Raw genomic sequence first — 121,275 nt, forward strand, 5'->3', positions numbered from 1 at the left:
GTTGTTGTATATTGTAAATTGTAATATCAGATTTTTGTTGGTTTTGAAGCCCTTTGGATTAAAATGGCATAGATGTACAAAGAAGACAAAAATGGGCACTCTGCTTTTAGCCATTCACCAGCCATTTTTTCACATTTTGCTCATCCCCTTTTTTTTAAGATCTTTTATAGTCCCTCCCTTGCTCTGGGGCAGATAGCAGCGAGCGTGTGTGTGTGTGATGCGTAGATTGCCCTGGTCGCAAGGTGTGTACAGATTTGCCATTCTTTTGTCTACTTGTAAGTGATTGTAACATTTGATTTGGAACACTCTGCGGTGTATATTTAAACAGCCTTGTGTATATTTCCTATGATCTCTTTATGCGAGCACACTTGTAACCATAATGTGTATAGTTAACAGATGCTGTGTGTGCTTTCTGCCTGGGCAACTATTTTTTGTAACTCCAGTTGTAGATTGTCTCTAAACAATGTGTGATCTTTATTTTGAAACAAAACATGGATAAAAAGCTCAAAATTTAAAAAAAAAAGTCCCTGACTCTTCCTTCTACTCTTCTGATGATTCTTTTGACAGTATAAAGTTTACTATGTTTATGTTGTACTGGTACTATTTTGTTGTTCTTAAGCAGTTTTTTGTTTTCCCTTTTACTACTATAAAGTATAACCGCATGCCCTTATTTGATTTGTGAGTGTGCATATGCAACTACCATACATTATTAAATAGTATATTTACATTTCAGTATAACTCTCTCAGTCTGCTTTAACAAAGATGAACATTGCAAACTGCTCACAACGCAACTTGCATTTTGTGACTCATCCTAGCAAGATTGCCAGCACAAGCATCATAATCCACTTGCTGATATTTTGTTGCCTGCTTTTCATATAAAATTTATGGTTGGTTGTCTAGTTTACCAGACAGATTAATGGTGAAGCCACTTTGTTTTTTAAAAAATTACAGTGAAGATGACTTGTACAACCAACTTAAAAACCTAAATGCAAAGGAAATTTAATATATAAAAAATTTTTAGGAATAATTTTTCATGATAGAATATTCCTTATACAGTTATGCTCATAAGTTTACATACCCTGGCAGAATTTTTGCTTTCTTGGCCTTTTTTCAGAGAATATGAATAATGATGATAAACTTTTTTCCCCACTCATGGTTAGTGGTTGGGTGAAGCCATTTATTGATAAACAACTGTATTTTCTATTTTTAAGTCATAATGACAACAAAAAACATCCAAATGACCCTGATCAAAAGTTTACATTCTTAATACCGTGTATTGCCCCCTCTAACATCAATGACAGCCTGAAGTCTTTTGTGGTAGTTGTGGATGAGGCTCTTTATTTTCTCAGATGGTAAAGCTGCCCATTCTTCTTGGCAAAAAGCCTCCAGTTCCTGTAAATTCCTGGGCTGTCTTGCATGAACTGTGCACTTGAGATCTCCCCAGAGTGGTTCAATGATATTGAGGTCAGGAGACTGAGATGGCCACTCCAGAACCTTCACTTTGTTCTGCTGTAGCCAATGACAGGTTGACTTGGCCTTGTGTTTTGGATTGTTGTCATGTTGGAACGTCCAAGTATGTCCCATGCGCAGCTTCTGGGCTGATGAGTGCAAATTTGCCTCCAGTATTTGCTGATAACGTGCTGCATTCATCTTTCCTTCAACTTTGACCAAGTTTCCTGTGCCTTTGTAGCTCACACATCCCCAAAACATCAGCGATCCACCTCTGTGCTTTACAGTAGGAATGGTATTCCTTTCAACATGGGCCTTGTTGACACCTCTCCAAATGTAACGTTTATGGTTGTGGCCAAAAAGTTCAATTTTGGTCTCATCACTCCAAATTACCTTGTTCCAGAAGTTTTGAGGCTTGTCTCTGTGCTGTTTGGCGTGAATTTTTGTTGGTCTACCTGACTGGTTTGGTTTTAACAGAGCCCCTGATTTTCCATTTGTTAATCACAGTTTGAACACTGCTGACTGGCATCATCAATTCCTTGGATATCTTTTTGTATCCCTTTCCTGTTTTATACAGTTCAACCTTTTCCCATAGATCCATTGACAATTCTTTTGCTTTCCCCATGACTCAGAATCCAGAAATGTCAGTGGCTGGATGAAAGATGCAGGAGTCTGTCTGGATCCCAGAAACTCACTCAGCTTTTATGCGCACACACTGATTACAAGCAAACAGATCACAGGTGAGGATGTTACCTTTAGTAGCCATTCAAACCCATTTGTGTCAGCTTCTGTGCATGTTATCAGGCCAAAATCACCAGGGTATGTGAACTTTTGATCAGGGTCATCTGGGTAGTTTCTGTTGTCATTATGATTTAAAAAGAGAAAACGCAGTTGTTTGGCAATAAATGGTTTCACCCAACCACTAAGCATGAGTGGAAAAGATGTTTTTGTGTTATCATTCATATTCTCTGAAAAATGGTCAAAGAATCATAGATTCTGCCAGGGTATGTAAACTTATGAGCACAACTGTATATATTCCTAGAAGAAAAGTTTCCCAAAATTATTTAAAAGGGAACCATGTGAACCTTATGGTATGGAAAGTACACTTAAGTGTTGGAGAGGAAGGTGAGTTATTGAATTGGTTTGGTGGCAAAATATTGAGCATTAAAAACTTACAGATGCATATTAAATACTTTAAAATATGGAACATTAAAGACCTGTTCTGGAGTTTTGGTGATAGTCTGGATGTTTAAAAGAAAAGTGTACATCTTCAATATCTGTTGAACAGAGCTAGGACAGTAAGTCCTCTGACCCTTGGGCATGATCACACACACAATTAACCATGCTGTGAAATCAACCTTGGCAGAGCATGATAGGATATGATTTTAAGTAGGACATGTTCTGAGAAGTGTTTCTCTACAGCTTGTGGACTCCCTGTAAGGCACGTCTGTTCTACAGACAGCTAATACAGTAGTGAGAAAGTGCTAAACTGATGTTGGAAAGCAACTCACTCACATCTGATCTTCAACTAAGCGGTTTTTATATCCAATTAGTGGGCAGTTGTCAGTTAAAACTGCCTATGGTGTGATTTAAAATAACGGGTTTCTAGTTTCAGTATTATTCAGAATATATTTTATTCCAATAATACTAGTCTAAGAATACATTTTTAATGCAATATTTAAAAAATATTTTTCCATCTGTGGAAGGAACATTACAAAGCATTGTTAAAGTTATTGATGTATACAGATGGACATTGGGTGAATGGAGACAGGGTCAATAATAAACAATGGAGGTGTGTTGAAAGTATGGAATATGATTGAAACCTTCTGATTATTGCTAAATGTTTTTTCTAAAGCAGAATAATTTTTCTTGTTCTTCTAAGACCCCCGAAAATAATATAATTCATACAAACAATATCACAGATGCATTGTTGTGGAGCATAGTGTTAAGTGGTGTGGTGATGCCTCGGGGCTAATTCAAATCTCCACATAAACTATTAGATTTTTTTTTTTTAAATCAGCCTTGAAGGATCCACATGGAATGTGTGGGCAACACAACATAGCATTGTGACTTTATCTACAGAATGATATATAAATGGATTTATAAGGGACTAATCAGAAAAAAAATATTTAAAAGACACTGACCTGGAGTCAGCACCAGTTGAACTGACAACTCCATATAAGCAACAGCCCATTACGTTCCCATTTCCCCCGTCATTCAAGGCCAAAGATAGCAGCTTGGAACTGCATAGGAAATGCTTTAAAACTGATTATACCACAGCACTGTTAAATTCTCAAATCTGATTGATCAGAAGGTGTTGATTAATTTTCTATAACAGCAGCTCTGACAATGGTGCAGGGTTCAAGGCAAGTCAGAGACTTATACTAATGTTCTCATAATATGTTTTCGATTACAGCCGGTATAATATAAGTAGCAACTAACATTTTCTGAGGACATTCCATAGCATAAAATGTAAATATAAATGGATAAAAAGTATGATGTGTCACTCTTTAATTAACATGATAATTAATGGTTAGGTATTTGCTGTGGTTAAAAAAAGGAATAAAACATTTCAGGACATGCTGTTATACAGTAGGTAAATAAAAATTTAATTTCGCACCATGCCATCTTTGATCTCTCTCCCCCACTAATAGTGAGCCCCATCATTAATATTTAACAATTATTCACTGAAAGCGAAAGTGAATATTGGTGATTATTATACATACAGGACACCTTTTCAATGGAATAAAAACATGTATTCTATTCCCTTCTAGCAGGTTTCGTTCATTTGGTTTGATAGCATGCAATATTGTTAGCATATCGCTTATCGTGTATCAACCTGTATTACATCACTCTACCCAATGGAGAATGAGCATTGAATATGGTTTATGATATTGCATGGTTGTCAAGACAACACAATGTCACACGTCAGAGTTGAATATTCAATGAGAAAGTTTTCTGCTGCACATGTGCAAAAGCATTTCTTTGTTGGCCGGCAGCGCCATTGAATGTGTATGTATAATAATAATAATATTGGTTGGCTTTTTTTTCACGGTATATCAGATATATTCCATTCAGCTAGTATGACAGTGAACGAGTCACAGACGAGTTCAGTATCATGCTAGTTGAATGGAATATATCTGATATACCACTGAACGCCAGCCAATATTATTTAAATAATAACCGAGACGAAGTCAAGGTTATTATTGACTGATATTCACTGAGCCTGAGGCAGATAATTGTTTTAGTATAAACACACAGATGATTATTTAAAAAAAACATTTAAAAAATCATTTATTTCAAACTTCCAAAGTGGCATGCAAATGTACGTAATAACGGTCCACAGAGACTTGTGTCACTTATCTGTGCTGACTCACATAAAATACTTTGTTTTGAAACAGATAAAATAAATCACAATTCCACCTTACCTTTGAATAGTTTTAGACCAAACTTCGTAGCATCTTTAGTGCTTTTAGGAACAGCATTTTCTTACATAATTTGTAATTCTTCCTCACTTATGTTAATGAAGCGATAGGCCGCCATTTTGCCAAGTCGCTCGAGGTGATTATCAAAAAATAGTCCAACTTTCTCGACCAATCACCTCCTATAAACGTTCCTATAATCACCTCTGTATTTACACTAAAAAACATTATCTGTTTTGACAAGAAAGTGACGCTTTTGCTATTTGCTGAGTAGGCCAGTTGTGTCTGACAACCATCACCTGAGGTCACTGATATATAAGCCATACAACCTACATGATGATGCACTGCCAGTGATTGTGAATATGAAATAGATCAGCAAGAATTCACAGAATGCTTGCTTGAGACAAAAGGAGGATTTAATGTTACAATGAGAGCCACTTACTCTTGTGGTGAACTCTGGCAAAGGACAGCTGGATGCATCTGCCAGCATTTTATCCTCACAGTTATACTTATTCAAAGATGGGTATGGTCATAGTACACTTGAAACTGTCCTTTTTTGCACACTTGGGCTTTAAATTGTCTTTTTGTCACCACCAGCCAAACTCAAAATTGTCACTTCTCTTTCAGATTCCTTGCATAGTTGCGATATGTTTTGTATCATCAGTGTATCCTTAAACTATTTTGTAAGCTGTTCTGGACAAGAGCGTCTCCATCCACCCATTATCTGTAGCCGCTTATCCTGTTCTACAGGGTCACAGGCAAGCTGGAGCCTATCCCAGCTGACCATAGGCGAGAGGTGTGGTACACCCTGGACAAGTCGCCAGGTTATTGCATGGCTGACACATAGACACAAACAACCATTCACACTCACATTCATACCTACGGTCGATTTAGAGCCACTAATTAGCCTAACCTGCATGTCTTTGGACCGTGGGGGAAACTGGAGCACCCGGAGGTGTGTCTCCCATGCAGACACGAGGAGAACATGCAAACTCCACACAGAAAGGCCTCGCCGGCCACCGGGCTCGAACCCAGGACCTTCTTGCTGTGAGGCGACAGCGCTAACCACTACACCACCGTGCTGCCAAGAGTGTCTCTTAAGGCTAAATGTACATGTAAAGTGAATGCTTATGCTCGTAATCTGTAAAGTGGCACTTGTTCCAAACAAGACCCAAACTTCTGCAAATGAAAAATACAGAAAAGAACACTATTCATTCTTATTAAGCTTTATTAGTGTCACCTAATGAAGATCATTCTGTTTATAGGGGATGGATTAAGTAGTCAATTACATAACAGACCATGAAGTCCCAGCCAGCTGGGAAGCCTGAGTATGTGACATTCACAGAGCACTTAGAAGACATGCCAAGGCATTGAATCCCACAAGACACATTCTGTCACATGCATCCTGGGAAAGTTGCTCTTTTTTCCTCTATTTATTTTTTATTTTTTCAGCAACTGCTTGAAGTCAGGCATAAATACATTTTACAATGCAACTACAAGTTCAAATTGTACATTACCAGATGACATGCATGATAAACATTTAATTGTTATCTCATTCCTTCTATACTTCTCTTTACATACAATATGCCGCACCACATGTATACAGTACATTTGATATGGCAGCTTTCACCATTGCCAGGAAAGTAATGAATGCTTGCATGACTTCCGTAAGAACCACGCCATCATGACACTCCAGTTCTGCATTAAACTGAGCTAACAGAAAGGCTATGGTAACTCAAATAACTTAGTAGAGGAACTTTGTGGTGTGGTAAAATAGGAGATTCACAACATGAACGTGCAGCTGACAAATCAGTGTCAAAACATAGCCTGGTCTGATAAATGGCAATTTCTTCCTTTTGCACACAGATGGTAGGGTCAGAATTTGGCACCAGCATGAATCCATGGACCCAACCTTCCTTGCGTCAACAGTCCAGACTGGTGGGAGTGGTGTAACGGTGTGGGGAATATTTTCTTGGCACACCTTGGAGGTGGGCGGCACGGTGGTGTAGTGGTTAGCACTGTCGCCTCACAGCAACAAGGTCCTGGGTTCGAGCCCCGGGGCCGGCGAGGGCCTTTCTGTGCGGAGTTTGCATGTTCTCCCCGTGTCCGCGTGGGTTTCCTCCGGGTGCTCCGGTTTCCCCCACAGTCCAAAGACATGCAGGTTAGGTTAACTGGTGACTCTAAATTGACCGTAGGTGTGAATGTGAGTGTGAATGGTTGTCTGTGTCTATGTGTCAGCCCTGTGATGACCTGGCGACTTGTCCAGGGTGTACCCCGCCTTTCGCCCATAGTCAGCTGGGATAGGCTCCAGCTTGCCTGCGACCCTGTAGAAGGATAAAGCGGCTAGAGATAATGAGATGAGATGAGACCTTGGAGCTGTTAATACCAATCAATACGCATTTGAATGCCACAGCTTATTGTTGCTGACCATGTGCATCCCTTAATGGCCACAATTTACCATCTTCTAATGGCTACTTCCAGCATGATAATGCACCATGATTTTTTTCCCCAGTCTTCAGCTGTCCAGTTTTGATGAGCCTGTGCCCACTGTAGCCTCAGTTTTCTGTTCTTGGCTGACAGAAGCGGAAATCCGATGTGGCCTTCTGCTGTTGTAGCCCATCCACCTCATGATTAAATGTGTTGTGTATTCTGAGATACTCTTCTGCTCACCACAATTGTACACAGTGCTTATGTGGGTTACTTTCTGTCAGCTTGACCCAATCTGGCCATTCTCCATAGACCTCTCATCAACAAGGCATTTCCTTCTGCAGAACTGCTGCTCACTCAATGTTATTTTCTTTATCGCACCATTTTGAATAAACTCTAGATACTGTTGTGGGTGGAAATCCCAGGAGATCAGCAGTAATAGAAATATTCAAACCAGTACATCTGGCACCAACAATCATGCCATGGTCAAAATCACTGAGATCACATTTTTTTTTCCTCATTCTGATTGGTTGATGTGAACATTTTGTGAAGTTACTGGCCCATATCTACATGATTATATACATTGCACTGCTGCCATACAATTGGCTGATAATGCATGCTTAGGTGTTCAGGTGTTCCTAATAAAGTGGTTGGTGAGTGTCGCTGTAACCCACAGCATGAGATAATAATAATAATGTCATTGTAGTTTACAGTTAAAATTTATAATAAAGTATAAAGAATTTATTTTGTTTCACCATTGGCACAACTATCTTGGTGCCTGGGTGCTAATGCCATTGTGTAGCTAATTGTCTATTCTGAGCTGTGAAAGCATAGCCTGGCAAGCCAGACTAAATGTGAATATTTAGTCTGGCCTCGCTCGTAGACATTTCCGAAGGGTGTGGGAGGAACAACCCGCTGTCTTTCAAACTGTCTCTGTGCGTATAGGCCAACGCTCTGACCAATCAGCGCAACAGTGACTGTGACGTAGTCAGAGCGACAGAAAGCAGTGGGGGAGGCCTTGAAATAAATAATTTTTCAAAATGCGTATTAATTAACAGGTTCTAGATATTAAGAAGTTTGGAGATAATGACCACAAGTTTGGAGTCTGTACCACATACTTAACATACACCTTTTTTTTTCCAAGTGTTTTTCAAGGGTTTGCTTAAACTGTTTGAGAGTTTTTATTTTTATTTAGTGGTGTTTGGTGAAATAATTTCCCTTAAATTTAAAATAACGGGAAAATAAGAAACAATCAAAAAGTAATGTTTCAAAGCTGTTTATTAATTCTTCGTACTGCACAAACTAGCCCCATCCTTTTGGCTACCAGCGGAGCCAGCTGGTAGATCAGACTTTTGCCATAGCCGGTCGGCAAAACAGCGAAAACGTCCTTCTTGAAAAGGAATGAGCGGAGAGCCTCTTCCTGCTCATGTTTCAACGAAAACTCCAAGTCTAATTCTTCTAAAACTGATTCCAAAGCGGAGTCAAACTAGCGCTGTTCACTAGCCGTAGCCATCTTTCCTGTTGTGCTTTCTCCAGCGTCGCGCAGCCTTGTCGTCACTCCTGCAAAAGCCCGCCCAAAGAATCCAAACAAAAACCTTGCATTGTGATTGGCGGGCACGATTTGATGCCCGGGGTGTTTTGTTGATATGGTGCGAGGCTAGACCAACTTGTAGGCAAAAATATTTTTGGCCGCTAGGCGGGTGGGTCTAGTTTACTAGGCTAGTGAAAGCATGGATAATAACATGATTCAGCAGTTACATTTAACCAATCTAACACATTCCTTCCACCCTTTAGAAGTAGACTATAAAAGGCAAATAAATCTATTTCATGGTTACAACTAACTTTTCTATTAGACATTACAACTTTATGTTCAACTGAATTATTTTCCTCATTGAGGTTTGCATTAGTTTATACTAATCTAGTGGAATTTGAAAGGTAATTCATGATTTTCCCAATCTTGTAGAGATTGGGGAAGTCTAGGAAACACACCTTAGCACATTATTATCCACTAGGATATGTCTAATTAGGTGATTTAGAAGTTGCAAATGGTTTGTCCAGTTACGTCGCTTTATTTATTTGAAGTTTGTTGTTTCTAACAGGGCAGCACGGTGGTGTTAGCACTGTTGCCTCACAGCAAGAAGGTTCTAGGTTTGAACCCAGTGGCCAATAGGGGCCTTTCTGTGTGGAATTTGCATGTTCTCCCCGTGTGCGCGTGGGTTTCCTCCAGGTGCTCCGGTTTCCCCCCCAGTCCAAAGACGTGCAGGTTAGGCTAATTGGTGGCTCTAAATTGACTGTAGGTGTGAATGTGAGTGTGAATGGTTGTTTGTCTCTATGTATCAGCCCTGTGATGATCTGGTGACTTGTCCAGGGTGTACCCCACCTCTCGCCCATAGTCAGCTGGGATAGGTGCTGGCTTGACCGTGACCCTGCACAGGGTAAGCTTTTACAGATGGATGGATGGATTTTTCTAACAGTGTACCAGTCCTCCAGGTGTAGACCATAATTGTTGAGGCCATAATTGTGCTACCAGGCCATAATTGTGCAACTGCTGGCCATAATTGTGCTACCAGGTTATTGCCTGTTTGCAGAATATTAAGGGTGTGGCAGTATGTACATGTAAACTGCTTTGGAAAAGCAATTTGATTAAGGTGCAAATGTATTGCTTGCAGAGGGGCCCTTCTTACCCGGCATTGCAAAATTGTAAAGTGTCTTTGAGCAGCATGGTGGTGAAGTGGTTAGCATTGTTGCCTCACAGTAAGAAGTTTCTGGGATTGAGCCCATTGGCCAACGGGGGCCTTTCTGTGTGGAGTTTTCATGTTCTCCCTGTGTCTGCGTGGGTTTCCTCCAGGTGCTCCGGTTTCCCCCACAGTCCAAAGTCATGCCGGTTAGGCTAACTGGTGGCTCTAAATTGTCCATTGAGTAAGCTTGGAGGGGGATGAGCTCTGCCAAGTTGAAATGCCCTCGATACACCAATGATGATCTGTTAAAATGTCATAAGTGGTGCCCCTACGGCTCTTGCTGGCTATGGGACGAAGAAAAAGAAAGTGTCTTACTTCCTTAGTCAGTGCTGCTGTGTATATATCTGATAATGCTGAATTATGTGTCAACCAGAGAAGAATCAAAAGGTATTTTGAAATCAAATTAATCAGCCTCATTCACCCTCACAGTGGGATCAAAATTGTCCCAGGCACAGGCTGGGTGAGAGCTCAGGAGATCAACTGACATGTATTTAATCCAAATACACCTGTATATTGGTCAAAAAGCTTTTGTCCTGGATCCAGGCACAGTGGGTGTGCTTTTGATGCCAATAAAGCATCATGTATTGTATATGTCTGATTACATAGTTAACAGATATGAAAAACCTTTCCATTTTATCAATGTCATATAAAATCTTATATAGATTGATAACAGACATAGAATGGCTCTGTTCCCACATTGTCTGCACACATAATTCAGGTATATGCGCAATAATCCACATCTTGCAGTCTCTCATGTGAGCAATATTTGGCCATAAGTGTAACATTCATCTTGTACCTGTCTTGTATGTGCAATATCTGTTTGTGTTGTGCTTTGCACTTATGGTGTTTTGCACTCTATTTATTGTCATTTGTATTTTTGTAGTTGTGTAATATTTGCATTTTTAGGCATCAGCTTGTCACCAACAGAATTGTGTTGTGTCAAGCACAATGACAATAAAATGCTAAATCCTTGAATTGTGTGATCCACAGAACCTGAGGGATAAAATATGAATCCTGTCATTTATGTTTAGGATCCTTGTCTGTCAGACCAATGGGATCTCAGGCCTGGGGATATACTCTGTTTCTCTGATGTGTGTGTGTGTGTGTGTGTGTGTGTGTGTGTGTGTGTGTGTGTGTGTGTGTGTGTGTGTGAGAGAGAGAGAGAGAGAGAGAGAGAGAGAGAGAGATACACTGAAAAAAATAGGCTGTGGATTTAAAATGAAAAAATCATGTACATCAGTTGCACACATTAAAATCATGTTCACTTGACCAAATTTAGTCATGTTCAATGTACCAACTTTTGTCATGTTTAACAAACATGATTTATTCATGTTAACACAAAGATATTTTTTGTCAATCAAACATATTTTATTTGCTAATATGGAGGATGTTTTTATGTTAGATGTATTTAATTATCCCATGTTAAATTAACGTGACTGATTTGCATGCTCAGCATTTATAACTAAATTGTTGAAGCCAAATGTTTTTTTCCCCCCTTGGTTTTGTATATCTTCCCTGCTGGATTAAAGTTAATACTCTATGGTGGACTGAACTTGAAAATGTCTGGCCTTGCCGAGCTCATCTTCAAAATGGGCGGAGTTACTGAGCAAAACATAACCTTTTTCTTTTCTCCCAACATGACTGAAATTCATAGATTTGACATTCCTCAAAAATCAATCAGTTCTACATGATTTATATATGTTCAGAGAGGTAGCATAAAAAAATCATGTCATGTATATTAATTCCATTTTTGTAAATTCTACAACCCCCATTTCCCCCTTTAATCAGTGTACTATGCCGACCCCAACTCGAAAATCTAACCTTAAAGTGCATATAACGGGTAAATTCAGGAGCAGGATCAATGTAATTCTCCTATTTTATATTAAACTTTGGTTAAATAGGGCGGCACGGTGGTGTAGTGGTTAGCGCTGTCGCCTCACAGCAAGAAGGTCCGAATTCGAGCCCCGTGTCTGCGTGAGTTTCCTCCGGGTGCTCCGGTTTCCCCCACAGTCCAAAGACATGCAGGTTAGGTTAACTGGTGACTCTAAATTGACCGTAGGTGTGAATGTGAGTGTGAATGGTTGTCTATGTGTCAGCCCTGTGATGACCTGGTGACTTGTCCAGGGTGTACCCCGCCTTTCGCCCGTAGTCAGCTGGGATAGGCTCCAGCTTGCCTGTGACCCTGTAGAACAGGATAAGGCGGCTAGAGATGATGAGATGAGATGAGACTTTGGTCAAATATATTTTGGATTTTGTGCAATTTTTTTTACCTTGCGCAATACCAGAAAAATTCAGTTGAAATCAAGCCATTTGAGGCGAATTGGTCCGCCTCTGAAAAAACTTGCCATTTGGATTTCCTGGCAAACATTGATTTTCGTAACATCACGTGCGGGACGTCTCCTTTTGAATCCTACGTCAGCGCTGGTTTGTTTATGAGAAAACGACCGTATTATTTACATCCCCGGTGTTGTCTCCGTCGTCTTCACTACTTGAATCATCATCAAATCCAAACAGATGAAGCCCCAATTCTGACATCTCATTTTAGTCTTCATCCAAAGGTGAAGTAACATTGTGCTCAGGTGACAATTCCATATTTCAATGCAAAATCGCTCGCTGCTAAACTTGGTCTACACAGGCTGTGCACTGAAACCGTGCAAGCTCGCTTCCGCAGGTGACGTCACGAATCTGGCTCCAGACTCCCTTGGGATTTTTCCAGACGCGTTTTGTTATTTTATTTTTTTCTGCTGTAGACAGATGGCCTTGTGCAAAATTACTCTTCTGGATGAGTGTGTAAAGGGACATTCTTTCATATATTAAAAAAACAAACAAACACGAAATTGGTCCAGAATATGCACTTTAACCTAACCTTAACTTCTGTAACCTTTTGACTAATTAGGGACAGACAGACAAATGTCTCCACAACAAGGTCAGATATTGCTTTTGGGGACATTTGGTACACACTAAGATATAAACACACACACACACACACACACACACACACACACACACACACACGTACACGCTCGTGAGCTCGTGCCGTAATAGCAGGCGTGACGAGCAGAGAATCCCGGTCTCTCCCCCCTCCCCGGTTGTAACGGATGCTCGGGCGGGCTGCAGGGGGCGCTCTAATCCCCATGAGGAGAACCCACCCGGCCCGGCGCGCATCCTGACACACACACCACACACACAGATTGATTGGAGGTTGGATCTTGCTAATTGTGAGTCCAACAGGACCCGAGCACCAAAAGTCAGTGAAACACTAATAGGCTCTGCGCTCCTCTTTTGCAGGGATTAGATTCAATAAGCTCCTGGACAGGACGGATGTCCCGACGACCGCCTGCACTGAACTCGGATCCTGTAAACTGAGGAGAAGATTTTAGTGCTTTTCGCCTTTTTTGGAGACGAATCGGGGCGAGCGGGTGGTCGGGTGATCCGGTATTGCTGCTGCTGGTGCTGCTGGTGCTGCTGGTGCCATGAAGCTGCCGGACTGGATGGCTGTGGCGCTGCTGCTCGCGCACTCTGTGTCGGTAAGCTGAGCTCGCGCTCTATTGTTATCCGCAGACAAACGTGGCTGCGCGAGACCTCAGTTTCAGCATCTGTCCATGTGTGTGTGTGTGTGTGTGTGGTAACTTAATGACAGATCTGAAGGTGTGTGTGTGTGATGAATAAATAGCGTCTTTGCAGAGCGTGCTTGGTGCTCAGTTGTAAATCTCGGAGGCGAGCCGCGCTTCTCGCTTGAGCGCATCCAGCGCGTCTTGCGCTCGAGACCCCAGTGGAGACGTCACCTGCGGGATCCCTGGGTTTTTATCCACCAGCTTTATTGATCAGCGTGTGGCTTTGTGACTGGCCTGGTGGGCACTGTAGGTCAGGGACACACAACTAGTCCGCGCCCCCTCTCCTTGTCTTCTCTCTCTCTGTGATAGTGTGTGGTGGGATAGGCCATAATTAGCACGTCTCATCTAATTACGCCTGTTTGGCCTTCGTCTGCATGCTCGAATAGATTGAGGTCGTGGTGCGGTTGAGGGATCGGGGTTTATTAGCCCGGGTTAGGGCGGGGTAGGTGCAATAGATAGGCGGTGGGGTGCAGCGGAACGGTTGCGGGCTAGCGCGAGGGAGGAGGATGACGTCATTGGGACTCGCGGGAGCTTAGAGGAACTGACCATATAGGTTCCATCCGGAACCGCACACTACCGCACTAAAGGAGCAGGCGACTTTTTCAGAAAAAAACAAACAAACCCTGAGTTACCTGTGGAACATAGTGATTGTGCGGGTTCTGGACGCAGCCATTGATGTTTGAATGGAGCACCTTCCTACTGGGGCGGCACGGTGTTGTAGTGGTTAGCGCTGTCGCCTCACAGCAAGAAGGTCCAGGTTCGAGCCCAGCGGCTGGCGAGGGCCTTTCTGTGCGGAGTTTGCATGTTCTCCCCGTGTCCGCGTGGGTTTCCTCCGGGTGCTCTGGTTTCTCCCACAGTCCAAAGACATGCAGGTTAGGTTAACTGGTGACTCTAAATTGACCGTAGGTGTGAATGTGAGTGTGAATGGTTGTCTGTGTCTATGTGTCAGCCCTGTGATGACCTGGCGATTTGTCCAGGGTGTACCCCGTCTTTCGCCCGTAGTCAGCTGGGATAGGCTCCAGCTTGCCTGCGACCCTGTAGAACAGGATAAAGCAGCTAGAGATGATGAGATGAGACCTTCCTACTGCATTCAATGCAAAATTCATCTCATTATGTAATTCAAACTAAATACAGGTATTCAACCAAATAAACAGTCGGGTAGGTCAGTAAATGATGTCTTTTTTTCTCATTACATATGCAATGAAAGCAACCATCACTTAATAGCAATTATATTAGTTACAGATCTACCATGAAAACATGAAATTAAGCATATTTATGTTGACTTAATGGTGTGTATACACTGTGATTTTGGGCTGCATGATAGAAACTTGGCAATATCTTTAGTATGTCACACTGTGAGAGAGGTTCAGTGATGGCTGTTGTCCTGGGACAAACTTCTGACACGGTCAGAAATTTAAGATGACCATGTCACGATGTGGGGCGGCACGGTGGTGTAGTGGTTAGCGCTGTCGCCTCACAGCAAGAAGGTCCTGGGTTCGAGCCCCGGGGCCGGCGAGGGCCTTTCTGTGTGGAGTTTGCATGTTCTCCCCGTGTCCGCGTGGGTTTCCTCCAGGTGCTCTGGTTTCCCCCACAGTAGACATGCAGGTTAGGTTAACTGGTGACTCTAAATTGACCGTAGGTGTGAATGTGAGTGTGAATGGTTGTCTGTGTCTATGTGTCAGCCCTGTGATGACCTGGCGACTTGTCCAGGGTGTACCCCGCCTTTCGCCCGTAGTCAGCTGGGATAGGCTCCAGCTTGCCTGCGACCCTGTAGAAGGATAAAGCGGCTAGAGATAATGAGATGAGATGAGATGTCACGATGTGACTGCTGCTACACCCGAGGTCTGCAAACTTAAGCAATAGGAATTCAGCATGAAATGATGCACTGATGGCAGCACGGTGGTGTAGTGGTTAGCACTGTCACCTCACAGCAAGAAGGTCCTGGGTTCGAGCCCAGTGGCCGGCGAGGGCCTTTCTGTGTGGAGTTTGCATGCTCTCCCCGTGTCTGCCTGGGTTTCCTCCGGGTGCTCCGTTTTCCCCTACAGTCCAAAGACATGCTGGTTAGGTTAGTTGGTGGCTCTAAATTGACCGTGAGTGTGAATGGTTGTTTGTCTCTGTGTCAGCCCTGTGATGACCTGGCGACTTGTCCAGGGTGTACCCCACCTCTCGCCCGTAGTCAGCTGGGATAGGCTCCAGCTTGTCTGCGACCCTGTAGAATGGGATAAGCAGCTACAGATAATGGATGGATGATGCACTGATAGTTTAGTTTAGACTTTATTGCCATTTCTATTTGTGCAAATGGCAATAAACTCTTATTGGGTTGGGGTCAATCGGGTTTGGCGTCAGTGCTGTGTTAATCAAACCCGATTTTTGCTTAGTTTCATTGTTTACCGTTGTTTACTATTCATAGTTCAATATTCAATAGACGTTACATCATTATTGGACCATTCACCTGGAAGGCAAAACAAGGCTTTCTTCTGCTGCCTGCCTCTTATTCTTACCAGGTTTGTTTAAACTGTAGGAATGTTTTGCTGTCACTGGAAAAAAAAGTTTTTGAGTAGATTTATAACAGAAGATATTATGTTAACCTGACCAAAATATTACTGTCTTTTCACTACTGCCCTAGAATGCTGACTACAGTAACCCTGAAACTAATGACCCGTGGATCAACATTAGGTAGCTCACTAACTTTAGCTAATTAGCACTCAACTTTGTTTTGACAATGACAAATTTCTTGTCCTTCACCTCCTAAACGGCAGCATTATTTTCCCATCCCCACTGAAAATACATACAGCGATCTGTATTTTTGTAAGCTTTCATCCTGGCAGCAGTGTAAAGGGAGGCATTCTCCACAAGATATATGTAGACATCACCACAGTGGAGCTATAGCAGGGACTTTGCTGTTTTTAGCAACTTGAATACTGCTGAGATTGCTGTATAGGGATCACATGTGCCCAAAGCTTGCAGTTTGTTCTCATATCTTTATTTTTCTTCTGTTGATAGGTAATCTAAATATTTGTTGCTTGGAACAGATGGAAAATTTACAGGCCTGTGCTGCAGTTGTATGGTGTGTCCAGTGTTGGCTGCCATGTTGGAAGGGTTTTTTGCCCTCCTGGTCTCTGCACCAGTTATGTGACTGACAACTATGAATAGTGGTGCGGATGGATGACACACACTGATAACGTTTTATTCTTGTTTATTGACCTCCGTTGTAGCCTGCGATTCAATAGCTGTCATCATCATACAGTCTACATACATCAAACCTGATGTCGTACCCAAGTCTATTAGATCCATTTTGTACAGTGTGGCTTGAAATAAACTTTTTCCATTGCTGAAATCTCACAGTCTGTAGGCGCCAATAGACAGGTCAGCGCTCTAAATTCAAACCTACACTTTTCAACCTGACCTGACAGAAAAAAAAAATCAGTAAAAAAGAGTGGTTGGATTTTGTTCAGTTCAATAAAAAAACTATTTGTATGAAAAAGTATGAATGTTAAACCCTAACCCTAACCGTAACCTTGGTAACTTTTCATTCACGTAGTGGGAATAGAGCTGAATTGTGAAATGTCTGAGGCTTTGTTGAGATATGGACAGAAAGAGAGTGTGAAAGAGGCAAAGAATGTTATCAGGCCTGTTCAGGCTTATACATATATAATATAGATATTTAGGCACTGCCTAAAAGCTGAGCTCCTGATGAGTGTATGAGCAAAATATTTGCAAGGGCACAAAATCAACCTGAGTAGAATATTATTATAGCATATGGACCATCGAATTGTGTCGTGTTGTGTATTTCACATCAGTAAATTGCTGCATTGTCTTGTGACAGTGAGACCAATAATGAGATACACATTGCAGTTATGATACATATTTATTCCTTTTTTTGACACTGCATGCCCTGCGCCAGAAACAACACCATGACATTTATTATGGTGTGACTCTGCTGGGTGCCTGGTGGACAGCAGTGAACCAGTGCTTTCACTTTACATCATTACTATATAGTTACAATTGAACATTATTGGACATAAGAACTAATCGATATAGATCCACGGTAGTTTTAGATTATCTACACCTAAGGAAAGATGCTCATAATTGCTATTGAACTATACAGTAATTATGTTTACACGAGTGTGCAGAGTAAGAAATCATTCAGGTAAAAAAAAGCATACAATGCAAAGATGCGTTGCCCGTTATGAAAAACAACATTTTTTTCATTAATATTTCTGTAAAATGTGTTAGTGAATAATCTCACGTTATTTTTCAAAAAGCAAATTAAAAATAAGCGCTGGATAAAAACCCATTTATCTTATGGAAATAAAAATACAAATTTTGTTGTCCGGTGGTAAAATGTTTATGAGATACGTTGCCTTGCACTTACTATCGAGTCCCCTGTGTTGGTACATGTTTGTATGTACGTACGGACATTGTACAGTCGCAAAAGCTATCAAAAATCAGGTCAATGCATTACCGTAATCTCTTAAGTATGGAGCGCCGCTAACATGTGTTAAATAAACACTAGAATACATTAAGCACAGTGTTTTTCATGATGTATGAAGTGATCATAATGGAAGAAATCATAATGCTTTAGAAGAAAAAAAAATCAAGATGTACAAAGAATCATTTTATAGTTTTATAAAATGTATCCATAAGCCTGACATTATTTCCATCGTTTTGAACTATTTTGCTGTCTGTTTCTATTCATGTCTATCTCTCTTTTCATCTGTATACACTTCTTTTTTATTTCCACCCACTCTTGCTATTTGATTGGGCTTGAAGCTCAAAAAGTCAACTATTAACCCTTGTCCAGAGTAAAGATTTTACCAGTCAGATGTTGAGGCCTCTTGAAAGGAAATTTGGCGGTATAATATCCTATACAGTCTTGTCTGCCAAAAAACAGAGTTTAATTTAGATCTGGAAATGTTGCTAAGCAGACATGTCCCCCTTCCTCTTTGTCTTTGTTTTCTGTGTGTGTGTGCATGCGTGTATCTGTGTGTCTGTGTGGTTGCGTGCTTAGGATCATGTTGGTCAATACTGAATCAGTGTTTTGTGCTGCAGATGACAAAGACAACCATAGAGGGACAGGAGGAGAATAGAAAATGGGAGAAAGGAATGTATGAAGCAGGGAATTTCACAGGGAATTTCTACCCCGACTTTCTCAGACCACACAGACACAACCATGTGCAACTACAATAAGAGACATGCTGCACTCTATCAACAGCTTTATAGTCATTTCATGACTGTGTGTGCGCCATAGAGAGTAAATGGGATTTGCAAAGGTAATGTCAATGAGGCAGAAATCATAGAGACACAAGCAAAAAGAAAAAAAGAATTAATTATTTACAGTGGATAGTTCTGAAAACGATTACGAGAAAGTGTGTTGACGGATGCCTTCTCATGTGCAGGAACTGATGGCATCCTTTCTAATCTGAATTATTGTTCAGACATTTGATCCACCTTACGCAGAATACAAATGCGTAAGGTGGATCAAATCTCACTAGGTTTTTTTTGTTTTTGAGATTTTGTAATTGCTTTACTCTCATTAAGCGAGCAGTGCATTGTGCTTGCCTGGCAGCCGGGCTGGGAATCTCTAGGTATCGTACGATTCGGTTACATTTTTATGCAAAGTGCCATGATGTCATCATAAAATGATTTTTAGTACATCTTTGTGCATCTTGATCTTTTATTTCTCAAACCTGTATTATGATTTCTTGTATTATGGCCGCATGCTGCTTTTAAAACATAATACTATTATTTTCATCCATCGTGAAAAACACTGGGCTTCATTTATTCTTTAGTGTTTTTTTCTTTCTTTTTTATCGCAGTAAAAACATGTATGCATAAGCCTGTAAAAGCTTGATGATGATTGTAAGAATCAGTTATATTACTCATCCCAGCTTGCCACATTTATATACATTTGAGCATATGTATTAAATCCTAAAATAAGTCCCACATTAGAACATCAGATGGCACATGTACAGTATCTAGTAAAGAGTAGTCTATTTAGAGGTGTCAGTGCAGGTAGCTCAGCTGTGTCACCGCCACCGAACGCTTCACACTGACTCACCTCCGTCTGACCTCCACCCACTGCTCTGCACTCCTCCGATGAGGCAGGCCCCAAGGTGATGGATGCTAGTAGGTGAAATCTGGGTCACAACATCAATACTCAAAGGATTTATCTTTACACAAATAGAACCTTTGATTTAGGTCCATGTCAGAGAAAAAGGGCTTGTGAGTCACAACACTATTTATGATTGAGCTATTACAATACAGTATTTGGTTGTTTTCAGCCGCACATTAACTGCACTTTGTTTTTAATATACTAAAAGCAGTAATTATACATTTACATTTATTCATTTGGCAGGTGCTTTTATCCAAAGCGATTTTCAAGTGATGTAGAACCCGATCCAGATATAATCCAATTATAGAGAAAATGGAAAGAGGGAAAGAGATTGGGGGATGCAGAGAGAGAGAGAGAGAGAATGGAGAAGTGCAGTGCTGTTTGCTCATTCCCAGGAGACTTGGCTCTCTACCTGCTCACTACAGTCACCATGACAACCACTGAGCACAGTACAGTCACAGCTTTACATAGTCTCTCTCTCGCTCTCTCCAGTCTTTGTAAATCCGTCTGTCTGTCCCCATCTCTCTCTCGCTTTCTCATTCGCTCGCTCATTAATTCAGATGATGCCCCACTCTGTTTGGGGGAGGGGAAATCCTCCCCATCTGTACCTGACAGACATGCATAAGGGGAGGGAGGGTTGTTGGAGAGGCGGATGTAAATGATAGTCTGTCTGTGTGGGTGTATGTGTGTTTAAACATCTCAGGGAGTCTCCACAGATAACACTTTACTCTGTTTCTGATGTGGTTCTGTAAATGCTAGTTTGCAGTGACGTGTCCCTGAAAAAATCGCGGTGTGATAGAGTGGTTGTTCTCTCCCGAAATGCCCATGCGGCCCACATTTTGGCGCATTTGTGTGTGCGTTTGCTGAGCTATAATAAGATTCTAAATTAGAGGGCGTAAGTGGGAGCGGCTCCAAAGCCACAATGAATTTAAAGCGTTACATCAATATGCTGTTTAAATATGAATATGTCTAACTGAGGCAATACGCCATTCCTTGCACAGAAAGAAAAGGGGAGACTATGTGGATGTGAGTGAGTGAGTGTGTGTCTATGTGTGTGTGCATGAAATTCACACTGTGAATGTGTGTCTGTTTGTTCTGCAGATATACTCAGGGCCTCTGGCTGGGAGAGGCGGAGCCAGTGATGCATTTCCGTGGAGATAGAGGGCTGGCTGGTATAATTGGTTTAACAAGAGGTCAGGGGCGTGGCAGTGTACTCTGGGGAGTATTGCGGTATAGTTAACTTTCCGGTGGCAGGGTGGGGCACAGTGAGCATTTGGGAACCGTTTCAGACAACACAGTATCCCAGTGGGAGAGATGTAATAATTCTGAGCCAACACAGGATAAATCCGGTCCAATGCTTCAGAAGTTCTGCATGAGCATTTAAGCTGATTCATGATCATACAGATGTACAGTTAAAATACAAGTGCTATAAGCAAGGAATAGAAGTTATTAACCATGTATTAAATACTATATGTGTAGTATAAATTAATGGACATACATACGTAGTACATACATACATGTTAGCTCATTAAAATAATGCGAGAAAGCTTAGTGAAGAGAATATAAATGTATTAGAATACTGATGAATGATTTTTTAAAACCTACAGAGATTGAACTTGAATGTATTTGTATTGCACTTTTAACAACAGACAAGCTACAATTCCATACGTTTTAATAATCCATTATTAATCCAGCTGATAGCGCAATGGAAAAAATAAACAATGTTGTATATAACTGAATGGGAATACAGTACACCAGTGAAGCCAAGGAATCGCTGTTTCTTGTTGATTTAATAAACATGGTAATAAGTTTAACAATGCTTTAAAATAATTGCTATGAATCCAGTTAATTTCAGCAACAATGTATATATGCTGCTCACGTGTTTGCTTCAAACTGGATGTTGTGGGTGGCACAGTAGTGAGCAAACCTCGTGGGTTTAAACCTCATGGCCAACCAGGGCTTTTCTGTTTTCACTGGGGAGCAGTTGGTGCCTTGCTCAAGGGCACTTCAGCCATCCCTGCTGGTCCAGGGAATTAGCCCAGGAGTAATAGTTAAGTTAAGTTAAGTTAAGTTAAGTTAAGTTAAGTTAAGTTAAGTTAAGTTAAGTTAAGTTAAGTCGTTTGTTTGTATAGCGCTTTTAACAATAGACATTGTCCCAAAGCAGCTTTACAGAATCTGATTGACCCAAGACATGAGCCAATTTTATCCCTAATCTAGCCCCAATGAGCAAGTCTGTGTAATAGGGTTATACCCGGAACAAATTAGTAACAAGCTGAAAATTTCAGAATATGTTAAGAATACCTTTAGGAATAACATACTAAAAGTCCCCGGAAATCCCCCTTGTGCTCTCTGAGAAATTCAAGATGGCGTCCAAAATGGCCACCAAATGGAGATCTGCCCATATCTCAGGCCCAAAACAAAATATTAATGCAATTGAAAGGTCAGAATATATGTTTTGTAGGGTAGGAGAGTAAATTCCAACATGTGTGTATTAATTACATTGTGTATTAACATTATATAATAACAATGTACACATTATTATAACAGTATATTTGTGTATAGTGTGGATCCATTGGTTACTCGTTCACTCCGTATCATCCTATTCTGTTCACAAAACAACAAATACAATTACTAGGGGTTGGAGCACTTATTTTCATTAATATTAATTAAAGTAAATTGGTGGTGTAAAATGAAAAATGGCATGTTAAAAGGTCATGCTGAGTTCAGTCATTTTTAAAAGGTCATGCTGAGTTTAGTCATTTTTTGTCCGAACACACTGGCATTGCTAGTAGTAAAGACTGGCGCTAGAAACTCAAAGATTAATTTTTTTCCACCCTTAAACAAGCTTGAATAAATTCCCTACTTCATTGATGGTACAACAAAGGTCCAAGCATTACAACTGAGGCACTGAGAAGTGTTTAAGTGTACTCATTGTTTATAAGCAAGAGCTTTTATTGAGGCAGACCTTTTTGTCATGAAAGTCGCCGGAATGTTGAAGAAGTGTACTGAAACAGCTTGCCATTGTAGTTTTAGAAGATAGAGTTCTCAAATTTAATTTCCCTTTAATATTTTATCAAAGCTTAAAGATGCACTAAATATTAAGGAAATTGATGTCTAATTGTTGTCTTACATTATGTTCATGTATGTAGGTAGCCTACTAAGCTAATCTGTCAATCATGTCAACCATCAAATTCCATGTAATTTCCACATTAATGACCTTGTAATCTTGGTTAATTTTAATTTTAACAGTGTGACAATGGTGAATTTGCATTGCTTGTATGAGAGAACATATAATTTAACATTTTAATTGCATTTATATTATGTTTTATCCCTGAGATATTGAAAAATCTCCAATCGGCGGCCATTTTGGACGCCATCTTGAATTTCTCAGAGAGCACAAGGTGGATTCCCGGGGACTTTTAGTATGTTATTCCTAAGGGTATTCTGAACATATTCTGAAAAATTCAGCTTGTTACTAATTTGTTCCGGGTTGGACTCAATTTTGAGCTAATGCTCTTGGGCAAAATTGAATCAGTGACCTTTTGATCCCAAAGCTACTTCTCTAACCATTATGCCATGACTTCCCATGCAGCAGCAGCAGCACCAAAGACAATTGGAAGAACAATAGAGGTTTTGCACCATCACATGAACCCCATAGCAATGGTAACTACAGTGCCATGACAGGAGGTACGCTTGTAGCGCTTCATTTAGATGAGTTAGTTGTTATTGATCAGAATGGGTTTTGCTGTGTTTTTGGATGTGCAAATTGTTCTGAATGAAACAAAAACATCAGATTTTTTTAATTTACCAAAAGTAATTCATCATCGGGGAAAAAAACCAGAGAGATTTCGAAACGTAGAAGGTATAAATGGCTCATGAGCATTTGGCGGGATTCGGTGTCGAATGGAGAGGTAAAAAACCCTGTGGTATGCTCACTTCATTTCCACGAAGGTAAGAATAAAAATAAATTTAGAACTGCAGGAAGGTGCTCATTCTGATACAGTGAAGTGAACATGAATGTTAACACAGTGGCTCGGCATCGCCTAACCTTCATCGAGGCATAAAAAGTGCATTTACATTCAGGGATCCTTCAGAGCATGTTATGCGTGTGCTTGGGACCCAGTGGTTATGGGAAACACCTGATACTGATTTGGGCGCAGTCAGCACACGCATGTAAGGACGCTGTTTTCACAGAAACTTTGTGAAGTATTCTGTATGTGGCGGTAGACAGATAAGTGCAGGAAGAGTGTTTATTAGCAGGTGTGATATTTACAAAAACAAAACACAAAGGAAACCGGAAGCAGAGTCATAAACATGGCTAGAAACAAATGTGACAATGATAATGATAATACTTTACAAAGCCTGTGTCCTTACATGCACGTGCTGATTGCACTCAAATCAGCATCAGGTGTTTCCCATAACAACTGGGTCCTGTGAGCAAGCGTGGCCGCTCGAGCATGTGAAGATATGACAGTCAAGTGTTTGCCTGCTGTGTAACTACAATTTTTAGCTCCCCTGTATATCGCCATGTATCGTCATCAAAATGCCTCATTTTCATTGATAATCCATCGCAAAGCATCACGAGCTGTAGTGTGACCGTAGCTTTATGCTCATGTTCACTTCTTTGTTTATGAATGAGCACCTTGCTGCACTTTTTATGTTTGCAAGCCATTTTTCCCTTCTATGTTTCGAAATATCTCTAGTTTTCCCCCCGATGATGAATTACTTTTGGTAAATTAAAAAATCTTATGTCTTTTTGTTCAAAATAATTTGCATTCAAATAATGCAGCAAAACCTCCCCATACTGATCAATAACAACTAACTTGTCTGAATGAAGCACTACAAGCATGCCTCCTGTCATGGCAGCGTAGTTACTGTTGCTATGGGGGTCACATGATGGGGCAAAGACTTTATAGAATAGTGTGAAGAAGTGAGGCTGGGGCTGATTTCATTCAAAGCCAGACTGTAGAGTCAAGTAGTTTATCTGTCAGTCATGTCAGGTGTTTACGGAGATTGAAACGCTGTTTAGATTTGGTCATTCATTTAGGCTGATATTTATAAGCCAGGTGGCACAGGGATTTGCACTGTTGCCTCACAGCAAGAAGGGTCTAGGTTTGAACCTCATGGCTGATGTGGGGCCATTCTGTGTGGAGTTTGCATGTTCTTCTCCGGGTGCTCTGGTTTCCCTCATGATCCAAAGACATGTGATTAGGTTAACTGGCTACTCAAAATTACCCATGAATGGTTGCATGGGAGGTGCTCTACATTCTCAATGTCCACCCTGGCTAGCTAACAAAACTGCAGTAAACAGTCAAATGCTGTTGACATATGAGAAGAAGATATTTATAAGCCTACTTTGCTTCATTTGGTGTAGTGAATGTGGATAAGGTGGACTTATTCAATGATTCTTTTCCCCAAAAAATGCCCTTGGAGGAGAACCGAAAAAGTGGCTAGACTAAGAACATATTGTCCAATAAGAATACAGAATAGAACAAACGACAGAACTGAAGGTTTCTGTTTCTTGGTTTGAATGTTATTCGGCGAAAACATGGCTTGAACCCTTTAAAAACACTTAAAAAATTACAACTTAAAGTGCAGCTGTCTGTTTGCATTTACGTGTGTGTGTTAGTTTGCCCCACGTCATTTTTATTTACCATCGATGCATTAATCCTTGCAGTATAATGCATTAATCCGCTCTAATAGTTTCATTGTCAAACTATTGATATTAGAGTTTAGCCCTCACTTCTAAAATCATGACCAGCCACCACTGATTATAAGGTTGGCTGTGAGGGTGTGATCTAGAATGGAAGGCATCTAGAGATATTTTGAGGCATACAAATCCTTTTCCTTGCTCAGTATAATTATACTACATTTTGCTGAGACCGAAAACCTTGCTAATTTGCTGAGTTAACATTATCTACGTGTTATTCGTATATTCTGTCAGGACAAGCGACAGGTTGTTATGGTGACATTTACACTAAGTACTGTTGCAGGTACAAATGGTTCAGATTATATATAATGTGCATATAAATGGATGCTCACCTGACAGCCAGGTTTATCCTGCATAAACATTTAATTCAAAATATGCAGTCGGATTTATGGAAATCTGCTTCTAAACACTGCCGTTGAAACAATGCAGGTTTACACAAATCCATGTGTAGACCTCTAAAAAGCAAATTAAAGGCGACAGTGGAAAGAAAACTCCCTTGAGATGGGGTAAGGAAGAAATCTTGAGCTAGGAACCAGAATGAAAAGTTCTCTGTGTGATGGATTATAGTAATAACAAGAGTAAGATAAATTTAAGATAAATTGGTGTGGGAGTGGGTGAGAGAGAGAGAGAGAGAGAGAGAGAGAATCATTGTGTAGGAGCTCTTACCTCGTTCTCTATCTCTCTCTCTTCTGAGATCTGAGGATGTTATGGTCACGGGGAGGGGACCTTAAGTCCCGTAATCCTCAATCTAGGAACAAAATGGTGACACTTGCTAATGTTTTTAACTCCGTTGTCTTAAAATGTGTGACGTAGAATAAATATTCACAAAGACAGCTTCCTTTATCCTGGTACTGTATCACATTCTGTTCACACCTGACCAGTTCCAGTAAGTTCCTGGGAATTATACTCGGCCTTGTTCTAGCCAATTGCTTTCTGGGATATTACTAGGATTTGTTCAGGACAGTTGCTTCTGAATAAAATCTCCCCAGATCCTTGTTCTTTGATGGTAAGATTGCTTAACCCAGGCCACTGGAAGTGTTTTATCTTCACTCACTTTAAAAAGTGTTATCTTTTAGCAGTGTGCCCAGGCTGTTGGTTATTCTTAGTTGTAGTCGAAACTTTTCTTTTTGGTCAACTGCATACACCAGATTAAGTAGGAGCCTTAGGCAGCCTGTATTTGCCTGCTTGATTGTATTGTTGACCAACATCTCCGCTGTCTAGTAGCAGGTCTGTAACCACACAGCTTCTTCTGAGACCCACAAAAAAGCTAAAACAAAATGTGCTTTCCTCTCAAAATGCAAATGGGCACACAAACCACACGTTCCACAACACCGAATTGTTTTTCAATAAGAATCTTTCTGCTTTGTCAGATCACGGGATTTCACAGAAGAATGTCCACGTTTGCACTTTTCTCTTCTCTTTTTCTAAATTTGGAGTTTAACTTCAGCTGTATCTATCACACAGAGGGTTTTTTTGTGAAAATTTAAAGTTGTATTTTTTTTTAAAGAATGAGAGATGGGAGAGCCATGTGCACATGTGCAAAGTAATTTAGCATCTTTGCAAATGAATGGTAACCCTGCCTAACACATCCTGGCAAAGCGCTCAATAAGCCAACAGATCAAATCAACAGCTTCTAAATGTAAACATGCTCCACGGGAACTACTCCATGTGCTAATGATGAATTTTATGGGGGGGAAAAATGATTCGGAGTTTGATGTGCATATTTTCTACCCAGCTTTTTGTCCCATAAACTGAGTAAAGCAGCTTCTAAAGGTGGGCTGTGGAAAAACCATTCACGCATAACCATATGATCCACATAGGAGTAACTGGATTGAATATGGCACCTTATTAGCCACAGGTCATGCAGTACAGATTGTGTGGGATTTTGTAGTATTTAAATCTAACATGAACCAGATCCTGCACAGGAGAAACACTAGAGCATGAATCACGCAGCCTAACATGACTGCATATTACTGCATGACATTTTGCCACAAGTGGAGACAAGGTGGGCTGAAATAGGTGCAATTTAACCAGCGAAAGCTCTTGCTGCATTATATTTCTCAACAAATTAAGACTATTAACAAATTAAAATCCCAGTTTATCCATCATCTGTAACCACTTGTCCTGTGGAGGGTCACGGGCAAGCTGGAGCCTATCCCAGCTGACTATGGGCGAGAGGCGGGGTACACCCTGGATAAGTTGCCAGATCATCGCAGGACTGACACATAGAGACAAACAACCATTCACACTCACATTAACACTTGCGGTCAATTTAGAGCCTCCAGTTAGCCTAACCTGCATGTCTTTGGACTGTGGGAGAAATCGGAGCACCCGGAAGAAACCCATGCAGACCCACGGGGGCCTTTCTGTATGAGGAGAACATGCAAACTCCACACAGAAAGGCCCCCATCGGCCACTGGGCTCAAATCCAGAACCTTCTTGCTGTGAGGCGACAGTGCTAACGACTACACCACCGTGCCGCCCTCCCAGTTTATTATTCAGTTATTTATCTGATAAATATCCAAAAAAGGAATAAGCATATTATTCCGTAAACACTCCGATTTCTTCAGTAAGTACAGTGAAAATAATATGAAAGGGATGTCGTGACAAGAATGAGGAACATAAATCTGGTCGTGTTGATGGGCCCTGGGAGTTTAATAATAATTTGTGCTGGTTTCCACTGGGTTCTTTAGTTTCCCCCCCCCCACCTCCTAAAAATGTGCCAGTTGGTGGATTGGCGACACTAAAATGCCAATAAATGTGTGTGTGTGTGTGTGTGTGTGTTACCCATCACTGATTGTCAGAATGAAGTTACATTATGGTTTATGGACATAAATGTATTTCTACTAAAATACAATCTATTAATCTAAACTACAGTCTATGAAATTATGATGCAGTAGCTAGGTTTTCTGGAATAGTATGAATTCTGTTGAGAGATGAGAAATGAGAGGAGTAAATATAGATATGAACATATGAGATACTTCCTGTCAATACTGTTTAAAAATACTTATCCCATATGACTGATTTAGTTGAAAATGGAGGCAGAAAGAACAGTTTTTATCCATCAATGAGTATGAAGACTGACTGGCTTCTTTCGCACAACAACAAATGTTCATTTGAACTCTGACTCATCCGATTTGACAGTACATTCAATTCGGAAGTGACAAACAGCATGACAGCGCTGTTATCGCTATAGCTAAAAATGTGTCATGGTGACTTGCTTGAACAAAATACTTTAACAAGACAGTTTTTTCAACAGAGTCTGAAAAGTTGCATCCTGTACAGTGATGTCAAACACAACCTGCTTGCTTTTTGTGTTTGTAATTCTCCTTCTCTTATCTGAACCATTATCACTCTCCAGTAATATTGCCCAAATCTGAATATGATGTGTATTTGTATTGTACACATACAAACGTGTTTCCTGTGTTGTGCTACCTCTCCCATGCTGATTTGAGGAGGAAAATATACATGCTAACAGCAGATGTATGTGGAGGCTGCCATGTTTTTTCCCCTCACTTTGTAGCTCAAATGCATGCAGGAAGAAAATTATGTTCAGTGATTGCAAACGCCGATGGAGCATAACTCTGTCAAACTCATATGCAATTAACAATGCTAACACCTACAAGATGCTAACACCAGTAGTGACAGTCAACTGAAAAACTTATTACAAATTTAAAACACATGACCGAGAAAGCACGCCATCATTCTTGCAGCAAAAAAAAAAGAAGAAGAAAAAAAGTATGAGCTGAATTTCACATGTTTACAGTGTTATAACTTGGCTTTCCTGCAATTCAGTGGTGGAGTTAGCAAAAGCATGTGGTCAGGCTAAAATGCTAAACCCATCAGGGTGGAGACACGGATGTCAGTACAATAGCATCAAACGCTGTTTATGAAATGTATTGTAAACTGAATTTTCTGAGTTTCATTGAGATGTCTGCTATTTTGAGTATTTGAGTTTCCTATATCTTCTTATGAGGCAATCTTTGCTTATATGGTACAAACACATGTTAAGTAATTGTATCATCTCTATCAATGCCCTTAATAAATAAATAGCTTACTTCATTATTTGAAAGTGATGTCATGACAATCTTAATCTTAACTGGATCTGTCTTGATAGTTCACGTTCATAATTACAGGTGACTTGTATCTATCTAACTGTAATGTGAACGCATCTATCCTCCTAGCTTTCGATGTTTTTGCAGCTATTGTAGCTTTCCTCCATTGTTGTTTTGCTGCACTGCCGGTAGTGGCTGATAAAGACAGCACTCTGCACACGCGCATAGGCAAAAAGCCAGATAAATTCCAATTTGACCATTCTCATTCATGTTGCATATCCGATTTAGGACCTCATATGAAAGTGACTCAAATCTGATTTGAAAAGATTGAATTTCTGTGTCCACACAGCCCTGAAAAGATTAGATGTGTGTCACACTGAGGCAAAAAAAAAAAAGTAATATTTGAGCCACTTCAGTCTAGTAATGTAGATGTAGCCTAATCGAACCCTGGTAGATTCCGGGGGTGGAGCTTTGTGTACATGGCTAGGAACTTCTGAATCTCTTTAACTGCTAGAAATCTGTGTTGCATTTGAAGTTGTGATTTATTGTAATTCCCTGTCTACAACCAGTAAAAGCCATCAACTTGAAATTTCAACTTGTGGTAGTCTCTTCAACTACCACTTCCATTCAAGTTTATGGTCTGATGTCAATGCACACACTGTGAACAGTATAAAGTGCCTCTTCTCTACTTTTAAATTAGTTTAATGCAGTATTGGCTTCAGATCTTTTAATGTAATCTAACATGCGTCTCTGTTGTCAGCAAGGTTGCATCATTCTCTTCCTCTGAGAGGGTTAGGTATTGCTTTCTCAAACACAATGTGTCATGGATAGAGTGTGGCACAACTGGGACTCAAGACTAAACCCATAAGGCCACATTGCTTTTACACTTTACCTTGGCGCGCCCATGGAGGAACAATTCATTTCACTCTTCTATTACTTTTGAAAATTGCGTATTTGGTGAGTTGGGCCAGGCAGTTGTTGTGCTGTTGGGCAGATTTGTTTAGAGATACTTAGGTTTAAATGAACACAAGGATGGGATGAGCTAAAGTATGCCCTGGAGAGCATTACTGCACACTCGGTTGAGCATGCAGTTATCTGAATGCTTGAAGTAAAAATCAAGTGAAACAGTTGTTGCTGGAGTGGCTCTTCGTTGCTATGGTTGTAGAGCACCACATGTACGTATACCAGTTCAGGTATATTCGGAAACTGCGATGTGTGATGTTATCATGGAAAGAGCAAGCATGGTGTTTAGTACACATGTAATTTAAAATGACATTTATATTAAAAGCAAAAGACAAAGGTGTTGTAGGATGTGCTATATATCTTTTCTGCTGGCTGCCATCAGGCTTTACAGTGCCTCCGCCCAGTTTCTACCTTGACTCCTTGCTTTCAGTATGAACAATAGAATACTGTCCCTGAAATAATAATCCATATCCTGCACACCATTGAAGGTTGTCATTGAACAGAAACCACACAGTCTTCACCACTGTATGTAAATATTTCAGCTTTGATGACGCCTTGATTTTTTTAAAATGATCATGGCACAATGTAATACATGGAAATAAGCGTAGTGTGTAAGTATATAACATTTATTGTGCATACACAAAGCCAGCTTTTGTTTGCTCCTGTCTGTCTTTTTGTTTCTCTGAATGAATGCAGATGTAATTATGCTGTGCTCACATACACATGTGAAATGGAATATAAATGACTGTGCAGATGCGCTTCTGTCAGCAGTAGCATCACATCTACCAAATGCGGCTCCAAATTACTGTATTGATCCAGACGTGGCGTACACATATGTTTAAAATTCTAAGCATTACTTGTCCATCAGTGTCATAATCCTCAAACTGTCAGAATCTCATAGACAGCCCAGTTGCCTGCAGTTCTCTACATGAGATTTGCTGTCACTGGTTTAGATTCAAAGGCACTGCTTTAGAAACTGGTCATCGATCCATTTGATACCTATTACAGAGTTGAAATAATCTGAACTTTGAAAACTAAAAATGATTAACAAGAAAATGAATTTCTCAGTTGTATTGTTTGTCAACTAAACTCATGACAAGTTGTCATTTGTGATGAAATCCTGTATTCTTTCTCGCATCCTCAGTTTGAAAGAGGCTCAGAGCTCAAATGATGAGATGTCCTGATGGGCTGGAGACAAAAATGGGCTGCCAGTTATTTTTTGACATATTGGAGCCCTTTGTCAAGACTCAGGAATTCTCAGGTGTGAACAGTGATACGACAGCACAAGATCTTGAGTTGTCAATCAGGACAAGGCTCCTGGAAATAGAATGGTTAGTGTGCCCAAATATAGCCCATAATTTACATTTATTCATTTGCCATGCACACAGTTACGCTAAGGGACTTTGCATAAACAGTGAGGCAGAGTACAACCCAAGCATATACATGTTAAGGTAATACTCAAGTTCTCAACTTTATATTCTACAGCTGTAATTTTATATATGTCCAATTACCAAGGACAAGAATATACACTTTGTACCTGTACAGAAAAAAAAGGGAAAAACACTAATAATACAAGTGTAACGGCCGTTATTAAAGGGGTGGCACAGTGGTGTAGTAGTTAGCACTGTCGCCTCACAGCAAGAAGGTTCTGGGTTCGAGCCCAGTGGCCGATGGGGGCCTTCCTGTGTGGAGTTTGCATGTTCTCCCCGTGTCTATGTGGGTTTCCTCTGGATGCTCCAGTTTCCCTCCACAGTTCAAAGACATGCAGGTTAGGTTAACATGGGGTGGCCTTAGACTGAGGTGTCCTTGAGCGAGGCACCTACCCCTGGGCACTGTTAACATGGCTGCTGTTAGTATGTGCTCATTGCTCGCATGTGTGTGTTCACTGCTTCAGATGGGTTAAATGCAGAGAGGAATTTCACAAGTGTACATGTGATGAAGGGCGGCACGGTGGTGTAGTGGTTAGCGCTGTCGCCTTACAGCAAGAAGGTCCGGGTTCGAGCCCCGTGGCCGGCGAGGGCCTTTCTGTGCGGAGTTTGCATGTTCTCCCCGTGTCCGCATGGGTTTCCTCCGGGTGCTCCGGTTTCCCCCACAGTCCAAAGACATGCAGGTTAGGTTAATTGGTGACTCTAAATTGACCGTAGGTGTGAATGGTTGTTTGTCTCTTTGTGTCAGCCCTGTGATAACCTGGCGACTTGTCCAGGGTGTACCCTGCCTCTTGCCCATAGTCAGCTGGGATAGGTGCTGGCTTGCCTGTGACCCTGTAGAACAGGATAAAGCGGCTAGAGATAATGAGACGAATTGAGACATGTGATGAATAAAGTTGTTGTTTTTCTTCTAAATTCCCTTAATAAAATGTGTCACAATATCGTGCTAGTTCAAAACTGCGGTGCTTACAGTTTGACAGTAAAGGCCTAGGATGAGACAGACCTGAGAGAAAGCTGTAAGTTTTATCCATTTAATTCCAATTACTTAGGGTGTATTCACACTAGGTGATCCCTATCACACCCGAGTGCGTTTGAACCCCAAAGTCCGGTTCATCTGACTAGTGTGATCTCTGCATACCGCACTCAGGTGCAGTTCACTTGGTCTGCTTAGAAAAGGTGCACTCGGGCGTGGTTCAATTGGGCTTATGCACAGTGTGATTGCTAAATGCATGGAGCTTGAACATTATAGCATGCACTTTTCAATTCATTGTAGAACATTTGGGTTAGTAACTGGTCTGATTCTCACCTTATTGATGAATGCAAATTGTATTCTGTGAATAAAGGTGCATTGTGATGACATAAGCACACTTGGGACTGCAACATAAAGTGCAGTGTGGACGCAGATCACTGGGGGAGTGGGGAAGGGGGACAGTTGCTCGCAGGAGCGGTACAAGGCAATTGGTCTTAGCGTGAGTACACCTTATACTCTCTGTAAGATTTTGTGGTAATAATACACAATCAGGCAAAAAACTTAAGCACTTTCATGGTTTCCCTGGGTGGCACGGTGGTGTAGTGATTAGCACTGTTGCCTCACAGCAAGAAAGTTCTGGGTTCGAGCCCAGTGGCTGACGGGGGCCTTTCTGTGTGGAGTTTGCATGTTCTCCCCGTGTCTGCGTGGGTTTCCTCTGGGTGCTCCAGTTTCCCCCACAGTCCAAAGACTGTGGTGGCTCTAAATTGACCGTAGGTGTGAATGTGAGTGTGAATGGTTGTTTGTCTCTATGTGTCAGCCCTGCGATAACCTGGCAACTTGTCCAGGGTGTACCCTGCCTCTTGCCCATAGTCAGCTGGGATAGGTGCTGGCTTGCCTGCGACCCTGTAGAACAGGATAAGTGGCTACAGATAATGGATGGATGTTTTCCCTGAGCTTTATTAAGTTGCTAATAACCGCAAACTCTTTCTCGTTACTGAAGAGCTATGGTATAACCATGGTATAGACATTGAGAAATGAGAACCCTCCCTTGAATTTCCCATTGTGCACTTCCCACAATTTTCTCATCTCATCTCATTATCTCTAGCCGCTTTATCCTTCTACAGGGTCGCAGGCAAGCTGGAGCCTATCCCAGCTGACTATGGGCAAAAGGCGGGGTACACCCTGGACAAGTCGCCAGGTCATCATAGGGTTACGAGTACATTGACCATTTGAATTCACATTCTATGTGCCACTGGCAGGTGCTAATTTCGTTCTCTGGTACTAAGTTATTTAAACATTAGCTATTGTTTTATATACCTAGCCAGTGTTACTTATTTAGGTATCTAGTTACTTACTGTCTGGAAAAAATCCCCATTTCTCCTGCTTTTTAGCCATTACTTCCTCCATTTGTTCACCTCCACTGACTGACGACAACCGAGTATGTGCTAGCTGGGTGCAACCAAGTGTACAATTGGAAGGGGGATCACATACTTGGAAACAAATTGAAAATTAATAGGAAATAACAAGAGTCAGATTTGTTGGCAGGGTTCATAAAATGAGGACGTATTTAACATTTTTGATTGTATATTGGGGGACATATTGGTATTTTCTCAGTATTGGGCAAAATGGCGCCTTACCCTGAAACAGTTATGAAAGTGTTTACTACCAGCCCCAACAGCTGCCCTTGGACTTCCATTATAAGTGGTTGTTTAATAACCAGGTTTTTTTCTTCTTTTCTCCACAAGAGGAAATTGAAATTTTTGTGTCATCTCATCTCATCTCATTATCTCTAGCCGCTTTATCCTTCTACAGGGTCGCAGGCAAGCTGGAGCCTATCCCAGCTGACTACGGGCGAAAGGCGGGGTACACCCTGGACAAGTCGCCAGGTCATCACAGGGCTGACACATAGATACAGACAACCATTCACATTCACACCTATGGTCAATTTAGAGTCACCAGTTAAGCTAACCTGCATGTCTTTGGACTGTGGGGGAAACTGGAGCACCCGGAGGAAACCCACGCAGACACGGGGAGAACATGCAAACTCCACACAGAAAGGCCCTCGCCGGCCCTGGGGCTCGAACCCAGGACCTTCTTGCTGTGAGGCGACAGCGCTAACCACTACACCACCGTGCCGCCATTTTTGTGTCATACACTTCAAATACAAATAATTTAGGTTGAAAAACACTGGAATAATCTTTCAAAGAGGCTGAGAGCCAGTTGCGTCTGATCAGAAACAAAACACTTATCGGAAAGACAATATAATAGTAATGAAATACTATATGAGCAGTTTGTGGACTTTTCAGTCGTATGACCTCTGAGCAGTGTTTTGCAAAGTACAGTATGTGTACACTTGTGCATGTATATGTGTGCGCGTGTGTATATAAGCAAGCAAGAGAGTGAGACATGGAGAAAAAACACAGAGGCAGACAGGTAATCGATCTCTGTCAGTCTTATTTCATCTCATCTACTAAATCAGAATTTGCTCACTTAACATATCATATATGGAAAGTGATATCGATCAATCTGTGAAAACTGAGACACACAAACACACACACACACACATCCTCCTAGGCAGTCATGCCGGTAATGGAGACTCTTTGACTAACACAAAGAGTGTGGGGATGAAAGATAAAAACAGAATCACCTGCTATAAAGTGGAAGACAGACATGGAGACAATAAGCAAGGTAAAAAAAATTAAAATGTAGTTACTAAAGAGCTTAGAGTAGCTGAACAAGGACTGGAGAGAGACCAGAACACTCAACATACCCAAGGCCATTAAGCACACACAGAGGAAGAATAATGTTGGAAGCAGTATAGATTGTTTCCAGGCTGTTGAATTCCCAACACACTGAACACTGCTCTTTCTTCTCTGTTACTGTGATATGTAAAAGACCTAGGGCTGTCATTTTCCAACATTTAGCTAAAATTTCCTAGGACACCCTGGAACCAGGATCCATGGGAAAATCTGCTGTCTTCAGCAGGAAGAGATAGTTTTAACTTATTCCCTTCAACACAATGAGAATCCCCAAAGTCTTCCTATATACTATATATGCTCACTACATAGGGGATAACCCTGTATGCCCAAGTAAATGCCAGTTGAGTCTCAGCCAAAGAAAGAAGATTGACACAAATAAGGCCTTGTTCAGACCTGGTTTTAAACTGGAGACAAATGAAAGACAGATGAAACTGCTAGGTGCAAACAGCGATCTGTCTCAGCTGTCTTCTTGCGATCAGATCACTTGGGACAGATGTTACTTTTAAATACAAGACAAAGAAGAAGCGGATGAAAAGGAAGAATAAGAAGTAGGAGTGGAAGGAGAGGAATCATAGACGATATCTTCAAGTCAATGAGATTTGACCTTGCATTTATAGTTTTGCCAGTTGTTACATATAATCTGTCTCTTATGTATGCATAATCAATGTTTATTTCTTCTAAATCTTTTTGAACTATAGATGCTTGATGCAAGAAATATCATATAATGTCATATAATAAATGTCAATTATGGTAGACTTTTTAAAAATATAATTTTAATATAAATTGTCACAGGCAAGCCGGAGCCTATCCCAGCCGACTACGGGCGAAAGGCGGGGTACACCCTGGACAAGTCGCCAGGTCATCACAGGGCTGACACATAGACAACCATTCACACTCACACCTACGGTCAATTTAGAGTCACCAGTTAACCTAACCTGCATGTCTTTGGACTGTGGGGGAAACCGGAGCACCCCCACACGGACAGAACATGCAAACTCCGCACAGAAAGGCCCTCGTCGGCCACGGGGCTCGAACCCAGACCTTCTTGCTGTGAGGCGACAGCACTAACCACTACACCACCGTGCCGCCCCAAAATGACAAACGTCTGAACAATATTCAAATAGTGAGACTCACTCTGACAGACTTGTTTGTTGGATATAATATGTAGAACATTTTGCTGCTAATCCACATGATCTAACGGAGCTAAATTCTGCTCATGGGCAACTCATTTCGAAACAAATATGACTTTCATTACTCCCAACCACACAAACCCACATGATGTGATGTCAGCTGAATTGGTTACGGATGATCTGTGGAGTGCATTTCTTCAATTAAAAGGGAACATATTAAGTGATGGTGTGTTAGCACTGGATCTTAAGAACAGACATGGATCTGCAGATGTAAGTGTGTTTATTGTTGAAGCAGATAATAAAAATAGCAAGAGAAGAGAAACGGAGTGGGCTGCTGGAGCCTGTATGACAGCCTCTAATTTTCAGATTACTTGTAAGTGGGAACTGTTCATTTAACAGTCAGTGGATTGTGGAGATAACCTTACTGGAAAGCTAATTAAAAACACAAATACACACAAGCAAAACTGATACAGTCCTTGTGTTGCAGTTATTTTCCTATGTCTCCTCTGTTGGTCTGTGGCTTCATTTATCAGGTCATATAGATCATATGAAGTTTTAGAACGAGTTCGTACACTCTGCATACAGTTTGTACACTGTCTGTCTGCGCTGTATTGCATGCAGTTATAGCACTATTTAACCGTTGACACACAGCATTTGGATTGATGGATACAAATGGGACTACATGACACAGCCTCCCCCCAGCATCAATATCAGTTTCATTTTTGGCATCCACATCATATTATTTGCTGTTAACAAATGTCTTACGGCAGATTATTTTGTACTTTTGTGGAAGCAATGGCAATATAACCTCCAGTGGTAATAAGAAAAAGAATATGGCTGATTTCTTCCTAGCCCAGACTATGGATTCATATAGTCCATCAGTGACAGTCGATTACACAGAGTGAAATGATGCCTAGATTTGATCTTCATTTGGGTTGATATTTTTCAGCTCATATCACTGACACCTTGTAGCATGTCATCAGCAGTGATTGAGAAGGTGCATGTAAAGTACAGTTGCTGCTGTAATGAATGCGAATGAGGCGGATTATTTAGTCTGGCCCTTTTTTTTTTCCCCCCAAATGTGCCTTTAGAAGAGAAACTAAAAGTAGCTAGACTAAACACAGATTGTCCAGTCAAAGTACAAATTACAAAAAGGACAGAAGACAAAGCTGGAAGTTTAGTGCTTTTCGGTTGGAACGAAAAGGTTACTTCTCTGTTTATCATGTTTGGGTTCAGAGGAAACACAGCATGAACCCAGTAGAGCGTTATGCTCTCTGTGTCTTAGCAGAACACTAAGAAAGCAGAGACATGGACATAAACACAATTACTTTCCCAGCATGCTTAAAAAAGCCTGGTTCAAAGAGAGTTATATCCAAGCTCAGTCAAGAAATACACTCCATGGCCTATCCTCTCTGATATAATGAGGTACAGTCTAGCTGCAGAACCTACTGTATGTGCTAAGCTATCTACATTTTTATGGTATATTTTGATATGTTTAACCTGCAGTTAAATAAATTTATAAAATAAATGGGCAGCACGGTGGTGCAGTAGTTAGCACTGTTGCCTTACAGCAAGAAGGTTCTGGGTTTGAGTCCAGTGGCCGATGGGGGTGTTTCTGTGTGGAGTTTGCATGTTTACATGGGGTGGCCTTGGGCTGAAGTGCCCTTAAGCAAGGCACCTAACCCCCAACTGTTCCCTGGGTGCTGTAGCATAGCTGCCCACTGCTCTGGGTATGTGTGTGCGCTCATTGCTCACTTGTGTGTGTGTAATGCGTGTGTTCACTGCTTCAGATGGGTTAAATGCGGAGGACGAATTTCACTGTGCTTGAGTGTGCATGTGACAAATAAAGCCTTCTTCTTCTTCTCCTCAATTTCTGACGATATGACAGTGTAAATTGAGACTTACATAGAGATGGGTGCACATTGAGGCTATTCTTCTGGTGGTCCAACATATTACTAAAACAGTTTATTTGGCTTTTCCTTTATTTTGTCACTGGTCTATGGTTTACTAGCAGGAAGCTTTACATTACATTACATGGCATTTAACAGATGCTCTTATCCAGAGTGACGTACGACAAGTACAAAAGTCAGGTACAAGAAGTGCTGAACTTCTAGATAAGAACGTTCGAGTGCCAACTGAACAAGTGACAGAATAATACTTTGCGTAATACTCTGTTGAAGTACCAATACTCAGCAAACAGCCAAGGACAAAGAACTGACAAAAGTACAACTAAATAGAGAAAAACAAAACACAAACGGCTAACACCAGGCTAGACATTACACAGCCTGGGTTGGTTGAGACTGATACGCAGTTAGACAGTGGGCAGGGAAGCAGGGGGGAGGTGCAGCCTGAAGCGCTGAGTCTTCATTCTGTGCTTGAAGGTGGTCAGGGAGTCGGCAGTTCTGACCTCAATGGGAAGGTCATTCCACCAATGGGGAACCAGGACAGACGGCAGTCTTGATCGGACTGGGCAGGAGTGGAGAGGAGGAGGGGCCAGGCAACCCGTAGTAGCAGAGCGTAGAAATCTGGCTGGTGTGTAGGGGTGGATCAGACTCTGGATGTATGCTGGCCCTTACCCCTTGAAAGCCCAGTAAGCTAGCACCAATGTCTTAAATTTGATATGAGCTGCGATAGGTGGCCAGTGTAGGTTGGCAAGCAGAGGGGTGACATGGGAAGAACGAGGGAGGTTGTAGACCTGACGAGCTGCAGCATTCTGGATGAGCTGCAGGGGTCTGATGGCAGATGCTAGAAGGCCAGCAAGGAGAGAACTGCAGTAGTCCAAGCAGGAGAGGATCAGTGCTTGGACCATGAGCTGAGTAGAGTAGGTGGTGAGGAAAGGGCGGATCCTTCTGATGTTGTAGAGGAGGAATTTACACGTCTGGGTCACCTAGCGATGTCCCCCAGGGAGACGACGATGTCCAGGGGTAGAGAGGATGGAGCAGGAATGTAGATTACCTCCGTCTTGCCTGGGTTGAGCTTCAGGTGATGGTTGGCCATCCAGCTCTGGATGTAATGCAGGCAAGCAGAGCAGAGAAGCTAACTAGCTTATTTACCATTAGAAATAAAAACTCTAGGTCGTAATGGTACATTTTGACAGATTTGCCTGTTGCTTAGTTGATTTCTGAGGATATGACAATGCAAAATCAAGACTCAGGTACTAAAGTACTAAATTACTAAACTATACATATAGCTAGCATTACATTAGCTAATGTTAAAACTAAATCTTGTAAGATTGGGGTCATTTCACATGGTCCTATTTCCCTAGCTCTGTATTTGCTTAATATCACATGGACTGTTGTAGGGTTTTTGGGGTAGGGTTAAGTTACAGTTCATCAGGGTTAGGGTTGTGGTTAGGGTTATGGTTAGAACATAGGACCCTGGGAACATAGATACGCTCCTGTAGGTTTTAGGATGTACTGCTATGTGGTATATATCAAATTACATATTTGTGCATATTTATCTTGGCATTTTAAATGAAGTTAAAGGTGTAGGAATGTTCTTAGGCCATTTAGTAGTCTCTTTAGGAATAGTCTCTTAGTATGTATGGGCCACTAGGCATTGTGGACTATTGGAGAACTACTAATATCAATCACGGTATTCTGTTTGCTAATGGTTTGGATACATGCTGATCTAAAGGGCCTGCCAGAGGGAAGCAATTCAAATTTATGGTTGTGAGAGGTCAGGGATTATTTTTTGTACCTTCTTGGCTCTGAAGCCGAACAGGTCTTGGAGGGTAGGTGGGCTTCTTCCCATAATAATATTTCCAAGGATCTCATTCAAAGTCATCCAACAGTCAGTTGCATATAACTGCAGTATTGAACATTCTTAAATTATGCAACCGAAATGACTTTGCTCTGTTGCTCCTCCGGGTTTGCACTTTTATTTGACACTTACCATATATTTCATTACTTGTCATAAACCCTCCTGTGGATGTTTACAATTCCCAATCATTATACTTTTTAATATTTTTAGTAGTCAGCAGCAAAACTGTCCTCAGTGCTTTTAGATTCAAAGTTTCTCTGACCTTTAGCCCTCCTTATTTGACTCAAGTTTACTGGAAGAAAAAATTGTCCGAAATAATAAAATAACTGTAGTTTCTTGCTTTCCCTTCTGTCTTTTTGCTCTCTCTCTCTCTCTCTCTCTCTCTCTTTCTCTGCTCTCTTTCTTAGATTTGTACCCTTAACAGCAGGGGCTTATGGGAAAGGGGGAGGGTTGATCACAAGCACAAAGATGGGCCACATGCAAACACACACACGCACACATACAAAGCCGACCATCCCCGAGACACTGCCTGCATTTTTTAGCCCCTTTGGAAAGTTTCTTAGGAACATGAGAGAAGTTATGATCCACAGGAAACTCCAACCCAACTGCCTGAAAGAAAGAAAGCATTCAAGTAGACATTGCAAATGCGCACACATGTATGCATATACAGCAGTACCGCTTACATTGAACAAACATGCATGTTTTTGGCCCAGCTGCTCATATTAAACAGGACCCCACCTCATATACACATATAGACACACAAAGATCAACTCTTAAATCAAGGAAAAGCTAAAATCCTCGCTGCAACTTGACCCCCACTCAACTTGTAAGGGTGGGGTGTTGTCCCACACAGGACGATGTGTGTTTGTGCATCAGTGTGTAAGTGAGAGGGAGAAAGAGAGAAAAGGAGCAAGAGAGTGAAGGGTCATTACCAAGATAATTCACCTTAAAATGTTACTATAGCAACGTTTTAACAACAAACTTGGGAGAACCTGCCAATAGTAAACAGGGTGTATTTCAAGTGCTGGGGCATTCAATTAGAGTGAAAGAAAAAGAGTATCATCATTTAATCAGATTGATATGGTATCATTTTTATTGCTTGTATATTAATAATAATAATAATAATAATAATAATAATAATAATAATAATAATAATAATATAAAATAGTGCATGTTAGATGGTTGTGGTTTTTTTATTTATTTTAAAAAAAATTTAAATATATTTTTTAAGACCATTAGGGTGTAAGAATGCTTCCCCAGGGCAGTACTGGTGACATTCAGGTCAATCCAGCTGTAAGAGGTGAAATGTAGATTGCTATTAAGTGCTACCTTCGTGTATGTTAGGGTTGACAAACTGCTTAACATTGCATTTTGATTTTAATTATTTCAATCCACTGTCAACGTACATTCTTAATTAGCTTCTTAGTATCAGCTGAAAAGCTTCTATGGTGAATTTACCACTATTTAAAATCTGCTTTCTGCTGCTTTCTTCTTATTCTGAGTTGTGCATGGCTATATTTAGTACAAGTGGTATCAATGCTACCAATCATAATTAAATGTCTGTTTGCATTTAGAGATTGCTTTTCTGGCTGCTCAGTCTGATTATCCTTGATTGAGTTGAGGAAAACTGCATCTAATTTCTAATGTTTACCATTTCATATGCAGTATATTTTACCATTACTTTTTTAAATGGTGAAAGGAATGAGAATTGGACTCATTCAGTCGAGACTGCACTATTGCTTAAGATAATCGTGTTCTATACCTAGTACTGAAAAAGGTAAGCAAACTGTATTTTTATTGAATGAGCTCATATTGTGGTGTAGTGGTTAGCACTGTCGCCTCACAACAAGGAAGTTCAGTGGTTGACGGGGGCCTTTCTGTGTGTAGTTTGCATGTTCTCCCCGTGTCTGCATGGGTTTCCTCCGGGTGCTCTGGTTTCCCCCACAGTCCAAAGATAGGCAGGTTAGGTTAATTGGTGGCTCTAAATTGACTGTGAATTGTTGTTTGTCTCTATGCGTTAGCCCTGTGATGATCTGGTGACTTGTCCAGGGTGTACCCTGCCTCTCACCCATAGTCAGCTGGGATAGGCAAAGGGGGAAAAAAGATGGCTTGGATCTTGCCAAGTTTCACCAACAAAACCTCCAACCCTAAACTATTAATAAGCTGCTTCCCACATGTTATTAGGCATTTGAATGCCAGCACAGCAAAGCTTACGTTAATCCATATTATTAAACCAGATACAAGTGCCCTGCTTGTGGTACCATTTTCTGTTGTTCATATAATTTTAAAAATTACCTGGAAGAGGAAGTTGCAATGAAGAGCTCTCAAACCACAATCTTACCTGATTGAGCTGCTTTATGGGAGCACTGTGCCATTATAAATATGTACCAAATACACTAACAGCCCATGCGACATAAGAGTGCTTTGGAACTGCCACTTTGTCATTTCTACATGCTTTTCTAATGCTAACATGCTTTTCTAATGCTAACACTGTTTACGAGTTGTTTATGTTGCCACAACGATGTACAGGTCAACCATTATGCAATCTGACACACCCACACAGTTCTGTTCAGGTAGAAAATATGAATTTTTGTCACTTTTAGATATAATTATATTGTAGGTAGGGAGCTAGACAAGCATTTCTATCTGTTTACATTTCTAAAAATATGCCAAATTCAATCTTAAAAACTATGTGAAAATAGACTTATTTTAGGTAACAAAGTAGAACATGGGTGTTTCAACATACGAATGTGTGTTGTTTTGCCTTTGAATATATTATTATACATACTATAAAAATGTGACATTTATTCTGACAACCATAATGAACATAACAAAATAACTTTTGCTGAGATACAGTGTGTAACCATCTGACATGGTTCTAATCCCATGGGATTAGTGCATTGCTTGCTGCTAGGATTAAGGATTGACAATGCTTACTGTCCACTCTATACTGTCTCTCTCTGTCTTTATTTCTCTCTCACATCCATACACAAGCCGCTTTCACATACAAAACCCATTAATGTATGAGGTGAAAACAACATGGGATAGATAACAAATTTTCATTCCCATCCAGTCTTCCATGATGGAAAATTAACGGATACCATGTATTCCCACCTGGCTGTATTTAATGAAAAGCTATGGGGTGTGAACCTCCGTGAGAAATGTAAACATGTGAGACCAGATATGACATATAATTCACGAGGCAGCCACTCCATTATTGTGAAAAGCCCAAGTTGAAACATTACCTGGTTAGCAACATGGCACCAGTCGAGCTGCGTCATGTTTCTGTTGAGAGAGTTCTTTTCCTGTTCCTAAACATTTGTTTTGTTCAAGCAAATGCTATTTATAATATTTTTATATCTGCTGATGTTTTCTTGGGTGGCATGATGGTGCAATGGCTAGTACTGTTGCCTCACAGCAAGAAGGTTCTGGGTTTGAATCTCACAGCTGACGAGAGGCCTTTCTGTGTGGAGTTTGCATGTTCTCCCCTTGTCTGCATGGGTTCCCTCTGGGTGCTCTGGTTTCCCCCACATTCCAAAGACATGCAGTTAGGCTAATTGGCTACTCTAAATTGTCCATGGCCAAAAGCAGCGCAGCAGAGGAGTGGCTAGCTGGTTGTACTTACTTAGCCAAGAAACCCTAGGAAAGGGACCCAACCCAGAACACACTGAACAGGTAAAGAAGATGTATTCTCTGCTTGTTGTTTTGAGTTTGCTGTCTGTTGTTTTACATTGTTCTGTCGTGATATCACTACATTATCATTGATGTCACTGCCAGCACCATCACATCTGGACCACAACACGTTATTCCGATGGGTCTGATTCCCACTGGAGCCATGGCAAAATATTACCATAAATGTTACTAGTTTGCCAGGGGGCGGATTAACATTTCAACTTTACCGTTTTGCTCCCATTCCCACACGACACCATTACAGCATAATAGCGGTAAATATATGTTTTTCGGTATGAGTGGGAATGGGATACCAGACACACTTCACCACAGAACTTGGTGTGAGATAATATATACTGTGGAAGTGCTGTTACAGATTTCAACCACACAAATTATTGCTGATCGCTCATTTTGACCCCTGTGATGAGATCTTTACCTCATGACCTTTAATGGCTGCCTTCATTAAAACAGTCATGATCTCTGCCTTCTGTTCTGTCTCTACCAACTTCTTGCTCTCCACTTCTTTCTTTCTTTCATAGCTTTTGTCAGCAGCCAGTCCAAAAAAAAGTGAATCAAATCAGTTCATCATAGCAGCAGAAAGGAAGTCTGATGAACAAAAAAGAGAGAAATATACGTTTCCACGTAAATCTGTGTTTTATGTTTTGTGAAATTTACAACATTTCATTTTTAAACTATCCCCCCATTAAGCGTACACACACACACACACACACACACACACACACACACACACACACACACACACACACACACACACACACACACACAGTCAGGGCCCAGTCTACCCCTTAATCATGCATTCTACTAAATTACACTGCAGAGAAACCCTGTCATTACAGAGGAGGATACACAGACAGAGCACACATATAGAATGTGTAGAGACACAGAGGCACAGATGGTTGAGAGGCTGGAGGCCGATTGGTTGGTCATAACATTTTTGTGATTCTCTTTCTTATCTGTAGCTATTCAGGAGGTTCTTCATGAGCAGTAACAGATTTAACTGCTTAGCTGACCTGACCTGCATTGACATGACATAGATTCTTATTCTTATTTATAAGCCATTAGGGCTGAAAATGTTTAACTTTACTATTTGAATAAAGTCCATAATAGACATTTTTCACTCTCGCTGGGGTAAAGTGAAGAAAAAACTCCAACCCACCAATTAGTTGATATAATTTTGCAACTCTCTAGCTGTTTGCCGACAAGAGTGTAACTGGTCTTAGTGTGGTGTTGCTCTCAATAGCCTCAACAGATAACAGAACTAATTCACTGTTTTGTAAGCTGATGTGATGAAGCTGAATATGACAGTATGTTTGGAGGCTGCTACAACTTTTTCAAGACAAGTTGCGCATTGGTTGGAGGGGTTTGTGTTGTGTTTATTATAATGTTTTTGGGTTCTTGCTGGGACAGCCACTGGAATAAAACATGGGGGAAGGGAAGAGAGATCATAAAGAATGATGGAGTCAAAGAGCAAAGGAATGAAAGAAGGGCAGAGGCAGCTGGAAGAGGGGCAAGAGGGAAAGAGAGGCAGAGGCAGCTGGAAGACAGAGGGGCATAAAATAAAAGGGGGAGGGCAAAGACCTGCTGCTGATATACCATGGCTTTGGTGAGAAAGAAGCACAACCAGAAAGCATTGTTAAAACAACGTCCTTGTTGTTTTATCAGAAATTTGCACTTACAGCACACTGATATGGTTGCCAGTTAACCATAGATCTAAATAATATGAAATCAGGCAGAGGTGACAAATAATAAAACAAAATAACACAAAAAAAACCCCATGGTTACAATGCAACACAACCCAAACAAACACATAACACATTCCTATCTAACAATAAACGCTACATCCAACTGAATAATTGACATTAAACATTAAATGATGAGAATTCCACAGAGGCTGTAAATTAAAGGGATAGTTCGGGATTTTTGACATGAATCTGTATGGCATCCCCATCAATAGTGTCGTGCAAACACACTGAATTACCCCTGACAGCATCCTGTGAGTCCAGTTCTTGTCCAGTTTTGGTCCAGACAAAAGTAGTCCGGCAAGTTTGTTGGGGTCACGAAAGTAAAACGTTTTTCGTCTCAAAACAGTATGTGTTCAAAAGAGTGATATATTTGCATCACAAAACCGTTGTCAAATAAAAAGTCAGACCTCGAAATCGCTTGGCACTATTTTCTCTCCCTTCTTATCACTGCGCGCTGCCGCCAGGTGACAGCGAAACGCAGACCCACTAAGCTGGTGGGAGACCAAGGCTGCACTCTATTCACGGCTTACACACGTGATGGCACGGAGGATGTGTATAGTGGCAGCATCTGTCCCCCCAGAGAGGATCTTTTCAAAAGCAGGACAGATTATAACTGAGAGGAGAAATAGAATCAGAATTAACTAGTTAATTGCAGCAATTAAAGGAATAGGTAAGAAAAGGAAGGCGCAAAGACACTGCGCAGCGCCTGAAAATGGGTTTTCAGGCGCTGCGCACCCGTTTTCAGGTGCTGCGCGGTGTCTTTGCGCCTGCAGCGGTGCTTTGCCTGTGCTGTGGCTGAAAATAGTTCCAGATATAAATTGGTCTAGTAAATCCCTTCGTGTTAATTTGCATTGATATGTGTACTCGATGTGAATGTACAAGTCATGAGAAATAATTATAAAAAATCTTCCGACAGAGCCGGCTCCTTGTAGTAAGAAGAGCCAAAAGAGCCGAAATTCCCATCACGAGTAAACAATGAATGAAACAGCCGTGGCTGTCACCTGGCGGCAGCGCGCAGTGATAAGAAGGGAGAGAAAATAGTGCCAAGCGATTTCGAGGTCTGACTTTTTATTTGACAACGGTTTTGTGATGCAAATATATCACTCTTTTGAACACATACTGTTTTGAGACGAAAAATGTTTTACTTTCGTGACCCCAACAAACTTGCCGGACTACTTTCGTCTGGACCAAAACTGGACAAGAACTGGACTCACAAGATGCTGTCAGGGGTAAGTCAGTGTGTTTGCACGACACTGTTGATGGGGATGCCATACAGATTCATGTCAAAAATCCCAAACTATCCCTTTAAAATAGTAAATAGTGCAAGTACATTTGCACTCGCACATGGAAGCTCTTGTTTCCTGCATTGTGAGCTGAAACTATATGAAAGTGTAAAAACATAAGTCTGCACAGAGACACACATTTTCATATTGCATGTAAAACAAAATTATGGGCTGTAGACCATTACATAGGCACTGGCAAGTCATGGTTGTTCTAATAGTCTTTTCCCAAGGTGCTAAGGCTGGTTTTTAAGCTCACGCCTAAGTGTTTTGCTCATTTTCACTACAAAAGAGCTGGTTCTCCAACAAAATGGGTTCTGTAACACCACCAAAATGGTGCTGGTCTAATATTGTGAATCAATGATGTTTTGTTGATAACACTGATGCCATGACAAGACAAGCAAAAAGATATGAACATGATCACTATTAAAATAAGACATGAACATGAAAGACTTGGGTTTGAAAAAGAAAATAACAAAATTAATGGTGTAGCAACGAGTCAATCATCTGAGGAAGAAAAAACATTTTACTGGCAACTAAATAGGAGCCACAGTACTAACGCAATTGCCAACACGACTTCGTTTGAGCTGCAATATACTGAGAATTAATAGGCAAAAACAAGCATTCTGAAAACAATTGTTGATAATATTTTCGGCTGCACGTACAGACACTAAAAGATGCTAAAATGAATACTTTCAAGGTTGTTAATGTTATTATTTTTATGCAGTTCTTTAGTAAACCCCCACATCTGATTACGTAATCTTTTGGCTCTTAAATCACTGGGAATACAGAGAAGTTCTTAAAAAAGGTTTGCTAATGCACCAGGTCTAGCACCAGCACAGTGCTGGTGAAAAAGAGAATTCCTCACTGTGTTGTTGGAGACTGAGCCAACACCTTAGGTGTGAGGGAAGCTTTTTCTTTTGCTGGATTTGTATCCCACTTTAATTGGGAAACTGGGTTAAAGGCAAGGGTTGCCCCTAGCAACGGGCCTCCATGTAAAATGGCTCTGTACGCTAGACCCCTCTGTTCACACACACACAGTGAATGAATATATAATGTTAATTATGAATAAAAGCACAGTTACTTTAATAGCTTTCTAACAGTTTTATCATTGTCATTAAAATGTTTTACCAGCATTGTTCTGTGTAAATAAACCCCAAATCTATGCCTTTAAACCATTAAATCAAAATGATTCATTCACAAAGCAAACAAATCTGTTAACGAAGGATGTAAATCTCTATAATACATTATCGAGGATATGCTCAGTCTATGTGCATGATCAATATACAGTACATCCATCCATCCATCCATTTTGGCATATCACTATGGTGACGTGGCCGCTCTGACGGCTTCAGCCATTAAAGTCTCTAGGGAACATTACAGTAGTGGTTTCCCATTGCCTTCTACTATGCAGTACATAGTTAACATTAAATATAATTTTGTTGACTTTCTTGTAAAAATGGCTTTCTTTTTTTTTTTTTTTAGACACAGCGTCACTCATCACAGCTAGTGGATCAGGAGAGCTCTGGAGATGACCTCTATGATGATGAGGACTATTTCTCTGGTTCAGGCTCAGGCTGTAAGTGTTTGTGTACTTTTGTGTATGTGTGTGCTTGTAGAATGTTACTCCTTGATCAATTTGCATTAAAACACCAGAACATTGATTTTGTGGGAAAAACTTGAGTCCCCAAATGGTTTTTATTACAATATTTCAATATTTTCTCAGTAAGAAAACTAAATGTGTTAATGAGGATAAAAGCGTTAAACATACAGGTGAGGCCTGCCTGTGCTCCCTTTCATGGAAAGAGACACTTTCGAAAATTATTTTTCCAAAACAGAAATATCTGATGAAATGGGCCAGTAGTGATGTATGAAGTGGGTGAGATTGGCAGGAGCTCAGACTGCTCTGAGAAATAGCAAATTATAAACAGTGAAGCTAATTTCTTAAAAGAGAGGTCAAAGTATCATTCCATTAAGGAAATAAATAAATTCCAGACAGTTTCTTTTGATTATTATTTGTAATTAACAGAAGACAGAAGAAAATGACTTATAGCTTAGCTAACTGCATTTTCAAAGTATGATGCAAAACACCACCATGACTTTGCTTTGTATCAGGAGTCATCAACTGGTGGACTGTGATCCATATGCAGACCCAGCAAAGTATTTTAGTGGACCAAACCAAGTGAAAATACAACATCAGAGCTGATAAACATGTGTAAACTTGGCCATAGTTCAGTGACTTTAGTTTTCTAAACAAGTTGATGACAAAAAAGAATGTTTAACCCTTTCTCGTACTACACTGGCGTTCCATTCTGCTGGTGGAATGGAAATCAGACATTTTCAATCAGTATAAACAACTGAATAATTTTATCACTGCAAGTCTGATATAGGCGGCACGGTGGTGTAGTGGTTAGCGCTGTCGCCTCACAGCAAGAAGGTCCTGGGTTCGAGCCCCGGGGCCGGCGAGGGCCTTTCTGTGTGGAGTTTGCATGTTCTCCCCGTGTCCGCGTGGGTTTCCTCCGGGTGCTCCGGTTTCCCCCACAGTCCAAAGACATGCAGGTTAGGTTAACTGGTGACTCTAAATTGACCGTAGGTGTGAATGTGAGTGTGAATGGTTGTCTGTGTCTATGTGTCAGCCCTGTGATGACCTGGCGACTTGTCCAGGGTGTACCCCGCCTTTTGCCCGTAGTCAGCTGGGATAGGCTCCAGCTTGCCTGCGACCCTGTAGAACAGGATAAAGCGGCTAGAGATGATGAGATGAAATGAGTCTGATATAAGATTAGTCAGGACACTGTTGGGTTTCTGTGCGGTGAGTATCGCGACTCTGTGTTTTGCTGCTGGCGAGCAGGGCGATGAGAAAGGGGAGGGGTGTGAGCCCCCTGTTGGGCAAACAATTCACACCTCTCCACAATAACATTGGTGCAGTGTCACATCACAAATAAATTCAATGCTGAACATGGGCACCCTCAAAACAGGTGGAAATTATATTTTTTTAGCCTCTGGTAAAAAGAGTTAAAGGAAAACTCGGGGATTTTTGAACCTGGGACGTATTTTCCCATCTCTTTGGGTCTAGATGTTTACTAGGGACAAAAATGACTGAAATCAAAAGAAGTCATGCAGAATTTGTGAAGAAGTCTATTTCAAAAGTAATGCCCGAATATTTACCTGATTACGGTAATATGAATGAGGCTCCCTTTTGTAAACACCAGAAAACCACTACCTGACCAAAAAAAGGTGCCCCTGTGCAATAATCAACTACGGGCGCTGAATGGGGTGCTACATCAGAGACAGGTATAACAGAGAAAAGGTAAAACAACGAGTGTAGAAACAGTCATTTTGTAAAGTTTCTTTACAGTTATTGAGGTAAACAGACACAGGTGTATCTCTGTAGGGATCCTTTCCATGTTGTCAGACACTTTTAATAACATTAAGAGACTGTCAGTGGTGAAAACAAGTGGTTTATTTTAACACAGATGTTTGCCCCATAGAATTACATTGTATTGCCATTTTGCCAGTTAGAGCACTCTAACTCAATATGGGACTGATTTCAGTCGTTTTTGTTCCTAGTAAATATTTGGACCCAAAGGGATGGGAAAATAGGGCCCAGGTTTAAAAAATGCCAGTTTTCCTTTAAAAATGAGTGGTTGGAAATGTCACGGGTTTATTTTCTCTCCATATAAATTTCAAAACTGATGTGTCTGATCTGTTCAGAATTCATGGGCACTGTCAAAAGTGGTAACGTGAAGCACCACTATGATACCAAACAATCACTTAAAATTATCTTATTTAGAAGAAACCTTTATTCGTCACATGCACACTTCAAGCACAGTGAAATTCATCCTCTGCATTTAACTCATCTGAAGCACTGAACACACACACCCAGAGCAGTGGGCAGCCCAGAGCGCCCGGGGAGCAGTCAGGGGTTCGGTACCTTGCTCAAGGGCACCTCAGCCCAAGGCCGCCCCACGTCAACCTAACTGCATGTCTTTGGATTGTGGGGGAAACCGGAGCACCCGGAGGAACCCACGCAGACACGGGGAGAACATGCAAACTCCACACAGAAAGGCCCTCGCTGGCCGCTGGGTTCGAACCCGGAACCTTCTTGCTGTGAGGCGGCTGTGCTAACCACTACACCACCGTGCCGCCCATAGCCATAAACTAATCAGTAATTGTTAAGCATTAAAATTCTTTAAACCATTTTATATAGCTGTGCATAGGGTTGTTGTCAAGACCGCCATTGTCAAGTCCTAGACCAGGACTAGCTGAGATCAAAGCAAGACCAAGTCAAGCTTGAGACTGAAAACCATCAAATCCTTTTTGAATCCAAGCCTTAACTTCAACTGGTTGGCCTCATTCATGCATTGAACCAATTATTGTTTGCTAACAGCCTAAAAATAGCTACAAACGGCTGGCTGGAGTCTCATCACATCGCTCCTGTTGAGGATGGCCCCATATGGACAATTGAAAGACACACTTATGGGCCTTTTCCACTACCCTTTTTCAGCTCACTTCAGCTCACTTCAGCCCAACACGGCTCGCGTTTCGACTACCTCAGAGCAGCACTACTGAGCTCACTTCAGCCCTACTCAGCACCCAAAACTCGCACGGTTTTGGAGTGGGGCTGAAGTGAGCCCAACCGAGCCGAGTGGGGCTAGGGGCGTGAGGAGACACTCCCCTGTGCACTGATTGGTGAGGGGGAGTGTCCTCATATGCCCACACACGCCCCACGAGCACGCTGGGATCTGTAAACACCGTAAACCCTATACGAGACAGGGTGGAAAGCTAGAAATTTAACTGTTAGCTTACCATTACACGTCGTCTCTTGCTAGCGAGCTCGAACTCCGTGTCAGAAACTGTTCCATCGTCTGTGTCTGTGTCGTCCGTATCGTCTGTGTCCTCGTCGTCTTCACTGAGAAGGAATTGAAGAAGTTCCCTCTCTTTCTGAAGCCTTATGTGCCTCGCCTCATCTATACGCTCTTGCCAGTATCTGTTGGCGTTGTCGGTGACAACAAGCCACAGCACCAAGACCAGCAACACTAACGACTCCATGTCCTCCATGTTTATTGTTTACTATCCGGGTCGTGAGACTACCGCTTAAAAGGTCACTGATGTCACTGTTTGTGCCACCTAATGACATCACGTGACGTCCACCCACTTTCGCCAACTCCACCCAATGTGTCCACCCACTTCCAGCCAGCACGGTTCAGCGCGGTTGTAGTCGAAATGCAACCCCAACAGCCCCGCTCAGCTCGACTCAGCACTGCACGGCTCAACCCAGCTCAGCCGCGTTGGTAGTGGAAAAGCCCCATTAGAAGATGGCTCTGGACACTTACAGTTTTGCTGTGATGGCTGAGGACTACAATCGCCATGATAACTTTAGGACTGCGTTTATCATGAGTGGTTTTGCACTCAAGTCTCCATCAATGAACAGCTGATAACTTCAACAAAATAGACTTCATGTTAAAACTATAATGAATTTCCTGGTTGCACAGTTATACTTTGTGACTATACAGGACAGAGTTATAGAAGCGAGTTATTTATAATCATATATAATTATTATCACCCAGATGAGGATGGGTTCCCTTTTGAGTCTGGTTCCTCTTGAGGTTTCTTCTTCGTGGCATCTGAGTGAGTTTTTCTTTGCCACTGTCACCTCAGGCATGTTCAGGAGGGATAAATAAATTTATTAGGGATAAAATTATCTCATATGTTTAAAGTGTTTATTTTTCTGTAAAGCTGCTTTGCAACAATGTCCATCCATCCATTATCCGTAACCGCTTATCCTGTGCAGGGTCGCGGGCAATCTGGAGCCTGCCCCAGCTGGTTATGGGTGAGAGGCGGGGTAAACCCTGGACAAGTTGCCAGATCATCGCAGGGCTGACACACAGAGACAAACAACAATTCACACTCACATTGCTTTGCGACAATGTCTATTATTAAAAGTGCTATACAAAAAAAATGACTTGACAAATCTGCCATTTTGAACAGTACGAATGTTTTCAGGCTTTATCAGAAGCGCTTCTGACAAGGCATATATCAGGCATTAGGGTTAAAGATTAGTATGAGGATTAGTAGTCCTCCACACAAATGTTATAACATTACACAAATCTAATCCTCACAAGGACAGCACAATATAATCACTATATATGTGTGAGAAAATGAGTTTGTGACAATAGGGCAGCAAATCTAGATGAGTGTGAATTGATATTTGGGCATCTGTCTTATTTAAAAGTCCTGTGTGGACTCAGTTAACGCGCCAGCTGGTATGACTCGCTCAGCACCTTTTCCTCTCGCTAGATCCCCCACACACATGCACACGCACAACACCCGTTTCCCATGTACTTATAAGGATTTCAGCCCTCACACTGTAAAACCTCATGCTAGCATCAAAATATCCTGTATTATATCTTTCATCAGTCTCTATTCTGTTGTATAGGAGCTCACTATGTTTGGGTCTTTTTGTATGATCACTTGATCTGCAATCAGATTTCTGTAAATAAGATCATGTAGTCATTTGGAATCTGGGCATAGATGTGTATGTATATATATATATATATATATATATATATATATATATATATATATATATATATATATATATATATATATATATATATATATATATATCCACACCCACACACCCACCCACACCCTGTATGTCATTATGTATTCATGTGTAGATTACAGTGTGTTAATGATAAATGTTGTGCGCTGCAATGGAGATGCTCAAATTGCTCAACATCATGTTTCAAGAACTACACTGTAGCCTTGCAGGAAATTTTATCAAGATATTGTATCACACATTAAAGTAGTGATTATTGATCCCTCCTTCTTCTCTCTCTCTCTCTCTCTGTCTCTCTCTCTCTGCATCTAGACCCAGTGATGGAGACAGAGGCCACTGAACTGGGCACATTTTTCACCACAAGAGTGCCCCTCCCACTTTCAACCACACAAGCCACTGTACCTGCCCCTTCGGCCCCACCCGCTGCAGAGCCCAGTAGCCCCCCGGTGCCAGAAATAGAAAGGGAGAGTGGCATGGATAGTGAAAGGGAACTGGCGCAGGAGATAGAGAAAAACAGAGAGCAGCAGATTGAGCATGAGCAGGAAATGAAGAGAGTGCGGGAAAGAGAGCGAGAGCAAGAGAGAGAAAGAGAGCGAGAAAGGGAAAGAGAGAGAGAACGAGAGAGGGAAAGAGAGCGAGAGCGGGAAAGGGAGCGAGAGAGGGAGAGAGAAAGGGAGAGGGAGAGAGAACGTGAACGTGAAAGAGAACGTGAAAGAGAGAGAGAGAGGGCAAGAAGTACAATTGCACCATTTGTACCAATAATGACCACAGACATGATTGTGGATGAGATCCTCATTCCCACTCAGAATATGGAGAACCTTGGCACAAAAGAAGAAGAGGATGGTATGTTAATTCCCATGGAACCCTACCTCTTCGAATCACTCAGCACAGAGGACCCCATCATAGATGATATCACAACCACGGAAGCGGCTCCCACTACTATTGCTTCTACTACAGCTATGCCAACCACGACATCGGCCACACCCAGCACTGCCCCTCCGCGATCACAAAAACCTCACCCGATACCCAGTATCACTCCTCCACGACCACGGAAACCCCAAGCCACTCCCAGCCTAGCCACACCCACTGAAAGTACACACCCACTGACAGCCTCTACAGTGCAGGTAACAATACAGTGCTATAAAGACCCATCAGTTCTTTCATTTTGTCATTATGATTACAGTGAGACACCCATTATATTTAGGAAAAGGAAAAATAACATCATTTCATTGATGTAAAAATGATAAAAAAGACATTATGAAGGTTTCGCATGAAAGAAACAGCAGGTACAGGTTGCATTTTAAAAGCATTTGTAAGGAAGCAGCATGTTGCCAGTTTCTGAGTGCAGTCCCAGGAGAACAAGTAATCAGAACACTGTATCTAACACTGTAGTATGATTTGTTTGTATTTGTGTTGTTACAAATAGTGAAGCAAAAACTAGTAATATTCACAGCCACCACAGCATATATGAACTTATAAAAATGCTTAATCTAGTGGCATATTTGGGACTTATATAGGAATATACAACAAATCTGTCTGTAGAGGTTTCTGTTTGTAAATGTAATTATTTTTTATGTTTTTTTTTCATCAGACAAAAGCTCCAGATGCAGACATAAATAATGAAGTTGCAGTTGCTGGTCCCAGTGGGGATTCTGAGATCCAAGAGGATGAAGGGCGACGAGGAAATGAACTGGGACATGGCAAAGGTGCCTTGGATGTGGGGGCAGAACCTGATTTGACTGGCAACACAATAGATACAGGAAGTTCAGCTGCACAGCTTCCTCAGAAAAACATCTTGGAAAGGAAAGAAGTTTTGATAGGTGAGAAAACATGCTGATTGCTGAAATTTAAAACTGCTAAAGAATGCCTGCCTTTGCAGATGGAGTCTGTAGAGAACCAGCTGGTGTTCTCAAACTCAGGTGTTGCACTAAGGTAATTTGAAATGTAGTGGAAATATAGTGATATGACATTTCTTCCCATATTTATTTCTTGTATTCTCTGTTTGACTTTTGCATTCTCAGTGTCTTTGTCCTCATTACGCACTATATTTTTAGGGTGTCTGTGTATCCATCTGAGATTCTATAACCCCAAATCAGAAATAATTGAGATGGAATGGAAAATGCAAAGAAAAAAACAAACAAAACAAAACAGTGATTTCTAAATTTACCTTGACTTGTATTTCATTGCAGACAGTACAAACCCAAGATATTTCATGTTTCGTGTGGTCAACTTTTCATATTAACATTTCATTTGTTAATATACATCCATTCCTGTGTTTCAGGCCTACAACACATTCGAAAAACATTTGGGATAGGGCCAATATAGGGCTAGTAATGAGGTAAAACAATTAAATAACGATGTGGTTTGAAATAGGTGATGTCAACAGGTGACTATAATCATGATTTGGTACAAATGAAAGAAACGGAAAGGCCTCGTCTTTGAGGAGCAACAAATGCATGAGAAAATTATTGAAATGTTTAAAAACATTGTTCCTAAAAGAAAGAAAGGAAGGTATCTGGATATTTCACCTTCTACTGTGCATAACATGATAAACAATTCAAGGAATCTGGAGGAATTTCGGTGCATAAAGGGTAAGGGCACAAGCCTAAGCTAAACACCCGAGATCTCTGATCCCTCAGACAGCACTGCATCAAGTACCATCAGTCACCTACAGCTGATATATCTACATGGGCTCTGGATTACTTTGACAAACCTTTGTCAAGCACTACAATATGGAGTTACATCCACAAATGCCAGTTAAAACTTTACTGTACAAAAGGAAGCTTTATGTTAACTGTGTCCAGAAGTGATGTCTATTTCTCCAGGCTCAGAGTCATCTGGGATGGACCATCACACAGTAGAAACTTGTATTGTGGTCAGATGAATCAGTATTCCAGGACTTTTTTTTTGGAAGAAATAGATGCCGTGTGCTCTGGACCAAAAACGAAAAGGACCATCCAGACTGTTACCAGCAACAAGTCAAGTCAAGTTTGTTTGTATAGCGCTTTTAACAATAGACATTGTCCCAAAGCAGCTTTACAGAATCTGAGTGACCCAAGACATGAGCCAATTTTATCCCTAATCTATCCCCAATGAACAAGCCCATGGCGACGGTGGCAAGGAAAAACTCCCCCAGACAACACGAGGAAGAAACCTCGAGAGGAACCACACCCGAAAGGGAACCCATCCTCACCTGGACAACAGACAACATGACTGTAACATTAACAGTTTTAGCATGAAGTCAGTTTCGTTGATGTTATAACTCTTCATTAATGGAAACTTGAGTGCAAAACTGTTCATGACAACCGCAGTCCCAAAGTTAGCAAGCCAACTGTAGTCCTCAGCCACAAAAGCATTACTGTAAGTGTCCAGAGTGTCTTCCAAGTGTGACTTTCAACTGTCCATATGGGGCCGTCCTCCACAGGAGCAATGTGATGAGACTCCAATCAGACATAGGGCATCAGGATGGATCAGGCAGGTCCGAGGAGCAGACAAGTCCAAAAGCCAGAGTCTGTCATGGTATGGGGTTGTGTCAGTGCCCTTGGCAAAGGTAACTTACACTTCTGTGATGGCAGCATTAATGCAGTAAAGTACATTGAGATTTTGGAGCAATATATGCTGCCTTCAAGATGACATTTTTTTCCAGGGATATTTCAACAAGACAGTGCAAAACCACACTCTGCACACATTACAAAGGCATGGCTGTGGAAGAAGAGGGTGTCTGTCCCCTCTGTCCTCAACAGAGAATGTGTAGGGAATTTTGAAATGAAAAATATGACAATGACGACCCAGTATTGTTGTACACCTTAAGACCTATTTGCAGGAAGAATGGGACAAAATAACACCTGAAACGCTTCATCACTTGGTGTCTTCAGTCCCTAAACATCTTTTAAGTGTTGTGAGAAAGAATGGAAGCATTACAAAGTGGTAAATGCTTTACTGTCCTAACTTTTTGTGAACTGTGTTGCAAGAATCAAATTTGAAATGTTTATTTTGAAAAAAACCAACAGCAATTATTTTTGAGGTAAAAAGGTAAATCATTGAATAATGTGCTGTTGTATTGTTTTGAGTGCAATACAGGTCAAAGATTATTTACAAATCAGTAATTTCAGTTTTCATTTCAATTTCAGCATAACGTTCCAACTTTTTCTGATTTGGGGTTGTCATTAGCATGATATCGAGTCCATGATATCAAGCATGACTTCAAGAACGAGTGGTTGAATGTTTGTAGGTTTTATGTGGATTAATCACCAGCAGATGAACTGATTGGATTTTGGAATTGATCCAAACATGGTCAAGGTCACAGTAAGGTCACATGTCTGAAATATTTTTTCTTCAATAGCTTCCTTCCTGTCTGAATTATACTTAAGGGCATACAAACTAATAACAAGAAGGACTAGACTTGTTGGTGATGGAGGCATCGCCATGAAGCTGTATTTGTTTGTATTCTGTTTGCTTTCTCAGTGATCCTGTTATTGCCATGTAGCCTTTACATCCTTGGATTTTTATGTAATTAGGATGATCATATGCAAAAACAGTTAAGTATGAATCAGAATAGATCGATACTGCTTATAAGCTATGTCCAGATGATCATAATCACATCTTCATGTTAATTTTCTGACTTGTACTAAACGTGAACCTTTCAGTCATATATATTATTATATAATATATATTTCAGTCAATATATATTTGGGTCTGATATTGTTTTATCATGCTATAATTTTTTTCTTTAAAATATTGATATATAAATCTTCTTGCCGCTACACCGAACATTAATAGCTGTAATTGTTTTGGAAAGTGTGTACAGCAGTTATAGCTATTTTGAGAAGTCTTTCTGAAGAATATATTCACTCATTGGCTGATTTTTTTTTTTTTGTAAACCTGCCTGGTAACTACATTTATTGGCCATTTTATTAGCAAACGTAACATAGGTGTGCTTTTTACGTATTCAGCTTACCTGATCCATCAATGGGAACTCCACTGCACACCAGTAACCACTACCATGTCAGTGTCACTGTTGTGTTGGGAATAGTCCATGATATAAATAATATTTGTTCAGCAGTGGGCTCTTTCTACCAGTGGATAGTGTATAGGGGAGCTGCACATTGCGTCAGACATTTACAAACCGTATACCTACAAAAGTCAGTCTATAGCAGTGGCGGCTGGTAGTCTTTCAAACAGGGGAGGCTGGTCGGTTACGATATTTCCAGATTTTAAAAGAAAAAACACATCAATTTTGCCCATACTCTTGCCTCTGATCTGGCTGATTGTTGGCAGGGTCACAAACTGTGAAATAACAGGTTCTTTTGGCCCATTAGCCTACTGTCCAATATACATGATGGTGGTGTTGGGGGGGTATATTTTAACATTTTATATTTTAAAATTGTGGCATGTTGTTTAAAAATTGATCATTACTGAAAGCAGCTCTTTGTCAGGAACCTCAGCAGTAACAGCAGAGTGTTCTGGAATAGGCACAAGCACTGACCTTGGGGAGCCAAACATAGAACTGGGTGCCACACATTTCATTCAATGACACTTTCCCTATATTTTACTTATTTTGACTGACAAATGTTTTATTGACAATTTTGATAACCCTTCACTTTTAATCCAGGTTTGTAGTGTGAAATGTTCTCGGCTGTGTTTTTGTTTAAAAATGTTTTCCAAATTGTAGCTGTGTTTAATTCATATCCAGAAAATATATATTCCAATATAATATACTCAGCATAAACATTTTAAATAGATTCTATATTTTTGGTCCATCCATGACATATTACTAAAGTAGCCTATTTACTGTTGTTGATGTGGGTCACTTGCTGTTAGCCAATTCACTTTCTCGTACCAGGAGAGCTGAAAGGAACGAGTATTATTCCCTACCTTTTTCACCAAGTCAATTTGAGGCGTTGGTCTACCCTGCTCTTTAATTTTAATTTTTTCCTCGAAAGGAAGACTGGCAAATGGCTTCGCCAAAATTAAATCAGCAATGCTTGGCATCCATGCGCAGCTTTCTTGCTAGCTGACTAGCCCCCCTCAAGTTCAAGTTCAGTCACTCAAATAAACGAAATTTCTGGAACTAAGATAGCAAACTTGACAGCACTATATGTACACTTTATTTACAATGAAAATATATACAAACTAAAAAAGCTGGTAGAAACCGTATGTAATGAATGAAATCGAAATGTAAGCTGATCTCTTACAATACACCACAGCACTTGCGAATCCGCATGAGACTGAACTGAAACTCACCGCTGCCTGTCTATATTTGAAACGAGCTGTCAATCAAAGAAAATATCCGGCCGCTTTCACCAATCACCAGTCTCCTCGCAGAAAGCTTTGCCATGTCCCTCCCATGTGAGGCTCGGAGTCCGTAGGCGGGCATTTTCGCAGTATTTGTCCAATAACCGTCTTGCATTTTGATATTGAAAAGCGCATAGCTCCCAAATGCCATTGAAGTCCACTGAGGCTGGGCTGCATCGCGCTGTCATGAGGGGGAAAAACTCACGCACACATTAAAGTTATAACGGAATGATTTCGCACTGTAGCTGGGTTGAGCACATATATTTCTATGATTCTGGATCTGAAATAGCAATGTTATAAGGTCGGCTATAACATAAGCCTAGCGCAATTCATCCTACACGATGTTCGTCATTTTTAGAGGAGGCTGAGCCTCCCTCGTTGTCTTAGAGCAATCGCCCGTGGTCTATAGTAGATGTATTTGTCAGTAAACCCGCTGAAACTGTCCAAACTACAAACATGGACACTGTGGACTACACTCCCCAGAACTCACAGCGCCCTCTGTCTCCCAATTATTGAACTCAGTTGTCACTCATCTACGGATCTCTCACGCCACTCCATTGTGAAGTATCGTTCTGCCTATATCAGTTAATACCAAGCCTTATTGGTTTCTGACTGACTCTCGTTCTTCTGACTCTTGTGTTTCTATTTTCCGTTTTCACTCTGTCTTTCCCCCTTAACGCTGTTTGCCGATCGCCTGACCCTCGCTAGTTCTACGACTCTGATTCTCGTCTCTCGTTTTGGCTCTGTTACTGTTTGCTCCTTGTCACTCTTCTGTGCATACATCCGTAAGTGCCTGCGCCGTGACAGGACACTTCACCGCCATGGATGTAGCAGAAGAGGCGATGCAAACTGCTCTCATTTAGATGCTTATTAGGAGAGCATCAGCAGATGCTAACCGACCTCAACACCAGAATGGCCCAACTAACAACCGTGATGTCGCAGGCCCTCCTAATGCATTCTGAGTCATCTCCGAGCCCATGGCTACAACTTTCGGCTCCAGAGAAATTTGCCAGAGATCTGCTCGCCTGTAAAGGCTTCCTTCTCCAATGTTCCATGTACTTCACTGCTATGCCTAGCATGTCTAATGAGCATCTTTTTCTTCTTTTGGCTGCTCCCGATTAGGGGTCGCCACAGCAGATCTTTCGTCTCCATTGTTCCCTGTCTTCCGCATCCTTCTCTACCACACCTGCCTCTCTCACCACTTCCATGTATCCATGTCTGACGAGCATAAGATTACCAAATTCCTTTTCTCCCTTACAGGAAAAGCGCTGCGATGGGCCAGCACAGTTTGGAGTAAAGGCGGCGAGCCAACTAAATCTTATGAGCAATTTCTCACTCTGTTCAAAAGAGTTTTTGACCCCGAACCAATCCAATATATTATATTGGAATATATATGTTCCAAGGGAATTGAAGTAGGTGAAAGTTTACTCACCATATCACAGGGCTCCAGAAGCGTGGCTGAGTATGCTCTGGAATTCAGAACACTGGTGGCCGCTAGTGGATGGAATGCTCCTGCACTGAAAGCTGTATTTCACCAAGGTTTGCACCCTGAGATTCTGAGTGAACTTGCCTGCCGTGATGAACAACTCACACTCGATTCTCTCATTGACCTCGCGATTCATCTTGGTAATCTCTTGGCGCATCGACCCTCCCTACAGGAGAGTGGTAAACTGGGTTCAGTTTCAGAGGACAGTTCTGCCATGGACATCTCACACACCCGCCTAACTCACTCTGAACGTGCGCAGAGGAGGAAGGAGGGTCTGTGTTTCTACTGCGGTAGCCCTGAACATCAGCTCAAGTGCTGTCCCATTTGTCCTTCTCACTCATCTCCTACAGAGGATCATCCACGCAACGTAAGTCCAATAAGAAGGTTCAATTCCAAATCGTTCAAGGTTCCAGTACTTTTAAAGTTGGCTACTTCTACCCATATCCTCTCTGCTTTCATTGATTCAGGGGCAGAGGGGAACTTCATCAGCAACTCAATCGTTCAGAAGTTCAACTTACCAACAACCCCGCTTCACAGTGCGCTCAGCATTTGGACCATCGATGGAGGACCAATAGCAGATGGGTTTGTCACCCCTCACACAGCTCCTCTCTGCATCCAAGTGGGTGCCATACACTCAGAGCTTATCTCACTCTACGTCACCACTACCGTAAGTCACAATCTCATCCTTGGCTACCCTTGGATCCAGCTTCACGACCCCCTAATTTCATGGCAAAACAAGGACATTATAGTGGTCACCTGCATGTTTTCAGGGCTGCATTGCTCGTCCTCAAGTCGTTCTCGCATCCACCTCCGTGGAGAGCCCTCAGCCGGACACTCTGGACAACATTCCCGAATGTTATCTGGATCTCAAGGGGGTTTTCAGCAAGGGAAATGCCTGTGGTTTGCCACCTCACAGACCATATGACTGCGCGATTGACCTCCTGCCAGGTATGTCACTACCTGGGGGGCGTATATACCCTCTGTCTCAGAAAGAACAAGCAGCTATGGAGGAGTACATTCAGGAGGTGCTCAAGCAGGGTTACATCCACCCTTCAAGGTCTCCAGCCTCGGCTGGCTTCTTCTTTGTAGAAAAACGAGGCAGGGGTCTTCGCCAATGTATTGACTACAGGGGATTGAACCAGGTATCAGTGAAATACCCTTATCCACTTCCTCTTGTTCCCACAACTTGGATCAGTAAAAATCTTCTCCAGGCTTGATTTACACAGCATGTACAATCTCATCAGGATCAAAAAGGAAGATGAATGGAAAACCGTGTTAAGCACTACTGCCGGTCACTTTGAATACCGGGTAATGTTGTATGGCCTTTCTTCAACACCTAGTGTGTTCCAGTGTCTTATCAACGATGCGCTACGGGACATGCTGGGCAAATATGCTATTGCATATATCAACAACATCCTGATATACTTCCCAGACAAAGAAAATCATCAAGACCATGCAAGAGCAGTTCTTCGATGCCTGCTCCAGAATCCTCTTTATGTTAAAGCAGAAAAATGCAAGTTCCATCTAACGCATATCTCCTTCCTTGGATACATCATCAGTTCTGAGGGAGTGTGTATGGACTCGTCAAAGGTCTCTGCAGTTACGTCTTGGCCCATTCCTACTTCCATCAAACACCTTCACCGTTTTCTAGGTTTTGCAAACTTCTATCACCAGTTTATTAGAGGGTTCAGCTCAATCGCCGCCCCCTTGACAGCACTTCTCAAGAAGGGACCCAAGCACCTTCAATGGAACCCTGCAGCAGAAGAAGCCTTCTGTCATCTCAAGAAAGCCTTTGCCTGTGCCCCCATCCTACAGCATCCAGATCCTTACAAGCCTTTCACCCTGGAAGTTGATGCCTCCGACACGGAGGTAGGGGCGGTTCTCTCCCAATGTTTCAGGAAGAAACAGAAACTTCATCCAGTGACCTTCTTTTCAAGGAAACTCTCATCAGCAGAAAGAAATTATTATGTGGGGAATCAGGAGCTACTCACAATCAAGCTAGCCCTTGAAGAATGGCGCCACTGGTTGGAAGGTGCCAATCACCTGTTCATAATCCTAACAGACCATAAGAACCTAGAATATCTACGGAAGGTCAACCGGTTAAACCCTCGTCATTACAGATGGGCTCTCTTCTTCACAAGATTCAATTTCACCATCTCTTTCCACCCTGGCTCCAAGAATACTAAAGCTGATGCCCTTTCACAAATCTTTGTGCCCTCTCATCAGGACTCCGCTGCCCATCCATTCTCTCTTCTCAATGCTTCATCCAGCCCATCACTTGGGACCTAGACAGAGAAATCAGAAACTCTCAACCCCAACAACTTCCCGATAATCTTCCACCTGGTTTACTATATGTGCCCAAACAACTCAGGAGCAGACTCATCATGTGGGCACATGCATCACCTGCCACAGGACACCCAGGCAGCCATCGCACTCATCAGATGCTTCGGAACAAATATTGGTGGGAAAACATGCTCACTGAGATCAACCAGTTCATCACATCATGTTCAGTCTGCGCACAAGCCAAAGTACCCAGAACTCCACCTGCTGGTATACTCTGTCCCCTCCCCTGTGCCTCAGAGACCCTGGTCCCATATAGCCATAGACTTCATCACCGACCTTCCTCCCTCACAAGATAACACTACAATTATGGTAACCACTGATCGCTTCTCCAAAGCCCTCAAGCTGATTCCCTTACTCGGCATTCCCACCGCAGCCCAAACAGCAGAAGTATTGTTTCAACAAGTTTTTCGATACTATGGTCTCCCTGAAGACATTGTAAGTGATCGAGGCTCCCAGTTCATCTCACGCTTCTAGAGGTCCTAGGGGTTTCTGTGAGTCTGACATCTGGATACCACCCTCAGTCTAACGGGCCAGTCGGAAGAACCAACCAAGAAATCGGCTGTTTCTTGAGGATCTTCCACATGCGCAACCAGGGGGATTGGGCACGCTTCCTTCCATGGGCTGAGTATGCACAAAACTCCCTCAAGCACTCTGCAACCCAACTAACACCGTTCCAGTGCATACTCTGCTACCAGCCGCCTCTGTTCCCCTGGGACGACACACCCAGCCAGGTCCCAGCCGTCGAAGAGTAGTTCTCTCATAGCCAGGCAATATGAGAGGAGGTCCACCAGTGAATCGAGACTATCAATGCCAAATACAAGAAGTATGCTGATAAGCACCGTGCAGAAACTCCAACATACAACCCAGGTGACAGAGTTTGGGTAGCTACTAGAAACTTCAGGGAACCCAACTCCTGCAGAAAGCTCCAGCCACGTTTTATCGGGCCTTTTAAAGTGCTGGACTGCATCAATGAAGTCTCATACAGACTAGAACTCCCCCTTCACAGCAGGCTGTCACCTACATTCCATGTGTCCTACCTCAAACCTGCCATCCGGGGACCTCTCGCAGAGAACTCACCTAGACAAGAACATCCAGCTCTTGACTTGGAAGGTGAATCCATCTACCAGATAAACAAGATCCTCAGCTCTCAACGTCAAAGAGGGCAGATTGAATACCTGGTAGACTGGGAGGGTTACAGACCCAAAGAACAGAGCTGGGTTCCAGCCAAAGACATCCTAGATCTGCTACTCAAGCAAGAATTCCATGCTCTACACCCAGACAAGCCTGCACCCAGAGGTAGGGGGTGTCCTAGAAAGACTATAGCTCCCAGTGGGAGCTCCTCGGGGTGGGGGGGCTCTGTCAATAAACCCACTGAAACTGTCCAAACTATAAACATAGAAACCGTGGACTACACTCCCCAGAACTCACAGTGCCCCCTGTCTCCCGATTATTGAACTCAGCTGTCACTCATCATTCCAATTAGTCCCTCTGCCTATATAAACCTCTCTTTCACACCACTCCATTGTGAAGTATCGTTCTGCCTATATCAGTTCATACCAAGCCTTGTTTTCTGACTGGCTCTCGTTCATCTGACTCTTGCTTCTCTATTTTCCGTTTTCGCTCTTTGTCTTCCCCCTTAATGCTGTTTGCTGATCACCTGACCTTCACTAGTTCTACGACTCTGATTCTCATCTCTCGTTTTGGCTCTGTTACTGTTTGCTCCTCATCACTCTTCTGCGCATACATCCGTAAGTGCCTGCATCGTGACAGTATTTACCAGGATAAAAGGGCCAATGAATATAACTACAAGGTAAATACCTAATAAACTGGCTACTGAGTGCAGCACATTTAAAAAAAAAGTGTGATGTTTAATTCCTCAAAATAAATCTGGAGATTTATTGCAAACCGATTAAAAAAAAGAAAAGAAAAGAAGGTGCTTGATGATGCCACAGCCATCCGTAGCCAGGAATCTACAAAGCAAAACTGTCCATTCTCGCTGTGCGGGAAGGATGGCATATACCCTCTCTCCTGTCAATCAGGGCAATACTAACCAATCATGGGCATCTATGAGCTAATTTGTGTGGAAGAGGTCAGATAGTACTTTCTTCCAAGTGTGTTACGCCGCCCTGTGACACAGCATGAGCAGCAGTTCAAAAAGATCTGATGTCTGGCTTCATGGGAGGAAGTACTTTTGCCTTCAACCCTCACAATAGTAGCTGTCATGTGATAACTGAGAGTTGGCTAATGGGAGGGAATTGGCAGATGACCACATGGGGGGGGCATGACATAAGTGGTATAACTGAAGTTTGGGAGGAAGACTGTGACTGAAGCTCCAACTTTTTCCTAATTAATTTCCTATACATTACCATCTGTCCTTTCTGTACTTGTGACAGAGTTTCCATCCCCACCACCTCCCTGTCTCTATCTATGATTCAACAGTGTCTACTTAGAGTATCAATGGGGAAAAGCAGAAGCTACTGTCAGAGTTCTCCCCATTACAGTTCTACAGTCTATGACATTTAGTTAAAGGCATGGGCTGCACTTGCAGCTGTACCATAGGATAGATTCAAATTTAAGTATTACCATATAAAAGCAACATGTGTAGATGTAGAATTTGTGAAAATAATTAAGTGTACAAAATAAAAAAAACCCTGTAACTTCTATTGTATGTGCTCTAATCAGTAACATAATTATTTTCTCTCTGTTTCTTTAGCGGTGATTGTTGGAGGTGTAGTTGGCGCACTCTTCGCTGCATTCCTGGTCATGCTACTTGTATATCGGATGAAAAAGAAGGATGAAGGCAGCTACACTCTGGAAGAACCCAAACAAGCCACAGTCACTTATCAGAAACCAGACAAGCAGGAGGAATTCTACGCCTAAAATCCACAGTCTTTTGCATCCCTCCATCCTTCTCGCCTCTTCTTCCTCTGACCCTCTTTTCTTTGTCATTTCTATCTCTTTTTTTTCCTGACTCCCTCCTTTTTCCATGAGAGTGCCTGTCACTCTACGGACTTAGGACTTTCTTTTGAATGGGAAAAAAAAGATAATAAAAAAAAGAAAAAAAAAGGCTTTGGACAGAATTTTGGAGATCTGCTAGGGAGGGATAGGGACTCCATACATACAAAAAAAAAAGAAAAAAACTTTTTTTAAGTACACGTTGCTATTGATATGTTTAAGATTGTTGTTCTATCAAATTATGACATAAAACCTTTTGTAAAGACACATGTTCTATAAATGCACAATATTCCTCTCCAGCTGAGCATGGAAGTCAAGAAGTATGACAGAGGGAGTGAGGAAGGCAAAAAGGACAGAGGTCATGGTGAGACAGAGAGGGTCAAGGGAAAGAAACAAAAAGATAAGACAGAAAGACAGACAAGTGGAGAAGGAATTTTGAGGCCGTGCTATTCTACAAAGGTCATGCCTCTCTCACAAGGGTCGTGTTGTGCCTTCCATTCCCCTGGTGCTAGAAGCTGAGCATGACCATAGAAAGGTGTGGTGTGTGTGTGTGTGTGTGTATGTGTGTGTGTGAGAGAGAGAGAGAGAGAGAGAGAGAGAGAGGCTGAGGTGCCATGAAGTTGCTTCCATCTCTGACCTTAGTAAGCCCAATCACATAGACAGACAGACACACACACACACACACACAAGCACGTGGTGTAACTCCCTCTGCTGGTGAGTGTATGTCAGCAAGGCTGTTCTCAATGGCTCGAGAACTGTATCTTTGAGCCTAAAAGCAGAAAAAATATTATTAGCACAGCACACAAACATTAAGGAAAGATTTGCTGTGATGGTGCGCATGCAAAGAAACAGGATTAGCAATTTCTCCGTTCTGTACAAAGACAATTAGTTATCAATAGTAAAAAATAATCGGTAATATATCAGCAGTTCTGAATGGATGGTAAGAAATGATTAATATTAATAGTTAAGGATCTCTATTTAGCTGTGCAGTAAAAGTTTTACTGGTGTAAATATCAACTCTTTTTTTAAATTTCAGTTTATCATGCTTTTAATTATGCCTTTTACATAGTAAACATCTGTGTGCGCACATACATACGTATATCACTTTGGAAAAATATCAGTCCCATAAAAAAAAAAAAATCAACAAACTAAGTAGAGATTTTATTTAACATAACAGACCCTCTTGTCCATTACTTCAGTTAAAAAACAAAAAACAAAAAAAATTGCTCATGTTTTCAGTATTTTATTGATGTTTGATCAGGTAAAAAGCACAAGGTCACAAGAATGTGTCTCACTTCCTCAATGCCACTTCACTCCACAAAATGCCACATTCACATACAATACTATACCATTAGATGTCCAGTGGTCCTGTCCTATGAATGATGTAAGAGTTAGAAGGCATGGACTGTAGCATTGGGATAACAGGGACGTCAGGAAATGAATATGTGTTTTGGTTAGATTTAAATCTAATAGGCAAAAGGATTAATGGTTCAGGTGGATGAGAAAATTCATCTTAAAGCTAGATGGTCTTTCGATTTCATAAAATCAGTGAAATTTGGTTCCCTCTGAAATTTGGTCATTGAGATATATGTTTATTTCTGTAATATCTCACAAAATATCAGGCCATTCTGTGGCTGGGAAGTTATTTAATTTGAGGGGATTCTTCAGCAAATAATTTGCATGAAATCGCCCACTTTGCTCAGTCAAGCAGACAGAGGAAGTCTGTCCCTGTGTCTGAAATCACTCCCTACTCACTATATAGGACACTATCTAGTGAGGACACCATTTTGTAGTGCTGTCCGAAACGACAGTGAGGATTATTACTCCCTATATAGTGCACTCAAAGTATCCCACAATGCATCATGAAAAGTAGTGTACAACTGATGGTCACTAACCAAAGCAATATGTCCCATCATGCATTGCGGTCACGCTGAAAGAAATCAAATTAAAAGTCTCAAATTTGATTTAATAAAAGGCAGCGGCAAAGAAGAAAGTATTCAGCCTTGATTTAAAAGAACTGGATGCAGGTACTTTGTATTGATTAATGTGGGAAATATGCTCAGTATAATATGTATTTATCACAAAAATACACACATGTATTTATTATTTTGAAAATCCACCAGCCGCCTGATCTGGCACGTTTTAACTGTGGGACGAACTAAAAACGTTTTTTTCATTTTACCAATGAGCTCACTATATAGTCCTCTGTATAGTAATTCCCTATATAGTGAGTAAGGAGTAATGAATGAGTGAGTGATTTCGGACACAGGGCGTGCGCATGTGCAGGTTCACCTTCTTCTTTTGGGTTTTATGGCAGCTGGCATCCACAGTGTTGCATTACTGCCATCTACAGTTACATTATTCTGTCACTAAATGAATAGCTAATCACATCGAGGTGCTCGCTGACCGCCGATATTTATTAGTTTGGTCCTGCGTTTCCTTTCCTTTGCAACATAACGCCTTTTCTTCTCACTTTCCGTTAGTGTAGTTGGTTTTTCACATTTCATTCGCACACTCAAGTCCTCCATTTTTCTCTCCTGTTTCAAATTTGTATCCCACAATGCCTTGCGCGAACGGGGAAAGCCCACCACGTGATGCATGATGTAGTATTTTGAATTGGGTCATGGTGAAGTAGGAAAAAATAGTGAATTTAGGGCCACGTGGCCCTAAATTCATTAATTGTTCTATTTAAAAAAAACTAATAAAATGGAAGTCTGTGATTCGAATTTAGTAGTTTTCGGTCCACTAAACAAAAATAATTGGGTGTCAGGGAAAATTCTTTTTATGACCTACACTTGAAAAATCTGAAATGCAGTCTACCTATTTTGTTGGGGAAAAAAAAAAACCCAAAAAACCCAGGACCTATTTTGAGATTCCAGAGAAGGTCGTAAGAGTTTGTCAGGTTGTTTTTGAATATGTTGCAACATTGTGTCAAAGTGCTGTACGCTGAGGTCAATAAAAGAAAATGGCTGCGCAGTTAGAGTTAGATAAAAGTGCATGATGTAGCAATAATGCAGCTATTAACATTGACACACCAATAATGCTGTCACCCTCCAGTGCTGCTGAGGGAGAATGTACACACACACACACACACACACACACACACACACACACACACACACACACACACACACACACTGATGCAGATTTCCACTGCCTGGCCTTACTGTAACCCTAACAAGCCCTGTAGTCACCTCTATGTGGCGTTACATGTTTATCACATAACATATGTGTTACAGTGATGGGTAACATGAGCGAGACCATAGCACAACATTAGAGCACCGAGTGGTGCGTAAATATATCCCTCACTGCCCACTGTAGCAAATCACTGGTCGGTCACCTAACGAATATCACTATGAAGGGACATGAACGGGACAGGGCTATGACTCTAATACCCTGCACTGCACTGAACCACATTCTTAACACAACCGACCCATTTTATATGTACGCCACAGTACTATAGAGCAGTAATACTTCAGAGTTCTATCAATAGAGCATCCAAGGACACAAATCATGGAGTGCTTGTGAGCTCATTTAAAGCAGGGGCGTCAGACACCACAACAAGGTTCAGCATTATTACATACTTAGTTCATCATTTAATCATCAGTGGCTTCATTAGTTACATTTGGTGTACTAGAAGAGAGAAAACACATATAGCTGTCACACCCTGGATTAGAGTCTGCCCCCCTGATTTAAAGCCTGTGGGAAAAAATCTTGGGTGCCAATGTAAGCATGTGTGGTGGATGTATATCCCTCTAAGATTGTAATACACATCAGTGCACCTGTAGCTTGAATATTCTTAAGATTATAATCTAATCTGTATGATCATGTCATGCCTGTGTGTGCATGTATGTGCCCATGTGCTGACTGAAATGTATCTGCCCGATGTTTTTACCTCTTCAACATTTATTCCATCATGATGGATTTTTTTTTTCATGGAGTAGGATTTATTCATTTAGCAGAATAATTTAAACTGGAAGGCAAGACACTCCAATATAAATATTTTTTATGTTTTTTGGATAAAATGATTGCACTAACTGATTTCTCACTTCATAAAATAACCTACCAAACACCTCCTACCACTGTCATTAGTAAAACTAATGACACACACATACACACAAGACAAAGTGTGCTTTATAACTAGGTTCTTGAGAAAGTCCTTATGACCACGTAGACATCTGCACCTTCTGTGACCTCGTGCACTAACAATATTGTTACACAATCTCAGAAATCAATCATAAATAGTAATGTTTGCCTTCACAATTAACATGTTTATTAGTTCAGTTTATAGAAATACTCAACCTACATTTGATCATATTTCAGGGATCAAGATGTTTTTGATTGTTCACATTTTTAAACATATATAGCTATTTCCAGGATGGCTACAAGCTTACAATGGTATACAAGGATTAAAAAAAGACATGCACTCACTTTCACTGAATTATATATATATTGTACATGCCAACACAACAGAAATGCCCACCCACATGCCTCCCAACACCAACACACACACCTATTCACTTGGGAATGTCTGGTGGTCATTGTGTGATTAGCCTGAATGGATTTATCTCAGTGGAATTTTGTTTGGCTGATTGCCATTATCCCCACCATTTACTTTAACCTGTCACTTTCTACCCATGGCCAAATACAAGGCGGGCCTTCCTGTGTTTGTGTGCCAATCACTGGCCAGCATGGTTTTGATCTGAAGGTTGCCCATTGTGTTTTATACGTGCGCATTTTTAAGAGCAGAGGTTTTTATTTCTCCTCATTTGGTTTGTGTATATGGGGGCAACATTCTGTCACTAATATGCCACTCTGTTCAAAATAAAACACCTGATTGGGTACTTGTGTGTCTTTTGTGTTTATTTAGCGGTTGTACACTCACTGCCCACTTTATGAGGTACAACCATACACGTGCTGTTTTATGCAGTTATCTAAGCAGTCAATCTCTTGGTAGCAGTAGAATGCATAAAATCATGCAGATAGAAATCAAGAGCTTCAGTTAATGTTCACTTAAAACATCAGAATGGGAAAAAATTGTGACCTCTGTGACTTTCACTGTAGCATGGGTGTTGGTGCCAGATGGACTGGTTTGAGTATTTCAGAAACTGGGGTTTTCACACACAACAGTCTCTAGAGTTTACACAGAATGGTGAAAAAAAAAACACTGAGTGAGCGACAGTTCTGTGGGTGGAAACACCTTGTTGATAAGAGAGGGCAGAGGAAAACGACCAGTGATGGATTTCCCAAAAGCCTGTTAATGCAAAGGTCATCTTAACTAGGAGAGAGAGTGTTCATTGTGTTGCTTGCTCTACCATTTAATGATGCTCATTGTGCTGCAATGCTATTGGGAAACCCAGGCAAGATTGGTTTGAGCTGCCAGGAAGGACAAACACTGAAAAAGTTAATGCTGACACCTTTCTGTTTTAGCCAGCATTCACTTTTTCAGCAGTTTGTGCTACAGTTGCTAATCTGTGGGACTGGAACATATGGGCTAGCCTTCGTGCCCCATGCCAATCTGTGAGCCTTTGACACCCATGACCCTGTTCATTGGTTATCCTTCCTTGGACCACTTTTTGTAGGTACTAAACACTACATACCGGAAACACCCAGGGCCGCGTTAACCCTTGCCGAGGCCCTGGGCAGACCCCCCCGAGGCCCCTGAGGCCCCACCCCTGCCTGTTGTCAACTGCGCTCAGCAAATTCACCCCCTCAGCCTGTCTAACTAGACACAGAAACTTAAATAATGACAGTGGCACAATTAGAAATACTATTGAACGATAAAACTTTATATCCATCAACACCTATTTAATCGAGAAAAAGCAATGGTGAAATAGGCAATTGCATGGTGAAAAAATCCATCAGACATCACGGTTAACAAGTCTGGTTAACTAAAGTTTAGCCTCAAGAAGCCTTTGAATGAGTGAGTCAATGAACAACATGTCAAGAACATAACCTAGACCTACAACAGTTTCTTCAGTATTCAGAACAAGAACATTCATTTGGTATATAACCGTTCGTTTTCATTTTGGAATCCAGGCGACTTTTAACTTGTGAAAACAAAGAGCGATAACAAAGAAAGAAAAATATCTTGCTTCTCAGAAATAAATCTCAAAATGTTAGGCTATGTGAAACATTTCATCCTTTCACACACGTAATGTCCCAAACAGCAGTGGCACACAGCTTCGCTCATTCAGTTTGACAGCCATGGGTCAACTTACAAGGGCACTTTCCTACTTTTCTGGAAAGCGAAGTCATTAATTAAATCATTGAACTCAAGCTGGCGTAGTGTGTGAAGACTTGGTGCACTCTAAAAAATAAAGTTGCTTCAGTGGTTCTTCAAATCTCTGGATGGTTCCATGGAGAGTCAAAACTCTGTGATGAACCATTACATTATGTGAAAGGTTCTTCACATTGGAAATGGTTCTTCAGAGCCTGGCATTCTCTTACCATTTGCTGGTCAATGCACATAGGCTATGTTTACACAAATCTGTCTTCACTGCTCAAACAAATGGTCTAAATGGTTCTTTAAAGAACTGTTGCATGAACGGTTCTTTGAAGCCCTGAAAAAGGTTCTTTTATGGCATCGCCCTGAAGAACCGGTACTGGCCCCATTATTTTTTAGAGTGTGGACAGTGATCATATTGACAATGACGGGTGATTTATGCGACGGGACGAGGTGGGCTTCCTTACGGGTGGCGAAATGCATCAAAAATGTTATTAATATGATCAAAACTTCTGATATCGTTTCATATTTTCCGATCTCGCTACCTCCGAGGCCCCCTAGTGGCCGAGGCCCTGGGCAGCTGCCCATGAAGCCTATTAGGATAATGCGTCCTTGGAAACACCCCACAACATGTGCCATTTTGGAGACGCTCAGCATTTTTTAACATAGTTACTGGGAGACCATCCAGATTTGGTCTCCGAGTCAATGCCAAACCAGCTTCACTGGGAGACCAAATTTTAAACCAAGTTATGTCTTATCATTTGGTTCAATCAGTTGCAATTAATTAACCAAGTACCATGTAAGTATACATTTAACAAGGAAAACTTGGCACTGCATTAACTATGTTGATATTATGCTGGCTGAAACGAGGATTCGTAATGCGGCAATATGCATCACAGAATATGCCGCAGCGGTGCAGCCGCATGGACTCTGGGGCCTGTGATTGTATTGCCCAGACCAGTTGGTCTCCTAGTGGAAAATCCTTAAAAAATGCTCTGCAGACCCAGTCGTCCAGAAAATATTAAATTTTCACTTTCTTAAATAACTGATAGAAAATATTGAACTTTTCCCACGATATTCTAATTGTTTGAGATGCACTGTGTGTGTGTATAAAAAACACGCACGCACAGGTACAGAGAGAGATGCACATGCGCGCAAGCGAAACGCGTCATCTCCTGGTCACGTGACAACTTTCTCAGCTGTTTGGGGTTAACTGAAATTAACCCTCACTAATTATCTGATTTAGACTGAACGTTGGCGTTTACCTGGTACTTCTAGCTCTAAGTTAATTCACCCAAGTACTTTTTGCGAAACAAGATGGCGGAGGACTCCCTGTTTAGTAGTGATTATGGTGCGTAAATTAAGCTAAATTAATAATTGCATAATTGGAGGGTAATGAGTAGTTGTTAGCCGGGTGGAAGTTAGGTTTTTCTTAGCCATTCGGTTTTTCACTTTTTAAGTTTCAGCCTAAACGAATGCTCGTATATTATTTTAAAACTCTGTTTCTTTCTGTAACCTTTTAAACTGGCGTTTAGCTGTTATTAGTTTACGACCATTTCAGTCGTAGCTTCTACTTTATGGTCAGTTAGAATAACAGAAACCCCAGTCATATTGCTGATTAGTTTCATCCCATGGCGTCAGATTTTAGCCTAAAGTTGAGTATAGTTAGTAAAATGTACCTATTGTCCATGGGCCAAGACCCCCAAAATGACTTCTCGGTACCACTGTAGGAGCAATGCTAGCATACATCTTTTGAAAACTACCATTCCTCTAGTTTTATATTATGTATGATAGCAGTGCTCAGTGAGTAGCTTAACAGGAATTATTGCTTGAAAAAGTGTCCTCACTCAGTCCTACAGGACTCAGACAATTAGGGTGTTCACACGGCACATTTGCATCGATGCTGCACCGATGTATTTTGTTGCGATATATCTTACACCGGTGTAAATTTTGCGCAGCGTTCACACGTCACAACCCTGCTTACTAGAGAGAAGCGTGTTAGCACCGGTGCAGCCCCACTTGCGGTCACACGGCAGTTTCTGCGACCGTGTTATAGTAGCAAAAACTTTATTACTATCATTTCCTTTGATAGTAATAAAGTTTTGATATTTCCTTTTATTACTATCATTTCCTATCATTATTACTATCATTTCCGATAGTAATAATGCGGAAATGAAATATGCGCATGCGTGAAAATGTACTTCTTTTTCCCGGTTGTCATGGCATCACCAAGCGCCGGGAAAACAACGTGGATGAAGACACCAGTGTTGCCAGATATTGCTGACGTTTTCCATCCCAAAATATGTTCAAATCCGTCAAAATGCACTTAAAACTGCCAAATCTGGCAACACTGGAAGACACGCAGTTCTGTTGTTGTTGATATTCGCCATTTTGGAAGCGCAAAATACCAGGATGCAAGTTATGCAATGCCCGTATGTAATCAACTCTCCTCACGCGTAGCGAGTCTACCCCTGTAGCGTTCAGACGTCCCATTTTATATCGGTGCTGCCCCGCAAACTAGCATTTACTCCGGAGTAAATTTCTTAAACCACCTCCCGAGCAGGGTTAGATTTGCACCGGTTTAAGCAGCTTTCAGGGGCTACACCGGTATAACTTTGTACCGTGTGAACGCTCTACCGGGGCAGCCCCGGTGCTACACCGGAGTAAAAGTTGCCGTGTGAACACCCCTATAGATTGCTCCTTTCCAAGCTTGTTAACCTTACTTAAAGGGTATTTAATGTGTGAAAATGATTGAGATTTCTACCGGTTGAGTTTTAAAAGCACCGAGTTCAAACTTTACATGAGCTTTGACGATGGTTGCCATGGCAACAAAAACAAATCTTTTTTTGAATGCGTTGATCTCTCAGACTCTTCTCCAAATGGAGGCAGAATATAAGTGATTTTGCAACCAATGATTTGGTTAGCTGCTATTGCTACCAAGGCAGTATGTCTTAATATCTGTCCATCATCTTTGGTGGCCATCTTGGATATTGAGATGTAATTTATTTTAAAGCAAACTGTGGTGAAAGTGTTTGAAAATGGCAAGTACTGCAATTCTTGATTCAAAACCCTTCTTATTAAATCTAAAAATATACATTTATTTGAAAAGCTCTGATCTGTTAAGAAGCACTCAAATTAAAAATAACTATTTGAAAAAATTGGAGTAGATCAAGGCCTATTATCTTAAAGTCAACAATGCCCTGTGCTTAAAAAAACTAATTCACATGAAGGACAAATGATTTTTTAATAGTTTTCTCAACTAGATCATCTCCTAGCTTGACTGATTCTTTATGCTAAGCTTCCTCATCCACCTCGTCATCAGGTATCTCCTCTTCAGCACGATTGTTGCATTCGTGAAGCTAGGACATGTCTGTGCATTTAAGGCCATTTGTAAGGCACGTACAGGTGGGTAGCTTGCATGATCTTGAACAGGAGAGAAACTCAAGAAGACCTGCAGGGGCTGGTTCTCCACTCATCCATTTGATGGATAACTTGCTGTCCTCTCAAACCCGTCTGTGACCAACAGGTGAAGGGACTTGAGAGCATCTCTGCAGGCGACTTCTCTAAACAGCTGCTTGGTAGTTTGCTCCCAGGGAATGCATTCTTATTAAACAATCGGCATAGGGAGGTAGCTGGTTCGAGTCAACGTTCCCTTTTTTCGCACAGAATAGTCTACGAATACAAGTTATAGAATCTATAATCAAAGAGTCCAAGACAAGTTAACAACATAACATTAAAAAAATTAAAAACAAACTCCCCGTACCAAGATTGCAGTTTGTTGATGACCTAGCTCCCTGGGGTGGAGCTGGACATCTTGCAGGTGAACTCTTGGAGCTTAGTAAATTGCTCATCTGTGAGGTTCCACTCCATGCCTATCTCTTGAAATAGGGTTTAGAATGACTTGCTTTGTTGGGTCGAGTATAGTTTCGATAGCACTGGCCGTGGTACCATGCTTCAGCTGCTACCAAATTACGAGAGGCAATGCCAATAATTCTGCCATCACCCTTAGCAATAGCAGCCTTTCTAATTGAGTCATCAGCACGCAAATCAACATGTTGAGTCATAGGATCATGCATTCTTGTACCTTTTTTATTCTTTTAAAAAAAAATCTAGTTTTTTCACAAAAAAAAATGCATATTTCAGAGCAGTGAATAACGCGTTTCATAACGAGTTCGTTTAGTTTGGTTTGTTGGAATAAGAGAGAGAAATGGCATATAGCAGTCAAGTTTTCATTGCGAGCTTTGTAGTAGTCGATCGTCAACTCTCAAATGTTTGTTTAGCCCATAAGCATATAAAATGCTTAAAAGTCTTTTGAAAAATCCCCCCCTCCTGTGTTCTTCTTTAATTGGCTATGACTTTGGAAAACTTCACTTCTCTATATTATTTGGCTAAAAGCGCCCACAACGGGAAAATTAGACAAGAACTTTGAAGCACTTATCATACAGCGAGGCTGCCATCTTGGAATTTACTTATGATTCCTTGCGACTTTGAGCATTGTTTTAGTTTTTTTTTGAATTAGATAAAATAATTTTACCTTTTAATCTAACAGTGTTTTGAACATGCTGTTTAATTTAAAATGTGGGCGGCACGGTGGTGTAGTGGTTAGTGCTGTCGCCTCACAGCAAGAAGGTCCGGGTTTGAGCCCCGTGGCCGGCGAGGGCCTTTCTGTGCGGAGTTTGCATGTTCTCCCCATGTCCGCGTGGGTTTCCTCCGGGTGCTCCGGTTTCCCCCACAGTCCAAAGACATGCTGGTTAGGTTAACTGGTGACTCTACCATTTTTATCTACCAGCTTTATTGATCAGCGTGTGGCTTTGTGACTGGCCTGGTGGGCGCTGTAGGTCAGGGACACACAACTAGTCCGTGCCCCCTCTCCTTGTCCTCTCTCTCTCTCTGTGTGATAGTGTGTGGTGGGATAGGCCATAATTAGCACGTCTCATCTAATTACGCCTGTTTGGCCTTCGTCTGCATGCTCGAATAGATTGAGGTCGTGGTGCGGTTGAGGGATCGGGGTTTATTAGCCCGGGTTAGGGCGGGGTAGGTGCAATAGATAGGCGGTGGGGTGCAGCAGAACGGTTGCAGGCTAGCGCGAGGGAGGAGGATGACGTCATCGGGACTCGTGGGAGCTTAGAGGAACTGACCATATAGGTTCCATCCGGAACCGCACACTACCGCACTAAAGGAGCAGGCGACTTTTTCAGAAAAAAAAAAAACGCTGAGTTACCTGTGGAACATAGTGATTGTGCGGGTTCTGGACGCAGCCATTGATGTTTGAATGGAGCACCTCCTACTGGGGCGGCACGGTGGTGTAGTGGTTAGCGCTGTCGCCTCACAGCAAGAAGGTCCAGGTTCGAGCCCAGCGGCTGGCGAGGGCCTTTCTGTGCGGAGTTTGCATGTTCTCCCCGTGTCCGCGTGGGTTTCCTCCGGGTGTTCCGGTTTCCCCCACAGTCCAAAGACATGCAGGTTAGGTTAACTGGTGACTCTAAATTGACCGTAGGTGTGAATGGTTGTCTGTGTCTATGTGTCAGCCCTGTGATGACCTGGCGACTTGTCCAGGGTGTACCCCGCCTTTCGCCCATAGTCAGCTGGGATAGGCTCCAGCTTGGCTGTGACCCTGTAGAACAGGATAAAGCGGCTAGAGATAATGAGATGAGGTGAATTTAAAATGTACTGATTTATTTGCTATAATAACACATTTAAAATTATTTTTTTTAATGTCAGCCTCGTTTCCATGTTTTTTTTTTTTTTTAAAGTAGTAAACAAATTTTGAAAGCTACTCTGAATTTGATAACCTTTCATGAGATCACTCAAACACCCGAACCCCCCCCCCCCCCGTGGTACCAGGAACCTGCTCTGGCCCATGGACTATAGTGGGTAGTGCAGATTTCTAGACTTGTTGGATCCTTTGCTTGAGTAAAAGTATTAATACCACACTGTGAAAATACTCCATTATGAGTAAAAGTCCTGCATTCAAAATCTTACTTAAGTTCAAGTATGTTAGTAGTCTCATCTCATTATCTCTAGCCGCTTTATCCTGTTCTACAGGGTCGCAGGCAAGCTGGAGCCTATCCCAGCTGACTTCAGGCGAAAGGCGGGGTACACCCTGGACAAGTATAACACAAAATGTACTTAAAGTATCAAAAGTAAAAGTATTCATTGTGCAGTAAAATGGTCCCGTCAGTGTTTTCCTATTATCACTGTTTTTGGATTAATATTTCTGCTGTATTAATGTCTCTGTATTTTACTGCTGTAGCTGTTTAAGGTTATGCTACTTTTAATTAATTTATATACTGTTGGTAGTTTAATAAACAGTAAAGCATCTATTCTATAAGATCATTTTGTAGCCCTGTTTTCATCTTTGACAATGCATTTTCTAGCTAATCCACGAGGGTTATTAAATAGCTTATTTAGTTTAAGAAGTGTGACAATTTTCTCAACCCATAAAGGAACACTTAATCCACAAACATTCAAAATCGCCACATTTGGAGAGATGTGGTTTTTATTGTTCAGGAAGGGGATGAAAATTTGTAATGTGAAAAATAACTAGTAGCTAAAGCTACCAGACAAAATGTAGTGGAGTAAAAAGTACAAAACTGAAATGGTCAAGTAAAGCACATTATTTAACAAAGTACATTTACTCACATTCTATCACTAGTTGGTGCTATATGAAGATAGCTGCATTTGCAGAATACCTGCTTCATTAATTGGTACAAAATGAACCGCCATGTAGTGGCGGTGCTGCTTTGACTTTACAGGTGCTTAAGAAATTTGGTCTAAATCCCTACAATGCTATAATAATGATTTCAAATCAAAATGAGCTAATTAGAGATGCATGACTCATTACGTTTGCATGAATTAGCCTAGTAGCCTTGCTCAACAATAAACCATGTCCTTTGTTTACAGGCAGCCCATGTCCTTTATGTGAAGAGGAAGGTGAGAGGCCTTGTCTGGCACTCACTGTCAATGAACAACAAAGAAATGTGGATGGAGAAGCGGAGTTAAAAAGAGACAAAAATGGTGATATAAATGAAGAGAAAAAAGAAAAGGCAGAAATGGTGACAAAAGGATTTGGTGAGACAGATGAAGAATATAATAATGAAGGTGGTGCAGAGTTTGAAATGGGCAAAAGTAATATAGAAATGATGGAGAATAAAAGCAAGCATGATGCGAGTGGTGACCTGGTCCCTCCGTCACAGGAGAAGAGTGGCCTACAGCTAGATTCCAGCAGCCCAGTAAATCTGGTGATGGTGTGTGAGGATTCTGTTGAGAACAGTGTAAACAAGGAACTCCTGCTGTGTCCTGCCAAGTCCCTCACCCTTTCGCAGACCCCTTTGATATCTTCTCCTCCCACCCCAAATCCTCTGCCTCTCACACTGCCACCTAGAAATTCCTCTGCGTTTCAGCTACAAACACAGCCAGTGGTTCAGACCCAGGGCTCAGTGCCCACACCAGTGCCACAGGTTCCCTGTCTGACCAAGCGTGCATATGAGGGCAGCCCATCTGTGGAGCCCCAATCACTCACCTGTTCTGGACAGCCGGAGGTGACGCTACAGCAGGTGTACACCACACGCCGCTACACCCGCTTCACCAGCCGGTCTATGCCATTAAAATCGGTGCATCCAGAGACTAGCTCCCAGCCCTTACCATGTGTCAGCAATACATCTTTACAGGCACCAGCACCCAAAAAGAAAACGCGTACCTCCTACAGCACTGGTGAGTGAGTGGATGTGTGATTTTGACTAATCTGGTTTTCACAAAATATGAACACCTTGTGGGGTGGCACATGGGGTAGTTTTGCCCCCCACAAGTCTACAGTACTCACGCCAGGGTTCGGGATTTGACAGGCCATCTTTCAGCAATCTACCTGCATCCATATGGGTTACCTGCAGGTTTTTCCTCCCAAGAGCATCCTAATGGGTGAATTGGCGATCTAAATTGCCCCATGGGTGATTGTGAGTGTGATCTCTCCTCCATGGTGAGGTCCTGTGTTGCACTCTGAATTCACCACAATAGGGGGTGGGGAAACAAGGAAACTATGGTTATTGAAAATGAAGGAACCGCTCGTGTGTGTCTGCAGATCAGTTGGAGGAGCTAGAGAGAATGTTTCAAGATGATCATTATCCAGATGCAGACAAGCGGAAAGAGATTGCAATATCAGTTGGTGTCACACCCCAGAGGGTCATGGTCAGTCTGGAGTTTCATTCCCAGGCCTCTCTCTTGTTTTGATGCCACATGTGCAAATTGATAAAATAATGACACTGTGCACATGCTCTCTCTCAGGTATGGTTTCAGAATCGGCGTGCCAAATGGCGTAAAACCTCAAAAACGACAACAAGAAAGCCTCCTGTGACTCGGACCCAGGCAGCTGCCCAAGCCCCAGTCCACAGGTTTTTCTTTTGAAACACGGTCCCTTTTCAAAGTACATGTTTTTATTATTGACTGTATTTTATATTTACCTGTTTTGTAGGCCTCCTGTTGTCTCAGGTTCTGCGATTGCATCCCTACCCCCCCAAACTGGGGAAACACTCCCTCCTTACAGTACGCTGCTCACTAGCTGCACAAGCCCACCAGGTCTCTCCCACACCTACACCATGTATACTGCATAGCTAAACCAATCAACCATAACATTAAAACCACCTGCCTAATATTGTGTGTCATAACATTAAACCCCTTGTGCCACCAAAACTGCTCTGACATTTGAGGCATGGACTCCACAAGACCTTTGAAAGTGTCCTGTGGTATTTGGCACGAGTACATTCACAGCAGATCCTTTAAATTCTGTAAGTTGCGAGGTGGAGCCTCCATGCATCAGACTTATTTGTCCAGCACATCCCATAGATGCTCAGTCGGATTTGGAGGCCAAGTCAACACCCTGAACTATTTGTCATGTTCCTCAAACCATTCCTGAACATGTTTTTGCAGTGTGGCAGGGTGCGTTATCCTGCCGAAAGAGGCCACTGCCATTAGGGAATACTGTTATGAAGGTGGTCTGCAACAATGTCAAAGTAACATCCATATGAATGCCAAGACCCAAGGTTTCCCAGCAAAACACTGCGAAGACCAATACACTGCCTCAACTGATTAGCCTGCTTTCTTTGGTGTCATCTCTTCCCCGGGTAAACAGTGTACACGCACCTGGCCGTCCACATGATGTAAAAGAAAATGTAATTTATCTATCTTCCACTTCTCCATGATCCAGTTTTGATGCTTGCATGCCCATTGTCGGCCCTTTTGGTGGTGGACAGGGGTCAGCATGAGCACTCTGACCAGTCTGCTGCTACACAAGCTGTGATGCATTGTGTTATGACATCTTTCTGTTATAGCCAGCGTCAGGTTTTTTTTTTTTTTTTTCTTTAAGCAATTTTGAACAGATGAGCTAGCCTTCACTCTCCATGTGCATCAGTGAGTCCTGGGTGACCATGACCCTTAACAGTTCACTGGTTGTCCGTCCTTGGACCACTTTTGGTAGGTACTAATCACTGCTTACTGGGAACACCCCACAAGACCTGCTATTTTGGAGATGCTCAGACCCAGTCATCTAGCTATCACAATTTTGGCCCTTGTCAAAGTCACTCAGATCCTCACGTTCCCCCCCCCCCCCCCCCCCCCCCCCCTCAACTTTAAGAACTGACTTTTGATTTGCTGCCCAGTATATCCCACCCCTTGACACTTGCGATTGTATTGAGGTAATTAATATTCTCTTCACCTGTCGGTGGTTTTAATGTTATGGCTGAGTAGTGTGTGTGTGTTCAGATAGCTCAGAATTATTTATTTGCTGACAACTGAATTGGTTGGGAAAGACTTTCTGAAATATATGCATACTTTTCCAGTTAGTCAAATGTTTTAATGTGGTTTCAAAATTGATTCCAATGCAGATTTCTACCAGTCAAATTTGATTTGACTTTCAGTGAAATGTGACGACATGGATTAAAAGCAAAGAAAATAATCATGTCATGACATGTTTTATAAAATATATGTAACGTATACGTAAAGAGCCAATGTTGCTCAGCTGAAGGACACCAGCCTCCTTAGTTAATATCACTGTCTGTTCTGGTTGTTATAAACTGGGAATTGACATTTTACCTGTGTAACATATAATATAGTGATGAAATCTCCATGTTCTTTTCACCTGGCCTGCACTACCTACTATACACATGCTGTCTGGTTGTCACAGGAAACAATGGGAACATGTGAGCAATTGCAGTTATAATCTTGCACAAATAAATTAGTTTTGGTCTATAAAATTTAGATTTTAAGTAGTTGTTGAAACCAAGCCTGATAAAACTTAAAAAGCCCAATGGAATCCCATTTAGAGTTTATGTAATTACTCACTGAGTACTTTATTAGGAACACCTGTGTACCTACTCATTCATGTAATTATCTAATCAGCCAATTAATTATTTAATCAGACAACAGTGCATAAATCTCATGTTTTTCCCCCCTGCCATTATATTGGGGTTGGGCAAACCCACCCCACAAAAACACATTTGAAGGTCTGGGGTGGGGAGAAACCAGGAGTGCAGTTCTTTTGTAAAAGTTGTTCTAATTATTGATCTAAAATAAATGCGAAGACTTAAATGACTCCTGTAAACTGTTTGTTCAGGTCCAAATGCACTGTAATAGGAGCTGTGGGGAGGGGTCTTGCAGGTTTGCAGGTGACTGTCTTCATCCAGCATACCCCCCAAAAAAAAGGGGAGGAGGGGAGGGGGGCAAACTTGGAGGAAGCACTGTCATGTTGATGTGAGCCAGCAGCTTCTAGGTAATGTTCATCAACCATCAGAATGTGATCTGTGATTTTGATCATGGCATGATTGTTAGTGCCAGATGTGCTGGTATGAATACTAATATAACTCCTGATCTCTCAGGGTTTTCCCCATATAACAGTCTCTAGAGTTTACTCTGAATGTTGCAATAAAGGAAAAAACATCCAGTAAGCAGCGGTAATGAGCAGGCAGATAATGTGGCCAAAAGAGCCCTTACTAAAGAGGTCACGGAGTGTAAAGTCCCAGCCTCAGACCTCAGTCCTGTGCTGGCATCTTGTATCTTAAGGAAGTGGCAAACTGAATGGGATGAATGTGTCTTAAATTGTATGAAATCAACCTTGCCGTCAATAAGACTTTTCTCATTTCAGACCAGACATGACCAACTGGTATATAGCAGGTGTCATGTTGGTCATTCAAGGTGTGTGTGTGTGTGTGTGTGTGTGTGTGTGTGTGTGTGTGTGTTTTATATATAATATATTAAGAGGTTTACAATGGGAGTTTGTAATGGGAATGTGATGGGAGTGACAAGGTTGGACATGGAGGTTTGCGATGGGAGTGACAAGGTTGGACAGGATAAGGAACGAGCACATCAGAGGGACAGCACATGTGGGGAGCTTGAGAATTAAGCTAAGAGAGATGAGCCTGAGATGGTACGGGAACACATCCTGAGAAGAGATGCAGAGCATGTTGGAAGGAGAATGTTGAGGATGGAGCTGCCAGGCAAATGAAAACGAGGAAGGCCAAAGAGGAGATGCATGGATGGGGTGAGAGAGGACATGAAAGTGGCAGGTGTGATGGAGAAGGATGCTGAAGACGGAGGAATGGAGACGAAAGATCCGCTGTGGTGACCCCTAATTGGGAGCAACTAAAAGAAAAGTATTAATTAAAGAGTGAAGAACCACCATCATGCCATTTCTGTAGAATATCTCTGACAATTGAGCATATTTTACTTTATTCTGGTCTAAATGCTACAAGGGAACAATTTTCCTCTCCAAATACTTTGTTTTGAACAATGCGCCACCCCAGAATGTTTTAGAAGTTTTAAGTATTATCACAAGTGCATGTGAACCATCTCATTTAGTTGGTTATTTATTTATGAAACTTTGTTTTATTTATGAATGAAAGAAATTGCACCCTTTTTTTTTTTTTTTTTAAAGAAATGCTCTTGCCATGAAATAACCTTAGGTGCTGACATGGCAAAAAAAATTGCTCTCATTCACTCCAGTGAGCAGCAGTTCTGTGGATGGAAATGCCTTGTTGACCAAATGGTCAGTGGAGAATGGCCAGGCTGGTTTGAATTGACACAGACTACAGTAACTCCGATAACCACTTTGTATAGTTGCAGCATCTCGGAATGTGCAACACATCGAACCTTGAAGCGGCTGGGCTACAACAGTGGAAGGACCACATTGGGTTCCGGTTTTGTCAGCTGAGAACAGAAAGCTGAGGCTGCAGTGGACACAGGCTCACCAAAACTGGACAATTGATGACTGGGGAAAAACATAGCCTGGTCTGACAAATGTTGATTTCTGCCTTCTGCACACAGATGGTGGGGTTGGAATTTGGCATCATGTATCCATGGACCCAACCTTCCTTGTGTCAACAATGCAGACTGGTGGGGGTGGTGCAACAGTGTGAGGGGAATTTTTTTTTTTTTTTTTTTTTTTTTCCTTGGCACATTTTGTGCCCATTAGTCCCCAATTGATACTCCTTTGAATGCCACAGCCTATTTTGAGTATTGTTGACCATGTGCATCCCTTAATGGCCACAGTTTACCATCTTTTAATGGTTACTTCCAGTACAGTAATGCACCATGTCGCAAAGCAAGTCCTCTCAAACTGGTTTCATGAACATGACTGAGTTTAGTGGTCTTCCTAGTCACCAGATCTGAATCCAATAGAGCACCTTTGGAATGTCGTAGAACGGGAGATTAACAGCAAGAAGGTGCATATTAAAAATCTGCATTAATTACATGATGCAATCATGTCAACATGGACTAGAATCTCAAAGGAATGTTTCCAACATCTTGAGGAATCCATGACTCAAAGAATTAAGGCTGTTTTGAGAGCAAAGGGAGGCCTTACTCTGTGAATGTGTACACTCGCTTTCACTTTAATAGGAACCACTGTAAACCTGCACATTCTTGAGGATCTGAGACTGTTGTGGGTACAGACTTGGAATAAGACTGTTGAAGACTGGGGGAGACCGGTGTTTGTTTTTTCCTAATCTAATGTCCAATGAATCTGTACCCATGATGGCCTCAAGAACAGGAATTTGGCTGATTTGGAGTGGAACCTCGTGATCTGCCATTGAAGCCCATCCACCAAGGTTTGATGTTTTGTGAATACTTGTGACGTGCTTTTCTGCTCACTGCAGTTGTAAAGTGTGATTTATGATGTACGATATCCTTCCTAGTAGCTTGAACCTCTCTGGCTATTTTCCCCTCTGACCTCTTTTATCAACAAGGCATTCAATCCACAGAACTTCATCCTGTGTAAACTCTAGGGGTGTGCATGCGTGCGCACACATGTTGATCTTCTCCTGGGATTTTCAAACAGTTTCTGAAATGGTCAGTTAAGCCCATCTGACACCAACATCCAAGCAATGGTTAGTCAGAGATCACACTCCTCCCACCCCCATTCAGATGTTTGATGTGAACATTAACTGAAGCCTTTGACCCATATCTGCATGATCTTGTGCTTTTGTGCTGCTGCTAAATGATTGAGTACATATACATTTGTTCCTTTTAGTGTGTGTGTGTTGAACTTTACATTTTCATAATATCAATATGCACATTTGAATTGTGTATGCATGTTCTAGGCTTAGCAGATATAGCAACTACTGTGTCTCAGGGGAGCACAGGGGACTATAAGAATCCCTTCATGCAGAGTCCGCCACCTTTGCGCCGTGCTTCGCTACCCTTCTTTGCTGCATACAACCCCCCAACACACACACTGTCTGTACTGCTGGACACACCGGAGCACAGCGAACCTCAGTCTTTTGGCATGCACACTGATACTGCGTGAGTACTAGCATTTGCAGATGCACCACCCTCCTACACCACTAGAGGGCAAGCTGCCACATCTCCTATCTCGTTTGGAAGAAACTCTTAAACTCATTTTAAACAAATGACACAAAGTTCCTTGCTTTTTCTTGGTAGATTACAAGAAAAACCAAGTTTGTTTTTGTTTCTGTATTGCAGGTTTAACTATGATTCTGTGGTCTCTTCTGCTAAATATGAAACTGTTGCCTCTGGTCCTGGAAACACTCCGTCTTACCAGCTCATGACATGCCCCCAACAGTCCAGCACATTATTGCCTCAGCAACCTAGCACTCTCCTTCCCCAACAAAATAATAACGTGCTCCCACAGCAGCTGAACACACTATTGCCACAATACTCACGAGTTTCATACCTCACCCCATCTCCATATCTGACCCCTAACTCGAGTGAGAGCACTACCAATTCCTGTATGCCCCTGAACCCGGGAACCAGTAGCAGTGTGCTGCCCTGCACCAACGGAGGGCATGCTTACTTTCAGTGCCAAAATGGCAGCCAGATTCTAATGCAACCTGGGCTACAGGGTAAGAAAAGAGCATGTGTACATATGCATTTGCTTTGCTAAAGGGTCTAGTGTGATAATGTCTGTTTTTGCTTGGGTGCACAGCACTGCAGGCATACCCATGGACTGGTGACATGTACAGTCATTCAGTTCAGGTTCCACACACTGTCCTAAAGCCCCAGTTCTCATCCCATGGTTCTGAGAGCCACTATCCTTCACTGGTCCCACCCCAGTCTTACATCACATCTCAGGGGCCATCATGTCCAAGCCTGGCTAAACCGGCCACCCCTGACCCCTTGCTGGCCAGTGTCAAAACAGAGCTGGAGGAAACGGGATACAGTCAGCCAGCCAAAGTCAGCGAGTCAGAGACTATTTTCCATTGTGACTTCTCACCCCTTCACTTCTGACAGGTATGTGCAAATGTAGGTGTCTGTGAGCTAAAGGGTGGTAAGTACTTTAAAGGAGCTATAATGGTACTAAATTATTGGAGGGTTTTTTTTTTTCCCTCCCCAGCACTATTATTGCATTGACTACAACAAAACATACCATGAGTGATGCATTTTTTTCATAATTAGTGAAGCCTTTAGTAATGTACCAGGGTGCAAATAAATCCCTTAATGTTCTCCAAAGAAAAACCTCTATTATACTCTTTATACCTGGTGCACAGCACATTTTTCTGGAGGGGCACATTAGGACAAAAAAAGTTTACTGTGTACCATGTTCGTTCGTTCATTCAACTTCTGTAAAAGTGTTATCCTGGTTTTGGTTGCCGTGGTTGAAATTAATGATCTATTTTCACTCATTCAGTTTCAGTAACCACTTTTATACTGGTCATGGTCGCGGTGGAGTCGACGCCTATCCTGGGAACATTGAGAGGTGGGAACACACCCTGGATGAGACTTCAGTCTATCTTGGGGTACCATGTGCACACATTATATATTTTGATAAATAGAGCCAAGTTTATTAGAAAAGATTTAGGGCAAGTTCAAACAAAAGTCATACCTGCAGGAGTGGTGATATAATGATTATTATACCAAAATAACTGAATTGCACATGCAGAGAAAGGTACTAAAAAAAAAAAGAATATAGACAGGATTTTTGGAAAAACACTTGATGTTTTCACAGAAGATCAGGAATAATACATGCTGGGGGGGATGGCACCTTTTGAATGCCTGATCCTGAGCTTCTTGCTCACTGCCAGGGTTATTTTTATTAATTTTGTAATTTACATATTAAGTTGGTTATACTACTAAATATAAGCACTGTCTATCTATTTAGTGCTAGTGAGTGAGTTCTAAGATGTTGTGGTTTTTTGTGGGCATGTTCCTGTGTGAAGTGACTTCCTGTTGTGTGTTTCAGGGCCATCAGTACTAACAGAGGAATTTGTGTGTGGTTTTTTCCCCCCTGTTGGTGACTGCAGGCTTCAATAAAGTACCCTTAATCTCTTATTAATTCAGCTTGTGTCTTTTCATTCGTCGAGTATATATCGATGGACTTCAGTGGGCCAACTGAGAGTAAACGTGAGTTAAGTTAGATGTGTTATATTTGAGTTCTGCCAGTATTTGAAATGAAGCAAATGGAATGAGCATCATATAATCACTAGAGGGCTCTGTTTCACCAATTTTATTAATTAAGGAAAAGTTGATTTTGAAAAGTTGACATTTGAGATATTGTTTTGAGTACAGTTTCAAGGATTTAAGTATCAGTTTTAGCACTTGTATACATTACAACTATTACTGTTGTTTTTCCACATTTGAGAGGACAGCAGTGCTGTCAATGCTACTTTGAGTAGATCAGACTAATCTAGAATATTTTTATTTGAAAACTACAACTCCCAAGTCCAAAAAAATTGGGACACTGTCAAACAAATAAAAACAGAATGTGAAGATTGGCAAATCAGGGAAACCCTAGATTTCCTTGAAAATGGTACAACACATCAAATGTTGAAACAAATGTTTGTTTTGAAAAATATATGCTCATTTTGAATTTGATGTCAGCAACAAATTTCAGAAAAGTTGGGACGGGGGCAACAAAAGACTGAAACAGCTGTGTAATGCTAAATAAATAAAAATCCCAAACCCTAATTTGATTAATTGGCAACAGGTCAGGAACATGACTGGGTATAAAAAGAGCATCCCAGAGAGGCTGAGTCTCTTGGAAGTAAAGCTGGGGAGGGGTTCACCACTCTGTGAAAGACTGTGTAGGCAAGCAGTACAACAGTTTTAAGAATAACATTCCTCAATGTAAAATTGCAAAGAATTTGGGCATCACATCATCTATGGTATGAAATATCATTTAAAAGAGTCCGAGAATCTGGATAAATCTCTATGCAAGAGACAAGGCTGAAAACTGACCTTGGATGCCTGTGATCTTCAGGCCCTCAAGCAACACTGCATTAAAAACGGACACGTGTCTGTAGTGGAAATCAGTGTATGGGCTCAGGAACACTTCAGAAAACCATCGTCTGTGAAAACAGTTCATTACTGCATCCACAAATGCAAGTTAAAATCATATATAAACAATATCCAGAAACACCACCACCTTCTCTGGGCCTTGGCTCTTTTATGATGGACTGAGATGAAGTGGAAAATCGTCCCGAGGTTTGACAAATCAAAATTATATATAATTTTTTTTTTTTAAAGAAATCATGGACACCATGTTCTCCAGGCTAAAGAGGAGAGGGACCATCTGGCTTATCAGTGAACAGTTCAAAAGCCACCATCTGTAATGGTATGAAAGTGCATTAGTGCACATGGCATGGGGTAACTTGTACATCTGGGTAGGCATCATTAATGCTGAATGAGATATAAATAGTATATGTTTTGGAGCAATATGCTGCCATCCAGACACAATCTTTTTCAGGCAAGGCCTTACTACTTTCAGCAAGACAATGCCAAATCACTTTCTGCACATATTAAAACTGCATGGCTCTGTAGTAAAAGAGCCGAGACGCTAAACTGGCCTGCCTGCAGTCAAGACCTGTCTCCCATTTAAAACATTTGGCATATTATGAAGCACAAAATACGACAAAGGAGACCCTGAACTGTTGAGCAACTGAAATTGTATATCGGGCAAGAATGGGACCACATTTCTCTTTCAAAGCTACAGCAAGTCGTCTCAATTCCCAAATGCTTACAGAGTGTTGTTAAAATTAGAGGTGATGCAACACAGTGGTAAACATGCCCCTGTCCCAACTTTTTTGAAACGTGTTGACATCAAATTCAAAATAAGCATATGTTTTTCCAAAAACAATAAAAATTTTCAGTTTCAGTATTTGATATGTTGTACTATTTTCAATGAAATATAGGGTTTTCATGATTTACAAATCATCACATTGTTTTTTATTTACAGTTTACACAGCATCCCAACTTTTTTGGGATTATAGGATTTCTGTGAACTTTATCCATATAGTGTTAACTCCTTTAACATACTTTTCAGCCATTTGATCTCAATCATATACAGAACAAAATGGGAGGCAAAAAAGGAATTTAAGCACTATAATGGAATAATCCTTAAAGATTAATGACCTTACTACTACACTATTCCTATTGCATAGAAATCATGAAGTTGCTAAACTAGTGTTAGTTTGAACACTTTTATAATTGTGAAGTTTTTAAATTCTCCTATGCATCTCACAAATTGGGCTGACAGAAGTGTGACAATGCATGTGTGAAATCTCTCTGCATTTTGTACATGCGTGTCAGCATCAGGAAGTTTCAGTGTGGTTTGTAAGGCTGTGTCTGTCAGTGTATGTCTCATGGTGTGTGCGTAAGCAAACCAGAGAAAGATGTCTGGAACACGGTCCCTCTGCTGCCATGTCAACACGGCCACCCGAGCCTCTGCCATCTTCTACCTGGTAATATTTTCCTGCTTTCTTACACACCTGTTTAGGAGACAAATAATTTTACAGCATTGGGCTCAAGGGCCTATAGTTTAGCTTAGTGTGTGTGTGCCAGTACTGCAAATGTGACTACAGACAAAATTAGGTATGTAGTCATTTTTAACACTATGAACAGTGAATCTACACTCCATTTTATCTCAGCTCTTCCTGTTTTTGTGTAGTGTTGGTGTTTGATCAACAGCAGTAACGATATCAGTTCATTTTAGTCTGCGCAGCATGAAGGGGAAGTTATTATGGCTAATACACATAACTCTGCAGAGATGTAGCAGGGAGACATTTTGAATGAGTAACACACCCATATACAGTCACGTTAGCAGCACTGTTTGACTCAGTTTGCATAGTTTCCAGAAATAAAAACAAGTATTAATATAGATTACGATTCGAAGATGACTTTCATGAGAAAAAGAGAGAATTTTCTGGAAACTCCCCATTTCAAAACACTCCATTGTGAAAATTCTTTGAACAAGGATTTCTATGTACAATAATGTGGTTTAGTATGACATATTACATTTACGATGTTGGGAAAATATTTGCATTTTACTCTGTAATCTGATTTATTATATACATTTTATAATGTTAGTAATGCTCACATGTGCTCAGACTGTGGTGCGACATCCACTGTGTACTGGTAGAAACTCTGAACAAGAACACGTCTCAGTCAACAGTTTCACAGGAAACTTTAATCAACTCAATCTCACTTAAAATACCTTCACAAAACACTGCCCAAGGGAGGGCTCTCCATCACTATCTGTGTGTTGTCTGCGTGTGTTTTGCAATTTACACTTTTACAGGCTTTTCTGAATGAATCGCTGTTCTTGGGGTGCTGGTTCTGTTGGTATTGGCTTACAAAGAGAAATGAAAACATACCTGCTGCCAGAGTACACACATCCAAAGACACAGACCACACTTATGAATTTATTCCCTCTGACTAGATTTCATTTTTGGTGTGTGTGCGTGTGTGCGCCTGCACGCATATGTGCATGTGTGTAGGTGTTTAATCTGCTGGTGGCTGTGGATTTGACTGTTGGAATAATCCGAAAGAAGGATCCAATCACTATCTCCATTACTGAAATGAGACGTACCCATGGCAATTGCATGTGTGAGTCTTTCACCAGAATGTTATCTAACAGCTTTATCAAAATGCTAGAAATCGAATAACTATCACTTCTTATACACAATCCCTAACCAATTCTCACACTTCTTTTATTTTTTTTATAAGAATATCTCACTTGAATCAGGAAAAAAAAATACATTTAAAATGTGCATAGCCCATTCTCATTGTGACACATGAATAGATGGTCCACTAAACTTTTTTTTTTTTTCCCCCTTGATGACACCATTGCTGGACAAAATTGTGCCTGCACTTTTAATAACCCTAAAGATTATGACTGGTCTTTCTATTAATGATTTTTAGTTTATCATTGCATAATTTTATATGGTTTCAAATTTGAAATAAAAATAACTATCATGTTGACAGTATTAACGTATCATTGTGTCTTGTGTTTTCATTTTTATTTTTAATTTTTATTTTTTGTCTGCAGTTGAAATTGCTACCAACTTTGTTTCATTGGTCCTGATGTCATTCTCCAGTGTGCTGGTTATGTTGTCTCACCGTAAGGTAAATGTATGGTGTGTATGTGTGTGTTTTTACCAACAGGCTGTGTATGAAATTTAAATGGTTAGTTTCAATTTGGTTTAAAAATAGTCTTGTCCACATTCCGTCTGTTGACTTGAACTTAAGTCATTGTTTATCACTAACTTGATCTTAGCAGTTCAAGTTAATTAAAAATTTAAAACTTGTTTACAAGATAAATGTGAAGAATATGAAGTTTGTGTGAGGTGAGAGTTCTGTCCAAAATGCACATAATGTTATGTAACGTATACATAACATTTGCATGCAAGATGTACGTGTGTGAATTAATTAATATTACACGATGTGATTTTTCTCCTTTTTATTATATAGACACATTCACAAACAAAAAGTACCCAAATTTATCAAAATAATTAATAGAGAAATGTATTAGTTTTGGTTCTCCATGTCATGGATATGGGTGGCACAGTGGTGTAGTGGTTAGCACTGTCACCTCACAGCAAAAAGGTTCTGGGTTCAAGCCCAGTGGCCGACGGGGGCCTTTCTGTGTGGAGTTTGGATGTTCTCCCTGTGTCTGCGTGGGTTTCCTCCGGGTGCTTCGGTTTCCCCCACAATCCAAAGACATGCAGGTTAGGCTAATTGGTGGCTCTAAATTGACTGTAGGTGTGAATGTGAGTGTGAATGGTTGTTTGTCTCTATGGTGGTGTTTACATTAGACCGTATCCATATCGTTGTCGTTGCGGATGCACTGTCCGTGCACATTAAAACGCCGGAAAACGACTCCACAGGCGAAACAGTTTGAATCCGCCAGGGCCCACGTATTCAACCCAGTACGTATCTGATCCGGTGCTGTGTAAACATTGAGGAACGAGGATACGCAGTGCTGAGCTCTAGCTGACGTCGTCATTGGACAATGTCACTGTGACATCCACCTTCCTGATTCGCTGGCGTTGGTCATGCCACGTTGGTCATGTGAATGAGCAATACAGGAAGTGTGTTGAGGAAGTCATTAAGTGAATGAGCAATACAGGAAGTGTGTTGGTTACCGTAGCACTAAATAGTCTTGTTGTAATCGCAAAAAATGGCCGTTCTGCGAGGTGAAGAGTGTACCGAACACTGTTAGATCCTTCTAGCATAAACACGAAGGCCATACATGGTGTAAAAAAGGCGTCATTGTAGTACCAGTACCGCCGAAAACAGACTGGCATACTTCATTTTTTACAACGACATCCTTCCACTTGCAAGTGGTGAGTGACTTGCGCATGCCCGATATGCACTGGGATCATGTGACGTGACGTCTAATTAGTCATGTGATTAGCGTATCCGTGTATTGGCGTTGCTGTGTGCACAGGGAACGGTTTTGTTGCGGGCACAGAAATTGTGTGTGTATGCGAATCGTTTTAAAAACGTTAATCTGATGATCCGCTGATTCGAAATAATGTAAACAGGGCCTATGTATCAGCCCTCTGATGATCTGGTGACTTGTCCAGGGTGTACCCCATCTCTCACCCATAGTCAGCTGGGATAGGCTCCAGCTTGCCCGTGACCCTGCATAGGATAAGCGGTTTAAGCTGTTACGGATAATGGACAGATGAATGTCCCAGATGTAGCTTGGATAAAAAAATATAAGTGGCGTATTTCCCAGTAAAACACTCATGTCATATATATATATATATATATATATAAAATCACACACAATTTGTAATTTTTTATTATTATTATCATCAAATATACCATGCACTGAGAGGCTCCAGTTGAAATTATGGATTCTCTGAGGTGACTGTCATAGTACTATTTCCTGCCCCCTCAGAAAATAGTACTATGCCAGTCACTTCAGAGAATCCATAATTTCAACTGGAGCCTCTCAGTGCATGGTATATTTGATTTATATCCCTCATCAAAAAATTCCAAACTAAAAGTGTTAAGATTAAATCTCGGCATAAACTCACTGGAGGCAGCCATGTCTGTTGTTTGTCAGCACAACCTTCGACCTCCCTAGGCATGATCATGATATGTAGATCTACATGCACAGAAATGCTCGTGGAGCCGCAGCTGTGACTTGAGTCGGCTGTATAGCTTGAAATTTTGACGTCAGTTCGTGGTATATCCTGGATATACCATAACTGACTCACTCCATATCCTTTTTTTTTTTTTTTTTTTTGACATCACGAGATTCATTGCTTAATCAATGGTAGAACTATTTTATGTCGCATGAACCATCCTTAGCCGATCCCTGCACGGGAATTTTTTGATGATGGATATAATATATATATTGTGTGTGTTTATACACATGTTGGAAGGAATGTATTGTAATATCTGTTCATTGATGAATTTGGTAATACACAACACAATTTACCCAGAATTGAGAGTCTTCAGAAAAACATCCGTTTCAATATTTTGAATGCTGGTGGAACATGAAGTACTACCTCTTGCTCAACCCACACACCTTACAACATTTAAGGACCTTGAGGACATGAACATTTTAAGAACGAAAACTTACTTTTTGTTTGAACTTGGTTATCCTGTGTATATGAAAGAATTTGTTTGTAATATCTATTTCTCTGCTTCATAGGGGCCAATGTGCGTGATGCCATTTGTGCTGTTCATGTTTCTTGAAGTGGCTCTGAGTCTTCTCTCCTTGTTTGATGCTCGTTTTGGACTTCCTGGCACTCCCGCATATGGAGATGCTCTACGGCTGGCTGTGAGAAACTCACACTTACCCAATATAACGTTTACACTCTAAACAAATTTTCTTTTTATTTAGTCATTCTCCAGCTCATGTTTCACTGATAATTAATGGTATATAAATCAAGGTAAAGCTGACTGAAGGAAAATTCAAATTCCATAAGCAATACAGTGGTACATACAGTATCAGCAATGTATATAATATTTTTTTTAATACAAGTAGAAAACATACAAGCACTTTGAGTCTACTTGGCAAACTGGCTTCTAAAATAATGGAATTTTATTATATAGTTTTGTATGTATTTGATGGGTGGTCGGGTGTGTGAGTGGTACACTTTACTCTGTCTTGCTTATAATCGGTAGTTCTATGACTGACACCCAGGCTAATAAACCTCAGGAAAACAGAAATAAGATGTTGTCTCATTTAAGGTATGTCTCTATGCCTTTGCAGTCAAACCTAAAAGGTGGGGTCAGGTTGGAAGGAGAGGAGCTGGCCCGTGTCACCTTGATGTTTGGAGTCCTCTTCGTGATGTACATACTGCTGAAGGTCTGAATTTTATGCTGCGTGTGTGTGTGGTTTTTGACCATGTATCTGTAGCTATTTCAGAATAAGCTTGATGTGCACCGCAGATAATGACATTTCCTACACAGAGGCTTCCTGTAATTTGCACACCTTCACATTCACACGTTTACATCTTCAGTAACAACTGTTACTTACCTTAATATGCATAGCCAGAAAATGTATCTTCTCATCTGTCAGTGGGTGTTTGACACAGTAAGGGTCTTTTTAGCTTTACAGCTGTGTGAAAACAGAAAAAAACAGTTGGAGAGACAGGAAAGGTGGAGGGAAGTGGAGCAAGAACTTAGTCAAAAAGAGCTCTCTGTCCTCACTTGAAATTGAATCCTTACTGTATGTGTAGTTATAGGGAGTTTAAATTGAGAAAGGAGAACTGAAACTGCTTTCTTTTAGCATTTTCATCGTGCGTGCGTACGTGTTTGTGTGGTTGGTTGATTGGTGGTCTGTCTACCAACCTCTATGTGTATACAGTTCAGGACTTGGATACAATCAGTGTTGGATTAATAAAGATGGTGCTTTTATTTTTTTGGTGATCTGTAGGTGTATATGCTCCAGGTGTCCATTCGCTGTTACTATGCACTGAAGGAAGCACGTCTTCTAGCAGCTGAGAGCTCTGTGATGGTGAGTGGGTTTTAGTTGGTGATTTCAAAGTAAATCCTACCTCTCTAACACAAACCTGTTTTTCTCAATAAAAAAATAGTTAACATTTTGTGTGTCCTTATAGTCATCTGACATTTCCTCTTATTCCATCATAAGTCAACAGATTCAATCACCTTTTACATTCTCTAGTACTTACTATAAATCACGTACCAAATTTGCACTGTTTTTAATTCACAGGTGAAACTGCCCTCTTATGATGAGGCTCTGAAGATGAAACCTGAGGCCACACTCCCTAATTATCAGGAGCCATAAGGCAGAAAGCAAGCATGCAGACTTGTTTCATGCACTTGCAGATGCGCACACTTGCACCAGCAACATGCACGATGGCACAGCTATGCACAAATAAAAAGCACTCATACTCCTAGCTACAAAGCTTAATATGCATAAGCCTGCTTTCAACGGTTATATTTTATACACTGGAAACCAGTATTTCCATTTATACTGCCACTCTCATAAACGACCGTATATTTTGAGGATCCGGTACTGAAACTTCCTTTTATTTTGCTGGTTTGACTCTAGACCAAAGTGATTTTCACCAACACAAAATCCTGTCTGTGGATCTCAGAAATGCCAAAGATTAATTACCATAGAGACTGTGATGTATCTATTAATTAGAGGTTAAAACGAAGCAAAATAATATACACAGAAGTAGAAAGACAGTAGAAAATTGTTAAATTATTGAACTAATAATCCAGATTTGGTTCATTATTAAGGTAAAGCTATTTTTGTTTGTTTTTTGGAAATGTATGGAAGTAAACAGATTTCATGTAGAGATGGTGCCTAAAAAAGTATAATTATACAAAATAAACTTCATAACCAGCTTAAAATATTCTATTCTCTGGACTTTTTTCTAAGGAAAAGAGTTTTCCAGCATGCAGGTGTGGGTGTAAGGAGTTAGAAATATTTAACCTCACACAAACATATTTACATGGACAAACAGAGAGTTTACGGGAAGTTGGAGTTAACAGTTTGTTTCTCTGGGCATTTGTAGATGTTTGTTTTTAGCATACTGGCAGATAAAAGACAAATAAATGTGTGAAAAATTATTCTTTTGGGAGAAGTATTGGGGTGTGTATGACTTATTATTGGCAGTGGGCAGAATCTAACCTGTGTGTATGTGTGCTTGGTACATAGTAAGGACGGGAATACGGTTTTTACCACAGAGTTGGGACCTGTTTGGGAAATGAGGACATTGTGGCTAGTCCTCACTTCTTCAAAGGGCTGTATGACTTATTTTAGGGTTCAGGATAGAATTAGGTTTGGGGTTAGGCATTTAGCTGTGATGGTTAAGGTTAGGGTAAGAGGCTAGGAAATGCATTACGTCAATGGATGTCCCCACAAAGATAGGTGTGTGTGTGTGTGCTGTATACATTTAAGCTTATTTTCAGGATTCTGGCCATTGGTGAACTTGAATTTGCTGTACACTGACCAACTTTGTATTGTAAATAGCTCATACACAAATTATAAAGATCCATTAATCAACGAAAACTATCTATAGAGTTTATGTACATGAAGTAAAAATGCCAGTTTTTCCCCTCTATCTCTCACACATACTGACTCCATAACAAAATGCCAACATTTTCCTAGAAGTTTCCTAGAATATGTGCACACACCCAAATACACACACACACACACACACGCATATGGACTTGCATGGCTCTATATGATACATAGACTTGACACATGCTCACTTACAAGCTCAAACAGGGCTAGCTGTGTTATGAGTGCACTCATGCTTCCTGCACACATCCTGTGGATAAACTGATGTATGTGTGTGATATTACTTTGAGAGGAAAACTGGCCAGAAAAGAGAGATTCATCAGAATGTTTATTCAAGTCTGACCCCAAGTCAAGGACCCTCCCAGAGCCCCAAACTAACCTGGTCCACCTTATACACACATACACATTGCATAGATCAAGATATGTTTGTTTTTCCATATCCAAACTGTAATTTTTGTTGCAGGTATTTCCCCCTCCTCCCCAACAAACTCTTATAGACACACCTTATGGATGAGGGGGGACGTCTCTAGACCTACCATAAGTGTGTCTGTTCTTGTGTGTGCACTGATAACCTAAGAGTCTCTCACTCTCTGTAAATCGGTGTGCAGCTGGTTGCTGAGACTGTCATTAGAACTCTTGTTCCATACATAAGTATGGCGTTGCTAGGGTTTGTGATGCTACTGTGCATCTTGGGAGCTCAAGCCACTTTGGACCTTCGACATGCTGCTGCCATGGGTGAGAAAACCAACATTTTATTTATATCTATTTATGAATGAGAAAGAGATATCAGGCGATGAACTCCTTTACTCTGAACCCTACACTTTTACACCTCAGTTCTAGCTCTGTTAATGGGTTCCATTTAGAGGGTTTTTTCCCTCTAAAAGGGAAATCCTCTTTTGTAGGCTTTTAAAGGGTTCCATAGAGGGACAAACAAACTGAAGAACCTTTTCATCAATAGAAATGAATACTCATTAAAAATGTATACCTGTGCTTATGAGTAAATGTATTTCCTTATTTGTTATATTCATAAAACAGCTGAGTCTGCACTGAAGTTTAAATGAGTGCAACTGATTAACACTTACTGGTGTACATTTGTAATTTTTGTATGTACTGTATGTAAATTTATAGTTATTTATTTAGGTTCCAAATTCAAAATGGTTTAAAGTTGAGCTAAGCAGTTTGAGGGTCTGACCGTTACAAACAGAAAGCTTACAGGAAGTTGGAGATAAACTTCCTCTATACATCTCATCTCATTATCTCTAGCCGCTTTATCCTGTTCTACAGGGTCGCAGGCAAGCTGGAGCCTATCCCAGCTGACTACAGGCGAGAGGCGGGGTACACCCTGGACAAGTCGCCAGGTCATCACAGGGCTGACACATAGACACAGACAACCATTCACACTCACATTCACACCTACGGTCAATTTAGAGTCACCAGTTAACCTAACCTGCATGTCTTTGGACTGTGGGGGAAACCGGAGCACCCGGAGGAAACCCACGCGGACACGGGGAGAACATGCAAACTCCGCACAGAAAGGCCCTCGCTGGCCACGGGGCTCGAACCCGGACCTTCTTGCTGTGAGGAGACAGCGCTAACTACTACACCACTGTGCTGCCCCGGTTCTGTGGATAGTTAATGATTTTTAGCTCCCTAAAGGGGTTAGGGAAACAACCCCGCCCCCCCCCCCCCCCCCCCCCCCAAAAAAAAAAAATAAAATTAGATGTAGGTGTTGATTTTGTGCATAGTGGCAGATAATGGACAAATGTCTTAAACATGATTTGTGTGTGCACACTAGTTGATACTTAGCAGAAGGCAGAACTTGAACCAAGGCAGCATGAAGTGTGTGTGTGTGTGTGTGTGTGTGTGTGTGTGTGTGTGTGTGCGCACGCATGCACGCACAGGGCCATAGTTCAATATGTGTATTGCTCAATGTTATCTATGTATGTTTGGGATGACTTTTGGTATATATCCAGTATACCCATGTACTTGGAGACACTACTCACAGACCCACTGTGATTCATTGGGAACACTCACATCATCATAGTCCTCTGTTGGGCATTTCATTGGTTCCCCTCACTTCACCTTTCCTTACCATTGTGTCACCTGTTCAGTCTTATTTTGCATTCTAGAGCTTGTGTATATACTATAGAGTATATTACTGATAGCAAGCATGATGTATGTACACGCAAGTGTACACTGCAAAAAATTGAAAACTGAATTTGAGGAGAAAATTACTTAATACTAGTGAAATTATCTTTCTGCATGGACAGATATTGTACTTGACATCTTAGAATAAGTTGGTTGCACTCTAGAACTAGGTTTAATAATCTCAGAATTGGTGTCTTGTATTCTTCTCATAGGAAATGCTAGATCATTTCAACTTTTCAAGATATTTTCACTTGCTAAGATATCATTTTTTGCAGTGTGAAGATGACTGCTAGAGACAGGGAGATTATACAGTTGGGACAGTGGCTGATTGCTGTGTAATGAAGAAACTGTTGGGGGAAATGATCTGCAAAAATCTAGAAAAATATATTCACGTCGTTTCTACAGTCGTGTACAAAGAGGTCCTTTACACCGGGTGTGTATGTGTGGCTATGTGCAAATACCTGTGGTAGCATGTATAATCAATGGGAGTTATTATGAGTCTTGCCAGCACTGTAAGTTTATTGAGCTACCTACTGACTTTACACTCCAACCTTCTGTTTCATCCCCCTGTCACCCCTCCCACACACACACACACACACCAGCATAGATCTCAGTGCGATCATGTTACCCAGAACTATTAAAACCTCTTTCTTTTTTTTTTTTAATGAATACTCACTGAGAACTAGATCAATGGTTATTTTGTTGAATGTTTTAACTTGATCAACTGTATTTATCTTGATAAGCAACCTTCTGGCATTTATGTGTCAGATTCTGGTGCTGCTAATTCTAGTTGCATAAACCTACAGCACATTCTAGTTAAACTTTCATGGTTACAATGGTCACTGGAACACCAGCTCTGTGTAGATGCATATTAATTGATTTAAACTGCAATTTCTCCAAGAATGATCCCAATTCTTCTGGCTTTTTTCCTTCCCCTTTGTAGCTGCAGGACTGTGTAAGACCAAGCCTACTGACCTGGTCTTCATCATTGACAGCTCTCGGAGTGTGAGGCCCTCTGAGTTCGAGCAGGTCAAGGTGTTCCTCAACAAGATAATAGAAGGTCTGAATGTGGGGCCTGATGCCACACATGTGGGTGTTGTGAACTATGCCAGCAAGGTGAAAAATGAGGTGTCGCTGAAGTCCTACAAGACAAAGGCTGCACTAATCAAGGCTGTATCAAAGATCGAGCCACTCTCCTCTGGCACCATGACTGGCTTGGCTATCCAGTTTGCCATGAATGTGGCCTTCAGCGAGGCAGAGGGTGCACGCGTCAAATCCACTGATATCAGCAAGGTAGGGATTAAGTTATGCTCTATAAACAGCCTTAAATACACTAAAACCACCAATTCTTACAATACTCTTATATCAGCAGATTCATTTATTTTATTATAACCAACTAATCTTTCATGTGAGCACAGGTAGCAATCATTGTGACAGATGGGCGGCCACAGGACAATGTGCGTGACGTTGCAGCAAAGGCACGGGAGTCAGGCATTGAGATATATGCCATTGGCGTGGGCCGAGTGGACATGAACACACTGAAGCAGATGGCCAGTGAACCTCTGGATGAGCACACTGATTACGTGGAGAGCTACGGCTTCATCGAGAAGCTCACCCAGAAGTTCCAGGAAGCCTTTTGTGGTGAGTATGTGAGGAATAGAGAAAGGTAGCTGGTGAGGGAGGGATGGAAGGATGGACTCCTCAAGAAGGCTCATAATCATCATTCACCAGGGTCAAAAATAATTTGCAACCCTACTGTAGATGGCATGGAGTTTCTGGGAGCATGCTGTCTTTTAGTGCTCTTTTTCATCCCACCCCCTGAGATGGGACGAGTGAAGTACATGTGATCAGTGTTATGAATGTAGCTCTTGTAGTGCAGTGGTTCTCAACATCTAACAGAACTAAGCAGAAATACTCAGAGTTATAAGGACAGGTTATAGGAACAGAAAATTGAGGAAAAGTTGAGAACCAGTGCCTATAGCAAACTTGTATCAGAGCAACAGGCACCTGAATGTACATTATAATCTGCCTAAAAGGTGCCTCAGGTACCTAGTTCCCCTCAGGTGTGTGGCCCTCTGATATGTTCCAGTCTGTTTTAAGGATTTGTTGTTTTCTCAATAGAGCACAGCAAATCATTAAATGTGACTTACTCTTCTATTTCTTACTTAACATAGTATTATTCTCTCCTTTCTAACTCACCCCACCTACCATCCTGTGTGTGTATGTGCGTGACACCCATGGTGGCACAGTGTCCGACTTGTGCGCAACTGGTGATCATGACTGTGAGCACATTTGCGTCAGCATACCTGGATCGTTCAAGTGTGCCTGCCAAGAGGGCTACACACTCAAAGAAGATGGCCGTTCCTGCAGTGGTGAGTATATGTGTGTACTGGCTAAATGTCTGTATTATACCTGCAAACTAACCAGAAGGCACTAGAAGACCTCCCAAGTCCATAACTGCTTGAAGCGTCCAACCACAAACTGCTCCATCTTCTTGCTGTCTCAGCCTGCAGTGATGCTGCCACAGATGTGGTCTTCCTTATCGATGGATCAAAAAGTGTGAGGCCAGAGAACTTTGAGTTGGTGAAGAAGTGGATCAACCAGATTGTGGACAAGCTGGATGTGTCGCACAGAAATACCCATGTAGGTCTGGTGCAGTACTCTAGTGCCGTCAAGCAAGAGTTTCCTCTTGGAAAGTACAACAACAAGAAAGACATCAAGGAGGCCGTGAAGAAGATGGCCTACATGGAACGTGGAACAATGACCGGCCACGCTCTTGGTTTCTTGGTGGACAAAAGCTTCAGCACTGTCCAGGGTGCCAGGCCTGGGGCAGCCAAAGTGGGTATTGTCTTCACTGACGGCAGGTCACAAGACTACATTGGAGATGCGGCAAAGAAGGCCAAGGAGAGAGGTAACAATAAAGGACACTCAAACTAGTTTAGTATAATACTAGAGCTCAAGGATCATTTGGTTATCTGTTTTGGTTTGTATTTAGGCTATAGGATGTATGCTGTAGGAGTTGGAAATGCAGTTGAGGACGAGTTGAAAGAAATCGCCTCAGCTCCAGAACATTATTTCTATACTGCTGACTTCAAAGCCATAAACGAGATTGGCAAAAAGCTGCAAATCAACACTTGCCCAGGTAAAACCACTGCAATAGAAAATAGCATTATAATACAGTTTAAAAAAAAAAAACATATACTCACTAATTTGACTGTTCTTGCACCAGTAGCTGAGGATCCCTGTGAATGTGAGTCTCTTACAAAGTTCCAGAAAAAAGTGGAAGAGACACTCCAGGCATTAACAAAGAAATATATCCTTTTCTCTATGTTTGTATCAAACAGTTACAGGTCTAAATTGGTAAGTATGTGGATGCGTAATTATGTGAAAATTAAATATTCCTGCTAATTTTTTTGAAACTATATAGATATCTAGTGGTTCCTAATTTATTTTAATCTGTTTTTGGTTTAATGTGTAATTGTAAATTAAAGGAATGTGTTGTTCCTGATGGCTTGTCTAATTATATTCTGATGGTAACCAGAGCTATGAAATGAGGCACTACTGGTCATGATAGTAGTAGTAATTAATAGTAATTAAAAAAAAAGTATACATTCAGGAATCTGGTGGGATGGAAACCTTTAAGCTGATCACCTTTAAGGTTATTACGTGTTGGAATCCATTAAAATTTTTACATATATTTAGCAAGACCATACAGATTAAGAATGCACTCTAGATATGTTTTATGCTTTTCCTTGACAACTCAATTACTGGAGGGAATAACAAAGAGGATCACTGCTCTGGAAAACAAAATCGTGTGAGAGATGAGCACTCTACTCCCTGTCACAACACCCTCTCACCATTTTCACTCACTACTGCTGAGTCACCTCGTGTGACGTCTGATTCCTCTTCCTGCCTTTTGCTTCAGTTTTCTCACTACATTTGCTTTAAATCACTAAATTCCCCAGGACTGAAGCACTGATCATCATGGTGTTTTTATTTATACATGATTTCACTATTACAGGGAAGAGATGTGTGCATGTTAAATACAGAGCAATTACTCCCTGATGGAAGCATTATACTGAATTATCTTTAAAATGTAATATAGAAAGTGCACATGAACATGAGTGCTCTTGTACCATCAGCTCATCCATATGATAAAATGTACTTAAACTATGCAATTTAAAGGAACAGTCCACCGTACTTCCATAATGAAATATGCTCTTATCTGAATTGAGACGAGCTGCTCCGTACCTATCCGAGCTTTGCGCGACCTCCCAGTCAGTCAGACGCAGTCAGACGCGTTGTCACTCCTGTTAGCAATGTAGCTAGGCTCAGTATGGCCAACGGTATTTTTTGGGGCTGTAGTTAGATGCGACCAAACTCTTCCACGTTTTTCCTGTTTACATAGGTTTATATGACCAGTGACAGGAAACAAGTTCAGTTACACAAATTGAAACGTAGTGATTTTCTATGCTATGGAAAGTCCGCACTATAATGACAGGCGTACTAACACCTTCTGCGCGCTTCGGCAGCGCATTGATACGGAGCTCAGATATCAATGCGCTGCCGAAGCGCGCAGAAGGTGTTAGTACGCCTGTCATTATAGTGCGGACTTTCCATAGCATAGAAAATCACTACGTTTCAATTTGTGTAACTGAACTTGTTTCCTGTCACTGGTCATATAAACCTATGTAAACAGGAAAAATGCGGAAGAGTTTGGTCGCATCTAACTACAGCCCCAAAAAATACCGTTGGCCATACTGAGCCTAGCTACATTGCTAACAGGAGTGACAGCGCGTCTGACTGCGTCTGACTGACTGGGAGGTCGCGCAAAGCTTGGATAGGTATGGAGCAGCTCGTCTCAATTCAGATAAGAGCATATTTCATTATGGAAATGCGGTGGACTGTTCCTTTAAAGGCCTCTACCATCTCAAAGCAATTTTACTTTTACCACAAGCTCTATTTTTGGTCATTCTCTCGGTCACTTGTTGTTCTTTCTGTTAGTGAAGCAGCTTCTTTCACTACAACTTTTGCCCAAACAAAAAGATATATTGGATTTTGTATGGTATATAAATATTAATTTAATATAAAATGTGACTTGAAATACATGCATGGATGCTTGTTTCCTTTCTGAAAAAAAACAAAAAACCCCACAGTAGGATATACATATGATTACATAGAGGTAATTATGTACACACACACACACACACACACACTGCCCACTTAAACAAACACACAACACAAGCATTTCAAAATCAACCTGCTTGTTATAATTCAATAAAAATCAGTTGTGTCTTAGTGCGTCTGTATCTCTCTCTGTGTGTGTGTGTGTGTGTGTGTGTGTGTGTGTGTGTGTGTGCACGTTTTCTTTGATGTCCTGAAAGTAAGAGAAAGTTAAGGTGTAACACTTTTCCTACCACACAGTGCCACGTTTATGCAGTATGGTGTGATCAAGTCAGTCAGTAGAACTATATTGAATTTCAGGGATGGGTACTTTGTGAGGGTGGCACGGTGGTGCAGTGGTTAGCGCTGTAGCCTCACAGCAAGAAGGTCCAGGTTCAAGCCCCGTGGTAGGCAAGGGCCTTTCTGTGTGGAGTTTGCATGTTCTCCCCGTGTCCGCGTGGGTTTCCTCCGGGTGCTCCGGTTTCCCCCACAGTCCAAAGACATGCAGGTTAGGTTAACTGGTGACTCTAAATTGACCGTAGGTGTGAATGTGAGTGTGAATAGTTGTCTGTGTGTCAGCCCTGTGACGACCTGGCGACTTGTCCAGGGTGTACCCCGCCTTTCACCCGTAGTCAGCTGGGATAGGCTCCAGCTTGCCTGCGACCCTGTAGAACAGGATAAAGTGGCTTGAGATGAGAGTGAAATTATTATAATGTCAATTAAATGTGTCTAAGGCACATACAGTACTGTGTAGAAGTCTTAGGGGGCCCTTTTTAAATGTATTTTATACATATTTTTGACTTTTAAACATCCATTAAAAAAGTTAGAGGAGAATATATGACAAAGTAAAATAAAGTAACATGCTGAGTAATAGACTTCTGATTTAAAAACATAATGGGGCTGATTTTACCTGCAGAAACAAACAAGTGTGACAGCCAAAGCTCCATAAAGAACTGTAGTAACTTTTCAAAGATGCTTAAAAATGCACATCAGTTTATTTCCTTATAAATCTGCAGTGTGTTTGTTTATCTGAGAAAACAAATGATGTTTTACAGACAGAGTATGGTCATGGCAAATATTGATTTAGTTTATTCTGGTTTCCTGCTCTTCGATGTCCATCCGTCCATTATCTGTAGCCGCTTTATCCTGTTCTACAGAGTCGCAGGCGAGCTGGAGCCTATCCCAGCTGACTATGGGCGAGAGGCGGGGTACACCCTGGACAAGTCGCCAGGTCATCACAGGGCTGACACATAGACACAGACAACCATTCACACTCACATTCACACCTACAGTCAATTTAGAGCCACCAATTAACCTAACCTGCATGTCTTTGGACTGTGGGGGAAACTGGAGCACCTGGAGGAAACCCACGCAGACACGGGGAGAACATGCAAACTCCACGCAGAAAGGCCCTCACTGGCCACGGGGCTCGAACCCAGGACCTTCTTGCTGTGAGGCGACACCACTACACCACCGTGCCGCCCAGCTTATTCTCTGGTTCCTTTAATCTCTGTACTAATGTATAGCTTGGCAAAGCAAACAAGGCATCATTTTCATCTCTTTTTGACTGACCCTCATTCATTCATTCATTCATTCATTATCTCTAGCCGCTTTATCCTTCTACAGGGTCGCAGGCAAGCTGGAGCCTATCCCAGCTGACTACGGGCAAAAGGCGGGGTACACCCTGGACAAGTCGCCAGGTCATCACAGGGCTGACACAAACAACCATTCACACACTCATTCACACCTACAGTCAATTTAGAGTCACCAATTAACCTAACCTGCATGTCTTTGGACTGTGGGGGAAACTGGAGCACCTGGAGGAAACCCACGCAGACACGGGGAGAACATGCAAACTCCACGCAGAAAGGCCCTCACTGGCCACTGGGCTTGAACCCAGGACCTTCTTGCTGTGAGGCGACACCACTACACCACTGTGCCGCCCAGCTTATTCTCTGGTTCCTTTAATCCCTGTACTAATGTATAGCTTGGCAAAGCAAACAAGGCATCATTTTCATCTCTTTTTGACTGACCCTATTTAATGAAATGCAAACAGTCATGTAAAGGGTTAGAGTCCAAAATCAGTTTAATGCAAATGTACAGTGCAAAGAGAACAACAAAGCCAAGTAACATGAGTTAATTACAAACACAAAACTGTTCATCAAATGAGAAAACAGTGCCACCTCTCTTCGATGTCATTTTTTTAATAATTAAACATTTTTCATTTCATTATTTTGAAGGTATCTTTGTGTTAAAAAATTCTTTACCTGAGACAGTACTGTATATAACACAGCCTGGTCAAAAAGTAGCGTTTGTTTGTTGTAGACATTTCTAGGGCATCCAAGTAATATTTGTGTTCTATTAGGTTCAATCCAGGAGGCCTTTAGGCCCATGGTACCCTAATCTTTTCAATGGACTCATTGTACAGGCCAAACTTATTTTAATAATTTAGTTTGCCTTAGCTGTATTTCAGATGTCAGCAGAACTGAAACTGCACTGAAGGGACTCTGGGATCCCCAGGTAATAAAGGCAAAACGGAGCATCATAGTTGAACTACCTATGTGTGTGTGTTATGGGTTGTTTTACAATCAGGGTACGCAAGCTAAAAATCACATTTAACACTTATCTTCAATATCAAAAGGCTTGACTGAATAAACTTAGTTGTTTATTATAGCCCTATAATAGCTCTATTTACCATGCAAAAAAAAATTTGGTGATAACGTTATTTTTGGTGAATGTATGGCAGTATATGTCCTATTTAGCAAAATTACTCGTGTCATTTAGAAAAAGTGCTTTTTTGACCACAGGTAGCTCCAAAAGGGATGCACTTAAATCATTCTTTATACCATAAAACAAATATTTGGTTCCATATCATTGGAAACATAGTTAAGTTTTAATGTTGAATGCCAGTAAGTTTTCAGACTATTTTGATCAAATTAGTATGTAATTGTGTCAAAAAAATGTCCTCTCCGAGACAGCTAATTTTTCAATATAAAATCTCATCTCATCTCATTATCTCTAGCCGCTTTATCCTTCTACAGGGTCGCAGGCAAGCTGGAGCCTATCCCAGCTGACTATGGGCGAAAGGCGGGGTACACCCTGGACAAGTCGCCAGGTCATCACAGGGCTGACACATAGATACAGACAACCATTCACACTCATACGAATCATATGAAGAGTTTGCGTATGAAGTTTGATGACAATTGAGTAAATAGAAGATGAGATATAGATTTTTGAAGAATAAATTTTTTGGTTTTTCCCATGTCAGTAGGTGGCGCTATGCAGTACATGAGCGATTATGAGTTGGAAAAATAAGTGTCTACAACAGCAACGTACAATCACAAGGAGTGTGAAGGAAAAGCATTATGGAATTATTTACCAAAAACCCGTTTTGGAGCAATTGCGTGGGCCAAAAACAGCGCCCCCCATGGACGAAAATTCCCAAAATGTGGTATACATGACATGGGAGGTAGTAAGAGGGTGGCCGTGAAGTTTGACCAAATTTGAGGAAAGATTGGATTTTTTGCCCAAAAATAGCGCCCCCAGTGGCGAAACATCACAGAAATTGGGTCACATGTCAGAAGCCCAATGAGTGATTTGTGTGTGAAGTATGAGCAGTGTTGAGCAATTAGAAGATTTGTTATGAATTTTTAAGCATGTAAAAATCTGCATTGAAAAATGATTGACGTACAACTTCTGAACGGTTAACCCTACGTGAAACGTATTCAGCAACTTTTGTCAGCCATGTCTGTAGATGATGTGTATCAATTTTGGTGACGTTCCTATGAACGGTCTAGGAGGAGTTGCGCCGTCTTCGTGGCCATGCATTTTGCACAAAAGTGAAATTACCTCACTTCCTGTAGGGCGTGGCTAATGCATTGGCATTACATTTTTGTCCGGCTTGGTGAGATACATATGCATACCAAAGGGCATGCCACTACTACAAAGTACATGGCAACCAGGCACCTTAATGCGAGAGGCAAAAATCACAACACGTTAGGGGGCGCTATAGAGGTCCTGAGGCCCGCCTGGATCTGGGCTTCTGGTTCTCAGTAGCGGTGGCAGTCTAAGAAAAAGGAGCCAAATTTCGAGCGTTGTCGACCATGGCAAGCGCCCCAATAAGGGTCTTGTAAAGAGTTTGCTTGCCAAGTTTGACAAATCAGAAGCTGCAATATCATTTCTGCCATAACCAGCACCCCCAGGGGCGAAAGTGCACAAACTTTGGCGTACATGTCAGGTGAGCTATGAAGAGTTTGCGTATGAAGTGTGATGAAAATTGAGTAAATAGAAGATGAGATATAGATTTTTGAAGAATAAATTTTTTGGTTTTTCCCATGTCAGTAGGTGGCGCTATGCTGTACATGAGCGATTATGAGTTGGAAAAATAAGTGTCTACAACAGCAACGTACTATCACAAGGTAGTGGTGTGAAGGAAAAGCATTATGGAATTATTAACCAAAAACCCATTTTGGAGAAATTGCATCGGCCAAAAACAGCGCCCCCCATGGACGAAAATTCCCAAAATGTGGTATACATGACATGGGAGGTAGTAAGAGGGAGGCCGTGAAGTTTGACCAAATTTGCGGAAAGATTGGATTTTTTGCCCAAAAATAGCGCCCCCAGTGGCGAAATCTCTCAGAAATTGGGTAACATGTCAGAAGCCCAATGAGTGATTAGCGTGTGAAGTATGAGCAGTTTTGAGCAATTAGAAGATTAGTTATGAATTTTTTAGCATGTAAAATTTTGAAGTGAAAATTGATTGACGTATAACTTCTGAACGGTTTATCCTACGTGAAACGTATTTAGTAACTTTTGTCAGCCATGTCTGTAGATGATGTGTATCAATTTTGGTGACATTCCTATGAACGGTCTAGGAGGAGTTGCGCCGTCTTCGTGGCCATGCATTTCGCACAAAAGTGAAATTACCTCACTTCCTGTTGGGCGTGGCTAATGCATTGGCATTACATTTTTGTCCGGCTTAGTGAGATACATATGCGTACCAAATGGCATGCCAGTACTACAAACTATATGGCAACCAGGCACCTTAATGCGGGAGGCCAAAATCACAACGACTTAGGGGGCGCTATAGAGGCCCTGAGCCCCGGCCAAGTTTGGGCTTTTGGTTCTGAGTAGCGGTGGCAATTCTCGGAACTGGTGCCAAATTTCGTGCGTTTTCGCCCATGGCAAGCGCCCCGAAAATGGCCCAACAGCGGAGAAAAATAAAGAAGAAGAAGAAGAAGAAGACGGAAGAATAATAATAGTGAACTCTTACAAGAACAATAGGGCCTTCGCCCATAGGGCTCGGGCCCTAATAATAAACAAATAGTACTTTTCAACACAGTATGGACTTTGCACAGAAACTAGAAAACTGCACTTTGAAATAAGAAAACAAAGCAATAACATAAAATAGCAATACATTATCTACAAAAAGAAATAATTGTGACAGCAGTGCACTTACTCAATACCACTAATGTAGATGCGATAAAATCGTTCACATGTATCGCGAATGTTTGCAGATATCGGCGGTGAGAGCTGGTTGCAGGTCGGTTGCGTCACGCTGCAGCTCGAGCTGATGATGCAACAGCTGATCGCGGTGTGTTCAGGTTGACCACGCCCCCTCCTGTGTCCACTTCCTGGTTTATGTCTATACCGAATATAATAGAGTTAGCTTGCAGTAAGCGGCTGCTGGAGACGTCGAAACCATAGAACCTTTTATTTATCTGGTCATTTCAGCACATGATCTCGTCTGATGAAGGTGGGTTTATGAGCTGAGAGATGATTTCAGCATGGCCTCGGGTTTGTATGATGGTTTCGGGAGTTAGTTCGCTCTCAGCGCCGAGTCGAGCAGTGCGCAGTTAGAGCCGGTTTGTGTTTCTGAGTCTTGTTTTCTTTCACTTAAGCGGAATGTTTACATGAAAACAGTTGGTTGAACAAATTGTGTATTTCGTGGATACGAGAGAATTAGTTGGCCTGAATGAAGATGACTAGTACTGTATTATGTTTTATCTTGCTCATCCTATCCTTGGCTCTCGCTCTCTCCTTGTTTCTTTCAATCCTTGTCCCTGTCTTGTCCTCTTCCTGTGTCTCTGTCCCGGTTTCTTTGTCTCCTTATCTCCCTGTTCCTATCTCACCCTCTGTTTGCCCCTGACCCCGAGTCTTCCTTCCCTTGTCTATCTGTTTCTCCTGGTCTCCCTGTACCTGTTTACCCCCCCTTGTTTTCTTCCAATCCTTATCCCTGTCTTGTCCTCTTCCTGTGTCTCTGTCCTTGTTTTTCTGTCTCCTTATCTCCCTGTTCCCGTCTCACCCTCTGTTTGCCCCCGACCCTGAGTCTTCCTTCCCTTGTCCATCTGTTTCTCCTGGTCTCCCTGTCCCCCCCCCCTTCAATCCTTGTCCCTGTCTTGTTCTCTTCCTGTGTCTCTGTCCTTGTTTCTTTGTCGCCTTATCTCCCTGTTCCCGTCTCACCCTCTGTTCATCCTCCACTGTCTCACTGACCCTGAGTCTTCCTTCCCTTGTCTATCTGTCTCTCCTGGTCTCCCTGTACCTGTTTCCCCCTGTTTCTTTCAATCCTTGTATCTGTCCTTGTTCCTGTCTCACTGACCCAGAGTCTTCCTTCCCTTGTCTATCGGTTTCTCCTGGTCTCCTTGTACCTATGCCCCCCCCCCCTTCTTTCAAGCTGTGTCCCTGTCTTGTCCTCTTCCTGTATCCCTGTTTCTTTCTCTCCTTGTCTCCCTGTTCTGTCCTTGTCCCCCACCCTCTCTCGGTCTCCTTATCCCTGATTCCCCCTGTCTCACTGTACCTCAGCCTTCCTTTCCTTGTCTCCCAGTCTCTCTGTACCTGTTTCTTTTTCTTTCCTTGTGCCTGTTTCTTCATTTTCCTGACTGCCTGTCTGTTTTTTTTTTTAAATACCTGTCTTTGTCTCTACCCCTTCTTGTCTCCATGTCCCCTTCTCTTTCTTTACTTGTCTTGCTGTCACCAGTTCTTTTTCTCTCTGTCTCCCTGCCCCTGTCTTTTCCTTTGCTGGTCTCCCTGTTCATGTTTCTTCATCTTGCCATGTCTGCCTTTCCTAGGAGGAGGGTGCTTTAGAGGACCTTCAGCCATTGTCCTCTGGGCCCAGTGCCTTCATTCCAGCTGAAGTGGTATGTATCTTGTCTGAACGAAAAAGGGGAAAAAACAAAATCCAAACACTTGCCAGCACAGTATTGTTGGAATGTCAAAGCAGCCTATTAAATCAGTTTTTGTTTCATAAATGGTTTGTTTTCAAATGGTTGGACAATATTAGTGGTAGAAATCAAAAGCTGTAAATCTGCTTGTACTATACCAGGTATTGTTTTATGTCTGTTAGATTGTGGATGAGGCAGCGGGGCAGGTGGTGCTGACTGACACACTGTTGTCAGTCAGTCATGCTGCTCATGTTACTGCAGTAATGGGGATGCATCCAACCTACCTGAAGTGCTTCTTGCAAACTCAGAATGCTTTGCTGCAGCCAGATGGGCCCTTGCCACTATCATGGAGACACTATATTATCATAATGGTGAGAGAAACTGCCACATCTGATGTTCTCCTGATTGTGTGTCTGAGCTGGGAGATGTTGTCTTGCATGATTATCACGAGTTTTCTTGTTTTCTGCAGGCGTCTGCTCGACATCAGTGTTCCTACTTGGTACAGCTGCATTGCTCGGCTTTTCTACTGGCTGGCGGTGAGGAGTCCTGGCTCCGAGGTATTCACCGTGCTCCCCTTAAAGTCCAACGCCTCCAGACACTCAACAAACTTCTAGCACATCGGCCGTGGCTCATCACACAGGCGCACATACAGGTAATAACTGACATAAAAATGCGCACACATGCCAAATGGATGAATATAACTGAAATTAAGATTCCATATTGACCATGTTTTGAGGTGTAGATCAACACGTGTTACAAACAGCACATGAATGTTGAAGCAAATTCATGGTGCGGCATGGTGGTGTAAGTAGTTAGTACTGTCCTCTCACAGCAAGAAGGTCCTGGGTTCGAGCCCAGCAGCTGACGGGGACCTTTCTGTGTGGCGTTTGCATGTTCTCCCTGTGTCTGTGTGGGTTTCCTCCAGGTGCTCTGGTTTCCCCCACAGTTCAGACATGCAGTTAGGTTAACATGGAATGGCCTTGGGCTGAAGTGCCTGAGAGTGGCAGCGTGCACGTATGCAGCGGCTTTGCTCTTCTATGACCTAACTAAATTTCGTTGTACATTTTGTGCAGTGACAATAAAGGTGTTCTGTTCTATTCAAAGCAAACAAGGGGTATTTCAGGACTCCTATGCAATACACTCTGTATACACAGATGCTTGGCATGTGCTTTCTGTCTAATTCTAATATTTGATGTCAATAATATAATATTTAATTAAGCGTTCTTCCTAACTGTGACAGCTCAGGTTTGTGTTTGACACATGTAACATGGTGAAATAATGCTTTACTGAATATCAGCTCAGTATTTCAGTCTGTAGCCCTACTATAACAGCAACACATGCTGACGTAGTCTAAAATGTACAATTTGAGAGTTCTAAATCCCACAGAGAATCTAATTGGATTATCAAACTTTGATCACAGCACTAATATGCATGTTTTATATTGATATGTTGGTACAGATATTTGTAAGATAGTGGCACTTCACCTGCGGAGCAGAGACCCATTCTAAGAAGAATGCATCAACCTGATTTTTGATTGCTTGACTGTATGGTGTCTGTACCCCACCTTAAGCAAATTAAAAATACTAACATGGGATTATTTACTAACCCATTTTATGGAAGTTATTCACAATAGTTTCATATAAAACTAGCTAAAACAGTTTTTAGCCCGCTAGCTTGTTGGACGCTTAACAGTTTGTCATGTAAAGGGCGGTAGATGGATGTAAGTGCAGGAAGAATTTTATTCAAAACATGCGAGCAAAACGGACACGGAGGCAGAGCCGAAAAACGGGCAGTGGTTGAGTGAAGCACAGATGGGATATTGAAGGTAATACAATACTCAAAATCCAAAAAAAAAAACCCCAAATGGGGTCAAATCCAGAAAAGTGATACAAAATATAAGGCTTTTGTAAAGTCTGTGTTTTACTGAGAGTCCTTATGTGATTGTGTTGTAATCAGGAACAGGTGCATGGTCATTTGTCCCAATGGCGCCGTGCGTTCTGTGGCTGCATGCTCCTATTATTCTATTCAGGTTGATTTTATGCCCTTTAAAATATTTTGCTCATACAGTCCTCAGGAGCGCTGCTTTTAGGCAGTGCCTAAAAAAATACTTATTTTACTAAGCCAGAGAATGGCACATGTGACAGCAGCAATTATATCAGATGAAATGCATCATGGAGTAGTTGTAACATGCCAAGTGCAGCAGTTGTTTCTGGTGTAAAATGGGCTTAATCGGCAACCCGAGGTACCCGATTTGTTCCGTTTAGTTGTAATAAATGAATTGAATGTACTATCTCGCTAACTATCAAATCTAACTACTTGCTTTTGAGACTTTAATTCCTGATGCACATCAGGTTGCTCAAGGTAGTACTACTGTTCACTGCATTCTATATTTTATTTTATTAGTGTGCTTGCAAAGCGAGCACACTATTGTTCTCTGTCATTATTATTATTATTATTATTCACCCACTTTTTTGAGCCGCTACTCCTACCGGGGCATTTGAGTTAGAGACGCCATTCCACTTCTCACTTGTCCGGCCTGTAGTGCAGATGTGTGCTTGTATACAGCTTTTTTTGATACGCCTTGTCGTTCTCCCATAATTCGCGTTTTTCGAAAATAATTTTCCCCATTGAAATGAATGGGCGCTTGACGCAAAAAACAGATTTTTCCTTCGGGAGGCCAAACCGTAAGGTGTAAAGTCATGAAACGTGGTACACTGATGGAGGAGTGGACCCTGATTGATTTCATCGAGTTTCATGTTGGTACATCTCACGCTTTAGTGCCACCAGCTGATCACATTCTTACGTGCGTTCATGCACGTAACTTTTTTTAATCTGCATGTCCGATTTTCATAAGTCTGGTGCCGTTGGAATCCTTGGAGCTAGATGATTCCAACGCACCTTATGACGTCATTTTCCACCTAATTAGATTTTCCGCTATTTTGAATTTTGTCCAAAGTGAGAGTTAAGTGACTCTGGCCGCATGTTTTGTCCGATCATCACGAAACTTGGCACACATGATCTCCAGTCCATGCCTTGTAAATGATATTCGTTTTGCTCTCATACGTCGAAGCATTCGCCCGTGGCAGCCAATCAAAATCGATGGCAGAGCCGCCAAACAGGAAGTGAGCTCATATCACGGAAACGCTTTGACGTATCAAGACCATATTTAGTGGCATGACTTTGGACACCATCCGAACTACCCTCATCAAATATGGTGTCATTTGGCCACTAGGGGGCGTCACGATTAGCAAAAACATATTTTGGCTCATATCTCAGACAAGCTTTGATGTATCAGGTCCATATTTGTTGAGATGCCTTTCGGCACCAGTTCATGTACCCTCATCAGATTTGGTGTCAGGCGGCGCACCCGAGCAAGCACACTTTCGCATTTTCTCCAGAAATGCATTCTAGTTTATTTTTGTCATTGAGCATAACCGAAATATACCATATTTCATATACCGAAATAGTAACTTCATTATTTGAATACTGGCACTGAAAACAGCTGGACCTTTGCTGGTAAGTGGAAGGAAGACAGACTTAACGATATATAAAATAATTTGAGCATTGCCTTTAAAAGCATGTTGCAAATATATTACTGACACACTTGGTTCTTCACCAAATTGTTGCCACAAAGTTGGAAGTATAGAATGGCTTTTCATGCTTTATATTTCCCTTCTCTGGAACCAAGAGGCCCAAACCTGTTCCAGCATGACTATGCCCCTGTGCACAAAGTCAGCTCCATGAAGACATGGTTTTCTAATTTTGAAGGTGAAGAACTCTAGTGTCCTGCACAGAGCCCTGATCTCAACCCCACTGAACACCTTTGGGATGAACTGGAGCTCTGACTGCACCCCAGGCCTCCTCACCCACCATCACTAATGCTCTTGTGGCTGAATGAACACACATCCCCACAACCATGTTCCAAAATCTAGTGGAATGCCTTCCCAGAAGAGTGGCAGTTATTATAAAAGCTGGGGGGCTGAACCTGAAATGGCATGCCCAATAAACAATTGTGGGTCCACAAACTTTTGGCCATGTAGTGTATATTAATATACCGTATTATGTAATTCAGAATTTTTGGATTTTATTTGAAGACTTCTGTTTAAAGCAGAATGTTACATTAAATCAGAATGGCTTGTAGTTGTATGAGAACGGCTTTGTAAACTGAAAGGCAGAAAAATGTTGGTATCCCCTGCTGTAATTTGTTCTTTGATCTCTTAATGTTAAGTCATTTCAGTTTAAACTGTAACCTATAATGACTGAGAAGACTCCATATAAACAATCCTCTTTAAACAAGGACGAAGTTATAAAAAATTAACTCTGATCATATACATGAATGTGTAAAATTCTAATAATACTTTTTCACTGAATCATTTGGAGCTTGCTGTAAAATAAGTTCCCTGTTAGAAACATGAGTTATGAATGTGAGATTTCTGAGGAGAGTGTGCCTTCACATGTAGAGCAGAAAACTTGACAGTTATTGGTTTTTGTCATGCATGATGACAGAATTAACTACCAATTCTTTTGAGCTTGAAAACGTATGATGCATCAAGGCTGTGGCCAATAAAGCAATCAAATGAGTGTTTCTTCATTCCATTATATAGGTCAGCATGAACAACCAATTGTACAATATAATTACACTTCCTGATATTAACTGAATCATGATTAGTTAATAATTCATAAGAATATTTATTATAACTGATGTTAGAAGCCCAGCCAGATTATATCATTAGAGGTAATGCAGGCAATAATATAAGCACCCACAATGGCAACATACATACACTCCCTTGCCCAAAAAAAAAAAGCCACACTGTGTAATATTTGGTTGGCCTGCCTTTTAGCTTTGATTAGAGCATGCATTCACTGTGGCATTGTTTCGATAAACTTGTGCAATGTCTCCACATTTTTCAGTCCAGACTTGTATTAATTTTTCACCAAGATCTTATGTCGAGGATGAGCCTCGAACCACTGCGTAAAGTCTTCTCCAGCATCCCAAAGATTCTCAATGGGTTAAGTTCAGGACTCTGAGTTGGCCAATTCATGTGTGAAAATAATTCTTCATGCTTCCTGAACCACTCTTTCACAATCTGAGCCCTAATTTTATGCCTATGGCATCAAGGAAGAAAAGTCCATTGTGATAACCTGGTCATTGAGTATGTTCAGGTCGTCAGCTGACTTCATTTTATTGCCCCGTAACGTTGCTGAGCCTCGACCTGACCAACTGAAGCAACCACAGATCATAACCCTGCATCCAGAGGCTTGTATAATGACCACTATGGATGATTGGTGCATCGCTTCATGTGCTTCCCTTCTTACCCTGACACACCCATCACTCAGGAATAGGGTCAATCTTGACTTATCAAACCACATGACTGTTCTCCTCTCCATTGCTCCGGAGTCCAATCTTTATGCTCCCTAGCAAATTTAAGCCTTTTCTCCTGATTAGTCTCCTTAACAAGTGGTTTTCTTATGGCCACACAGCTGTTTAGTCCCAATCCTGCAAGTTCTCATCAAATTGTGAGTGTGGAAATGCTCTTAATTTCACTGTTAAACATAGGCATGAGTTCCACTTTATTTATTTATTTATTTATCCCCCCCAATTTGACTTCAAGCATTTAGGTGATCTCTGATCATAGTCAGTCAGGATCTTTTTCAAACCACTTCCCCGTAAAAGTATCGAAATACAAGATACTTTTACAACAATAGTTTTTCCAAATGGCAGGTTTTCTATTTGGACTATCTGTTGAAGTTTCTTACTGCAGCATGTTCACCCTTTCCATCCACAGGAGCTCGTGTATCCAGGAGCAGAGCCTCGCTGGTCGTTAGCGGAGCTGATTCAGGCCGTGGTCCTCATGTGCCACACCCACTCTCTGGCCTCCTTTATCTGGGGCTGTGGCATTCGCCCAGAGCCGGACTGCACAGCTGAACAGATGTCTCCTGCATCCTCCCTTACAGGAAAGAAGTCTACTCTCACTCCCCAGGATGGCCAGGTCCATCAACAAGAGGTGGACAGCTTTTTATTTATTTATTTATTGTTGGGGGGGGGACTCCAGACTTAACTTGCTAAATTGTCAGCATTTTAATTTGAATGTGAAAATCGCTAACATGCTTGTCCTTGTCTGTGTATGGTACTCACACAGTGGACTGAGGCTATAAACGAAGTGCAGCTGTTGATGGAGAAGATGGTGATGGTTCAGGAGCAAGAAGAGGAGTTCACTCAGGAGGAGATGGTTACTCGCTTTGAGAGAGAGAGGACTGAAAGTTTACTGGAACCAGCTGAAGGTTGTGTACTATACATTTCATTTGAATATATTTTGAGTTTCAGTGCATCAGTATATTCATGAGAATAAAACTTTGGCACGGACACACATGCCCTTCAACAACCGGTATGCAATATACAGTGGTGCTTGAAAGTTTGTGAACCCTTTTTGAATTTTCTATATTTCTGCATAAATGACCTAACACATCAGATTTTCACACAGTTCCTAAAAGTAGATAAAGAGGACCCAGTTAAACAAATGAGACCAAAATATTAGACTTGGTCATTTTATTTATTGAGGAAAATTATCCAATATTACATATCTGTGAGTGGCAAAAGTATGTGAACCTTTGCTTTCAGTATCTGGTGTGACCCCCTTGTGCAGCAATAACGGTAACTGTTGATCAGTCCTGCACACCGGCTTGGAGGAATTTTGGCCCATTCCTCCATACAGAACAGCTTCAACTCTGGGATGTTGGTGGGTTTCCTCACATGAACTGCTCGCTTCAGGTCCTTCCGTAACATTTCGATTGGATTAAAGCCAGGGCTTTGACTTGGCCATTCCAAAACATTAACTTTATTCTTCTTTAACCATTCTTTGGGAGAACGACTTGTGTGCTTAGGGTCGTTGTCTTACTGCATGACCCACCTTCTCTTGAGATTCAGTTCATGGACAGATGTCCTGACATTTTCCTTTAGAATTCACTGATATAATTCAGAATTAATTGTTCCATCAATGATGGCAAGCCATCCTGGCCCAGATGCAGCAAAACAGGCCCAAACCATGATACTACCACCATGTTTCACAGATGGGATAAGGTTCTTATGCTGGAATGCAGTGTTTTTCCTTTCTCCAAACATAACGCTTCTCATTTAAACCAAAAAGTTCTATTTTGGTCTCCTCTGTCCACAAAACATTTTTACGTGATCTTTAGCAAACTGCAGATGAGCAGCAATGTTTTTTTTTTTTTTTTTTTTTTTTTGGGGGGGGGGGGGAGAGCAGTGGCCTTCTCCTTGCAACCCTGCCATGCACACCATTGTTGTTCAGTGTCCTCCTGATGGTGGACTCATGAACATTAACATTAGCCAACGTGAGAGAGGCCTTCAGTTGCTTAGAAGTTACCCTAGTGTCCTTTGTGACCTCGCCAACTATTACACGCCTTGCTCTTGGAGTGATCTTTGTTGGTCGACCACTCCTGGGGAGGGTAACAATGGTCTTGAATTTCCTCCATTTGTACACAGTCTGTCTGACTGTGGATTGGTGGAGTCCAAACTCTTTAGAGATGGTTTTGTAACCTTTTCCAGCCTGATGAGCATCAACAAGAGATTTCTGAGGACCTCAGAAAAAGCGCTTTGTTCGTGCCATGATATACTTCCGCAAACACATGTTGTGAAGATCAGACTTTGATTGATTGATCCCTGTTCTTTAAATAAAACAGGGTGCCCACTCACCTGATTTCAATCAGTAGGATGACAAACACCTGACTAATTTCACCTTCAAATTAACTGCTAATCCTAGAGGTTCACATACTTTTGCCACTCACATATGTAATATTGGATCATTTTCCTCAATAAATAAATGACCAAGTATAATTTTGTTTAACTGGGTTCTCTTTATCTACTTTTAGGACTTGTGTGAAAATCTGATGTTTTAGGTCATATTTATGCAGAAATATAGAAAATTCTAAAGGGTTCACAAACTTTCAAGCACCACTGTACACTCAACACTTAAATACGAACTGGACAGTTTCAGTGAGTTTGTGTCCACTGTAACAGGAGCGCAACTTGATGTGGTCTTCCACTGTTTTTAGCACATCTGTACTAAGGTTTGATGTGTTGCATACTCGGTTGATGCTTTTCTGCTCACCATGGATGTATGGAGTAGTTATTTGAGTTACTGTAGACTTCCTGTCAACTCAAACCAATCTGCCCATTCTCCTCATACCTCCTATCTTTTAACAGGGTGTTAGCCACAACTGTCGCTTGCTGATTCCCACCCCCACCATTCCGTGTGAACTTGAGACAACTGTGCATATAAATCCCAGCACATCAGCAGTTTCCAGAGACTTTGAATACTGAAACAACTATGTAGTGGACAGTATCCCATCCTATCCCAATCCCCAATCCATCCAGAATTCTGATGTTTGGTGTGTGAGCATTAAATGAAGCTGTTGACCTGTATCTGCATGATC

The 121,275-nt window shown here is 41.5% G+C and overlaps 5 protein-coding genes across 7 annotated transcripts in view; all 5 read left to right on the top strand.

Annotated features, from left to right (window-relative positions):
- The first annotated feature begins 13,196 nt into the window (after positions 1–13,196).
- Positions 13,197–71,737, top strand: sdc3 (syndecan 3). The gene is made up of 5 exons (XM_060942917.1): positions 13,197–13,563; positions 48,739–48,832; positions 54,128–54,939; positions 55,407–55,635; positions 66,652–71,737. The coding sequence occupies exons 1-5, from the start codon at positions 13,510–13,512 to the stop codon at positions 66,816–66,818; spliced, it is 1,356 nt and encodes a 451-aa protein (XP_060798900.1). The 5' UTR covers positions 13,197–13,509; the 3' UTR covers positions 66,819–71,737.
- Positions 71,738–74,436: 2,699 nt separating this feature from the next.
- On the top strand, positions 74,437–87,846 carry LOC132900228 (homeobox protein NOBOX-like). Its single transcript, XM_060942248.1, has 11 exons — positions 74,437–74,470; positions 80,020–80,829; positions 81,194–81,300; positions 81,397–81,503; positions 81,584–81,687; positions 82,145–82,151; positions 84,631–84,643; positions 86,385–86,388; positions 86,715–86,901; positions 87,082–87,461; positions 87,545–87,846. The coding sequence occupies exons 1-11, from the start codon at positions 74,437–74,439 to the stop codon at positions 87,844–87,846; spliced, it is 2,055 nt and encodes a 684-aa protein (XP_060798231.1).
- Positions 87,847–91,142: 3,296 nt separating this feature from the next.
- Positions 91,143–97,682, top strand: LOC132900671 (lysosomal-associated transmembrane protein 4A). Its single transcript, XM_060942920.1, has 7 exons — positions 91,143–91,295; positions 92,331–92,439; positions 92,882–92,958; positions 95,504–95,632; positions 96,068–96,163; positions 96,734–96,814; positions 97,031–97,682. Exons 1-7 carry the CDS (start codon positions 91,227–91,229, stop codon positions 97,103–97,105), a joined length of 636 nt encoding a protein of 211 aa, XP_060798903.1. The 5' UTR covers positions 91,143–91,226; the 3' UTR covers positions 97,106–97,682.
- A 96-nt stretch (positions 97,683–97,778) lies between these two features.
- Positions 97,779–104,702, top strand: matn1 (matrilin 1). Of its 2 annotated transcripts, none has more exons than XM_060942918.1 (8): positions 97,779–99,088; positions 101,445–101,794; positions 101,920–102,142; positions 102,751–102,873; positions 103,008–103,412; positions 103,497–103,643; positions 103,731–103,814; positions 104,270–104,702. In XM_060942918.1, the coding sequence occupies exons 1-8, from the start codon at positions 99,007–99,009 to the stop codon at positions 104,317–104,319; spliced, it is 1,464 nt and encodes a 487-aa protein (XP_060798901.1). In that variant the 5' UTR covers positions 97,779–99,006; the 3' UTR covers positions 104,320–104,702. The 2 variants fall into 2 exon arrangements, with proteins under 2 accessions (XP_060798901.1, XP_060798902.1); XM_060942919.1 differs by having other exon boundaries at positions 103,734–103,814.
- Positions 104,703–111,289: 6,587 nt separating this feature from the next.
- sesn2 (sestrin 2) overlaps positions 111,290–121,275 on the top strand; it is a 13,776-nt gene continuing 3,790 nt past the window's right edge. For both annotated transcript variants that reach the window (XM_060942921.1, XM_060942922.1), the window contains exons 1-6: positions 111,290–111,419; positions 112,732–112,800; positions 113,007–113,195; positions 113,294–113,476; positions 118,611–118,829; positions 118,965–119,106. In XM_060942921.1, the coding sequence (XP_060798904.1) occupies positions 111,414–111,419; positions 112,732–112,800; positions 113,007–113,195; positions 113,294–113,476; positions 118,611–118,829; positions 118,965–119,106 (808 nt within the window). In that variant the 5' untranslated portion in view covers positions 111,290–111,413. The remainder of the gene's footprint in view (positions 111,420–112,731; positions 112,801–113,006; positions 113,196–113,293; positions 113,477–118,610; positions 118,830–118,964; positions 119,107–121,275) is intronic.

The sequence above is a fragment of the Neoarius graeffei genome, chromosome 16, assembly GCF_027579695.1.
Source record: "Neoarius graeffei isolate fNeoGra1 chromosome 16, fNeoGra1.pri, whole genome shotgun sequence".
NCBI lineage: Eukaryota > Metazoa > Chordata > Actinopteri > Siluriformes > Ariidae > Neoarius > Neoarius graeffei.

Excerpts from the sequence above, each read along its gene's own strand:
- sdc3 (XM_060942917.1), top strand. The coding sequence starts at position 13,510 with ATGAAGCTGCCGGACTGGATGGCTGTGGCGCTGCTGCTCGCGCACTCT. Across the intron at positions 13,564-48,738 it reads TGCTCGCGCACTCTGTGTCG|ACACAGCGTCACTCATCACA; the intron begins GTAAGCTGAGCT and ends TTTTTTTTTTAG. Across the intron at positions 55,636-66,651 it reads AAGGAAAGAAGTTTTGATAG|CGGTGATTGTTGGAGGTGTA; the intron begins GTGAGAAAACAT and ends CTGTTTCTTTAG.
- LOC132900228 (XM_060942248.1), top strand. The coding sequence starts at position 74,437 with ATGGCGGAGGACTCCCTGTTTAGTAGTGATTATG. Across the intron at positions 80,830-81,193 it reads GCGTACCTCCTACAGCACTG|ATCAGTTGGAGGAGCTAGAG; the intron begins GTGAGTGAGTGG and ends GTGTGTCTGCAG. Across the intron at positions 81,504-81,583 it reads GCCCAAGCCCCAGTCCACAG|GCCTCCTGTTGTCTCAGGTT; the intron begins GTTTTTCTTTTG and ends CCTGTTTTGTAG.
- LOC132900671 (XM_060942920.1), top strand. The coding sequence starts at position 91,227 with ATGTCTGGAACACGGTCCCTCTGCTGCCATGTCAACACGGCCACCCGA. Across the intron at positions 95,633-96,067 it reads GAGATGCTCTACGGCTGGCT|TCAAACCTAAAAGGTGGGGT; the intron begins GTGAGAAACTCA and ends ATGCCTTTGCAG. Across the intron at positions 96,164-96,733 it reads TGATGTACATACTGCTGAAG|GTGTATATGCTCCAGGTGTC; the intron begins GTCTGAATTTTA and ends GGTGATCTGTAG.
- matn1 (XM_060942918.1), top strand. The coding sequence starts at position 99,007 with ATGGCGTTGCTAGGGTTTGTGATGCTACTGTGCATCTTGGGAGCTCAA. Across the intron at positions 99,089-101,444 it reads TCGACATGCTGCTGCCATGG|CTGCAGGACTGTGTAAGACC; the intron begins GTGAGAAAACCA and ends TCCCCTTTGTAG. Across the intron at positions 102,874-103,007 it reads AGATGGCCGTTCCTGCAGTG|CCTGCAGTGATGCTGCCACA; the intron begins GTGAGTATATGT and ends TTGCTGTCTCAG.